Here is a 139,981-nt window from a genome sequence, read left to right as displayed (position 1 = left end):
GTGCCATGTCCCCTTCACTAATGGCTCTAGCCATGCTCACAGCTCCATTGGGGCCTCTGCTCTTCCTTCTACCCACTAGAGTACAATTCCTTATCTGGACATATGGGTGCACAGTAAATACACAGTAAACAAATGGAGGAATGAATGAATATTTCACTAGATCCTAAGCTCCCCAAGGGCAAGGATTATTTTCCATGGTATTATTAGACTCTAATGCAATCCCTGGCATGCAGTAGGGGAGTTGGTACATGTTTGTTGAATAAAGAAGGAATAACTGAATCAGAACCATAAATAATACACAAAATAATGTTTGTTGAATATAGGAATGATCGAATAAATGGGGCTCATAAATAAAACAAAATTGAGATTTGAGGCAAATGAAATAATTTTTAGTTTTGGGTTTTTTTTTTACAGAGACAGAGAATCAGAGAGAGGGATAGACGACAGGAACGGAGAGAGATGAGAAGCATCAATCATCAGGGTTTTGTTTTGTTTTGTTTTTTAATCATCAATTTTTTGTTGCAACACCTAGTTGTTCATTGATTGCTTTCTCATATGTGCCTTGACCATGGGCCTTCAGCAGACCAAGTAACCCCTTGCTCAAGCCAGTGACCTTGGTCCAAGCTGGTGAGCTTTGCTCAAACCAGATGAGCCCATGCTCAAGCTGGCAACCTCAGGGTCTCAAACCTGGGTCCTCCGCATTTCAGTCTGATGCTCTGTCCACTGCGCCACCACCTGGTCAGGCTAATTTTTAGGGGTTTTTTTTTGTTTGTTTTTCTGAAGTTAGAAACGGGGAGGCAGTCAGACAGACTCCCGCATGCGCCCGACCGGGATCCACCCAGCATACCCACCAGGGGGGAAGCTCTGCCCATCTGGGGCGTTGCTCTGCTGCGACCAGAACCATTCTAGCGCCTGTGGCAGAGGCCACGGAGCCATCCTCAGCACTTGGGCCAACTTTGCTCCAATGGAGCCTTGGCTGCGGGAGGGGAAGAGAGAGACAGAGAGGAAGGAGAGGGGGAGGGGTGGAGAAGCAGATGGGCGCTTCTCCTGTGTGCCCTGGCTGGGAATCGAACCTGGGACTCCTGCACGCCAGGCCGATGCTCTACCACTGAGCCAACAGGCCAGGGCTAATTTTTAGTTTTATTGGAACATACATATGTCTTATCCAGAAGCATCGGTCCTTTTCCAGTTCAGTTTTGACAGAATTGTAGTTACTCTTAGGATTCCCATGTCATTCTTTAAATGATTCCTTTTTTAAACTTCTCTTAATGCATCTAAAGTACTGCCAACCTTCCACTCAAAGCACATTATTCTGTTATCCTAATTACTGTCATAATTAAACACTTTTGCAATTCACAATGTGCCAAGTACTCTATGTTTCCCTCCTGAAACGTTTTCATTAAAATTGGACGGAATAAAGCATTTTGCATAAGGAGTGGCATTTTGTCAAAGATGTAGACCAAGAAAAGTTCATTTACTGGATAGAAGATATAGTGATCCCAAGCATGCAATCACACCTTGCTATTTTTTCTGGGCCATAAGAATTGGAGAGCAGCCCAGAAGAGGGGGTGGAGCCCTGTGGCTCCTCTGCTTGGCATTTACGTCTATGCCAGTTGTGCTAAAGGTTGCTCTTTCAAGCACATACACCACTATCAAATCCCAGCCAGGCTGTCAGGTAATTCTACCCCAAGGACAAACTTTTTAAAATAGCATGTCAACTCCTATTCCTTGCCTCATCAAATCCTTCAGACTGCCCCTGCCTTTCATTTTTCAAGTATATATTAATTCCAGCATCACTCACAAGGACCAGTTGGATGAGGTGAGCAGGAACATAACATGTGACTCTGAAGCCGGTAACCTCTGCTCTGATGGGGCTGTTGTGTTCACAGTTAAGTGATATGGGTGCCTTGAGTTTCTTGCAAATGAGTTTCCTGCAAATGAAATGAGTGGCTCACCAAAGCACAATGTGAACAGAATCCTTTCTCAAAGCTCCTTTGCACTTTTTGGAAAGGAGAGGAGACAGGGCCTCAGGTTTCCTTGAATCATTTATTCCAGAGCCAGCTTTGAAAAGTTTCACCATTGTGGGGAAGCCAGGATAGCATCCTTTGAAAAAAAACAAACCACCTTTCCCTACCCTCTCCCAGGAAAACAATTCTCTTTTGACATTTTGCTGGACTTAAAATGCCCTACGAGTTTTCTGCTTTAACAGAGTTACATTCTTAACACTTCAAGGATTCCTGGGAGGTCAATTGTCACTCTCAGTGTTGAAGAAGTGGTGAAAATACCATCTGTGCTCCCAGGGCACCTCTATGGCATGAAGAAAGAGCTTTGCACTGGAGTTACCCCCAGCTCCTAAAAAAAGAAAGGAAAAAAAAAAAAAAAGGCATGAATTCCCATGAGATTTTCTGCCAGGCTGGTACACTGATCTCTTCTGATTTCTATTTGCTAACCTATTCAAAAGGAGCACTAATTAGTTTATGGCAAGGTTACTCAACCTTGGCACTACTGACATCTTGGGCCAGATTATTCTTTGCTGTGGGGGGTGTCCTGTGCATTGTAAGGGGCTTAGCAGCATACCTGCCTTCTATTCACTATATGCCAGTAGCACATCTCACCTCCTAGTTGGGACAACAGAATATGTCTCAGATATTGCCAAAAGTCCCCTAGGGAACAAAATTACTCCCGTGTAGAACCACTGGGTTATGCCAATGCCATGCAAGTGAACAGATATTTGGCAGAGCATTTGTTATGTCCGAGGCTTTGGCTAAGGACAAAAAAAGAAAAAAAAGCAGTTACTGCCTTCATGGCCATCTATATTAAGTAAATATATAGAGAATATAGCACCATGGGTATAAATAAAGGAGTGTGAGGAGGAGAATGGGACCCACTGGGGCCAGAGAACACAAGGTATTTTATGAAGAGGTGACATTTGTGAGTACTGAATGGACAGACAGAGGTCTAAGGAGGGGGTATAACCATTCCAAGAGGAAGACATGGAAACTCAACGACTGCAGAGTGTTTGGAAGAGAGTAAGCAGTCTAGTGCAGCTCAGCCTTAGGGTATGAGTGAAGAATAATGTGAAATGGGGCTAGAAAAATCATTTAGGAACTATTAGTCCATAAAAAGGAATGAAGTACTGGCCCTGGCCGGTTGGCTCAGTGGTAGAGCGTCGGCCTGGCGTGCAGAAGTCCAGGGTTTGATTCCCGGCCAGAGCACACAAGAGAGATGCCCGTCTGCTTCTCCACCCCTCCACCTCTCCTTCCTCTCTGTCTCTCTCTTCCCCTCCCGCAACCACGGCTCCATTGGAGCAAAGTTTGCCTGGGTGCTGAGGATGGCTCTGTGGCCTCTGCCTCAGGCACTAGAGTGGCTCTGGTCACAACAGAGCGACGCCCAGGATGGGCAGAGCATCGCCCCCTGGTGGGCATGCCGGGTGGATCCCGGTCAGTCGGGCGCTTGCGGGAGTCTGACTACCTCCCCGTTTCTGGCTTCGGAAAAAAATACAAAAAAAAAAAAAAAAAAAAGGAATGAAGTACTGAGACATGTCTGGACTTTGACGAACCTTCAAAACATTATGCTAAATTAAAGAAAATAGCCCCCAAAGACCACATTATTGTATGATGCTATTTATAGGAAATGTCCAGAGTAGGCAAATCCATAGAGACAGAAAGCAGATTAGTAGTTGCCAGGGGCTGGGCAGGGAAGGGGAGTGGGAGGTGACTACTAATGGGTGTGGGGTTTCTTTTTGAAGTAATGAACATGTTCTGGAATTGAATCACGGTGATGGTTGCACAAGCTTATAAATACATTAAAAACATTGAACTGTATGCTTTAAAAGGGTGAATGTTGCCTGACCAGGCGGTGGCACAGTGGATAGAGCATCAGACTGGGATGCAGAGGACTCAGGTTCAAGACCTCGAGGTCGCCAGCTTGAGCGCGGGCTCATCTGGTTTGAGCAAAAAGCCTACCAGCTTGAACCCAAGGCCCCTGGCTCCAGCAGGAGGATACTCGGTCTGCTGAAGGCCTGTGGTCAAGGCATATATGGGAGGGCAGGCAATGAACAACTGAGGTGTTGCAACGCGCAATGAAGAACTAATGATTGATGCTTCTCGTCTCTCTCCGTCCCTGTCTATCCCTCTCTCTGACTCACTCTCTGTCTCTGTAAAAAAATAAATAAATAAATAAAATTTTTAAAAAAAGAGTGAATGTTGTGGTATTTGAATTACATCTCAAAAACAGTTTAGGACCTGTTGCAAAGAGCCCTATATGCTAAATTGAGGATCCTTAATGATGTTGTCACCATGGGTGAGTCACCAAATGCTTTTTAATATGCCAGTAATAATAATAAAATAATAAATAATATTACAAAGTATAACAAAATAATTAAAAATAAAATAATAGTGATGAGAATAGTAATGAAAGTGAAAACAATAGCTACCTTAGATTGAGCACTTACTGTGTGCTTTACCTTATCATCTGCTCTGACCACATAATTAAACAATGACCACCCAACAGACTCATCTATGTTTTTCTTCATAGCACATAGTAGTTATATATTTAGCTTATTGTTTGGCTTCTACCTACTTAAAATGTAAGTTCCATGAGAGCAAAGGGTTTTGTCTGTTTTATTCACTACTTTATCTCAAGTGTCCAGAACAGTGCCTGGTAAATAATAGGTGCAAAATAAATACCTAATAAGGCTCTGGCCAGTTGGCTCAGTGAGTAGAGCATCAGTCCAATGTGTGGACATCTCAGGTTTGTTTCTCTCTCTCTCTTCCTCTCCCAGCCATGGCTCAAATGGTTCAAGCAAGTTGGCCCCAGGCGCTGAGGATGTCTCCACGGCCTCACCTCAGGCTCTGAAATAGCTCAGTGGCCTAGCAACAGAGCAGCAGCCCCAGATGGGCAGAGCATTGCCCTGTTGGGGGCTTGCCTGGTGGACCTTGGTTGGGGCACATGAGGGAGTCTGTCTCTCTGCCTCCCTGCCTCTTATTTAACAAAACAAACAAACAAAAAACCCTAATAAGTGAATGCTTGTTGAACAAGAGAACCTTAGAGATCACATAGAATAAGTATTTTATTTTACAGTTGAAGAAAGGGGGCAAGTAACATGTTCATCTCATAGGAGGTTAGTGGGTAGAGCTGGGCTGAACTGGAGAGGTATCTAGAAACTTTCGGAGAGGTATCTAGAAGCCCTTTTGAAGAAACTAAACTAAAGCTGTTCTTTCCATTGAATTTATTTTGCTTTGCATCAAAATGTTTTTCCTACCTAGAACCCATTTCCCCCATTTTCTGATAATAGTACTTTACTTTTCCTTGCAGGAATGAATAATCCCACATCCCCTTGGTTCATGCAGATTTGGTTGGAACTGGACCAGAGAGGTAGACATATCACCCAGATCTGATCAATCAAAGCATGGTATTCTCATAGTCACAGTGACTGGTCCAGAGAGAAAGCACATGACCCAAGCTGGGCCAATGAAACTCCATTATGGGATTTCGCTGAAAATATTAAGAAGGAGAAATTCTCATTAGGGTCTGTAAACTGGTGGAATGCAAGCTTGGAGCAGCTTATGGCCATCTTTGCCACTACTTGGGAAGAGCCAACCTCAGAATGAAGGCAGTAGAGACAGGAGCAGAGCCTTGAGATGGTGAGAAAGAGAGGCCTGGTGACATCGATCAGGTCCCTGCATCCAGCTTTACCTAAAGAGGCTCAATCCCTGAACTAGTAATTCCCTATTTTGCTTGAGTTGTTTTGAGTTTAGCTTACAATGCAGCGAATCCTGACAAACACATCATGTGATCCAGGTACCATGGCTACAATTATTGAATGAAGAACAAGTCCCCACACCAAAGGCAGCTGTTAGAGGGGAACTTACCCTCTGCTTATTTACACAGAGAAGAGGAAACTTCCCACTCCTCAGTAGAAACACTGCTGAAGGGAGACTTCTATTTCCTTTCATGTTTTCATGAGATGATGAGTAATTTGTCTAATGGGTGGGGGCATAGATGGTAAACCTGTTGCCTGGTCCCTTTCTCTTTTTTCTTTCTTGCTGTGGCCTGACCTTGGGGAGCCTGTCCCTATGGAGGAGGCTCACAGTCACCCAGTCTGTGACTGGGCGGATCAGTGTGATCCAGAGGGGGACTGAGCACGTGATGAAGCCATGCTCAGCCATCAGCCTTCCCAATAAAGCAGGTGCTTTTAAGGCCCAGCTGCCTGATTCACACCTCTACTTCTCAGTGGATTTGGAATTTGGAAAGCCTGAGAAGGGTATAATTAATTCCTACCCCCATAAACCCCCAACCTGTTAATCTGTTCTTTGACAAACTTTGAGAGGCAGGCATGAGGACCAATATTTGGGGGCTAAAATGACATGTAGAGATCGAGTTTCTGGTGCAGTCAGGGTTCTAGGCTTAAAGGTAATTATTGGTCAAGTGGGTTTCTTGACCCGGGCAGTTGGTGACAGCTACAGTTATCCGGCAGGATTTTAACTGGCAGAGGCCTGAGTACAAGGGCCTCTGGGACAGGCCTTGACTTAACCTGTGTGAGCACAGCTTTGACCTCAGCAGGTGGCTGGAACAGGGATTAGGTTATTGGGGAAAAAAACTTTCTGTCCCAGGGAAGGCTTACCTTACAGAGGATAGGGCTTTACCATACAAATGTTTAGGCAGAATGTTTTTTCCTTCTTGTAGTACATCTTTCAGCAAAGCTTTAAGCTGGGCTTTTATACAACAAAGGCAACTAAATCATCTGTATTTGATAGAGCTCTTGCTTGTGAGATTGTAGCCTTCTTACAGTATGAACACAGGGTGTGGGTCAACACCACAAAGTTAGCAGCCCTTAATCTGTTCTTCTGTTGGTTGTTCTGAGCTTCCTTTGGGGCCATGGAGGACCCATGGAGGGGCTGATCTCTACTCCTTTGAGCTTGTCACATGCTGGAAAGGCTCACTTCACTGCTAAGATACCAAGTGGGCTCTGTTTCATTAATTGCATAAGCCTTGATCATGGCTTTGGATTTGGGAAACCCAGATTCTGATTATACTTGTAGAATGGGGGTATATTTTTTAATTTTTATTATTTATTTATTTTATTTTATTTTATTATTATTATTTTTTTTTACTTTTTTTTTTTTTTTTTTCATTTTTCTGAAGCTGGAAACAGGGAGAGACAGTCAGACAGACTCCCGCATGCGCCCGACCGGGATCCACCCGGCACGCCCACCAGGGGCGACGCTCTGCCCACCAGGGGGCGATGCTCTGTCCATCCTGGGCGTCGCCATATTGCGACCAGAGCCACTCTAGCGCCTGGGGCAGAGGCCACAGAGCCATCCCCAGCGCCCGGGCCATCTTTGCTCCAATAGAGCCCTGGCTGCGGGAGGGGAAGAGAGAGACAGAGAGGAAAGCGCGGCGGAGGGGTGGAGAAGCAAATGGGCGCTTCTCCTGTGTGCCCTGGCCGGGAATCGAACCCAGGTCCTCCGCACGCTAGGCCGACGCTCTACCGCTGAGCCAACCGGCCAGGGCCTATTATTTATTTTTTAAATGAGAAGAAAGGAAACTAAGAGACAGATTCTTGCATGCACCCTAACTGGGATCCACCAGGCAACCCCTGTCTAGGGCCAATGCTCTGCCCATCTGGGGCCATGCTCGCAACCCGAGCTATTTTAAGTGCCTGAGGTGGAGGCTCCATGGAGCCATCCTCAGTGCACAGGGCCAATGCACTCGAATCAATTGAGCCACTGGTTGTGGAAGGGGAAGAGAGAAAGAGAAAGAAAGAGAAAGGGAAGGGGAGGAGAAGCAGATGATTGCTTCTCCTGTGTGCCCTGAATAGTAATTGAACCCGGGATTTCCACACACTGGCTCGACACTCTACCACTGAGCCAACTGGTCAGGGCTAGAATGCCAGTATGAAAAGAACAGGGCTCTTATAATATAGGAGATATGTGTTGTTGTTTTTTGTGGACTGAGATAAAGCTAATGAAAACCCACAAGCTACCAAAGCAGTTAAGGAAGTTACTCCAGGAAGACTTGGCATCTGCGAAAGAGGTTTGCTCAGAGAAGAACGAGGTTGTATATATATATATTTTTTTGTATTTTTCTTAAGCTGGAAATGGGGAGAGACAGTCAGACAGACTCCCGCATGTGCCCGACCGGGATCCACCCGGCACGCCCACCAGGGGCTACACTCTGCCCTCCAGGGGGCGATGCTCTGCCCCTCCGGGGCGTCACTCAGTTGCGACCAGAGCCACTCTAGCACCTGGGGCAGAGGCCAAGGAGCCATCCCCAGCGCCCAGGCAAACTTTGCTCCAATGGAGCCTTGGCTGCGGGAGGGGAAGAGAGAGACAGATAGGAAGGAGGGGGGGAGGGGTGGAGAAGCAGATGGGCGCTTCTCCTGTGTGCCCTGGCCGGGAATTGAACCCGGGACCTCTGCATGCCAGGCCGACGCTCTACCACTGAGCCTACCGGCCAGGGCCTGAGGTTGTATTTTAAAACATGCTTCTGTCATGGTGCCAGATCAGAACCAGCAGAAGAGTGAAAGACAAATAGAGGAAGACTGGCTGACTAAACTGGAGGAAGACAGGGATTTTTAAAAGCTCGAACCGTGATCTCAGTAGACAGACCAGACAGATATGAAAGGGAAATGCTCAGACAGGCAGATATTAACAGGGATAAGAGACTCATACATATATGGAAACTTGAGAAGAAACTGAGGTAATATTACCGATTAGTGTGTGTGTAGGGGAGGAATTCTTTTTAAATGAAGTGAAGACATTGGTTATCCCTCCAGAAAAAAATTAAACTGGATCCTTAACTCATACCATATAAAAGAGTTAATTACAGGGGCTAAAAGCAAATTTTAAAAACTTTTAGAAGAAATATAGAATACCGGGATAAGAAACGATAGCTTCAATAATATATAAAATGGCACAAGTTGTTAAGAAAAACTGTTATTCATTTGATTATATTAAAAGTTCCTTAAAATGGATCAAAGACCTATAAATGAGAGCTGAAACTCTTAGGAGAAAACACAGAAAAAAGTTTCATGACATTGCATTTGGCAATGGTTTCTTGGATATGGCTCCACAAGCACAGGTAACAAAGGAAAAAAATAGGTAAATTGGACCACATTAAAATTTAAAACTTCTGTTCATCCAAGAACACAATCAATAGAGTGAAAAGGTAAGCCCTGGAATGGGAGAAAATATATGGAAGTGATATATTTCTATGTTCATTGCAGCGTTATTTAAAACAGCCAAAATTTGGAAGCAGCCCAAATGCCCACTGGTAGAACAGTGGATAAGAAAGCTGTGGTACATTTACACAGGGGACTACTATTCGGCCGTAAAAAAAAATGAACTCTTACCTTTTATAACAGCATAGATAGACCTGGGGAGCATTATGCTAAGTGAAATAAGCCAGGCAGAGAAAGACAGATACCATATGATTTCACTTATATGTGGAGTCTGATGAACAAAATAAACTAACAGAATTGAAACAGACTCATAGATACAGAGAACAGATTGACAGCTGTCAGAGGGAAGAGGGGTTGGGGAGCTGGGTGAAAAGGATGAAGGGATTAAACAAACAAACAGAAAAACAAAAAAATAGACAACAGTATGGTGATGCCAGAGGGAAAGAGGGGTGGGGGGAGGTAGAAGAGGGTAAGAGGGGGGATAAGTGGTGGGGGAAAGAAACTTGACTTTGGGTGGTAAGTGCACAATGCAATGTGCAGATGATATATTATTGAGTTGTATTCTTGAAACCTGTAAGATTTTATTAACCAGTCACCTCAATAAATTCAATAAAAGTGATGTATTTCATAAAGGATTTATATCCAGAATATATTAGAAACTCCTACAATGCAAAAAAAGTAAAATAAAATAAAAGATTAAAAAATGGGCAAAAAGCCTGACCAGATGGTGGCACAGTGGATAGAGCACTGAACTGGGTGGCAGAGGACCCAGGTTCAAAACCCCGAGGTTGCCGACTTGAGCATGGGTTGCTGGCTTGAGCATGGGATCATAGACATGACCCCATGGTCACTGACTTGAGTCCAAAGGTCGCTGACTTGAAGTCCAAGGCCCCTGGCTTGAGCAAGAGGTCACTTGCTCTGCTGTAGCCTCCCAGTCAGGGCACTTATGAGAAAGCAATCAGTGAACAACGAAGGAGCTGCAATGAAGAACTGATGCTTCTCCTCTCTCTCCCTTTCTGTCTGTCTGTCCCTCTCTCTGATTTGTCTCTGTCAAAAGAAGAAGAAGAGCCTGACCTGTGGTGGCGCAGTGGATAAAGCGTCGACCTGGAATGCTGAGGTCGCCGGTTCAAAACCCTGGGCTTGCCTCGTCAAGGCACATATGGGAGTATGGGAATTGATGCTTCCTGCTCCTCCCTTCTCTCTCTCTCCTCTCTCTCTCTCTCTCTCTCTCTCTCTCCTGTCTAAAATGAATAAATAAAGTCTTAAAAAAAATTAAAAAAAAAAAAAAAAGAAGAAGAAGAAGAAGGCAATGATAGTGTGTGCTGGGCCACTGATATTTCTCTGGTTCCTGGTACAGAGGAAGGAGATATTCAGAAAATATTTGTTGAGTAAATGATAGAGCCAATAAAAGAATAAACAGGGTTTTCTTTCTCCTCAAGGCCAGCTCTGTGTGAAGTTTTGGTGATGAAGGCTGCCACCTGGAGAGGAAAAGAAAAACTGCAAGATACAGAACTAAACTCAGGAAAATCAGTCAACTTCAAGGCAGGATGACCCGAGAATCAATTGTTTTCCTTTAGCTTTAGTGAGAATTAATCAACATCATTTTGTCCTTTCTGATGAGGAAACCTTGCACCCCTTTATTTAATGACATTTTAAAGTCTTTGGCATGATTAAATAAGTGCCCAGTGCCATGCCATGCACAAGCAATTTTGTAAAAGGTACCAACCACCATTATCCCTATTTTATAAACGAGAAGTCTAAGCACAGAAAGCGTGAGGTTACACAGCTAGCAAGTGGCAGAACCAGGGATTTGAACCTAAACACCGTGGCTCTGGAATGTGTGTTTTGCTACACCACCTGTCTGCACCTGCTATGGAAAATGTTTCCATGAAATGTAGAGAAACAGGCAGTCATCACTGCTCTCTCCTGAAACACATCCATTAAAACAACAGAAAAGGAGTCATGATGGTTCAAGAACACAGAGAATGGAAGAGAAGATGACTGCTCACCAGAGATGTCAAATCCTTTTGGGAAGACATAGAATGGGTGATTTAGCTGAGTACACAACCCTGGGTCTTGCAGAAGGAGCAAGCAAGCTAGTTGGAGCTGCTACAGCCTGGGGAGACTCAGGAATTGAAGATCCCCGGTACCTGGGGCAGGAGGTGGGGAAATGAAAGCAAATCATTAATTGTACATGTATTCTAGGGACTGCTAACACCAGGTTCCCCTCCAGTGGCCCCTGGCACCAATCCGTGCAGGTCAGGTGTTTATTCTTTGGTGAACTTGGAACAGAGCAGCTCTAGCTTCCGAGAGAGCAGTCAGAGTAAAGGGTGGATATCAGGAGGGATTAGATTACAGAGTGAAGCTAAAAAATTTTCTAACCTGTTTTGTTTTTTTTAATAATCATGTGTTTGGTGATGGTTATTTGTGTTGTTATTCTGAGTGTCAGCCCTGTGCTAAGTGTACATTTTGGGATAAAGCAAAAAATTAAATTATGTTGGAGATGTTGAGAAGCAAGCTTAGTAGGTGTGGGAGAAAAAAAAATACATATGTAAGATCAATATGGTTAAGTAAAACCTCTCTTGTCTTGATTTTAATTAGAAATATTAGATTTTAATTGGAAATGATAGATTTTATCAGAGAGGTTAGGTAACTTCCTCAAGGTCACCCTGCTAATAAGGGATGAAACAGGAATAACCCAGACTGATCTTGCTCCAAAATTTATGTGATGGGTCAGGCCAGGTGGACCTTCTGGAGGAGGCAAAATTTGAAGGGTAAGTGGGAGCAATAAATGGACATCTCTTTTGATCTCTGGAAGATCTGCTTACTATGACCCAGTAATCTTGAGCTGATCTGGAAAGATTTTGTTTCTAAAATGTCAAAACTGAGGGCCAGCCTACAAATTATTGTGACAGGTGATCATCAGAAGTTTACCCAGGCAGCCAACTGGTCTCCCAATGTGCCATCCCTTAAAAATTTTTAAAAAACACTTTGATTTATTTTCACTAATTCCTCAAAGTGAACACTTCTTACAATAACCATAGAATATTACAGTGTTTGTTTGAGTCTAATTTTTCTAGACTTAAAAAATGTTCACAAGGTTTAAAATCTGCTTTCAAGTCTAGTTTAAGCAGATGTTGGGAAAGACTGGCAGAAGAGAAGGAATTTGCCCTATTTTCCAAATGCTTCCCCTAATGGAACATAGGAATGATATGTTAAGAAAAGGAACATATGATTTGTAAATTGGATTTATTATTGTGGTTATTTAACTTAAAATGTATTTTTTTGGGTTTTTTTTTGTATTTTTCTGAAGCTGGAAACGGGGAGAGACAGTCAGACAGACTCCCGCATGCGCCCGACCGGGATCTACCCGGCAGGCCCACCAGGGGTGACGCTCTGCCCACCAGGGGGTGATGCTCTGCCCCTCTGGGGCGTCGCTCTGCCGAGACCAGAGCCACTCTAGCGCCTGGGGCAGAGGCCAAGGAGCCATCCCCAGGGCCCGGGCCATCTTTGCTCCAATGGAGCCTTGGCTGAGGGAGGGGAAGAGAGAGACAGAGAGGAAGGAGGGGGTGGGGGTGGAGAAGCAAATGGGCGCTTCTCCTATGTGCCCTGGCCGGGAATCGAACCCGGGTCCCCCGCACACCAGGCCGACGCTCTACCACTGAGCCAACCGGCCAGGGCCAAAATGTAGTTTTTAATTGCAAAGTAATACCTGCACAATAAATTAACATCACTCTACTTCCTTTCTTTCCCACCAAACTGTTAGCAATCACCAGCTAGCTTCTCATGTCTGGAAGAGAACATTCGAAGAGAGAACTTTTAGGCTGATTCATGTTGGGAGAGGACACAAATATGACTGATAATTTATTACCCCACTATTGTAAGCAGCTGCCCTCTGGAAGAGAGCTGAGCCTGTGACTGGATTCAGATTGGAAGGGCTTTCATTATTTTAAGGAATTCACAAATGATCTCCATTTAAAAATAAAGGTATTAATTTGAGTCTTTGTCCAAACAGACCTAAACTTCATCTTTTCTCATCAATCCATCTCCCCCACCCCCAATAAACTGACAATAGAGTCAGGGATTCTGGGGGTTTGGAATTAGGGTTCATTCCATCCAATTTTTCATGACTATGGCCACAGTAACTCTGAAGTTTTCAGGACATTCCAGTTCTTGTATTGTCTTCATAACTACATGCATTCTTGTCAGACCATGGGTTCCTTTTTGGGTATGGAAAACATGCTTCAACAGTGTGTGGTTGATGCTTTTGACATACACTTACCCAATCTTGTATTTGCTTTTCTTTGCTCTCCACATTCTTTCCAACCAATTTGGGTTTAACAAAAGGTACATGCTTTGAAACCAGCTGTAGCAGAAATGCCTGCACCCATGAGAGGGCAAAATGAAGCAGGTTCCGGCCACAAAGGAGAATTTACTATCAGGCTGCTGGTAGTGGGTGAATGAAAGCGGAACTACCTGCAGGTCCTGAGGACAATGATGAAAACATGTTTACAACACAGAAACAGAACTAGAAGCCTGGGGTTGGGGGAGGGACAGTGCCCCACAGTGGTATAAGGAGGACAGCTCACTTTTACTTTTTGAGGCTCTTGGTCTATAGAAAAATGAATTAATATCTTCATTCAATATTTAACAAATGCTTTTGGCATCCCAAGATTAAAATGCAACGTAAATGTGCCATTACAAGATGAATGAATTTCTGAAGTCATCTAATAAATCCACAATGAGATACCATCCCACACTTACTAGAATAGCTAAAAATGAAAATAAAAACAAAACTGACCATATACCAAGCTTTCATAAGGCATGTGGAGCAACTGGAAATCTCGGTGGGGATGCAAAATGTTCAGTTACTTTGGAAAAAAATTGTAAAATTAAACATACACCCAATATACAACTCAAATCTCACTCCTAGGCATGTACTTAAGAGAAATGAAAATGTATGTATGTTCACACCATCTCTATAAGTGAATGCTGATAGTGGCTTTATTTGTAATTGCCAAAAACTGGGAAAAACTCAAATTCCTTCAAATGGTAAATGAATGAAGAAATTGCGGTACACCCATTATGGAATACTTGTCAGCAGTAACAAAGAGTGACTTGAAATAAACCTTGAATATACAACAAAATGATTTTTAACAAGGGTATTACGACTACACAGTAGGGAAAAGACAGTCTATTCAACAATTGGTTCTGGGAAAACAGATATCCTACATGCAAAAGAACGAAGTTCGACCTTTACCTCACACCATATACAAAAAGTAACTCAAATGCTTTAAAGACCTAAACATTAAGACTTAACACTATTAAATGTATAGAAGAAAACATGGGGAAAAGCTTCAGGATACTGGATTTGGCAATGATATCATAAATATTACACCAAAAGTACGGGCAACAACAAAAAAATAGACAAATGGGACTACATCAAACTTACAAAACTTCTGTATGTCAAAAGAAACAATCAACAGAGTGAAAAGGGAGAAATAATTTCAAATTCTATATCTAATAAGGAGTTATATATAAGGATTATACTGTATATATATATATAATCCAGGATACATAAGGATTAAATTTTGATAAAGTGCCCTTTGGCTCTAACATGTTCATCTTTATGCTTTATGGTTTAGGAAATAATTCTACAACTCAACAACAAAAACTCTATTTAAAAATGTGCAAAGGGCCCTGGCCAGTTGGCTCAGTGGTAGAGCGTTGTCCTGGCGTGTGGAAGTCCCGAGTTCGATTCCCGGCCAGGGCACACAGGAGAAGCGCCCATCTGCTTCTCCACCCCTCCCGCTCTCCTTCCTCTCTGTCTCTCTCTTCCCCTCCCGCAGCCAAGGTTCCATTGGAGCAAAGATGGCCTGGGTGCTGAGGATGGCTCCATGGCCTCTGCCTCAGGCACTAGAGTGGCTCTGGTCACAACAGAGCGATGCCCCTGATGGGCAGAGCATCGCCCCCTGGTGGGCGTGCCGGGTGGAGCCCGGTTGGGCGCATGCGGGAGTCTGTCTGTCTCCCTGTTTCCAGCTTCAGAAAAATACAAAAAAAAAAAAAATGTGCAAAGGTGGCCTGACCTGTGGTGTTGCAGTGGATAAAGTGTTGACCTGGAATGCTGAGGTTGCCAGTTCAAAACCCCACACTAGTCTGGTCAAGGCACATTTGGGAGTTGATGCTTCCTGCTCTTCCCCCACTTCTCTCTCTCTCTCTCTCTCTCTTTCTCTCTCTCTCTCCCTCCCCCCTCCCTCCCTCCTCTCTAAAATGAATAAATAAAATAAAGTTTAAAAAAATAACTCTTTAAAAAGAATGAACATAGGTGCCCTGGCCAGTTGGCTCAGTGGTAGAGCATTGGCCCTGTGTGTGGAAGTCTCGGGTTCAATTTCTGGTCAGGGCACACAGGAGAAGTGCTCATCTGCTTCTCCACCCCTCCCCCTCTCCTTCCTCTCTGTCTCTCTCTTCCCCTCCTGAAACCAAGGCTCCATTGGGGCAATGTTGGCCCGGGCGCTAAGGATGGCTCCATAGCCTTCACCTCAGGCGCTACAATGGCCCTGGTTGCAGCAGAGCAATGCCCCAGACGGACAAAGCATCGCCCCTGGTGGGCATGCTGGTGGATCCCAGTCGGGCGCATACGGGAGTCTGTCTGACTGCCTCCCCACTTCTAACTTTGGGGAAAAAATGTGCAAAGGACTGGAATAGATAATTTACTAAAGAAGATATAGAAATGGCCAATGAGCACAGAAAAAGATGCTCAACATCACTAATCATCAGGAAGATGCAAATCAAAAACACAGTGAGAATCTGTTCACACCCATCAGCATACTACTATCAACAGGACAGAAAATAAATATTGGAGAGGATGTGGAGAAGTTGGAACTCTTGTGTCCTGTTGGTGGGAATGTAAAATGGTACAACTACTATGGATAGTCTTTAAAAATTTAAAAATTGAATTACATATGATCCAGCAATCCCAATTCTGGTAGATAACCAAAAGAATTCAAGGATCTTGAAGAGATATCTGTATACCCATGATTCTTAAAAAGCCAACTAATTTATTCAAACTGCAGTATGGTTCAATAACAGGATAAAAGTTTTAAATTGTCCGGTAAACAAAGAATTTCTATTTTATTCCTGTGTGTAAGTCTACAACCATATTTATTGCTTCATTTTCATAAAAGGTCAAACTTATAAATTTGAGACCTTCCAAGAATGTGAATCTGCTCATATAGCACTTCTGCCCTCATATTTCAGAAAACATTTGAAGTACCTGGTGGTTGACAAGGCAGATAGGGGATGGGAGAAGGAGAGAAGTTGAGGATTATTTTCTTCTGGGTGTTGATTTAGAAATCATTATTGGACTGCTAACTTCAGTCAAAATGGTAGAGTCAATCATTTGTCCTCACACAACCTTGAACTCCCTGCTGCTCTAAGCAATCCCTTTATAAAGCTTGATGGTTCTGCCTCCCTATTTGTAAAATATTTGGCTTAGATGAATCAAGATGGTTGGATACACATAATCATAGGAGAAACTGGATACTTAATTTAAAGGTTAGAAGCCATGACTTTAGCAACAATAATAACCAGCTCACCCCAAACCACAAAAAGACCAACACAGTGGTTAACACTGCCTTGGAAAGGCAGTCTTAGCTATTTCCCTTCCTAGCTCTTTCTGTCATTGGATTTTCAGGCTCATATGCATTAGCTTCTAAGTGCAAAATTCCAAAAAGCTGAATTGTCTTGATTCCTCTTAACATTGGCACAGGCTCTTAAGGAATTGAGAATGCCAATAATTCTGGAGAAACAGATGGGCATTTTTAATTACAAACATTTGTGTACAACCCAAACGCTGCAGTTTTGAACAAAAATATGGAAATTTTACCCCTTCCTGTGTCCTTCCATCCTAGTCAGGGAATCTACCAAGGCCAGAGGAGAAAGAAAGGAGAAAGGATCATCTGGGTTGAAAGACCAAAAAAGCCTGGCAGATACCTGTCACCTGTGAAATGAAGTTTCATTGTTTCCAAAGTTTTCAAAAATGGATCTGAGCCTGACCTGTGGTGGCGCAGTGGATAAAGCGTCAACCCGGAAATGCTGAGGTCCCCGGTTCGAAACCCTGGGCTTGCCTGGTCAAGGCACATATGGGAGTTGATGCTTCCAGCTCCTCCCCTTCTCTCTCTCTGTCCCTCCTCTCTAAAATGAATAAATTAAAAAAAAATGGATCTGAGCTGACACAACCCTCACTTTGATTTGTTTTAAACTGTCATAAAATTACTGTGGGGCCATCTACCAAGTGTTTGAGGTTGGACAAAAGGGATGGCGAGATTATTTCCCAAACCATAAAGCATAATGATGAAAATGTTAGAGCTAAAGGGCATTTTATCAAAATTTAATCCAATGGCCTAAAATTTCAAAACAAAATAGGGTAGAGTGGTTGACTGACATTAAGGAAGGGAAAAGAAAGCACCTGGAAGTAAAGAGAGTTAAGAAAAAAAAAAAAAAGGTGTTGGATTTAGAAGTTGTGAAATGAAAGTTTGGAAAATATAGTTGTTGTTTTTCTTAAGGGCAGCATTACATTAGTTATTAAAAGTGGTCCAGAAATTCAGTCAGATGTTAAAGCAATCCTTTGTAGGGAAAAAAAAAAAAATCTGTATTACGGATTTGATCCAATTATATTTTTATACACTTTGGAATGCCACAGGAAGGTGCCAAAGAGTCACTTTGATTTCACTTTGCTATATAAATTTAATAAACTAGGTGCATATAATGTTTGGGCATTTTTCTGAACTGGTAAATGTGTTTCTTGAATAAATACCTCATGTGTGAGTATTCTGACATTTACTTCTGAATTGTAAGATTAAGTATGAAAGCTATAGCCAATATCCTGGGGCTGGAGAACATAAGCCAGTTGAGAATGGAGGGGCTTCCCTAAATCTCGTGATCTCCATGCCATTTTGTAGAATTACAGCAGAAGAGCTTTGTTTTCCCCTTTTAAGACTTATAAATCATTCCGCTTAATTTTTGTCAATTTTTTTTGTCAAAAATGTTAAGAGTTCAGCCTGACCAGGCGGTGGCGCAGTGGATAGAGCATCGGACTGGGATGCCGAGGACCCAGGTTCGAGACCCTGAGGTGGCCAGCTTGAGCGCAGGCTCAACTGGTTTGAGCAAAGCTCACCCGCTTGGACCCAAGGTCCCTGGCTTGAGCAAGGGGTCACTCGGTCTGCTGAAGGCCCATGGTCAAGGCACATATGAGAAAGCAATCAATGAACAACTAAAGTGTTGCAATGAGCAACCAAAAACTAATAATTGATGCTTCTCATCTCTCCATTTCTGTCTGTCTGTCCCGGTCTATCCCTCTCTCTGATTCTCTCTCTGTCTCTGTTAAAAAAAAAAAAAAAAGTTAAGAGTTCATTTGTTCCCCTATCACAACACGGTGAGTAGAAGTTATCTGACGACTTCCGGCGACACACATCTAAAACAAAAAAGGCAAAGTAAGTGTTGACAGAGTGTGGGCTGCTAGAGAACATTCAAGGATGCTGATGTCATCTCTGTGATTCTTCAAAAGTCCTTATTTAGTAGGATTAGGAGAGCGGTTCCGAAAGTCCTGTCTCCTCACCGGTTGCATCAGGACATTTGTTTAAAATATTGATTCCTGGCCTTTGCCCTAAATTTACTGAGTCAGATCTCCTGAGATGGAACCTGGAAATCCGAATTTTTTAAACCAGAGCCTCAATCGGCTTCGGCCAGATAAATACCCGAGTTCCTGCCCGGTACCTCCGTAGGTCTCACACCACCGCTGAGCTCCGCCCTTAGCGGCCAGCCCCGCCCAGGCCTCGCCCAGGCCCCGCCCCCAGACACCGCAGTCTCTCATGGTCTCGCGGGATACTTCCCCTAATGCCCCGCGCCCGGCCGCCGCGGTTGCCAGGCAACACGCGGTCCGGACCGCTGATCCGTAGGCAATGGGGCTGCTGAGCCTCCCGCCACTCCTGCTGGTGCTCCTGGACTGCTGGGTCTCCGTGAGCGTTCAGACCGGGGCCACCCTTGCAGTGACGACGGAGGGCCTCAACTCCACGGAGCCAGGCCCGACTACTCTTCGATCTGCATTGTCTCCTAGGACCCCCGGTACCCCTAGAGTCCCCGGGCCCTCCTCTGGTCTCAGGCCCACCCCGGTCACGGACGGTGGGTACCACGTGCCAATTCCAGGGGATCCACAGTGAGTCGTCTTGGAAGGGGTAGTCCGGGTTAGGATGTAATAATAATGATGGTTAACATTTATTGAACACTTACTTTGTGCAAGCATTCCTAAGTGTTTCATAGGTGTTCTCTCAACAACGTTAGACGTAGATATCCTTGTCATATAGATGAGAAAATCGAGGCTCAGAGAGTGTAAGTGGGACAGTATCAAATCTTTGAAAGTACTTGCAGTAGTCCTGGACAGTATTAATGCTAAAGGTAATAAGGAATAGAAGTCCTTGCAGCTTTGCAGCCAAAGACCAATTTAATCGAAAGTTTTTAGACAGTTGTGAAAAATTAAATGCATAGGATGCACTGAACTTTTCGCTTATAAAATAGGGACAACAATATCCTGGTGGAATAGCTGGGTTGATTAGAGCATCGTCCAGGACCACGGAGGTTTCCGGTTTGATCCCTGACAAGGGCACATACAGGAACATATAATTGCCATTTCAATATATAAAAACCAAACTCTTTTATATTGAAACTGTTTATCCGATGAATTAGTAGGGAAGTTAAATCAGTGATAAACTGAGACAGACTACAGCAAAATACTCAATGCCCAAAATTGTTTTTGGACTGGGTTGTCCTTTGTCCTTGTAAGTATTCCATCTGTTAATGAACTTTCTCCCCAAAATGAAGCTATTCTTGTTAGGGCATGTGTTTCTAGGGCTGTTTTTCCAATATGGGGGATGAATTTACACTTTATCTTTTTACAACTTTTTTTTTTTTTTTTTTTCAGAGAGAGAGAGAGTCAGAGAGAGGGATAGACAGGGACAGACAGACAGGAACAGAGAGAGATGAGAAGCATCAATCATTAGTTTTTTGTTACGCATTGCGACACCTTAGTTGTTCATTGATTGCTTTCTCATATGTGCCTTGACCGTGGGCCTTCAGCAGACCAAGTAACCCCTTGCTCGAGCCAGCGACCTTGGGTCCAAGCTGGTGAGCTTTTTGCTCAAACCAGATGAGCCCGCGCTCAATGAGCTGGCGAGCTCGGGGTCTCAAACCTGGGTCCTCTGCATCCCAGTCCGATGCTCTATCCACTGCGCCCCCGCCTGGTCAGGCTACACTTTATCTTTTTAAAAAGACCCCTCTTCAGACCTGTGAAAGTAATGATGATGATACTAAATGACGGCTGGCGTTTATTAACTGTTTACTGTGTAGCAGGTACTGTCCATTTCATCTGTGATATGTCTCATTTAATCCTCATAACAACCCTATGATGTGGGTTATCCCTATTTTTCAGATAGGTGAATTAATTGCCTGATTGTAGGTCACATCCCTGGTATGTGTTAGAGCGAGAGGCTGACTCTGAGTGGAGAACTGGACAACCGTTTGCACAATGAGTAAAAGGTGGAAGAAAAAAGTGATAATTTACATCGTGAATCTGAGCTGTTCATTAGTACCCTGCTCTGAGTCAGGCATGCAGATGTTAATAGGGGTGGAAAAGCAGCGGAGTGTTGCTGAGTGCTCCACAGATACTTGTTGGCTGATTAAGTACACTCTGATCCTGGATAGAGACCTTTTTTTTCCTAAGCAGAGTTATTAAACACTATTGCTTTATCTCTGGAAGTTTTATAGACACCTACAGGGCTTTTAACTTTTGGAAAACAGATGAAGATTGTCATTTTATTTTTTGTTTATTTTATTGATCTTAGAGAGAGAGGAAGGGAGAGAGACAGAGAGAGGAACATCAATCTATTCCTGTTTGTGCCCTGACCAGGAATTGAACCTGGCAGCCTGCATGCTTCAGGACGATGCTCTAACCAGGCGTCCCCAAACTACGGCCTGCTGGACGCATTCGGCCCCCTGAGGCCATTTATCCGGACTCCGCTGCACTTCCGGAAGGGGCACCTCTTTCATTGGTGGTCAGTGAGAGGAGCACTGTATGTGGTGGCCCTCCAACGGTCTGAGGGACAGTGAACTAGCCCCCTGTGTAAAAAGTTTGGGGACCCCTGCAACCAGAGAAGCTATCTGACCAGGGCTCAATACCTTTTTTTTTTACAATTAGCATACACAAGTGCACTATCATTTCACTAAGTACATAGAGGAGTCCTTGACTAGGGAGAAGCATATAAGACTAAGAAAAGATTGTGTATTTATTGATAAAATCTTCCCCTTCTCCTTACACACTTTTTTTTGTAATTGTACCTTTGTTGAGCTATATTTTTCCAAAACTCATTTTTATTGTGAAATAATTCATATATGCAAATAAGAATGTGGTATGAGCTCTATGCTAGCATTTACTTGAAAACCTTTCTTTGTTTTATTTTTGCATGAGGTCTTTTTTTGTAAAAAGATACAAAACATAACAGGTAAGAATGAAGTGCTGATCTTATTCTTGCCAACAATAATTACTACCATGAATTCAGTGTTTATCATTCTTAGCCTCTGCTATTTTTTTTTAATTCAGTGAAAGGAGGGGAGGCAGAGATAGACTCCTGCATGGGCCCTGACCAGGGTCCGCCCAGCAAGCCCACTAGGGGGTGATGCTTTGCCCACCTGAAGCCCTTGCTCTGTTGCAACCAGAGCCATTTTTTAGTGCCTGAGGCGGAGGCCATGGAGCCATCCTCAGTGCCTAGAACCAGCTTTGCTCCAATGGAGCCTTGGCTGCAGGAGGGGAAGAGATAGAGAGAAAGGAGAGGAGGAAGGGTAGAGAAGCAGATGGGTGCTTCTCCAGTGTGCCCTGGTTGGCAATTGAACCTGGGACATCCGCACGCTGGGCCAACACTCTACCACTGAGCCAACTGGCTAGGGCCTGCCTCTGCTATTTCTTTAAAAGGGGTTTGCCCCCCTTTTTGACAGAAGGAAATAGGGAGTTGAAAATCCAGATAGTCATCCCTGACCAGTTGGCTTAGCGGTAGAGCGTTAGCCTGGCGTGTCAAAGTCCCAGGTTCAATTCCTGGCCAGGGTACACAGGAGAAACGCCCATCTGCTTCTCCACCCTTCCCCTTCTCCTTTCTCTCAATCTATCTCTTCCTGTCCCACAGACAAGGCTCCATTGGAGCAAAGTTGGCCGGGGCACTGAGGATGGCTCCATAGCCTCCACTTCAGGCACTAGAATAGGTCCGGTTGTAATGAAACAATGCCCCAGATGGGCAGAGCATTGCCCCCTAGTGGGCATGCCAGGTGGATCCTGGGTGGGCTCATGCAGGAGTCTGTCTCTGCCTCCTTGCTTCTTTCTTCAGCAAAATACCAAAAAACAAACAAACAAAAAAAACCCTAAAACAAAAAACAAAACCCCCAGATAGTCATCATTATTAAAAATTAAAAGTTACACCTGACCAGGTGGTGGCGCAGTGGATAGAGCGTGGGACTGGGATGCGTAAGACCCAGGTTCGAGACCCCGAGGTCGCCAGCTTGAGCGAGGGCTCATCTGGTTTGAGCAAAAAGCTCACCAGCTTGAGCCCAAGGTCGCTGGCTCAAGCAAGGGGTTACTCGGACTGCTGAAGGCCCGTGGTCAAGGCATGTATGAGAAAGCAATCAATGAACAGTTAAGGTGTTTCAATGCGTAACGAAAAAAAACTAATGATTGATGCTTCTCATCTCTCTGTTCCTGTCAGTCTGTCCCTGTCTATCCCTCTCTCTGACTCTCTGTCTCTGAAAAACAACAACAACAAAAACCTCAAAACCCTGGGCTTGCCAGGTCAAGCCACATATGACAAGCAATCAGTGAACAACTAAAAGTGAAGCAACTATGAGTTGATACTTCTTGTTACCCCCTCTTCCTGTTCTGTAAAATCAATAAATAAAATCTTTAAAAAAAAATTAAAAGTTACTAAGTGGGGAGATAACTGCACCTCCCCATGCTCTATAACCAAAATACCAAAGATATTTCTAGGACTCCAAGTACCAAGTACCTGAACCAGTTTGATTCTTGGCCAATTGCCTGTAAATATGGGCTCAGCTTCAAAGCTGCAGGTAATATATGAGGAGAGAAACAAGATTGAGAACCCTGATTCCTGGTGGCCTTAACTGGGTCCTTCCTCTGAATCACAATCTCCAGAGGAGAAGCTTGGGGATCTGCAGTATTAAACTGGTGGTACTTATGGTCAGGCAAATGATTTAGCATGCTGGTTCTTTTTTTTAACTAAAAAAAGTTGGGTGGTTTTTTTTTTCATTGATTTGAGAGAGAGAGATAGCATCAACTTTTTCCACTTACTTTCATCAGTTGTGCATACATTGGTTGCTTCTTATATGTGCTCTGACTGGGGATCAAACCTACGACCTCAGTGCACCAGGACGATGCTCTATCCACTGAAACACCTGGCTAGGGCCACACGTGGGTTCTTAAACCTGTCTCAATTGTTAGCATCACTTGGAAAATTTTTGAACAACACAGATGTCTGGGTTTTCTAGTCAGTTTAGCAAATCAGGGTCTTTGTATGTAGAGCACAAACAACTTTCCAAATGAATCAGATAATTAGACATTTTGGGTAAACCCCGGATTGAGGAGTGCTCAAACAGACTAATTTTCTTTTCACACATTTCCTCCTCAGTGCAATAGCAAAAATCAAACGGACATTTGTATGAAATGGATTTTTGGTGAATTACAGTGGCAGGGGGCAGTCACCATCTGCTGATTGTGATGCTCTGTGTTCCACCTCTCTTTTCTGTAGTTGCTGCCTTGTGTGTCTGTGACCTGTCTCCAGCACAGTGTGACGTCAACTGCTGTTGTGATCCCGATTGTAGCTCTGTGGATTTCAGTGTCTTTTCTGATTGTTCAATTCCAGTTGTCATGTAAGTTTGTGACAGATGCAGTTTTGATAAAATTGGGCCAAGATTATAAAATTTTGAAACAGAACATAAAACTGCTCGCCACCCCACCAGGCTGTAAAACCCAAACCTGATTTCCTGAATTTTGCATCCCTCAGAAGCCATGCTGTCCAAACCAATATGTTGTAGAAGAGTATCTATCCCTTACCTGCATCCAGCCAGATGACAGCACTGACAAAAGAGCAGAGGGAGTACTTTTTAAAGGGTGTTATGAAATATTTCTGTTCAGAGACTGAATTAAATTTCAGTTTGATTTGTAAACAGATGATGTGTCACATTTTTGTAACAGTGGTTTAGTTTTATTTATAGCCTAGGGTGAAAGGTACCCTTTAATTTTACAGCTTTTGTTTTGGACATGGAACTTGTAGCAATAAATTAAATAGTCTGCAAAGCTTTGTTATACTTTTCTAATATGCAAATCTGAGAATTCTCACAGTTCATATTGAATAGGAGAATAATGGAAAATGACATTCCCAGACTATTATAAGGTAAAGAAATAATCTCTTCTGAATTAAGCTGTTTCTCATAATTCAGATTTCAAAGCTTTTTGATAAAAACCTCAGCTCTTAAACATGTTAATTTGTTCAGGATGGGGCTGACATATTCAGAGATAGCTAATTTAAATTTAACCTTGTAATTTTTAGCAGTTGATACTTGATAAATTGCTTTTTGGAAGTACGTGTTTTTTCCATGAGAAATTATTTTATTGATCAATGGGAAATTGAATCTACTACTATTATAAAAATTCTTAGGAGGCCCTAACCAGTCAGCTTAGTTGGTGTTGGCCTGGTGTATGGATGTCCTGGGTTCAATTCCCAGTCAAGGCACACGGGAGAAGTGTCCATCTGCTTTTCCATCTCTCCCCTCCTTGCTTCTCTCTCTCTTCTCCTCCTGCAGCCATGACTTGATTGGAGCGAGTTGGCCCCAGGCTCTGAGGATGGTTCCATGGCCTCTGCCTCAGACACTAAGAGAGCTTGGTTGCTGAGCAATGGATCAACACCCCAGATGGGCAGAGCATCACCCCCTAGTGGGCTTGCCGGGTGGGTCCTGGTTGGGGCACATGCGGGAGTCTGTCTCTGCCTCCCCTTCTCTCACTGAATTAAAAAAAAAAATGCTTGGAGAATGGGATGTTGAAGTCAGATTATTTTTGCTGGCTACCTGGTTCAGTCTTTGTTGAAAATCATCCTGCTTTCCTGCCTTCATAATTTCCAGGAGCCTGAGAGTTTTATTTCTGCTCCAATTTGAGAACATTATTTAGAATGTCAGTTCTTTTTTTTTTTTTTTTTCCAGAAAGAGAATCAGTGAGAGAGAGAGACAGGAACATCGAGCTGCTCCTGTATGTGCCCTGACTGGAGAATTAAACTGGCAACCTTTACGCTCTGGGACAACGCTTTAAACAACCGAGCAATCCAGGCAGCGTTTAACTTTATTTTATTTTTTTAAAGACAGAGGAAAGGAGAGAGAGAGGAGGGGGAAGGGAAGCATTCATTTGTTGTTCCACTCAGTTGTGCATTCATTGGCTGCTTCCCTTGTGTGCCCTGACCAGAGATCGAACCCACACCCTTGTCATTTCAGGACAATGCTCTTAATCAACTGAGCTAACCTGCTAAGGCCCAGGAAAAAGTTTTAAATGCCAAACATTGTCACACTGAATAAAATAAAATGGATTCAATTCTACATCACACTTTAATAAATATCCTCCATGTAGCAATTAATGTAGTACATAGTACAAGCATTTGACAGTTTTTAAGATAAAACTTGCTAAGATTGTGTGCACATGCCTTAAAACTTTGTATTATTATTCCTTTAATTTTCAGGGGTGATAGTCAGTTTTGTAGTCAGAAAGCAGCCATCTATTCCTTGGATTTTACAGCAAACCCACCTCAGAGAGTATTTAAAGTCGTTGACCAAGTCAATCCTTCTATTTTCTGCATTCGTATTACAAACTGTAAGTATTTGGTGGTGATAGATTTTGTGAAACTCTGAATTTTTTTTTCTTTTAAAAGAATTTTTATGGAAAAATGTCCCACTTAGTTAGGTTGAAAGTACTCACTCTATGCTTTGATTAGGGTGTATCTTATGAGGCTATTTCACGGACAGTGGCAAGCGACTTTCTAGACTGGTGGGCATGCACGTTTTCTTTAAAAGTAAAGAAACTGCTTGTGTAAGTTGACTTTTAAAATCTCATACTTTATATCAAAGGTGTTTATGATACATAGATATGCATAGGAATCTAGATAATCTAGATTTATTTAGATATATGAGGGTTTTTTGTTTTTTAAATTTCCTCCTGGTTTAATAGTTGCAAATCAGGGTTAGCTTTGGTTTCAATTTCCTTTTTTCTCTTTTATTTTTACTTAGGATATTTGCATGAAAACAGGATCTTTATTTTTATCTGAGCGTTTGGCTCAAATAGGTGTCCAGATCCAAAGCACACGTAAAGTGTAAAATGTCACCGAGATATCAATTCATGGTTGTATCAGTTAAGCTTTATTATCTTTTCAGAGTGTCTTTCTATTTTGGGTTTATTCCCTTATAATTGAAAAACTTAGGCATGTGCCCTGTGATTTGTAACGTGGAGTAATGTACTGGTCAGTCACTGTCAAGTTCTCTGACATGACACCAGCCCAGTGAAACTACCAGCCTGTTTCCTTCTACCTTTCCCATAAACAGCACGTGTTCTCCCAGGCTTCGGAGGTGGCCGTGTGAGAGTAGAAACAGGGTCTTTCCTCCCCACGGCCATCTGGGCAGAGCTTCCCATTTCGGGGTTTATGCAGCAGTCTCCTCAGTCCATGGGCTAGAGAAAGTGGTTGATTACTACTGGCTGTTTATCCGCAGGCATTTAGAAACCATTGCTTCCATACTGTTGGAGAAACAGGCCAAGTCTGAGAATCCTGTTTATTTAATCAGATTCGAGACGTCTTGGGGGAAGTAGATATAGAGTGAGACACTTTATTTTCTTCATGTGTCTTACTGCTGCTAAAACTGTTTTAAGATATCATATATGTTGTATATAATATACATGTATTTTATACTGATTTAACACACTTTGTCTAAAAACAGATAAACCTGCACTGTCCTTTATTAATCCAGAAGTGCCTGATGAAAACAATTTTGATAAATTGATGAAAACATTTGATGGTTTTTCATGGAATGCAGAGTCAGATGCTTCTTTCACAGGTGAATCAGATGCTCCAAGTCCTGCTAACTATGAGGTGAGCCAAGAACCTGAGTCTGTTAACCCTGTTGCAAATATCTTGTCCTTGTAAGTTAGTTTTTCAGTATGTTCCCAGTAAAATCAGCTGCCTGAGACATAGAATTTCTAGTATAGACAAAAAACTTAATGTCTATAAATCAAAGAGCCTGAAAACGAAAATTGAGTAGTTGAATTTTAACATAGGGTTTAAAGTCATTTATTCTGTGGTAGGTGTGCATTTGTCGGCAGAATTCTCTGTTCTTCACCTCAAAAGATGCAGCGAAGTGCTGGCGGCATGCTGCTGGGGACCCAGAGTGGACAGGCCTCTTTGCAAAGCTGTGCTAGTTTTGGAGACTTGGGAAAGATGTGTGCTATTTTATGTCCATTCCTTAGTAAACCTTTAGATGTGATCATCATCAACTTTGATTAAACTTCACAATTTTCAGAACCATCTTTTTGAAGAATGATAAGAATGATAATGCTAGTCTGAAAGTTATAAGTATAGTGGTGCATAAGTAGAAATGGAAGGACACCCCATCTCCATTAAAACACACACTACAAATCACTGTTAACTGATTGGTGTATATACTGATTTTAAGTGCATTTATTAAAATATGCATATAGTATTATACTGAAGAGGGATTTATGGTTATCCACATTGTTCTATACATTCCTTGCCTATTTGGTGATACATCTTATGCATTTTCCCATGTCAGTGTGAAAGTTACCATTTCTTGAGCATTTTCCATATGTCAGACACCATGCAGACCTTTCCAGGCATTACCTCACAACCCAGGCAGGGACACACCATCGTCCTCATTTAACTGATAAAAAAAAGTTAATATACCTGCACTAGCTCTGACAATAACTTTTCAGAACTAGTACTGGACCTATATTTATATATTTACTTTTTTTTTTTAATAATTTTTTTAAAATTTTTATTTATTTATTTATTTTTTATAGAGACAGAGAGTGAGTCAGAGAGGGATAGACAGGGACAGACAGACAGGAACGGAGAGAGATGAGAAGCATCAATCATTAGTTTTTCATTGAGCGTTGCAACACCTTAGTTGTTCATTGATTGCTTTCTCATATGTGCCTTGACTGTGGGCCTTCAGCAGACCAAGTAACCCCTGCTGGAGCCAGCGACCTTAGGTTCAAGCTGGTGGGCTTTTGCTCAAACCAGATGAGCCCACGCTCAAGCTGGTGACCTCGGGGTCTCGAACCTGGGTCCTCTGCATCCCAGTCTGACACTCTATCCACTGTGCCACCGCCTGGTCAGGCTATATTTACTTTTTTAGAGATTTTATTAAGTTTTTTAGAGAGAGTAGAGAGAGAGAAAGATGGGGAGGAGCAACTTGTAGTTGCTTCCTGTATGTATGTGCCTTGACCGGGCAAGCCCAGGGTTTCAAACCCGGGACCTCACTGTTCCTGTTTCACGCTTTATCCATTGCGCCACCACTGGTCAGGCATGGACTTACATTTAACTGATACAAAATTTTCCTTCTGTCTATATATCATTTATTATTGAGGTATTCTATTATCAGACATTTATTTCCAGTTTTCACTATTATCAATAATCCATGATGAACATTTTTATAGATTCAATAAATTCACATATCTTTGTCTGCTTAAATCCTTAGGGTATGTTCCCATAAATGGTTAACTTGGTCGAAAGGAGTGGAAATTTAAGCTATTGATACCAGATTGCCCTGCAGTAGTTTACAGCCCCAGCTGCAGTGGAGAGAGAGATTGTTTCCACATAGCCTTGCAGACACCAAGGCATTTGGATACTTTTTTTTTTATTTGACAGAGACAGAGAGTCAGAGAGAGGGACACAGGAACAGACAGACAGGAAAGGAGAGAGATGGGAAGCATCAATTCTTCATTGTGGCACCTTAGTTGTTCATTGATTGCTTTGTCATATGTGCCCTGACTGGGGGGGAGGGGTACAGCAGAGCGAGTGACTCCTTGCTAAAGCCAGCGATCTTGGGCCCAAGCTGGTGAGCCTTGCTCAAACCAGACGAGCCCACACTCAAGCTGGCGACCTCTGGGTTTTGAACCTGGCTTCTCCGCATCCCAGTCTGATGCTCTATCCACTGCACCACCGCCTGGTCAGGCGGCATTTGGATACTTTTAAATTCAAGAAAATTAGCTGTATGTCCAATAGCTGTATATCTTGTTTTGGATGTTGGGGGCAAAGTTTATTGAGTTTAGTTTGGGGAAGGAAGGCATATATCAATATTATGATTTTAATGTAGCTTATATCTGTTATTTAAATAAGTATTGCTAGTGAAAAATAATTACTTCTCTCACCCCTGTCCTGGGCCACCAAGTTTCTGTCTGCAGAGGCAGACACCTATGTCAGCTTCTTACATACACTTTCCAGAGGAATTCTCTAATAAAAAGGCCTGCAAATGCAGCAACATGGATACACAGAAACACAGATTCTTCAGAGAGAAGGACAGGGCAGCTAAATGTGCGCTCTGTGCAGACGAGGACTGTGTCTGGTGTTTTTGCTCATCACCGTGTTCCCGATGCTTGAAATGCTGCCTGGCACATAGTAGGTATCCAATAAATGGTGATGGAGCACCTTAGTAACATCATGGCAGCTGCTGCTGGTTCTCTTTGCAGTATGGGGTTCATCTGCAGACTTCGGATTCCTTCCTGAGATTTCCTTCTCCCCTCACATCATCACTGTGCACCGATAATAATCCTGCAGGTAAGGCAGTGAGTGGGCACTCTTCTTTCTCCTTAAAACAGATTTTGCTCAGTTTAAATTTTCAGTGGTCATGACTAAACAGGCTTCATAACTAGAAACAGAGAGTCCCCGAGTTGAAAGAAACCTCAAAGGTTGTGTATTTCGGTGCCGGAACCTTTGCTCACACATGCAGTCACCACTTGAGTACTTGTCGCAAGGGGGAACTCCCTGAACCAGTCCACTCAGTCGTTTGACACTTTCAGTTGTAGGAAAGTTCTTTCTCTGCCGGACCTAAAGTATGCCAATAGCTGACAGTTATTAAGCACTTACTGTGTGCTGGTTATGATGTTAAGCGCCTCTAAGGTAGGGTTCTTGTCATTATTTAGATGAAGAAACTGAGCACCATTCAGTTTCCTGTTCAGGCTCACTTAGGTGCTGGCAGAGCAGGGATGTGACCCGTACAGTGCTGTGGGTGCCGCCCACACAGCTGCCCCTGCAAGCCCTGCCGCTCTCTGAGGAGCATGGCAGAACCATGGGGTCGTCTTGGCAGTGGGAGGCTGCAGGCCTGGCTCTCCGTCCTCAGGCAGCCTCACTGGGAAGAAGCCAGCTAAGCGATGGATGATAGCTTGTGGCTTAATGAAGTATCATTTGATGCATGAAAGAAAATGTATCCTGTTGAAAAGATTCTTAACCTTGTTCATAACAGGACCAATGTAAACTAAAAAACTGAACTGAGGTACCATTTCTGTCTAAAGCAGTAGTAGTCAACCTAGTCCCTACCACCCACTAGTGGGTGTTCCAGCTTTCATCATGGGTGGTAGTGGAGCAACCAAAGTAGAAATAAAAAGATAGATTTAACTATAGTAAGTTGTTTTATAAGGATTTATTCTGCCAAACTTAGCGAAAATTCGACATAAAGTACTTGGTAAATAATTATTATTATATGCTTTAACTTGCTATAACTCTGCTTTATAAATTTTATGAAGTAAAGTTACTTCCCTACTTTATAAATCACCATTACTGTGGAACCGGTGGGCGGTTAGATAATTTTACTACTAACAGAGATACAAAAGTGGGTGGTAGGTATAAAAAGGTTGACTAACCCTGGTCTAAAGGTTTGGCAAAGCTTAAGAAATGTGGGACTTTAGAGAAGCAGGTACCCATCTACATAGCTGGTGGGACTATAAATTGGTGCAGCTTCTGTGAAGAGCAGGTTAGCAATGTGTGTGAAAATTGCAAATGAATGTGCCCTTTGACCCAGCTGTTCTACTTCTAGGAGCAGGTTCTACAGAAACGCTAGGCCACATACCAAATAATAGATGGTAGCATTGTTTATGACAGCACAGTCAGAGACAACTTAAATGTCTGATAATGGGAAACTGGTTGAATGAATGATGGCCTATCTATAATATCAATAGAATGTTAATTATTCCTACATAGAGGGGAGGAAGCTCTTCCTGTACTGAGATAGACTGAACTCCAAGATATATTGTTCAGTGAAAAAAACAAAGGACAGAATATATATCATGCATTTATTTCCAAAAGGGGAAAGAAATACTAAATATATTTTTATTTATACACACACACACACACACACACACACACACACTTTTATTTGCATAGAATATTTCCAGAAAGCTACATGAGAAACTGCATGCTGCTTGTCTCTGGGGGACTAGGGAACAGGCGTGAGGGAGACTTCTGAATTCTGAATCATGTGAATGTATTACCTATTTGAAGAATAATTTTTAAACCCTATTTTAAACATGTTGCATATCTGTGCCATAATTTATTTTATGGTTTTACTTAGAGTATGGTTTTTTAGTTACCATTAGAGAGTTGAAAATATTTTTCTTTTTAATTTTTTTCTCCTTGGAAATGTTACGATTTTCAGCATTTTTGGTGAACCAAGCTGTTAAGTGCACCAGAAGGATAAATTTGGAACAATGTGAAAAAATTGAAGCCCTGAGCATGGCTTATTACAGCAGCCCTAAAATTATGAGGGTAAGAATTATTTTGAAATAAAGCTGATTCATTAGGTTTGTTTTCTGTTCTATGTACCCTTTTAAAATATGACAAGTATAGAATAATTTCAGTATGTGATTGACATGCAAATTAAAACTTTCCTCTAGTTCTTTGGTATACTGATATCAAACATACTGAAAAAAAATCACTTGAAATAATTTTAATTTTTATACAGTTAGCTCATATTTTGCTTTCATTCATGTTTTCTTTTTGCTATCATTCATTTTGATAGTAACCAATAATGTTGGTCTCCTGCATAAAAAAGAAAACCTTAATAGCCAAAAACTTTAGAAATTATAAAAGCATCTTAAAGTCTGTGACAGAAATAATAACATTAGCACCAAAAAGCTATCTCCCTGAGAAGCAGACCAGAAAAGAATAGAAAATTCACTTTGTGGTTGGCAGATGCAATAAGCAACCTGGAAAGGACCAGATGTAGGATCGCTGGGGCAGGGAAGCAGTTGCTGGGAGGCCTGACCGAGCACATGAGAGAGGCCACTGGCCCGTGCAGTGGATGACCTGAGAGTTGCAAGGGGGAAATGTTTTTTAATTATTAAAAACCATATGAGGCCCTGGCCGGTTGGCTCAGCGGTAGAGCTTCGGCCTGGCGTGCGGGGGACCCGGGTTCGATTCCCGGCCAGGGCACATAGGAGAAGCGCCCATTTGCTTCTCCACCCCCCCTTCCTCTCTGTCTCTCTCTTCCCCTCCTGCAGCCAAGGCTCCATTGGAGCAAAGATGGCCCGGGCGCTGGGGATGGCTCCTTGGCCTCTGCCCCAGGCGCTAAAGTGGCTCTGGTCTTGGCAGGACGACGCCCCGGAGGGGCAGAGCATCGCCCCCTGGTGGGCAGAGCATCACCACTGGTGGGCGTGCCGGGTAGATCCCGGTCGGGCGCATGCGGGAGTCTGTCTGACTGTCTCCCCGTTTCCAGCTTCAGAAAACAAAACAAAACAAAACAAAAAAAAACCATATGATCACTGTGAAAGCCCGGATCTCCTGATTTTCTGTTTGGGGGAGCAGGGCAAGGGTGGTCCATGGCACCTGTATTTATCTGGGCTCCAGTTTTCAGAATCAGGTTTAACCTTTTCCTCTCCCCTCCTTTGCCCTCTCTTCTCATAAGTCAGTCATCTAAACCTGTGAAATCTCCCAGTGAGTCTGACTTCTCAGTTTTCTGAAAGTATTCCCTCAAGTCATGCGAGCGCAGGTCTCTGTCACCAGAGGCTTACCAGAGCGAGTCCACTCGTCTCTCTCCCCAGAGTTCCCATTGGCTTAAAAGGGCGGTGTCTTGAGATTAGAGAAGGGAGATTGAGACCTTCAGAAAGAGCTCTCGCTGTGTTGAGAAGGCAGGGGCTTGGGCTAGAGGCAGGAAGACCATTAGGTCTCCCCTCCCCTTTTTTTTAAAAAAATAAAAAACTTCTTCTTTAATCAAGACTTTCACCATGAAACAGATTTCTTGGATAAAATGGAAAGTTTCCAGTACATTGAAATGTAACATGTGTAAGTGATGCTATCCTTCTGGTGAGCATGGTGCAGTGAGTAACCCGGAGGAGAGGTGCCTCGTCTTCTCCCAGGGCTGTGTCACTGGTGACCATACGGGAAACGCGGAATAATTACATGGAAGCCCAGAGGCTGCCTAAGACCAGCGCTGTTGTCTGTCGAGCTGTCTATTAAGCTCCATTCTGAAGGGAAAATTTAAAGATGCCTCTTTTCTATGACATAGATACAAAACGGTACAAATGGCACAGGTCTTGTTTAAGGATGTTCTGTTTTCCTCTGTGAAGTCTTTAATAAGATAAATAAGCCTTTTGATTCACAGTCTGAACAAAGCAATAAAAATGCTTCTTTTTGTTGTACTTTAACAAAATTTGTTGTTTCTTTCTGTCTAGGTACCTAATTCAGAAATGAAGGTAAGAGAATTTTTCAGTGGAAAGTAGTTGATAATACGCTGTCTTATTTCTGAAGACATTTGTCAAAAAGCAAGCAGAAATGAAATAGAGAAACTTCTTAATAGATGACCCTTTTGTAATCACAAATTGGTGTGATAGGCTTCTGTGCTTTCCGGGCATCCCTTGATATCTTCTTGGTTTCTTGTCAGGAGAAATGGCTAGCTAGCTCCCAGGATACTGTCTGTCCAGTGTGGAAGATAGAGACATTTTCCCTAGTGAATGTGCATGTTTGTGTAGAAGGTGACATTCTCAGTGTAGCCTCAGGGATTGCTCTGCAGGTAGGTTCTGTCCCGAGCCTGACTGCCCCCAGCCCAGGGGCTCTCTCAGGCTCTGGAGAGGAGACTGGCATCTGTTAGTGGATGTGTCAGAGAGGAGTTGCGGATCTGCCTCTTATTCTTGGGTCTGAGCCCTGTGCCTCCCTGTGAATACAGTCAATGGTCTTGTCATAGTCTCCCAAAGGCTGTGGAATTGGTCTGCCTTGTTCAAAGCTTAGATTTTTTATTACTTTCTTGTATAACATGTAACTAACTCAGTACCCCGAGGTGTCAAGTGGATGGTAAGGCTTGATGCACACGAGGGGCTCTGCACAGTGTCTGGCACACAGAAAGCACTCAGGATAGCAGTAGCTGCTGTAATTGATTGTGTCTCTGGGCACAAATCTGTTTGAGGTTGATATTTGAACTTCACATTACTGTATGTGGGCCTGGATTTCCGCATCTGTGAAGGTGTTTTCTTCTTTTTTTGAGATTATGTTTTTCCTTCTCTACAGTTTTTAAAAAAATTGATTTGGGCCCTGGCCGGTTGTCTCAGCGGTAGAGACATGGCATGCAGGAGTCCCGGGTTCGATTCCCGGTCAGGGCACACAGGAGAAGCGCCCATCTGCTTCTCCACCCCTCCCCCTCTCCTTCCTCTCTGTCTCTCTCTTCCCCTCCCACAGCCAAGGCTCCATTGGAGCAAAGATGGCCCGGGCACTGAGGATGGCTCTGTGGCCTCTGCCTCAGGTGCTAGAATGGCTCTGGATGCAACAGAGCGACGCCCCAGAGGGGCAGAGCATCGCCCCCTGGTGGGCATGATGCCGGGTGCATGCAGGAGTCTGTCTGACTGCCTCCCCGTTTCCAGCTTCGGAGAAATGAAAGAAAAAAAAATTGATTTGAAAAAGAAACAAAACAAAAAAATGCATCAGTTTGTTGTTCTACCCATTTATGCACCTATTAGTTGTTTCTTGTATGTGCCCAGACCAGGGATCCAACCAACTGAGCTACCTGGCCAGGGCTGAAGGTGTTTTCAAACTTGTTTTAGTTATAGGGCTTCTTCCAATGAAACTCAAGCAGAACTCTCCCTTGTGTGTAACATGGATTGAATCCAAAGCCCCTGGTTAGAGTAAGGGTGGTGGCCAGAAGCTCTCCACCTGCCCGGCCTTCCCATCTCTCCCATTTGGTCCCTCTGAGAGACCCTACTGTTTCCAGGAACCCAGTTTGAAAATCACTGTACTAGCTCTCAAATATCTTGAAATCACTAAAACAGTGCTTTGATTCTACCCTTCAAAGCTTGAACTGTCTATTGGGGTAGTGACCCTGTTTATGATAAGATCCTTAGTCCTAGGGTGGCATCTAGTATGTGTTGGACACTCAGTGGGTTACATGTTAAGTGAAGGAATGACTTGAGGGTTGGCTCAGTTAGGAAAGCCTTTTTATGAGAATTAACAGGATGTTACTGAAAGGCTCGTAGTGTGTGCCAAGCACTGTTCCAAGTGCCACACATGTCTGAAGTCCTTTGGTCATCTCAGCAATTCTGTGAGGTAGGCCCTGTTATTGTACCCCTCTGCCATGTGAGTCACAGGAATTACTTGCCCAGGGCTGTGCAGCAGGGAAGTGGCAGAGGTGGGACAGGTATCGCGGTGTCTGGTCCCAGAGCCTGTGACACTGGACTGGCCTGCGTGCCAGGCCTTGACTTAAAGGCTTCATGCACATTCTCTCTGCATCCTGTGGGGAAGTCAGGAAGTGGTAGGCTGGGACTTCCGACTCAGATCTGTGTGACATTAAAGTTTGTGCTCTGAAAGACAAGCATATCAACTGATAACAGAGATATCTTTGAGTTTGTATTTTTAAAGCCTCTTTCAATGGCTGGAATATAAAAATTGGATGCAGCCTGACCTGTGGTGGCACAGTGGATAAAGCATCGACCTGGAAATGCTGAGGTCGCCGGTTCGAAACCCCGGGCTTGCTTGGTCAAGGCACATATGGGAGTTGATGCTTCCAGCTCCTCCCCCTTTCTCTCTCTCCCTCTCTCTCTCCTCTCTAAAAATTAATAAAATTAAAAAAAAAAAAAACCTTTAAAAAAAATTTAAAAAAAAAATGGATGCAGTCTCCCCACTAAGTGAAGCTCCTTATGATTTCCTGGAGTCATTGCCAGTATCTGTTGAACCATCAGTGAAAGGTTAAATTATAGCCCTGTAATTTTATTGTTAAGCATGCCTTTAATTCTTTAGTTTGAGATGGGCTGTGATGGAACGGGACCAGCGGAAAACCAGAACGGCCCTGCTGTTTTCATTCCAGTGGCTGTCCCAGTGGATGTTGGTAGAGTAGTGCAGCTCCTGCCCTTTCTATCCGTCTTTCTGAAGCGTGTTTGCACTGGACCCTTCGGTCTCTGCCAGCCAACCCGCACACCACAGGAATGGCCCCATCAGTGCCTGGTATGGAAGTGTGTGCACATTCTTGGAAACCAGGATCATGGTTGAATCTGGGACCATTATGTTCAGATAGAGGAATCCGGGACTATCTTTTGATGACTTAAACTTTTTTTTTTTTGGGACAGAGACAGAGAGACAAAGAGAGGGACAGATAGAGACAGATAGACAGGAAGGGAGAGGGATGAGAAGCATCAAGTCTTCATGGCAGCACCTTAGTTGTTCATTGATTGCTTTCTCATATGTGCCTTGACCAGGGGGCTACAGCAGAGCAAGTGACCCCTTGCTCAAGCCAGCAACCTGGGGCTTCAAGCCAGTGACTTTTGGGCTCAAGCCAGCAACCATGGGGTCATGTCTGTGATCCTATGCTCAAGCCAGCGACCCCACGCCCAAGCCGGATGAGCCTGCCCTCAAGCTGGCAACCTTGGGGTTTCAAAATTGAGTCCTCTGCATCTCATTCTGATGCTCTATCCACTGCACTACCACATGGTCAGGCTTGATGACTTAAACTTAAGAACCAATTAACTTGTAGTGTGGGACTCCCCTTGTAATTCTTGAACCCACTATTGTGGCTTATCATGCAGAGGGCATTGTAGTGATTGGTGATGCTCTTTTGTCACTGTGTCATGCGACAGCTCTTTTTGCTTCCAAACATGTCATGTTCTTATATGAGAGGTTTGACTTAAAAGGACAGTTGCAGGTCTTCTTAGGCACAGGAGCAAATACAGGAGAACTACTTGTTTATCTATAAGATGAAGGCTTAAATATTTAATAACTTTGAATTATAAACAGCATGGCCCATAATTGAGGGCAAAGTTCAAAGCAATATAATCAACCGGATACAAGTTAGATCCCTTCCTATAGAATGGTTTCTAAGAGCTGACATTTAGAGCAGATGTCAGATTTGTCTCAGAGGCCGAGTACCTATAGGTTCAGTACATTTAAAGAAGTGTTTGCTGCTTTGTAACCTTGCTGGCAATGGCCATAAATGAAAAATGTCATTTAATAGCATTGGGCCACAGGGCTTCCGCATCGAGGTGAAAAGACTTGTCTCTCACCCATGATCCCACCACTGTGTGTGGGTGTGGGTAGAAGTTGTGCATGCATTGGGTTGAGTGTATATTCAGGGAGTTTGTGGAGGCCTGGGGTGGGCCCTGGGACTCTGGAGAATATGTATGTGTGTACAGAGAGGGTGCTTTCATTGGTAGGGGCTGTGTTTGGAGGTAAGAGTATATACATGCATTTGATGGTGTGATGAGAGTTTTGTGTGTGTGTTTGAGACATAATTCTCCTATCGTACAATTTACTGTGTTTTAGTATTTTCACAAGTTAGTGGCACCATCACCATTATCACCAGAACATTATGATCACCCCAAAAAGAAACCCTGTGCTCATTAGTAGTCACTCTTTGTTCTTCCCCTCCCTCCATCCCCCTAGCAACCACTAATCTACTTTCTGTCTCTGTAGATTTCATATGGAATCATATAATACGTAGCCTTTTGTGTCTGGCTTCTACCACTTAGTATCTTGTTTTCAAGGTTTGTGTATGTTGTAGCATGTGTCAGTACTTTATTCCTTTTTATGGATGAGTAATATTCTTTTGTATGAATGTACCACATTCATGTATCCATTCATCAGTTAATGTACATTTGGGTTCTTTTCAGTTTATGGCTTTTATAAATGCTGCTATGAACATTTGTATACAAGTGTTTATAGGTGAACATATGTTTTCAGAGGTAATCACATTTAAAGTTTTGGCTATATCCTTCTCAGGTATTTTCTCTGTGAATGTATATATGTATTTACATATAAATATCTGGGGTTTTACGAATGTGGAGAGCTGTAGAGTAAGCCTGTTGTTCTGTAGCATGCTTTTTTCTACTTGGTGCTGTATCAGTGGAGGTTTGCTTCAAGTGTTTAGTTATTTTAACCTGTTCAGCTCCATTGTGATGGAGTAACCCAGGACTTGTTTACTTTGCAGGTCCCTATCACTGTTCAGTCCATTGTCATTCAGTCTCTAAATAAAACGCTTACCCGACTGGAATACGCTGGTGTATTGAAGCCAGCTCTCGTCAAGGTGGGGGCTGTTCAAATCTGCACTAACATTGTTCTCGAGGTAGGTGCCCAGTTTGGCTTTGAAAGCTCTGTCTGTTTGTGGCAGACTCAAACTATATGGTCCTGGGCCAACTGGATTTCCTCCGAAAGGGGTTCTGGTCCACACCGTGGTGTTGCTTTTCTGCACTTGGCCTCCTACTTGCCTTTATACTGTCCCATCAGAGGACACCTATCTCTGAAATCATTGTGTGCGCTTTTTCTCCATAAATCTAGTGACTTACAAGAATACATCAAAATGTGTTGTTGTTGCCATTTGTTTTAATGTGTTTCCTCTGCAGAAAATGAGCTGCCCAGACCAGCTCATTTGAAACTTACGTAGTTGGGTACAGAGAGGCTCAGATGACCCTGTTTGTCAGCTGGGCTGATGCTGAAATGACATCTCCCTAACTTGATAGGATAGGAGAGAAAAGCTTCAGCACATGGAGAAATGGGAAAGCATTTGCCTCAGATAGATATATTGAGTCACTAGTACAGCTACAGAAATGTCATGGGAACAGGTGTATTTGGAGTGTCACTTTGTTTTTAGGTGAAGTACAGGCTCACATACACAGCTGCAGGTGAAGTAACAAGAGCGGCCGTCTCTCTCCTCCTGGGGGTAGTTAGCAGTGCGCTGCTTCCTCTCCAGCAAAAGTTTGAAATTCATTTTACTGAGGTAAGTTGGATCAATTCTACACAAGTATTTAACTGCTAAGTAAAAAGAAATCCTAACTTGTTAGTGAAGAAAAATAATCTCAGTTTAGAAGTATTAGCATCTTGAACCCTTATACTGAACAAAGGCTCATGCAGAGCACGAGCTGGTGATGGGTCAGGCTGAGGCCTGCGCCCTTTCCCTTCGGAGCCTGCGACTCCTTGAGTGGGAGCTTGTTCTTTACAGTGTGATGTGCTCCTACACTCAGCAGATGTATTTATAGTCCCGAGTAGGGGAGAAAATCTTTTATTGGCTGGTAATCCCAGATTTTATTTTGAGAAGCATTTCACCCTACCCCCACCCCCATCACTTCCTTATTAAAATGAGAATTACTCGGGGGCATTTCTGCATTGTCTTTCAGCAAAATACAAAGCCAGTTCCTCTCAGTGGAAACCCTGGTTATGTTGTGGGGCTCCCAGTAGCTGCCGGATTTCAGCCTTACAAAGGATATCCTTTTTCGTTCTGGGGAGAAGGTTGATTTCTCTGTCTACTTGCGTGCGCTGCACTTCTCTTTATTGCTGAGGGTCCTGTGGGCTTGAGAGGCTCGCCCTGGCCAGAGCTTCCTCTGGGCGGCCCTGGTGGGGGTTGGGTCTGGCTGCATAGCAAGTGCATGAACAGCATGACCCAGGAAAATATCAGTGTTCTGTAATGAAGAAAATTTTGTTATTATTTTCTTAGCAAGAGGGAGAGAGACAGAGATAGGAAGGGAAAGATGAGAAGCATCAACTCGTAGTTACAGCACCTTAGTTATTCATTGATTGCTTCTCATATGTGCCTTTACTGGGGGGCTCCAGCTGAGCCAGTGACCCGTGCTCAAGACAGTGATTTTGGGCTTCAAGAAAGCAATCTTTGGGCTCAAGCCAGCAACCATGGGGTCATGTCTGTGATCCCATGCACAAGCTAGTGAGCCCTCACTCAAGCCAGATGAGCCCACACTCAAGCTGGTGACCTCGGGGTTTTGAACCTGGGCCCTCCGTGTCCCAGGTCGACACTATCCACTGTACCACCACCGGTCAGGCTATAATGAAAATTTTAACATAGAAAAGCTGGCATTTAGATGTATTTAATTTCACAGAGATGCAAACAAATTTAATGACTTTGAAAACTTGGAATTAATTTTGCAGAGCCAGTTTCTGAAGATTTTTTTCTCTGAGGATCTTTTAATTAAAAAAAAGTTACAAATATTTTTACCCTCTCTTGGGAAATAGTTGTCAAATTCCCCAAGGCTCAGAGAAGAAATATTTGGGTCTTACTCATGTGGCATGTCACACATGTGATACTGTTTCCTGAGAGTCAGACCACTGTTGAACTGGGCGGTTATCCCTTAACTTTCTCTGAAAGTCTGGGATTATTCAGACCATGAATAGATATGGACAATTTACTATACTTCGTAGCACAGCTGAGGAAGACTGCTTAGCAACAGAGGGGATCCGGACCCCAGTATTATTTGGATACAATATGCGAACTGGCTGTAAACTCAGGTAACGGAAGTAGCTTGTTTCTATTGGAACTTGTTTGTGTTGATCAGAAAATAAAATATTCCTGCCCTCGCATGTTAATCACATATCTGCAGCAGCTGGTGCATAGCTGGGAAAGGCACAATGTACCTTATGATTATTAAGAGGTAGAAGTAGTGACAATACCTTATGATAGGTTTTTTTTCCTAATTTTAATTCTCAAAACCATAAATCGTGTGTCATGGTTTAAAGGAAAACTATAACAACCATTTTTAAAATCAAATAAAGCAGAGTAAGAATCTCGAGGCTTTTATGGTGTTTTGGGGGGTGTATTTTATTTTCAAGGTCACATAATACTTGAGTTCACAGCAAAATGCTTTTCCTGAAAGTGCTTCCTGTATTTCTGAATTTTAGTATGCTGTACACAACATAGCCAACCCAGTGAGAACAAGCCTGAATGTGATGTGTTTTTATCTTTCTATTATCAAACACGTATAGAATGGAAACTGTTAGATAGCTCTGCATGGCTTGTTATAAAAACAGCAGTTCTTACCCTCACCTGCCCCACGCCAGGGGCAATAATATTTAACTCTTATAGCTGATTTTTTGGAAATTTACCTCCAAATCTTTTTTTTTTTTTTTTTTGTATTTTTCTGAAGCTGGAAATGGGGAGAGACAGCCAGACAGACTCCCGCATGCGCCCGACTGGGATCCACCCGGCACGCCCACCAGGGGCGAGGCTCTGCCCACCAGGGGGCGATGCTCTGCCCCTCCAGGGGCGTTGCTGCGACCAGAGCCACTCCAGCGCCTGGGGCAGAGGCCAAGGAGCCATCCCCAGCGCCCCGGGCCATCTTCGCTCCAATGGAGCCTTGGCTGCAGGAGGGGAAGAGAGAGACAGAGAGGAAGGAGAGGGGGAGGGGTGGAGAAGCAGATGGGCGCTTCTCCTGTGTGCCCTGGCCGGGAATCGAACCCGGGACTTCTGCACGCCAGGCTGATGCTCCACCACTAAGCCAACCAGCCAGGGCCACCAAATCTTTAAATAACTTGCATATAATGCTATTTCTCGATATTTTAGTTTTATAGATTATTTCCTGAGTTCCCACTGTGCAAGACGAGACTTTGGCCCTTTTCCCTCTCATCCCCACTCCCAAAGTCCACTCACTTCCCACCCCTACACCGCCCCAGGGCACTGTAAAGCCAGCAGCCACAGCCAGGGCCACCATCACAGCCGCCACCTGGCCCATGCAGGTCCGCATTGGATTCGGACAGTCGGTAAAGAAACCATGGAGCCAAAAACTGGTGGGCCATAGCCTTTAATCCTACCTTGCACCCGGCGGGCAAGTAAAAATACACACTGGGCTCCAAAACCCAGTCACACTCAGTGCTCACAAAGCCACTGACTTATCCGAGTTTCCTAGAATCAAAGGTTTCTAGCTCACCAGACTTATTCTCCTCAGTTCCCCATCTCCTTCCTTATCCCAGATACAAACTCTACACAAACTGGCATCTCACTCAGCACTCTGCCATCTTGGCTGCTTCTCCTGGCCTCCTCCACGTGGCCTCCTTTAGCTGCTGGCTCTACTCTCTCCACTCTCTCATGCTAACCTCAGGAACCAAGAGCCAAACTCCCGCTCTGTTCCCATTTTATAGTGTAGAAATCCAAACCCTTAATCCAATATACATAATAGGGAAGTCTCTTAATACAAAGTCACTTCTCTGAGGCATGATAGGATTGTACCACCTTACACCAAAAAGGGTAGGAAAGGCTTAATCCCAAAACCAAGCCTCAGGCTACAAGGATTCTGCCTGCCTTTAGCCCACCCCAACACACATTAATATCACCTGGGCAACGGCCTCTTTAACAAAGTGAGCATAATACATTTTATCTGCCCAACAGGCACTTACATCATTATTTTGGTTAGACAATACTCACCCTTTATATTATTAGTTCTGATCACTTTAGACCAGCATTTCTCAAAGAGGGTTCCATGGAATACATTTCCACAAAGCTGTCAGTAGGGGTAGGTCTATGGTCCAGTATGTTTGGGAAATACCAATTAAAATTAAAAACATGATTCCTTCCTGTTGGACTTCTCAGAGCCTTTAACATGCCAGCATGCTCCAGGAGGGACATGGGTATGCAGTATTTCCCAAACTTTTGGCCATGGAACCTTTCCTTCTTGTACAGAACTTCTCAATGGAACACCATTTGGGAAAACATTGTTTTGGATTCATCTCCCTGGCCGATGAAGGTGTCTCAAAGCTAGAGACACTTTGGCTTCTTCCAACAATTCCTCTTTTGGGGAGTGAGAAAATAAACTGCAGGAGCACGTGTTTTGTTGAGGACTGTAAAAACCACCAGGGTGAACAGCAGCCTCATTCCATTGACCTCTCTTTCCTTCTCCAAAGACTGACGGGGGCTTTCCCATGTCCACTTGTCGCAGAGAAGGTGAAGAGACTGCTGACAGGCCATGGCTTCCCAGATTACGTGGCCCCGTTTGGCAATTCCCAGGCCCAGGATGTGCTGGACTGGGTGCCCATCCGCTTCATCACCCAGGAGTCCCATGGGAAGGTAAATGGGGACAAGCTGAAGGCCACATGCTGGCCGCCTCTCCTTCCACTGCCCCTCCTCCCCCGTGGCGGGCAGATGGCTCTGGGCGGGAGCCTGAACCATGCCATCAGATGGGCCTGGATCTTGAGTACTAATTTTGCCCCTTGTTAACACTGTTGCTTTGGGCCATTGATTGGATGGGTCTGAGCCTGTTTCCTCATCTGTACAGTGAGAATGTTAGTTATAGTACCAATCTCAAGGGGTTGTTCAATTAATGAGGTAATCTCCGTGGTGCTTAGTGGTCACTCCATGAGTGGGAACTGCCACTGGTCACCATCCTGACTGTTCCTACTCTCACTGTTGGTGTTACGTGAGGCCTCTAGGCATGGAGATACGAGACGAGTGTGAGGACTTCTCAAAAAGATTGAGACCTCCTCTCATCCCAGAGCTCTCCCAGCCATTATTCCCTGGTCTATGGGAAGTGGCCCACATGCGAGACCTTTCAGTTCCAAAGTTCCCAAGAGTTTCATGGCAGTTGACATCCTACAAATAGCTTCCTGATCACGTGTGATTCTTCTGCCTGCCTTTCCCTTTTGTCTCAGCAGTCAGTGTGGGCTGGCCCCATCACTGGAGGCGTGCTCCCCATCTTATCCTTTAATTGCCCAGCTTCTTCTTGTTGCAGTTTCTTCAGGCCTTTCATTATCTGCTTAGCGTATTTATAGCCCGGGGATAGTGGGGGGTGAATGCTGGCTCACTGGCTCTGATCCTGCCCTCGCCTCCAGAGACTGCTGATCTCTCAATCCCTTTAGTCGTTAGGCTTTGCTTGGCTCGGCTCAGCCACCTCAGTAAACCAGGCAAACTGCTTCTGGCTTCTTGGAGATGGGTGAAGACACCCAGTTATTACTCTACCCTCGGAAGGAAAACATTGGTTGGGAGGAGAGACAGCAGTGGGGACATTGGCATTGCCAGGGTCGGTGCTGGTCCAGGGAGCTCAGAAGGCCTGAGGTGGGTTTCGTGCCAGTCTTCCAGGAAACCCAGGTAGAAGCAGACAGTCGGAGAGCATCTGCTAAGCTCAGTTGTACCAGCAGCATGTTGCATCTTCTCCTATTAACAGGATATTCAAGGATCGTTCAGCCTGCAAATCGCTGAAAGGGCAGTTCCTGTGAAGGGATTCCACCAGGGCCTTTTCGGCAGCACCAAATTTAGCAGGTGTGCTAGCTTTTCATGCCTGAAGAGATGTGTTTTTTAAAACTTGTTATTGTGGAAGATTTTCAAATACACAAAAGTAGATAATTAATACAATGGAATTCCTTCTACCCATAATGCAGCTTCAACAGTTATCACATTGGCCAACTAAAGCGATCTAAAGGCAGGAGAAAGATTGGGAAGGCCGCCTCACCCTTTTTTTTTTCCCTTGGGGACGTAACAGAGACCCTGGGGTGGAGACCTCGGGACCGGCTCCTACACCGTCCACTCTGAACTGGGCAGCTGGACTGGCACCCGTGCTCTCAGTTCCCATGGAGAGTGGGCAGCACCTTTGACCACTTACAGACTCTGCCTGTGCACCCAGTGTAACACCTTCACTGCCAACTGATGAAATCAGATGAATGAAAAGAAGGCATTTAAATTTCCTCTAAGTATATTTTATCATGATATGCAATCAGGTTTCATTTCTATTAATAATAGCATCCTCTCTTTCTCCTCCCCACCCAATGCCAGTTTCTCTCCTAAAATATCTCTGAGGTAGGTGTGGACAGGTGGGGGAACTTGGAGCAGGGAAGATCCTACAGATGGGTATTGGGCTTATATCTCTCAGGTATTGCTGGCCTCTTTAGAAATAGCAGAAATAGGAGAGAATGGGAAAATTGTACTTTAGGTGTTAAAATATTTTTGGGGCATTGAGTACTTCAAAATAATGTGCTTTCTGTAAGAAGTTATCTGAACTTTGAGAGTCTATTCATTCTCCTGTTCAGAACATTTTGTAACGTGAAACATTTTATAATTAAAACTCTGAACTGCAGATTAAGTTTAACTTGAGATTGTGTAATACTTGACCTGATTAACGGCACTTTGTTTTGCAGGAGTCTTGCCAGCTCCCCGTGGCTTTGGTCATAGAAGTGAAGTGGACCAAATACGGATCCTTACTGAACCCACAGGCTAAAATAGTCAATGTAACCACAAGTCTAATTTCATCCTCCTTTCCTGAGGTAGGCTGAACTTCAGCTTTGAGGTATAGGCTAAGACATAGTCCAGACAAAACTCAAGTGTGAGAGTAAAATTTATTATTTTGTGAAAAAGATTATAATTAAAATTGAAACAATCTGGAGCCATACAACAGTGTAGCAGTCATTATCTTTCACTTAGAGGAAGAGCCTCCATCGACAATGGTTTTATTCACAGTAGCATCCTCATTCAGATTTGATCTTTAAGATGCTTGTGAAAATGGAGTTGTGATTGACATTGATGTGCTAGTAAGGACAACCTGGGTAAAAATTATCTCTCTCGTCCAAGCTAATGGCTGGTTAGCCCTTCATGTACCTATCAGATTCATGAACTCACTGACAGACAGAGATCCGTGAGGAAGAGAATGATAGCTGTCCCGTCTTTGTTATCCTGGCAGCAACCACACTGGATGACAGGGCTTGCACCATTCTTGCTTTTTCTTACAGACCAACTCAGGAAATGAAAGGACGGTTCTTATTTCCACTATGGTTACTTTTGTGGATGTGTCTGCACCTGCAGAGGCAGGCTTCAGAGCTCAACCAATCATCAATGCCAGGCTGCCCTTTAATTTCTTCTTCCCGTTTGTCTGACGTAAGTTGTTAACTAAGGAAACGAGGCCACACATCTGGAATCAAGGGAGTGTAGGGCCCCTCAGAAGTATCCCCTTTTATTATACTTCTAACACTCGAGGTTGCCCCCAAACAAGCACACCACCCCTCTCCACTCCTTCCCCTCCTTTTGGAAATTTTATTCTACTTGATTGGTCTTTAGAATGGGGCACCCTCTGAACTTGGTCATTTCCTAAACTGTCAACACAGGTCGTATGTGGAAAGCAAACCGCCTTTGTGAAGACGGTAAAGAGAACAGACTTTCAAGTAGCACAGGCCTTGTGGGTTTATCCACTTGACTCATCCCCTGCCTTAATGTGAACTACTGGTAAACTATTCATTGTCTTTAGTTCAGGTTTTCTTTCCTTTTCAGGTCTCACTGAAATGAGTACAAAAAATAGCGAAATATTGTGTAAAGTCACGCAAATAGACTACAAGGCCTCAGGAGGGGCTCTTCCCCCAAATGCCATGTTAATTATAGCGGAGTCTTGGGTCCAACCGATATTTTTGTACCAGGAACTGTCACTAGCTAGCTCTCCAGCTGGTGGGCTGGTATGGGGTGCCACAGAGCAATGCCAAGCAGTTGAAGCTGGGAAGAATACAGTAGGAGGTCCCTGAGGAAGGAGGGAGTTTCTTTTACACATGAATTGTACAGTAACTGAGAAGAAGGCAGAACTCGGCAGAGCCAGCTAGAAGCCGGACGGTGCAGAGGAGGGCTGGGTACCTGAGAACAAGCCCTAGGGGAGCTGCCCTCAGACAAGCTGTTAGAACAGCCTGGAAACATAACAGGCTTTCCTACAGTGGGCTGGGAGCTAAGGCAGCTTCCTTTGTATTTCTTTTATCTTTCATAGTGCTCATGTGAAAGGACGCCTCAGTATCCATGCAAACTGTAAGAACTGTACACTTGATGAGATTAACTTTTATATACAGCTAGTAATTGTCCGGCTTTGTTGTACATTTTCAAGCAAGAGTAAAGTGTTCAACATGAGAAAACAGCTTATGGTACATTTCTGATATATACAGTGCAGGCGGGAATAGGATCGGATGCTCTCCATCACAGCAGGGAAGAGAGAGAGAGAGCCGTCCGAAAGACTCTGTCCCTCCAGAATCTGAGCTGGGTGGGAGGGATGCAAAGGCATCAAACTGCACCTGTCCTGCAAACGCCCAGGCCCAGGCCAGGCGGCCGTCCCTCTTGTTCAGAGGCCCCACCCACAGGGCAGGGCTTTCCAGTTGAGTGGAGCAGGTACACCTCTAGTTCGCCTCCTCAAGGAGTCCGTGCTGTCTCAGTAGCTTGTTAAGCCTTTCGATTTCTTGTTCCTGTTATTACAAAGCAGACAAATAACTGAATTTACCTTCTGAACCTCACCAGGCACGTGAGCATCATTCAGTGAGCCCCAAGTACAGGGACACACCACTGAAGGCAACGACTACAATCAGATGGGGTCCAATGGATGACAGCAGCGACAAGAGGAGGCCCTCGCATAGCTCTGGGAAAGAGGTGATGCCTAAGCCAGCTTGGAGAGGACAAGGAAGACTCAGCCAAGGGGAGAGGTGCTCCAGGCTAGGGACGCCACGTGCACAGAGGCCTGGTGGTGAGAGGCGCCACTGTGCTGAAGGTGGACAACTGCAAACGGATGGCGTTTTCTCAGAAGTGTTTCCTTACCTTCTCAGAGCAGCTGAATTCAAGATGTTGGATCTTGGTGGCCAATTGTATATTCATCTGTTTTAACCTTAACAGTTGCCGTTCTGAGCGTGTCTTAACTGAAATAATTATTCCTGAAAAATAATTGAGGATCTCAAATGAGACTGGTTTCTAATTTAACCACTTGGAAAAAAAAAAAAAAAATCTATCTTCCTTATAAATGTACACAGTTAGGAAGAGTGGTGACAGAAAAGTAAAACAATCATCACTTAAAGGGTTTGAGTTTTCAGTTCTGAACTCAGTACCTAGTTGTGAAATATTTCTCTTCTGTTCCCATGGGCTGAAAAATCCTTACAAATCATCACAGAGCAGGTGAGCATTAAGCCCCTCCCCACAGAGCTTGCTCACGACAGCGCTGCCTCGCAGTTCTGGGCACAGAAGCCACAAACGTGCAAAGCTAGACATGCTCAAGCTTGGGGCTGGGATGGTCACTTTCTCCGCTTTCGGCTTCCCACAGCTATGGCCAGTTTAGCTGTCAGCAAGAACCTAAGTCTTAGCTGACTGAGAGATCATCAGTCTCAACTGATGGCTCTGAAATGCCCACACCATGGTGGGGACACTGCCTCAAAAGACTGTGTCGCAACTGGGGATGCTCCACCACCTTCCAAGTAAGAGTGACCGTGCCTGGACCCGTTACCCACACAGGTAGTGCCCATGAGGCCCGGGAGCAGTGGTTCCTGGTTTCTACGTTTTGGTTGTCTCACAGTCTGCTATAACCTGGTGTTGCTTTTTCAGACCTTTCATATTACATCACTAAAGTAGGTCGCAATGTATTAACAGCCATTAGCCAGTCCTATGCCCTGCTACCTTTTAGACAAAGTAGGTGAACAAATCTCAGACTTTTGGTTTCATCTGCAAAAACAAATCTCACTATGGATAGTAATGGATAGTAACTATGGTCATGACTCCTTTATAATCGGTAAAGACTTATCTATCTTAATTGTGCATAAACTCTGTACAGAGTATTTTTCTGTCTGGTTAATGAAATAATTAGCATAAGCATCTTCAATTGTATCTGAAAAGCTTCCTTTATTTCCTTTGACAGGACCCAAATGAATGTTCTTAAAGGGCTTTATTTTTATTTATTTATTTATTTTCTTAGAGGAGATACACAGAGAGAAAGAGACAGAGAGAGGAAAGAGATAGAAAGAACAGAGGGAGGAGCAGGAAGCATCAACTCCCATATGTGCCTTGACCAGGCAAGCCTGGGGTTTTGAACCGGCGACCTCAACGTGCCAGGTCGACGCTTTTACCCACTGTGCCACCACAGGTCAGGCTAAAGGGCTTTATTTTAATCACTGGATCTGAACCGGGCTCTAGAGCCCACAGTGCCCACAGGCAGAGCCATTCACACAGCCCCGCCTCCCAGCAGACATGGCCCTTCCCCCACCCGGTCTCGCTGCAGGGAGCCGGCTGTGGGGCTCTGGAGGCTGTGATAGGACTCACTGCCACCAAGGGAAGGAGCTTCATGTCAGGGGCCAGCCTGTCTCAAAGGGGCTCGAATGTTGCTCATTCTTCTGACAGTGACCCACAGCCTGTCATTTTGGGCCCTAGTCTAGTGATTCCCAAACCTTGCTGGGCACCCAAATCGCCTGGCAGTGCTTCAGAGATAGACACCCTGCTGGGACTCCATCCCAGACATCTGCATCGGACTCTCCATTGAAAAAACAACAAAACATTCATTGAAGGTGCTTCTGACACAGCAGGTCCATGGACAGGCATTTGAGCAACTCAGACCACACTGGTAACTGAACAGTTAACCAACTGGTGATCACTGTGTCACACAAAACCACAGCAGATGCAGCTTCTCTGATGCAGCGGCTCTCTGTACAAACCGGTGTGCAAGGCAGAGGCTCTTTACGGGAAATAAGCAGGATTTCCCCAAGTGTGTACTCTAGAACCAGAGTACTGCATGTGAATGTGTCATTTCCCAGAAAGTATCAAAATTGGTCAGTTTGAGAAGTACTCCAGTTCTAAGAGCCTTCATCGTCCTGACAGGTATTATGATTTTCTCAAAGGGGGCGGACTCTAGTGTACATAACTTTCCAGCTTGAACCCCTTTTTGATGGTACCCTGTTGGTCAAATAGGTTTGTAAATATGATATATATGTTTGCTTGCTTATAGTTTGCATTGGATGTGGGGGACAAGCTGTAAACAGGCAGGGTTGTTATAGCCTAAGGCTTAGTTTTAAGACTAAGCTTTTCCCCACACCCTTGACTGTTGCATGATAGGGGGTGGTGTACTCTCATGAGGAATCCCATTATGCCTCAGATAAGTGATTTTGTATCAGACTTCCTTGTTTGTATATTGGATTAAAGGTTTTGATTTCTACACTATAAAATGGGGCAGAGGAGCCCATGCTAGGGGAGAACAGACAGCAGAGAAAGGCCACGTGGAGGAGAGGAGAAGCAGCCAAGATGGCGGAGTGCTGAAGGAGAAGCCAGTTTGTGCAGAGAGAAGGAGATGGGGAACAGAGGTGAACAAGGCTCTTCACCTCTGGATGTTTTTAATTATTTATTAAGCATCTGTTCTGGGCTTACCCTAGCAAGAACAATTCACAGTACTAGAAAAATAAAAAGGTGTCAAAATGTTTTTATTCCTTTTTTTTTTTTTTTTTTTTTTTTTGCTGCCATCTAGGAATTAGGAGTTTGGTTTGAGAGATGCTGGGGAGCACTGAATAAGAAAACGACTAGTAGTGGATGAAGGGTTAGGGAATGATCTGCACAGTTTGATTCTAGGAAACTCGGGATAAGTCAGTGGCTTTGGGAGCCTTGAATGGAAAGGGAAGTGTTTTCCCACTGTGTATTTCTTGCCCGCCGGGTGCAAGCTGGGATTAAAGCTAATGGCCCACCAGTTCTTGGCTCTGTTGTTTCATTACTGTCTGTCCGAATCAAATGCGAGCCTGCACAGGCCAGGCGGCTGTGATGGTGGCTGTGCCTACTGGCTTTACATACCCCTCCCAAGGTGGGATAGGGTTTGATAAAACTCTCGAGCGATCAGTCTAACCTTTTCTACAAATATCCAACAATCATGGAAATAGGGCCTAGAAGGGAAAGGTAGTTCCTCCCAGAGCACATGTCTTGGTGTCAATTCATAGCCACAGAGGTGGCAGTGGGACGCCAAATCAAACCACTTCACTTTAGACAGCAGGGAAGAGGCAGAAACCAAAATGGAAACGAGACCTGCCACCTTCTCCGGCCCACTCTCGGGCTCTGCCCTCTCCCAGACCCCACCCACTCCTTTATCCACTTGGTAACCCAGGTGCACAAGAGACATACCGTTAATGATCCGGGCCACCCTCCACAGCCGGAGCAGAATCAGCAGCCCAAGAGCCTCAAACTCATGCTCCCGGAACACGAGGACGATGTCAAGGACAAATGAAACCACAACAACAACGGAGTCCAGGATTTCAAACTTGTGGTGGAAGAACTCCAAGCGGAAAACAAATATTTTTAAGAAAACCTCTATCATAAACAAGGTCAAGATGGCAATGCTCATGTAGTGGAACACCTGGAGGGGACAAGGAAGAATAGTGAGAACAGATCCAGACTAGGTCAGAGCACACAGACCAGCTGGCCTCGAGTGCACCTGCCAGCACCAGGCCCCATTCCCAGAATGGTAATACAGTGGGAACACCACACTCCGGGCTCTGCTCTGCTCTTTGAAGGACAACTGGGCGATGGGAGAATTGAAGACATCCACCATGCCTATAACCACACAGGAACCTGATTTTCTTTAATCTGGACTTTTATTTTGATTATTTTTTTTCCCTTTGACTCAAACTGACCTCACTCATGCCTGATTCACGCATCTCCCTCTCCTCCCTTGCTTAATCATTAAGCCTTTGGGACAATTAGGTTCTGGTCAGCATCTAGTAGTCTTAGGAACAAGGTCCTGGTTCTGTTGACTACAGAGATAGAGTTTCCAATCAAACTAAAGATGGCATCTTGGCCTCAGTTATGTTTTAGCTCTGGTCCCAGGAAAACGGAACAATCCCACCAAACAAACCCTTGCAAAATTAGAACGACTCCATGGCTGACGTCAGGACCATATACAATGATCAACCACCCCCTTACCAAATCAGTGAAATGAGAAAGCTCCCTGCCTGTAGTAATGCTTATCTAGAATTTCAAAAGCAAGATATTTCCTCTGCTCCTGGACTAAAACTAGCACCCAAACTACTCTCTCATGAGGCCTCAAGGTGGGTGCTCTCTGTCCCACTGACCCCCTGCAGTGCAGATAACAGAAGTGAGCCATATTGAAGGGCTGCTGACACGCTACCCTGGCGGCATAGTCATTCTTGTCAGGCTGGATGATCTTCAGGTCCAGAATGAGCTCAGCCAGCACCAGAAGGGCGTCTAGAACGACCAGGCAAATGATGATGACCTGCAGACCGAGGGAAGGAGCAAGAAACCATGAGAGAAATGGATAACTGACTTCCACCTTTAAAGGGCTGATTTGGAAACATCTGGATAAAACCACTAGGGAAAAATGCCAAAGATGGGAGGCTGCTGGTCATAGCCCAGGCACCCTGCAGGGAGCCTGCTGGGGGCCAGCTCCTCTCCACAGAAGCAACAGAAGCCTCTCCTCCTCCTGGATGCCTTCCCAGCCTGTTTGCCTCCCAGCAGGGCCCATCCTAGAGAATCTCTGTGCAGCTCATTCCCTAACCCTTCATCCACTACTAGTCGTTTTCTTATTCAGTGCTCCCCAGCATCTCTCAAACCAAACTCCTAATTCCTAGATGGCAAAAAAAAAAAAAAAAAGGAATAAAAACATTTTGACACCTTTTTATTTTTCTAGTACTGTGAATTGTTCTTGCTAGGGTAAGCCCAGAACAGATGCTTAATAAATAATTTAAAACATCCAGCCTCAGAGATCTGAGCTGTGGAAGGAACCTCCAGAGACTGCCTACTTCAGACAGTCGGGTTACAGTGATGTCCGCCATGCACATAATAAAAACGGTCCAGACGTGTGAAATACCTGGCCCAACTCTGGTGGGGAAGTGAGAAGAGCTGTGGGCATGACCATGTGATGACCTGCTGGCAGAGGAGGGTGGTGGGCACCAGGGAGAAGTCAGTGGGGAGCTCAGGGACGGTCGTGGTCATGGTGATGGAGCTGGTGACAACTCTGAGAAGGGGACTAATGGTGGGGTGGAGGTGATGGTATTCAGGGAGACTATGGGGGAGGGATGACATGGTGCTGATTGAAATGGCAGCAATGAGAGGAACCCCAGAGGGCACTATATGACTTTCTTTCTTTGGAAATTGTGGACCATCACTTGCTTCCCCCGGGACCTTGCCTCTTACACTCGTCTCAGGTATAGATTTTGGCCTCGAAAGTTAGTCTTGGATTATCTTGATAGTGTCTGCCATTTCAGGATGAAATTCAACAAGTTCAGGCCCACATAAGAATGGACGATAGCCTGACCAGGCGGTGGCGCAGTGGATAGAGCGTCGGACTGGGATGTGGAAGGACCCAGGTTTGAGACCCCGAGCTCGCCAGCTTGAGAGCCGGCTCATCTGGTTTGAGCAAAATGCTCACCAGCTTGGACCCAAGGTCACACTGGCTTGAGCAAGGGGTTACTTGGTCGGCTGAAGGCCCAATAGTCAAGGCACATATGAGAAAGCAATCAATGAACAGCTAAGATGTTGCAATGAAAAACTGATAATTGATGCTTCTCATCTCTCTCCGTTCCTGTCTGTCTGTCCCTATCTATCCCTCTCTCTGACTCTCTCTTTGTCCCTGAAAAAAAAAAAAAGAAAGAAAGAATGGACTATAAACCTTTCAACCATTTTAACCTGTAGCTAATGATTTCAGTCATTACATTATTTTATTTTATTTTTTGTGACAGAGAGAGGGACAGACAGACAGGAAGGGAGAGAGATGAGAAGCATCAATTCTTCGTTGTGGCACCTTAGTTGTTCATTGATTGTTTTTCTCATATGCACCTTGATGGGGGGGGGGGGCACTACAGCAGACTGAGTGACCCCTTGCTCAAGCCAGTGACCTTGGGCTCAAGCTGGTGAGCTTTGTTCAAACCAGGTGAGCCTGTGCTCAAGCTGACAACCTCGTGGTCTCAAACCGGGTCCTCCGCATCCCAGTCCGATGTTCTATCCATGGCGCCACCGCCTGGTCAGGCTCCTTACATTATTTGATGACATGGTCTGTCGTGAAATTGCATGACATGAAGATATCACACGTATCTAAATTTAGGCGCTTAATATTAAGATTTGAGCTTTTGCTGGGTTTTCCCCCTTATCTTTCTTTCTTCATCCTTGGTCTTATTTTAGAGCTAAAGGGATCTGATTTTAAAACCAAGGCACAGAAATATAAATAACAGACATTTGAATATTCAGCCATAAAAAGCAATGAAGTACTGATATAGGCTACAATGTGGATGAACCTGGAAAATATTATGCTACAATGAAAGGAGCTGAACACAAAAGACAATATGTATTGTATAATTCTGTTTATATGCAATGTCTATCTAGAACAGGTAAATCTATAGACACAGAAAGTAGATTGGCCTGACCAGGCGGTGGCGCAGTGGATAAAGCGTCAGACTGGGATGCAGAGGACCCAGGTTCGAGACCCCGAGGTTGCCAGCTTGAGCGAGGGCTCATCTGGTTTGAGCAAAAGCCCACCAGCTTGAACCCAAGGTCGCTGGCTCCAGCAAGGGGCTACTCGGTCTGCTGAAGGCCTGCGGTCAAGGCACATATGAGAAAGCAATCAATGAACAACTAAGGTGTTGCAACACGCAATGAAAAAAACTAATGATTGATGCTTCTCATCTCTCTCTGTTCCTGTCTGTCTGTCCCTGTCTATCCCTCTCTCTGACTCACTCTCTGTATCTGTAAAAAAATAAAATAAAATAAAATAAATAAATAAAAAAAGTAGACTGGTGGCTGTCAGTGGCTGGGAGGTGATTGTTTAATAGGTACTAAATCTCCTTTTGGGGTAATGAAAACATTCTGGAATGAGATAATGGTGATGGTTATACCATATTGTGACTATACTAAATAAAAGCCACTGGATTGTTCACTTTGAAATGATTAATTTTATGGTATATAAATCTCAGCTCTGAGAAGACAGCTAGACCCAAAATTATAATGCCTGAGTCCCCACCCTGGTCTCTGTGAACTAATCCCCAAGACCCTGAACTTGCCAGTTCACAAGGCAGTACTGTTTCTAAGGGGAGTCACACACAAAGAAAAATTCTAAGAATTCAGGGAGGCTGGTTAATTCCAAATCCTCAGGTGGCATAGATGGCCGCACCTGCAGCAGAAAGCCGCGGTACACAGCGCAGGCTATGGGGTGGCCGGTCCCGGGCCGGCTCCCACCTACCACAGCAGCCTGGACGTTGGGCATAGCTCTCAATGCCACTGAGCCTCGACACTAACTCTCAGCTTCAGTGTCCTCCTGGGAGAAATAGGATTGGTCACATTTTCCACACCAGAGAGAGAAAGGGGAGCATTACATGAGATTATGAAAGGTGTTTAGTGCAGGGCCCTGCCACAGTGAGTAGGTGATAAAAGGGGAGCTTCTTAACCTTCATGACTGGTCTACTGGCTCAGCTTGCCTGTCCATCCATGATTTCCATGGAGGCCTGATACACCCTATATTTTCTCCCTCGGTTGTGCCTTCCCATATGAGAAGTGACAATGGTTAACTAGACATCATGTCACCTTGGCCAGCTCAAACCACGTAGAACAAGTGGAGATTGCATGTAAGGGATTCTAGAATCTTCCTGTATGCTTATTCTGCAGGCAGAGATCAGACCCCTGAGTCTGAACCTGTATTCCTGACTTTGAGGTAGTCTCCCTTTTTCTACTCTAATCCCCTCTCCAAATCTAGTCATGTCACCCACTCCTACCCACACTTAGAGCCTTCCATGGCTGCCCACTGCCCAGGGATGAGGACCTTCCAGTGCCTCCTCTCTTGCCAAGTAGTCCCTCTTCTCAGCATACACATGCCACAGGGACCCTTCTCAAGTCCTGAAACGCTGCAGACCCTTTCTTACCTCAGAAAGGTAGGAACATGGCCTGGAAGCCCCTCCTCTTTCCTTCCACAGCGCTCGCTCCAGCCCAAACTTCAGGTGTTAGGTGGACCATCGCCTCCTCTGCCACATACCCTCCTCTGCCTCCCAATTCTAGATCACTTCCCCCCACCCCCAGGATCTCTCAGAAGCCCCTTCTGTTTCCCTGTGGATGCCTTCTCCCCACTTGTAACCAGCACTGTCTGGGTGATTTCTGGAATGGCTGCCTCTGCTGAGCATGGACCCTCTGGGACAGAGGGCAGGGACTGAGGGCAGGAACACGTCCACCATGCTCGCCTCAGCCGCCCCAGCACACAGGTGCCAAGAAATGACTGTTGAGTGAATGAGTAAATATCTCTACTTATTTTATGACAGTCAGTCTTTTTCCCCAGTACAAGTATCTCTGGGGGGGGTTCCCATCCCAGGGGGCCAGCCCAAGCCATATGGCCTGGTGGGCCCAGGCAGGAGAGGGGCTCCCTTGCAGCTTGGCCCAGGGCTCCCCTTGCAGCTGGAAGGAAGCTGGCTCCTTCCTTCTGCTCCCGAAATTGAGGGTTTGGGATTTCAACCCCAACAACTTAATTCCACGTTTCCTTTTCTGTCCCAGCCGCAGAGTAAAGCACTGTGCTGGGTTGCTGGGTCTGCATTTTTTTGCTAAGCCACATGAAAATGAAAAAAGACCAAAATAAAATGATCCCTATTTCACCCTGGAACAAAAAGTCAGTGATGGGAGAGGCAAAGGCTGCTTCTCTCTGCTTCCAGAATGGTCACTGGCTGTTGGTAAGAACTGGATGATCACAGTCCGGGATCCCCAAAATGGCTCCACATTTGGCAGCTGGACTGACAAGGGCCTGCATGCTTCCTCCATGTCTTTAGGTTTCCTGCATTCTCTGGGGGCTCAGACATGGTTCTGGACACCTGCTGGCCCACCTGAGGGCTGGGGATGGGCTTCAGAGGCCTGGCCAGACTCAACCTGCATTTGTTCTTCAAAATCAGAAGATGTCAGGACAGATCCTGAACTCTGCAGACAGTTCCATCCCCTTGGCTGTTTGAAGCCCACGTCTCCCTCTGTGTCCTCCCCATAACCACACCTGGAGGTCGGCGGTGTGTTAAGCCCGGCAGAAATTTTTGGTACCACTCCACACAAGAAGAGATGGAGGTGCCCATGAGTCAGTGAGGCTTGGGACCCCCGTGGCCTTGTTAACTCACCCAACGTTTGCTGAATAAATGCAGGAATTTTTTTCTGCCTCTACTATTTATCCTTTCATTTCCTTTGTGAGTATGTGTGTGTGTGGTAAAATTTGGTTGATATAAAATCTGCCATTCGAACCATTTTAAAGTTGACATAAAGTTCAGTAGCATTAAGTAATATTCCCAAGGTTGTATAACCATCACCATGACGTAAGTTCCAGAACATTTTCATCACCCCAAATGGGGGCCCTGTATCCACTTAGCAGTCACTGCCCATTCTTCCGTCCCTCCTACCTGTGACAACCACCAATCTGCTTTCTGTGTCTATGCACTTGCCTATTCTGGACATTGCACATAAGTGAAATCATACAATATACTGTCTTTTGTGTCTGGCTTCTCTCACTCGACACCATGTTCTCAGTTTCATTCACATTATAAGGATGTCAGTGTCTTGTTCCTTTTTATGGCTGAGTATGGATAGAACACATTTTGTTTATTCATCAGATGATGGAACTTTGGATTATGATTTAATTGGTCCTTGACGACCTGGGACCTACCTCCTGTACCCAGTGTTGTACGGGTACCTGGCACACAGTTGGTGCCCAGGAAACATCTGCACAATGAATGAGGCAGTGGCAGAGATGGGCCCCCACCCTGGCCTAGTGACTCTCAGTTATAGCTCTGCCCCACCCCACACATCTCGGGCCTCTTCCACCTACCTGAAAGCGGTGGGAACTGAAGAGCTTCCTTAGCTTGGGCCTGCAGTCTCGCTGGGGCCTGTGCGTGGAGGCAGGGGCTGCAGCTGGGTCAGCAGCCCTGCCTTCCTCGCTTGAGGCTGGTGGCGGCGGCTGCTCCTCCTCCTCCTCCCCCTCCTCCTCTTCATTCTCCCACTTCTTGTAGTTGATGTTCCAGGCATGGTAGTCGTCCCCAACAACGGTGAAGTGCCTCAGGAACTTGCTCATCCTCTCGGCGGGAGCCACCTTGGCCCTGCGGGTGACTGTCTGAAAGGGGGGGACAGAGAGTGAGTGCTCAGGCAGAGAAGCCCTCAGAGCCTGTCCAGACCACTCAGACCCCTCGTCTCTCGGGTAGGGAGCAACGCCCTGGCCAGGCTGGGCCACAGGGGTGAAGACAGTCCCTGCGCTCAGAGCACCATGCAAGCACAGAGACCGGGAGGTCACGGTGGTTTCTTGTGCTTTTATTTTTAGAACTCAGGTTCTCAGTGCCGGTGAGGCAACAGGAAATACCAGATCCCATCAGGCCTATCACTGTGGTCTGGTTGGCAGTAACCAACGGAATTGGTACTACAGCCCAGAAAAAAAACGGCCTCTGGTTCAAAGACATCACAACCTGAAAAACCAGAGGTGAGAGTTGGAGGGAAGAGGGGAAGGTCAAAAGTAAAAGTATGTAGAGTTTCACAGAAAAGTGAAGGTCCCCCCACTCCTAGCCTCGTGCCACAGATCAATCTTTGAAAGGTGAACAGCAAATGGATTTTTCCTAGGCTCAGCCTGTTTTAAATACATTATGGACAGTTGTTTAAAGACAGATGACTTCAAAGCAAAAAGCAAATAATCCTCTCCTCTTTGCCCAGATAATATATATTTTTATAAAGTACAATAATGAAAACTTTCAGAAAGGGGCACAAGAATTGGCAATAGGGCCTGACGTGTGATGGCACAGTGGGCAAAGCATGGACCTGGAATGCTGAGGTTGCTGGTGCTGATTGATGGCATTTCATTTATCTACTTCCTCAGGTCGACAACCTGGGCATCATTCTTGATCCTCCTTTCTCTCATTCTCAACATTTGCCGAACAGTAAATTTTATAGGCTCTGCCTTTAAACCACATCCCCAGGAAGACCACTACTCCCATCTCCAGGGCTCTCCCCAGTGCAGGCCAACATTTCTGGAGGTCTTGTGCCTGGATTGCTGCAGCAGCAGCCCCGCCTCCTCCCAGCATCCACTCTCCATACAGCAACCAGAAAGAACTTTCTAAAACATAAATGCGGTCATGTCATGTCCTTCCTGGAAAGCCTCCTGTGGTTTTTCAGTGCACTCAGCCCCTCTTCCTGGAATTCTCTCCCCCTAGACACCTGCATGGCTCACACTTTCCTTCCAGTCAGGCTTTCGCTCAGGTATCACCTCTCCTGAGAGCTGGTCTGGTCTTCCCCCATGTTGTTCTGCATCCCCCTCATCCTGCTTCATTTTTCTTGATTGCCTTTATTGCTGGCTGACATTATATATGTCCATGCCTATCTGTTTATTACCTGCCTCTCCAACTCAACTCTAAGCTTCGGGGCAAAGAATAGGACTTTCTCCATTTGTTCCATTTGCTGCAACTGTATATACCCAGTTCTTTGAACTTAATAGAGGCTGAAAACCATTCAGATACTTGAGTGGCTAAATGAATAGAGCAAATCTTTAAAAATCTTAAAAAAACAGTTGAATCTTAAAAAATATGTTGAGTGTAAAAGGAAGATATGGAAGAATATGAACAATACTACTCATAAAATTTTAAAAATCCATGCAAAATATTACTCTTCACTGTTTTTGAAATGTATAAAAATGTAAGTGTAAACATATAAAACAACGGGATTTCTGCTTGTGACCATGACAAGCTAACTGGTATAAACAACTGTACCAGCTAGAGTAACTGCCATAAACAACTATAAAACTGAATAAAACATATGAAAGTTACTGTGACCCCAAAGAGTAAAGAAACAAATGAGATGAGCCCTACAGTCATGCTGTCTTTCCGCCTGGAGGTACTTTCTGGACTGTGGAGGCAGATTCTAGTTCCGGCTACTGAACCTCCCTCTTTTAGGAATCTGTAGAGCAAGGCACCAGAGAAAAGAAAGCTGTGTAGAGAGTCATAAACTTCACATGTACAGAGCAAGACTCCATGAGGGAGGGCAAAATATAACTTTCAGGGGGAAAAAAGGTTTCTTGGGAAACTGTAAGCTAAACAACTAGCATAGATTATACAGGGCTGGGTTGAATGATCTGCGAGTTCCAAACAGCCAGAGTGAGGGATCTCACTGAGCAGTCTTGAGCTTCCAGAAAAGCCATGCCTTATAAGTAGACCTAATTTAGCCCTATGCTCAGGGCTACTTTAGACCCATTCCATTAAAAAGAAGCCCTTGAAAAGACAAACTGATCCCCAAGTAAAGTAACTGCCCTTTGGAATAAGACTCAATACTCTTAGGGAAGACAGTAAAATATTCTCAACAACATAACATTGATAATGTCCAGCATATAATAAAAAATTACTAGACAGATTAAAAAAGCAGAAAATGTGACCATAACCAATTAAAAAAAAGTTTATTGGCTCAAAATGGACAGAGATAATGGAACTGGCCAACAAAGATTTGAAAATAGCTATTATAGTTGCCATCCACAATTCTGGTGCCTGACTCTCTTCTCCCCGCCCCCACTATCATCTCTTCCTCTGCCACCATCCTAGACCAGCCTTCATCCTCTCACCCAGAAGGCAGCAACAGCCTTCTCATCGACCTCTCTTCTTCAACCCAGTTCTTCCAGCACATTCTCCACCCAGCAGCCCTAGTGGATTTTATAAACCCTCACCTCTGACCATAGCACCTGGTTATTATCATTGGCCCCTGCTTTTTGCTCTTTGAATAAATAGCCAAGACCTTTGCAATGATGTCCGTGGTCCTGTGAGGTTTGGCCTCATCTCCTTCCCCACAACCTGACCTGCTCACCACACCTCAGCCACACTGGCTGCCCTCTGTCCCCCCAATGTGCCACACTCTCCCCCTTTGAGCCTTATGTGGGCTCTTCCCTCACCTGGAATGCTCATCTCCCCACTCTGAGCTCAGCTCACTCTTACTCATGCTTGAAGGCAGTTGAAATATCCCTTCCACAGAGAGGTCCCCCCTGACCCCTAAAATTTAAATCAGACCCCTTCTTAATTTTTTTTTTTTTTTTTTCATTTTTCTGAAGCTGGAAACAGGGAGAGACAATCAGACAGACTCCCGCATGCGCCCGACCGGGATCCACCCGGCACGCCCACCAGGGGCGACGCTCTGCCCACCAGGGGGCGATGCTCTGCCCATCCTGGGCGTCGCCATGTTGCGACCAGAGCCACTCTAGCGCCTGAGGCAGAGGCCACAGAGCCATCCCCAGCGCCCGGGCCATCTTTGCTCCAATGGAGCCTTGGCTGCGGGAGGGGAAGAGAGAGACAGAGAGGAAAGCGCGGCGGAGGGGTGGAGAAGCAAATGGGCGCTTCTCCTGTGTGCCCTGGCTGGGAATCGAACCCGGGTCCTCCGCACGCTAGGCTGACGCTCTACCGCTGAGCCAACCGGCCAGGGCCAGACCCCTTCTTAATTTCATAACCTCTCTTTATATTCTTGACTTTTATTTTGAGAGCCCTTATCACAGTTTCTAACTAGAAATTTTTTGTGTGCGGCTGTTTATTATTTCGCCACAGTAGCATTTAAGCTCCATGAAGGCAGAGCCTGTGTCCCCAGAGTCTCACGTGACACCTGACTTAGAGTGGAAGCCCACCCAGTGCCTGTTGGCTGAGAGCACTGGTACCCTGTCTCCCACGCTGGGCTGTGGCTTGTTTTAGGCTGGACCTTCCATCCCCTGGTTCCCCAGACCTGCGGCTATCCTGACCTTGCAGGTAGCGACTGGCCATGATTTCCCCACCCCAACACCTCACCTGGCAGAGGGAAAACTTCCGTGCTAGTTTTCAGCATGGTGGGAGCCTCTGGTGCTTTGCAAAAACCACATTTATATTTTACAGGAGAGGAAATTTTTCTTTCTGAAACCTTATGACCAGTAAAGAAGCAACTTTTAGTAATCTGGAATAAAAATATTTATAGCACCCAGCAGAGCAGAAAACAACTCTGGTTTTAAGTAAAAAATTGGTCATTTCAGAAGCAGAAAAGTTCCAGAAAAGGACAAAAATATAGTTCATCACAAAAACGTTATGGACCCCTGAAATTCACCGCCCACCCTGGACTTTATGCTCTACTATTCCTACACCTCCACCCCCCTAGAAAGGAAGGAAGGACTGACTCAGGTGGACAGAAGGACTGACTCAGCTAATAAGGCAGAACACCAATCTCAGTGCCGGGCCTGGAGCAGCCCTCCATCGTGATGGCTATTATTATTATTATTATTATTATTATTATTATCATTATTATTTTTCAACCTTAAAAACTCCTCCAACTTCTACACTATCCATGGATACTTCACTTCTCTGCTTATTGGCCTGCTGCTGGCCTCTATAAGTCCCCAACTTTTCAGTCTCAAGAACTGATGGATTTCCTTTAGAGCTTAAGCCACAATGAGTTGCTTCTGTCATTTGCAACCCCAAGAATCTAGACCAGTAAAACCCCTGGCACTGGAAACCCCCTCATCCTGCCCCTGCATTAACCCTTGCTGTCCCACTACATCCTCACCCTACTTTCTCCAGGGTCACCTTCATATCAAAGCTCACAACTGTGGTTCCCACCTGCCTGACTATCCTGCATCCTGTCACACTGTTGGCTTGGTTCTTTTTGACAATCTCGATTCTTGCTTTTTCTCTTATCTCTGGCCGTCCTTCTCAGTGTCCTGTGCCATGTCCCTGCCCCCATGCCATCTTCAGTCCTTGAGACCCTGACCCTGTCCTGCTGCAGGGTGACTCTCCCCCCTTTGGTGGTTCTCAATGCAGCTCATGTTCAAAATCTCAGGCAAATATCTGGTATCCTGCCTGGTCATTAATTTGCTGTGACCCAGACTGAGCTAATTTATCTTTTCCTCCACATCCACTCCATCCTCCATGTTTCCCTAGGGCAGTGGTTCTCAAAGTGTGCACCCTAGAAGATTTCCAGGTGCGCCCTATCGTATTCCAGAGAAATATGTGCCTGTTGGGAACCAAAAAACCAACAGGGTTTTTGGAGTTTAGATTTTGGGGGGACAGAGGTGTGCGGAATTGGCTGTAAACTGACAGTCTGCCCAACCCCCACCTCACTTGCCTGATTAGGTTGCAAAAGGCTGTTAAGCTGTGGTGCTGGATCGTTTACACTACCCCCCCATGTTCCCTGGAAAGACTGGAGGCAATTTTCTTCTATCCTTTGTTTGGTGTCAAGTTAAGATGATATGTATGGTGGGAGTTTTCTGCACTCAACACAATTAAGAGTAAAAAGAGAGGAATTCTTCAATGTATTGATGAGGAAATGAGAGTTTGCCTTTCAAATATACGCCCAAACATTGAAGAAATCGCTAGGACACATCAGGCTCATGTTTCTCATAAACACAAGAATGAAAAAACTTAACACATTCATGCCAAGACCTGCCAAATTTACTAAATCTTACTAAGAATGTATCTATATATAAAAAGATAACTTTTTGTCGTTTTTTTACTTTTTAACCCCTCTTTTTTATGAATTCTAAAAAGCATAACTCAAAAAATGTAACATAAAAATGTTTTTTAATGTCAGAATAAATTTAATTGTGTTGTATTTATTTTGTTTAATTACATAAAAGCACACTTGGACTTTATATTTTTTCTTTAATATTTGATTTAATTATTATAACATATTTCTCAGAAATTTGTATATAGTGCACTACAATTATTTGTAGGATTTTAAATGTGCCTCAACTTCAAAAAGTTTGAGAACCACTGCCTAGAGGGCATAGATCACATCCACCCTGCTGCCCGAGCCCGGACCCAACGGTCATCCCTGGCTCCTCTCTCTCCCTCAAGCACATCGATGTAACCTCTTTAACTGTGCGCACCCTCCACCATGTCTTCTCCATCTAACCCTCTCTGACTGACAGGACACTCCCACCAGCCTCCCCACACAGCCTCCCAGCCTGCATCCTTTCTCCACACAGCAGTGGTCAGGATCGCCTTTCCCCACTGCCTGCCTGTCTGCGTCCCTGCTCTCACCCCCACACCACCACCACGCTGCCTTCAGCACCCCATCCCCAGGCCTAGTTCTCTTTCAGGCCCTAGAGACATCTAGCTTTTACCTCTCCTGGGAGGTCGTCTTTAACTGCTGCCCGCTGGCTGAGGGTCCTTCCTCTGTTTCCCCATCACACCACTGACTGATGAGCACTATGCCTGGTGGTACTGCCTGTCCCCTGCACTGGCCCACCAACCCATGTTGGGGGTATAGGGTGGACTCTTCCTCCCTTAGTCACAGGGAGGGCCTCAGTAAATATCTAATAGATGAAACAGAAATCCCACAGGAGCTAGCCCTCAAAGATGACCGAGTCACCTACACCTCTCTTGCAAGTGACAGGTAATTTCACCAGAAAAACTACTAACTGTGAGAAAGGGAAGAAAGGAGAAAAACAGACCTAGAAGTGATGGAGAGAACATGTTCTCGTGAATGTCTATTTTTTATAGGCCCTGACGCTGCCACCTGTGGGAGGGGGAAGTCCCCATTTCACGGTCATCCAACAATCACAGAAAATGGCACTTTTTAAGAAATTCAGCCAGTTCCCAATTCCCAAGGCCCAATGTTGTTCCCAGTTCTCATTTTCCCGGTCCCTCCTTGAGATGACTTTTGGGGATCTGATATGCTTATTATTACAAACCACCACCCCAAAACACCAACAAATCACAATGGCAGCGAGCTCTTATTACTAATCGTGGATATTATTTGTTATAGGAGCACAATACTAACTTCCTTAAAGGTGCTGTTTCATTTAAATTCCTAACAACCCTCTGAAGTTTGAGGCCATAATTTTGGGTCTTGGTAAGGGAGGTGACCTGTTCAAAGTCACACATTTGGACTTTGGTGAGGGTGGAGGAGGAAGGGAAGATGACGACTTTTACCCATATATATCCAACATATCCATAACTGGAACTTCCGAAGAAGAAAACAGAAACAATGGAACAAAGAGTTCAAAATATAGCAAGAAAACTTTCCTGAAATAAAAGATGTTTTTTAAAAAATTAGTTTTTGTAGGTCAAAACTGGTAGAAATGGACAATTTCATGTGACTCAACCTAATACAGAGTAGTTGGTTGTTTTAATTTCTCACACTGAGAACTTGTTCATATAGAATTTTTAAAAAGAAACAAACAAAAAACAACCCTAAGTGGCAAAGCCGGCATGTGAACTCAAGTTCAAGGCTTTGTTCTCTCCAAGATGCTCTGCCAACAAGGGGAGAACATGGCAGAACGGCTGGATTTCTAAAGCAGAAAGAATGATGATGTTGTAAGAGATGGAATCAAGGTTATGAGATGCAATCTTAGTAGACAGGAAAACTGAGGCTCTGTAACACGGCAACTGCCACCAGTCTGAACCTGGGGTGATCTTGGGGGCCCCTGACACACTCACTCCCTTATTTAAAACTCTTCTTGGGCTTTTCCCACTGCTCTTAAAAATAAAGACTCAAGGGCCTTCCCAAGGCCTGCGCCTATTCTGCATGCTGCCTATCTGAGCTCACCTTTCACCACCCTCTCTGCTGGGGCCACAAGTCTCTCTGCTCAGTCAGCCCTCTGTACTCAACAAGTTTTTTCAACCACAGGACCTTTGCAATTTTCCTCTGCCTCGAAGTCCCACCCCTCTCCCACTTGTCATCGATCTTCTTTTCCGCCTTCAGGAGGTCTCTCTTAAGCATCCCAGCTCCAGGAAGCTGACCAGGTACCTCCCCTCCGTTCACTCACGCCAGGCCCCTCTCTCCTCCTGTGGATTCGGGTCCACCTGTGTGTGTGACTGTTGGAGTCTGTCGCCCCCATCAGGACAGAGACCAGGTGGGTTTCTGCTCACGCAGTATCCTCTGTGGCTGGCTTAAAGCAGGTTTCCAATACCCATCCCTGGAGGGTGTACTGTATCCCCAGGAGGAAGACTCCCAGCAGCAAGGGCACCGACCCCACAACCAGATCCCCCACCCCAGCCTCTGGGGGATCTGTGTACTGAGGAATGCCTATTTTTAAAATCAGAGAAGTCTTTAAATAAGCGTGACAGCTTTTCCTTCCCTAGGGTGGGGAGGAAGTTTGAGGTTTGCAGAAGCAACCACTGGTGATGGCTGACCAGCTTTGACAGACAGAGTTGCTGCTTATGGGCTGAGGCACTAGACTGGCAGCCCAGGTGCCCCCCAGGGCCCAGCACTGAAACATTTCTCTCTTTTTAATACTGGATCAGGGTCCCTCCTGTCTTGATAAGAGTCTGTCAACCCAGCAAAATAATCATAAGGCCGGGTGGAGATGATATGGAAAATAATATCTATCGTAGTGGAAACCATAGTGATTATAATAACTAAAGCACCTGCCATTTCTGTGTTCTGTACAAATCCCCTTATAACGCATTGCAAAATCTCCATGAAGTGGGGGCCTGAATCTCCTTTTACAGGTGAGGAAACTGGAAACAGAGAGGCCAAGCGATGTGCCCCAGGTCAGACAGCCAGTGGGAGAAAGAGCTGGGATTCTGTCCCAGACTGCCTGGGCCAGAGCTCTGTTGTTTACAAGAGCATAGAAAGAAAATAAAAGCATAGAAAGAAAAAATAAACAAAAGTAGTTATCCAGATAGAAATAAGACCTATCCCAAATGTGAATGAGTTATCTGGGTGGCTCCATCCCCCAAATCTTAGGGATGCTTGGGCCAGGGAAAGCACAGGCTGTTCAGAGTTCAGGGCACCCATTTTTCTTGTTTCACAATCTAGCCAGTGGCTCTCAGTCCTGGCTGCACATTGGAACCACACAGAAGCTTTAAAGAACCCTGATACCTGCATTGTGATCCAGTAGTTCTGGGTGTGGCCTGGGTGTTGGGATCTCCCCTGTGCAGCCCAGGTTGAGAACCAGCAACGCAAATGAACCAACCCAGAGCCACAAATGAACCAACCCAGAGCCGCCAGAGGCCTTGTGAGAAACGAGTCAAAGGTCTCTAAGGCTTTCTAAGCACCGCTGGTCCCCAGGATCCCCGGAGGTGGCTGTTGACAGGCAATCATCGGAGATGAGGAATAGGTCAGCTGATGGCCTGCAAACCCCACTCAGCCTCATGATTGAGGCCACAGCCCCGGAGTTTAAGTGTTTGCTACAGTTGGGCATTCTGCCCGGTGCTTTCCATGCAATCTCGTTTCATCCTCGCCACAACTTGAGCAGGGAGTTATTGCTCCCATCTTACAGAAGAGGAAAACTGAGGCCCAGAGAAGTGGGAAGGGGCAGAAAGGGACTCTGAGGAGGGCAGATGTCCCCAGCCCTCTCAGCGGAGCTCACTACAGCAAACCAAGTCTGAATCATGGCTAAATACCCCACCAGTTTGTCCTGTAACACAGTTGTTTTCCTCTTAAAAACTAGGAGAGCTGGAAAATTATGAAAAGTAATCCTATTAAAAGTTTTCTAAAAACACAATGAACTCCATAAAAGTACTGAAAGGAACTTATTCTTTGAATCAGTTAAGAGGCTTAGTTGCTACCAGTGGCCCTGGCCCAATCTTCCCCCACTCCCCACAGTACCACTGGGCCAGCCCCTCAGATGGCCTCTGTGTGATGACTGACAGGCTTCCCACCCCCAGGAGGTCCTCCAGGTGTGTCCTGGGTTCTGCATTCCAACCCTCTGCTTCCCCCGCTGTGTTTGTGACCTCACACCCTCCCCAACCCCATGATATGGCCTAGAAGCTCCCTAGCTTCATTCAGACCCCAACTCACCAGGACCCCCACCCCCTACCTAGCTTTACCTGCAGTCATTCACTTCAAGGAGTGGACCTTCACCCTAAATCAATTTCTTTCAGTATTAATACCGTGAAAATACGAGCAAAAGGAAATACATTCATAGTAATCCCAACACACCAAGCTCATCATTATCTACCCATCCTCTCTACCTATCGCTGTCCCTAATCTATGTCTTTTACAGTTGTAATCAACAACTGCAGGCAACTTTGCATCCCGTTTTTCTCTCTAGCTGTATGCATCAGACTTCCTGACACTTTAATAGCCGAGAAACATACCAAGGAGTCACTGTGCTCACGACTGTGGTTACGTTTTCTGTTTGTTCCTCATTTTTAGCACCTTTATCACCAATTCTAAGACCAACATTTTCTCACATTTTACCATTTCTGAAATCTGAATGCAGATTTACAACTGACTAGTCTCAGCGCTGCGTCACATTATATCACAGTAAATGACAATACTGTTTTTTCTTCTTCATAGCACATAAAATAATGGTGTGTCTACAATCAAGGGTGTCTTATGTACTAAGAAATATGGTGCCATAAACTGCACTTTTTTCTTTTTATGAGTTATTTCCTTTCCCATGAGTGAGATGACCGGGTTTGATCATCAATATTTTTATGATTCCTGGTACACACCATCGTTTTCCAGAACAGCCAGGTGGACTGACCCCATCCTTCTGTAGATGTAGGAATGAGACGATTTTACCACAGCATAACCAGCATCGAGCATTTCTGCTTGCTTGTGTTTTTTGGTTTGCCTAATTTAATGGGGAACTACAAATAAAGGCAAGTAAGTGTGAGCTGTTTCCACTTGCCTTTTTCTGATTAATAACAATAACTGGAACTCACGGGCCTTTTCCCTCTATCCTGTTAGAAACGCCAAACAGTGATCTTCTCAATGCTGGGTGGTCCCAGGATCAACTTACCTTTTCATCCCAGGTAGCCATTTTCCTGTTGTCTTAGAGCTGGAAAATAAGAAAATATCTGTTCAGATCTGTCTTTCCTGTTATCACTTGCTGTAGTACGTACTTTATAACACTTTCTTACCTTTTTTTTTTTTTTGCCAGAGAAACAGAGAGAGGGACAGATAGGGACAAGAACAGAGAGAAATGAGAAGCATCAATTCTTTGTTGTGACACCTTAGTTGTTCATTGATTGCTTTTTCATATGTGCCTTGACTGGGGGTCTATAGCAAACCGAGTGATCTCTTGCTCAAGCCAGCAACCTTGGACTCAAGCCAGTGACCTTGGGCTTCAAGCCAGTGACCACGGGGTCACAGATATGATCCCATGCTCAAGCCAGCGAACCCACGCTCAAGCTGGTGACCTCAGGTTTCGAACTTGGGTCCTCTGCGTCCCAGGCCAATGCTCTATTCACTATGCCACTGCCTGGTAAGACTTATAATTTATTTGAAAACCTTGATTAAGTGTCTGAAAATAGTAAATAATAAAGCTCAAAGTATAAGGTCTACTGGAAAGTTCTGTTCGTTTCTATCACAAGTTTCGACATGTAAGCACATGTTTATTTGGCGCATGTGTGCCTCTCTATTTTTATCACTTAATGTATACATACTGACATAGCAAATTAACTAAAACAAAGTTGATTCACGTTAGTCTTATGTGTGAAGCTATAGTGTACCCATGGCTACTGATAAAGTTCATTTACGCCACTGTAATTTTTACAAATTTCAACAAGGAAGAAATGCTACAGAAGCATGTCTGTCGCATCCACCATATTCCCCGGACTTAGCACCCTCCAACTATCACTTGTTTTTGTCCTTACAAAATTTTTTTAAGGGCAAAAAATTCAAAAATGAAGAAGATATCAAACAAGCACTAGTTCAATTTTTCGCATCAAAAGATAAAACATTTTTCAAAAATGGGATATACAAATTGCCCTCACGCTGGCAAGAAATCATTAATAATAATAGCAATTATATTATTTAATAAAGTTTATTGACGGTAAGAAAAATTTGTATTTTGTTTTATTCCAAAAACGGACAGAACTTTCCAATAGATCTTATATGTATAGAATGACATACGTCTTGGATATGTATCCAAAAGAATTGAAACAGGCACTCAGTCAAATACATGCACACAAATTCATAGCCAAAAGGTAGAAACAGCCTGATCAGGCAGTGGCACAGTGGATAGAATATCAGTTTGGGTCATTGAGGATCTAGGTTCGAACCCCAAGGTCACCGGCTTGAGCGTGGACTCATCCAGCTTGAGTGTGGGATCATGACATGACCTCATGGTCACTGGCTTGAGCCCAAAGGTTGCTGGCTTGAGCAAGGGGTCATTGGCTGGTCATTGGCTCAGCTGGCCATTGGCTTGACCCCTGGTCAAAGCACATACAAGAAAGCAATCAATGAACAACTAAGGTGCCGCAACTATGAGTTGATGCTTCTCATCTGTCTCCCTTCCTATCTGTCTGTCCCTGTCTGTCTCTCTCTCTATAAAAAATAGCCTGACCAGGCGGTAGCGCAGTGGATAGAGCGTCGGACTGGGATGTGGAAGGACCAAAGTTCGAGACCCCGGGGTTGCCAGCTTGAGTGCGGGCTCATCTGGCTTGAGCAAAAAGCTCACTAGCATGGACCCAAGGTCACTGGCTCGAGCAGGGGGTCACTCAGTCTGCTGAAGGCCCGTGGTCATGGCACATATGAGAAAGCAATCAATGAACAACTATGGTGTCGCAACGAAAAACTGATGATTGATACTTCTCATCTATCTCCGTTCCTGTCTGTCTGTCCCTATCTATCCCTCTATCTCTCTCTCTGTCCCTGTAAAAAAAATAAAAATAAAAAATAAAAAATGGTAGAAACAACCTAACTTCCATTAACATATAAATGGATAAATAAAAGATGTTATAGTCATATAATGGAATGTCCATCCAGCCATAAAAAGAAACAAAATACTTTTGTAACATATATGTATATAAATATCAAACCATTGCTAGATACGTGAACCTAATATAATCTTCTATGTCGATTAGACCTCAATAAAAAATTAGTTAAAAAGAGAGACAAAGTACTGACAACAACAAACCTCTAACACATTATGCTAAGTGAAAGGAACCAGATACAAAACATCACAGGACATGATTCCATTGATATGCAACATCCAGAATATGCAAATCTGTAGAGACAGAAAGCAGATTGGTGGTTGCCAGGCACAAGAGGGGGAGAGGATTGGGGAGTGAGAACTTATTGGGGATGGTGTTTCCTTGTGGGTGATGAAAATGTTCTGGAATTAGAAGTGATGATTACACAATACTGTCAATGCACTAAATGCCACTGAATTGTTTACTTTATAATGGTTAATTTTATGTCATGTGAATGTCATTCCAATGAAAAGAAAACCCGGATTTACAGATTACAGTGCTGAGATTGCTCTGGAAAGCAGCAAAGAATCTAAGTGTCCACCAACAGGGGTCTGATTAAGTCAGTTATGGCACATCTGAGAAGTGAGAGATGCTAGTGCTGTTAAACCTTCATATGTGGATGAGGAACGATGTGAATAATATAGCAAACCCCCACATTATAGACTAGTGTGTAGAGCAGGGGTCCCCAAACTTTTTATACAGGGGGCCAGTTCACTGTCCCTCAGACCGTTGAAGGGCTGGACTATAAAAAAAAAACTATGACCAAATCCCTATGAACACTGCACATACCTTATTTTAAAGTAAAAAAACAATACAGGAACAAATACAATATTTAAAATAAAGAACAAGTAAATTTAAATCAACAAACTGACCAGTATTTCAATGGGAACTATGCTCCTCTCACTGACCACCAATGAAAGAGGTGCCCCTTCCAGAAGTGCCGCGGGGGCCAGATAAATGGCCTCAGGGGGCCGCATGCGGCCTGCGGGCCCGTAGTTTGGGGACCCCTGGTGTAGAGTATGATCCCACCTATGTGAAAAAGTTACACAGGCATTTTAAAAAAGTTATTGATTGATTTCAGAGAAACAGAGAGGAGAAAGGAAGGAAAGGAGAGAAGGAGAGAGGGAGAGAGGGAAAGGAGAGAAGAAGAAAGGGAGAGAGAGAGGGAGGGAGAGAGGAAGAGAAGTATTTATTTGTTGTTACTCTTAGTTGTGTACTCATTTTATTGGTTGCTTCCCATATGCGCCCTGACCGGGGATAGAACTTGCAACCTTGGTGCTTTGAGACAATGCTCTAACCCAGTGGTCGGCAAACTCATTAGTCAACAGAGCCAAATATCAACAGTACAACGATTGAAATTTCTTTTGAGAGCCAAATTTTTTTAACTTAAACTATATAGGTAGGTATATTCCTTATCGAGGTAGCGCAAGCACGTGGTATTTTGTGGAAAAGCCACACTCAAGGGGTCAAAGAGCTGCATGTGGCTCATGAGCTGCAGTTTGCTGACCAGGACTCTAACCAACTGAGCTAACTGGTCAGGGCCTACATATGCTTTTTAAAAAAGTTTGCAAGGATATAGCTAAACTCTTCACAGTGGTTATAGCAGAGAAAAAGGGGGTGATTTGGGGGTTGGGTAGGTATTTTCCTTCTCTCAACTTTTGGACAGTTTGAACTTTTACAATGACTATGTGTTACTTCTTAAAAATTATTTTTAACATAGTGACATATGCATGTAGTAAAAATTTAAATACTACAAAAAGATATATTATGACAAGTAAGTTTCCTTTCTACCCAGTCTTCCCAGAATCATCCACTCTTACCAGTTTCCTCTGTAGCCATTGCAAGCACACACATATTTATTCTTTTTCTCTTTCTTTCTTCCTTAAACAAATGTGAGCCCAACACTCTGTTCTGAACCTTGCTTACTTCCCTGAGGGTATGGTAGGTTGAATGATGGCCCCCTGTATGTGCACACATCCTAATCCTATTCTCTGGAACCTGTGAATATGTCACATTATGTGGCAAAACGGACTTTGCAGATATGATTAAACAAAGGATCCTGAGACGCCCCTGTCCACCTCCGCCAGGTGGAACCATCAGCACAAGTGGGCCCAGTGTAATTGGAAGAGTCTTTATAAGTAGAGCAGGAGAATCAGATGCTACAGAAGCTGAGGTCAGAGTCAGGGAGATTTGAAGGTTTTATGCTGTTGGCTTTGAAGATGGAAGGAAGGGGTCACAATCCAAGGCACACAGGCAGCCTCTAGAAGCTGGTAAAGGCAAGGGCACAGATTTCCCCTGAGAGTCACCAGAAGAAACACAGCCCTGCCAGCACCTTGACTTTGGCCCCCTGAGACTGCTTTTAGTCACCTGATCCCCAGTACTCTAAGATAATAAATGTATGTTGTTTTAATCCATCAAATTGTGGTCCTTTGTTACATCAGCCCCAGGAGACTGGTATGGTATCTCAGAGATCTATCCATGTCAGTGTGTTTGAGGTCAAGTGCATGGCTTGGAATGAAGGCCCAGGATTTCCCTGGAGGAAGGTGTGTAGCTCCACCAGTGATCAGCATGTAGGTTGTTTCCCAATCTTTTGTTGCCCCCATGTTCCAATGAATAATCCTGCATACCGTGTGCAACTTTTATAATTAAAAAAATTTTTTTGAAAAAAATTTCACAAAGACTTAAAAAAAAAAAGAGTTCTTTCTCTCCCCACAGTACCATGCTAAAGGGACTCTCAAAGAGATTCTTGCTGCTTGACTGGCAGAGCAGTTTCTGCAACAGAGTTTGGCTCCGTGTGTTCCTGTTCCAGCCCCTGGGGGACCCTCACCCTGCTCTCACGAGACGGGCTCAAGCGGAACCATCAGCACAAGTGAAGGGAAGAATTAAGGTGCCCTGTAGAGCTCCTTCCTTCACAAGGCAGGATATAGAACTAGCACAAACGTTGAAAAAGACCCAGCTTCAATAATTCAAACAACAGAAAGTTTAAACCTACCATGACCTCCCCATTAAAATAGACAAAACAAATAAAAATGAGAACACCCAATGCTTGTAGGACTGTAGAAAAGCTTGCACACATCGCTGAGGATAATTTTTCTAAACAGCCATCTGGTGATGAGAGGCATGTGCCTTCAGAATGATCATATCCTTGACTTGAACAGTTTAGGAACTGTATAAATCCCTTGGTAGAAAAAAAAAAAGTGCAGTTTGGACAAAAACGTTTAAAGTGAAGTTTGTGTTATGGCTAGAACCTGGAAACAGTGCACAGGCCCCTCTTCAGGAAAAAGCTCAGGAAGGCAGTTAGGAGGAATGGCAACCCTGCGGTCTGTGCAGAAATGTAGAAAGAACGCTGTTAAGCAATAAATAGAACTCTGAGGGTTGCATACACTGCTTACAGTTGTACAAAATTATCAGGTCACATACTGTGTGCCAGGCACAGTACTGGATTCTGAGGAATCCCAACTGAAGAGCGAAGAAATAGCTCAGGGCCCGGCAGGCTGATCTTTTAGCCGGGGAGCAAGTGAGGAACCAAGGGAACACATAAGCACATCGTCCAGGGCTAAGCATGGAAAAGAAAAACAGTAATGCAACAGAGAGCAGATGAGGATGGTTCCCACAGTGGGTGGTCAGGGTAGACTTCTGAGTCTTTTAATGGTGGTCCCTGAACTGCAAGGAGGTAAGTCACAAGGAGATGGCAGGGAAGAACATTTGCAGAAGGAGGAGTAGTACATGCAAAGGCCCTGAGAGAGCAGAGAACTCAGCAGCTCCAAGAAGAGAAGTGTGGTTACTATGGATAGCAGAGTGAGAGGACAGTAGCAGGAAAGGAGAGTCAAGACTCAAGCAGGCCCAATCAATGCTGAGGGTCTGGGAGGCTGAGATGGGAATGGCCAAATACAGAAGATGCCAAAGGGCAGAACTTGCTGTGGACCTAGATATCAGGACCAGCAGAAGAGCAGCCTTGGGAGCAAGAATACCCTGGCTTCCTCCTTCTTGCTAAACTAGTGGCAGGGGAGGGCTTGAGGAATGCAGAACGGTTCTGGAATTGTGCAAGCTGCAGCCCAAAGGTTTTCAACCCCCTGCTCCTACTAGACTTTTCTCCAAAGGATCAGAGCAGGGAGAAGTTGTCACCCCCAGCCTTGGTCTTACTCAAGAAGCTTCAGATGCTGGTGGGGTTGTCCGGAAACACTGGAGATCTCGGATAGCTCTGACCCGCCTTAGGTTAAAGACGTCCAGGACAGAGGAGTGCTCTCAGTGGAGCGGGGGTGGAGGGGTTACAGCTTGGTCCAGGTGCTAAGCTGAGCCTTCACAACAAGTATCTCATTTAATCTTCGCAGCAATCCTGTGAGGTAGGTACCATGCCAAACCCCATGGGACAGAGAAGGAAACCGAGGCAAAGACAGGTGAAGTCCCATGGCTAAGCCCACAAGAGCCACCTGTACCCAGAGAAGGTGCTGAGTGAATGCCTGGGAGTTCTCCAAGGGGGTTGTACTGCTCCCCCCAACTCCTGGCATTTAACCTGGTGCCAACCCATCATCAGGTTTCTGGAACCCCTCGCCTAGGTGAAGGATCTGCTGCCCACAGGTGTTCTTCCTGCAGGGACAGGCAAGCCGGCTGGCTCTGTTCAGCCTCCTTCTAGGAGCTGAAACGTTCTCAGAACCGTTCTGCATCGGCTTTACCGCCCCCCCCCCCCCCCACAGACACACTGCTCCCTTCAGTCGGGGGGAGGGGCAGGGCAGGGATGAGGAATAAATGGACTCAGGGGTTCACACCAACCTGGGTGTAAGTTCTGCCTCTGCCTCCTTTGTGACTCAAGGGCAGGGGTCTGGCCTCATTAAGTCTTGTTTTCTTCACCTGCAAAAGGGAAACAAGGATGGTACCTCCTCACCTGTCGCGGCTGCCAGGCGTGTGATGAAGTGAAGGCACTTGGCCCAAACTCCAGACAAAAGGTAGTTATTTCTTCCGGTCAATACTCCCACTTTTCGAGGGGAAATTACTGAGGACAAGAGGGGCTTCTATCCCAGGTTCGGTGAGTGTCGTCTCCCGTCCTCCCCCTCCAGTGGACTCCAGTACGCCTGGGGCAAGGCAGGGGTTCCCGGGGCAGATCGCTGCCCGCCAGCGATGGGAAACGCTAGAACCGAGGGCACCGAGAGGCGGGCTGGGACCCCGCGGGGTCGCAGCTGGATGCCAGCAGGACGGCAGGGGTCCTGCTCTCCTCGGAAGGCTCGGGCTGGAGCGCAGAGACTAGGGGTTGCGCGACAAGAAGGGGCGCGTCCCGGCCCGGGAGCACTTACCCTGAGGTCGGCTCGCCCGCGGCCACGGCTGCAACTGCGAGCGCGGCTCCCGCCCCGCGCTCCGCCCGCCCCTCCCGGCCCCGCCCCTCCTGGCCCGCCCGCCAACTTCAGTCCCATCTCGGGCTCCGGATCGGGCAGTGTCTCGGTACCCTTGTCCTTGTTCTTGCGTGTCTGTCAGTCTCCCTCCTGATCTCTAGCTTCCTCTACTCGCCCCCTACTCGTCCCGCAGACCCGTAGATGGACAAAGGTCCCACTCGTGGAGCCAATCGCGAATCACGAGAATCCTGGCCCCCAAGAGCCTGAGAGGAGGGGTGGGAGGAGGGAACCACTTCCTTCCTCTCACGGAATGGAGGGGTGGGTCCACTCCCTTCCCCTCCACACACTCTTGGGAAACCGGGCCTGGCCTCTGGCCGCCTACCCACCCACCCATTCCAGATTACTTATGGGTGGCCCTGAGTAGCCTTGCTTGTCCCCTGCACAGTATCTGCTGTGTGAAGGGTTGGAGCAGGGGTCCCCAAACAACGGCCCGCGGGCCACATGCGGCCCCCTTAGGCCATTTATCCGCCCCCGCCGCACTTCTGGAAGGGTACCTCTTTCATTGGTGGTCAGTGAGAGGAGCATAGTTCCCATTGAAATATTGGTCAGTTTGTTGATTTAAATTTACTTGTTCTTTATTTTAAATATTGTATTTGTTCCCATTTTGCTTTTTTACTTTAAAATAAGATATGTGCAGTGTGCATAGAAATTTGTTCATAGTTTTTTTTATAGTCCGGCCCTCCAACGGTCTGAGGGACAGTGAACTGGCCCCCTGTGTAAAAAGTTTGGGGACCCCTGGGTTGGAGGGTGGGCAGAATGTCCTAACGGGTGGCCAGCCTTGGAGCTGTCAGAATAACCCCAGGAGGGCAGCTGAGGCTGGGGGGGGGGGGGGGAAGGAGGTGCCCTGCTCCAGGGCTGGGATTGGACCAGCGGGGAGCCCTCCTGCCTGCAGCCCTGGCTCAGGCCAACTCCTACTCACTCTCAAGGCCCAGCTGTAGTGTCCCTCCCCTGTGGGCCCTCCTCTGCCCAGGCTTCCCCAGTACTCCGTTCATACCTTAGTTCACTGCTCATATTGGAATCAGTTGTTCCATTAGCCTCGGTCTTCCTACATAGGCCACGTGTCCCAAACTTCCCAGGTACACAATGCTGTCTCCCACACACCTCCCTGCTTCTAGTTTAGCTGGGGGTGAGAGGAGTCTCAACTACCTGGAGTTGAATTAAGTTCCCACCCCTGCCATGTTACCACAAACCTAATGGCTTACAACAAAGCGCCTCTCAAGGTCATTAGTCCAAATAGATCTTGCAGGGCTAAAATTAGGGTGCTGGCAGGGCTGTGTGCCTTCTAGAGGCTCTGCGAGGGAATTGGTTCCTTGTCTTTTCCGGCTTCTAGAGGTTGCCTGCCTTCCTCTGCTCCTGGCTGCATCACTCTGGATCAAACTCACATCTTCTCTAGAACTGACCTTTCTCTTTCTTTTGTAAGAACCCTTGTGATTACCTGGGACCTACCTGAATGATCCAGGGTAATCTCACCAAAAGGTCCTTTTTTTTTTTTTTTTTTTTTACAGAGACAGAGAGTGAGTCAGAGAGAGGGATAGACAGGGACAGACGGACAGGAACGGAGAGAGATGAGAAGCATCAATCATTAGTTTTTCATTGTGCGTTGCAACACCTTAGTTGTTCATTGATTGCTTTCTCATACGTGCCTTGACCACGGGCCTTCAGCAGACCGAGTAACCCCTTGCTGGAGCCAGCGACCTTGGGTTCAAGCTGGTGGGCTTTTGCTCAAACCAGATGAGCCTGCGCTCAAGCTGGCGACCTCGGACTCTCGAACCTGGGTCTTCCGTATCCCAGTCCGACGCTCTATCCACTGCGCCACCGCCTGGTCAGGCACCAAAAGGTCCTTGACCTAAACACATCTGTTAAGTTCCTTTTGTCAGGTGAGGTAGCGTATTCATAGGTTCTGGGGATTAGGATATGGATATCTTTGGGGGTCTCGCTATTCTGCCTACCACAGGGCTATTGTTTCCATTAGCTTCTTCTGAGGCTGCTCTTCCTGATCCTGTCTGCCACCTCCTGTTGGGTAGCAGGCTTTCTTAAAACATCGTGGTCTGACCTGACTTCTCAGTCACAAGTAGTGATTACAACAACAGTCCCATTCCAGTCCCTAAGGCATGGTCTGGTCCATTGTAAACTTCAACCTCATGTTTTATTAACAATGCGTCTCCTTCCCCAGGACATCTAGAGAGGAGAGGACATGTGGACTGCTCTTCTCAGTCCTTCTCTGTGCACTCCCTTATGATTGGAGAAGGATGAAGGGGAAGGGTACAGGTACCAGATAGCCCCTCACGTGACTGCCCACCTGGATGCTGCACTTTTGTTTCTGTTGGCTTGAACAACTGGTCCTGCCTGTAGTTACAGGCTTAGCACAGACAGGTGGTGGCCTCAACGGGCCCTACTGAGGCAAGGCTCATCCTGCCCCAGGCTTGATTCTCTGGCTGACCCCTGCTGGAGGCATCACTCATTTTTTCTTCCCATGTGCTGCCTCTTTGCCCCACATTGCAGTGGTCCTGGGAGAACCTGCAGCTGTTGACCTTACCTAGGCCCTGGAGACTGGGGCCACCAACAGGAATCCATACATTTTTGGGAATCAGGATCCTAAGGGATCGGGTCAGCAGGTTAGTAAAGTCCTTAATATTATTGTCTTCACTGAAATCTGTCTTCTTCTTAGTTTTCTCAGTGGACAGAAAAAGATCTCAGTTTTTTGTGTTTTTTTTTGTATCTTTCTGAAGCTGGAAAGGGGGAGGCAGTCAGATAGACTCCCACATGCGCCTGACCGGGATCCACCCGGCACGCCCACCAGGGGGCGATGCTCTGCCCATCCGGGGCATTGCTCTGTTGTGACCAGAGCCATTCTAGCGCCTGAGGCAGAGGCCACAGAGCCATCCCTAGCGCCCAGGCCAACTTTGCTCCAATGGAGCCTTGGTTGCGGGAGGGGAAGAGAGAGAGAAAGAGAAAGGAGAGGGGGAGGGGTGGAGAAGCAGATGGGCGCTTCTCCTGTGTGCCCTGGCCGGGAATCAAACCCGGGACTTCCACACACCAGGCCGACGCTCTACCACTGAGCCAACCGGCCAGGGCCAAGATCTCAGTTTTGTTACATCTTTATCCCCAGCACAGTGTGGCAAATAATAGGTGCTTTACATTCCATGATGTAATTATGCAATTGCATAAATTAATAAATGAGCATTCGGTGTAATACGGGTGCCCACCATCACAGCTTCTATTTAACATTCAACTGAACAGCCCAGCCGATGCAATAAGAGGTACAAAGATTGAAGAGAAAAATTGCCACTCGTAATCAATGTGATTGTCTACCCAGAAAATTCAAGAGACTCAACACACTAGTATTGGGTACCTACCTACTGCGTTATAGCACCTTCCTAGACACTTAGTATCAGATGAAGGAGCAACCGTGGGTCTGTCAGTGAGTTCCCATTTTAGTTGGGGAGGTGAGGCCAACAATCCTTAGGGCAGAGTCATTTGCAAAAGAAAAACCAACCCTGGCCAGTTAGCTCAGTCAGTTAGAGCATCGTACTGAAACAACAAGGTTGTGGGTTCGATCCCTAGTCAGTGCGCACACGGAAAACAACCAATGAATTTTTCCCTTCTCTCTTCCTCTCTCTGTCTCTCTAATGTCAATCAATCAATCAATTAAAAAAAATTTAAGCTCTGGCTGGATAGCTTGGTTGGTTGGAGCATCATCCCAAAATGCAGAGGTTGACAGTTAGATCCCTGGTCAGGGCTCATAGAGGAACAGCTCAATGTTTCTGTCTCTTTGTCTTTATTTCTAAAAAAGAAAAAAGAAAAAAATCCAAGAGGCTCATAAATTTGGATGGGAAAAAAATTATTTTTATTTTCATTACCCTCTGACTGAAATTTATCATTTCCTTCCGTTATGAATGTAGGCAACAGCTGTATTAGCAGTACCCATGACTTTGTCATCAATCAAAATCATGAATGCTATCAAGTCACAATTATAGCATTTGTAAATATCTCAAAATATAACACTCACCACTACTTGAACAATCACAACAGCTATTAAACAAGGTCTTAGTTCTTACAGTGTAATATGTTAACAAAGAATGTCATATGTTACTTTATCACAATTTAAAAATAATTCAATAACTTCATTTCAAGATAACTGGTGTCTTTTGTAAGAGGACCTATGCTATAAGAAAGATTAGGAAGGCCTGATCTTTAGAGGAAGGGTTTGTTCTCTGGTTTGGGCAATGCCAACAGTTCTCCCACACAGGGAGTCCCACATGCCCCCATCCTTCCCATTTCTCACCCTAGAGTAAGTAAGCTCTGCTTGCTTAAGTACGTGTCAGTCACTGACCCAGGAACTTCCTGAATGTCGCACCTTTGGATGTCACGGAGCATTCTGAGGAAGATCTAAGCACGGCCCTTGCGTTTGGGCCCACTTGTGCCCCAGAACCGCTGGCACTGGGCCAGGGATGTGGCCCATTCTGGTTTTGCTCAGTGGGAAGACAAAGGGCTGCCTCTGCAAGTTTTGGTTCCTCCAAGGCAGTGTTTTCAGCGGCTGCAGTTGACCACTTCCCTTCTGAGGGTGAAACCCAGGTCCTGGCTCTAGGAGAATGTGCGAATGAGGAGAGAGAAGTAGAAGGGGGTTCAGCTAGGGCCAGGCAGGGGACTCTGGATTTCCCAAGGTTACATCTGCAGTCTGGGTCTGGAGGATCCTTGCCCAAAGGTTATGAGTCATCTATAGTAGTGACAGCCACATGAGGCTATCTGCACATGGCCTGACTACCTACGTATCATAATTTCGCTACATTAAGAGGTCATGGCTAACTCTGACTCCCTCGGTTCAAACTTCCACTCCATAGTTCAGAATCATGTGGCAGAGTAGAATGAACATAGAAATTAGCATCAAAAAGACTTTGGGGCCTGACCTGTGGTGGCGCAGTGGATAAAGTGTCAACCTGGAACACTGAGGTTGCCGGTTCAAAACCCTGGGCTTACCTGGTCAAGGCACATATGGGAGTTGATGCTTCCTGCTCCTCCCCCCCTTCTCTTTCTCTCTCTCTCTCTCTCTCCTCTCTATAATGATTAAATAAAATCTTAAAAAAAAAAGTAACTAAGTTACTAAATAAAAAAATAAATAAAAAAAGACTTTGGGGCCCTGGCCCGTTGGCTCAGTGGTAGAGCATTGGCTGGGCGTGTGGAAGTCCTGGGTTCGATTCCCAGTCAGGGCACACAGGAGAAGCGCCCATCTGTTTCTCCACCCCTCCCCCTCTCCTTTCTCTCTATCTCTCTTTTCCCCTCTTGCAGCCAAGGCTCCATGGGAGCAAAGTTGGCCTGGGCACTGAGGATGGCTCCATTATCCTGTGCCTCAGGCGCTTGAATGGCTCTGATTGCAATGGAGCAACGCCCCAGAGCGGCCAAGCATTGCTTCCTGGTGGGCTTGCTGGGTGGATCTCGGTCGGTTGCATGCCAGAGTCTGTCTGTCTGCTGCTGTCCCCCCCCCCTCCACTTCTCACTTTGAAAAAATACAAAAAAAAAAAAAGACTTTGGATTGATACTTCTCATCCCTTCCTGTCTGTCCTTATTTGTCCCTCTTTCTGTCTCTGTCACATACACAAAAAAATTTGTGGTAAAATACATATAACTTTACCATTTTAGCCATCAGAAAATATACAGCAGGTGGCACCAAGTTCTGTGCTAAGCATCTTGTCCCCATTTCACAGAGAAGACTGAGACTGAAAGTTCGTACAAGGCCACACAGCTGGTAAGAGGCAGAGTCAGAACATGGATGGTTCTCTAGATACAGGATTCTCAATGGACTCCTCCCTTCCCTGTGCAGGAGCAGTGGGTACTAATGTGTGTGGGTCACATTCTCCAGTTCTCAGGACTCTTTCCTGCCTGTTGAAGTGGGTGAGACCTAACATTGGAAAGAGGAGGGTGGAGGACATTGGAAGTGTCTTCTGGCTCTCAAGTTAGCGAGCAGGACCTCACACTGAAAGAGTTAGTGGCATTGCCTTCTTCCACCTGTTGCTTTCCTTTGGAAACTCTTCTCGACAAGACAACATGGGTCAGCCCTCCTGGCCAGCTGGAGAGGGCTCCACCATATGGGCTCCACTTTGGCCCTGAAGCCGATCAGGACTGACTCCCCAGCTGTTCTCCACCCAGGTGATTAGCTGAAACCCGTCTTGGTGATTCCAGCCCTCCCTGCCATTGCATTTGCCTCCAAGGCTTCTCCAGAACCCTGGAAACCTTCTGCTTCGGTTTACAGCTCTCTGGGCTGTTGGGGAAGGGGATGGATCTGGATCTACTCCATGTGGGCAAAAAAGTAGAGGCAACAGAGGAGGACAATGTCCCACTGCATCCCCAAAGCCAAAAAAAGGAAATTGAGCATATCAACAATATTGAGCAACCCGATAAATGTTCAAAGAAACCATTCACAGAAGAATACATATAGTATAATTTTCTCTATATAAAGTTAAAAAATTGGCAAAATTTAACAATATGTTGTTTAGGGATACATACACAATAAAAAAAAAGCAATGAAATGATTAACTTTAAATTCAAGACAGTGGTCAACTCTGAAGGGAGTATGTAATTGGGGAGGTACACACAGAGGGGCTCCTAAAATATTGTAATATTCTTTTTTTTTAACCCAGGTAGAGGGTACATGGATGTTTTATATATATTTTTTGTATTAAGATACTTCACCAAAAACAAAACAAACCAAAAACCTCACTAAAAATATATAGTATATAAAAATATGTTAACACATAGGATGGTAACCTATTTTGACACATTTAACTAAATTACACACACAATCAAGAAACAAAAAAGTGGCTCTAGAAACCCCTCAATAAAAAACCCTGCTCTCCTACCTAAAGGGTGTTTTGTTCAGATCTGCAAAATGCTTTCCTGATCTACTGTGTCCCATAATGCAATGCCAAGAAAGGAGAGTCTGCAGAAAATCACTCAGAAAGTGATTACTTGATTGACTTTCTACCCAGAGAGACTTAGATTGAATTTCTTAGCTAGTTAGATCTTAGACAAGGCATCGTAAAGTTTGATAAAGTTATGATAATAGGAGATTGTACTGACACCTTAGTTGGTCTGCAGACACAGGTCTGAAAATAGCAGCAGCTGGTATTTCTCTTAGAGCAGCCCCCTTGGGGGCTGAAGCGGGTGGGAGAGAAGCAGCCCTCAGGTTCTGCTTCTAATACTTGTTCTCTTTTAATCATTTTACACAGGATGCCTTTCCTATGGTTTTGTTTGAAGGGTTCTGTCAAAAAAAGTTTAAACAGGCCTGACCTGTGCTGGCACAGTGGATAAAGCGTCGACCTGGAAATGCTGAGGTCGCCGGTTCGAAACCCTGGGCTTGCCTGGTCAAGGCACATATGGGAGTTGATGCTTCCTGCTCCTCCCCCTTCTCTCTCTCTGTCTCTCTCTTCTCTCCCTCTCTCTCTCCTTTCTAAAAATGAATAAATAAATAAAAAATATTATTAAAAAAAAAAAAGTTTAAACAGCCTGACCAGGCGGTGGCGCAGTGGATAGAGCGTCGGACTGGGACACGGAGGACCCAGGTTTGAAACCCCGAGGTCGCCAGCTTGAGCGCAAGCTCATCTGGTTTGAGCAAGGTTCACCAGTTGAACCCAAGGTCGCTGGCTTGAGCAAGGGGTCACTTGGTCTGCTGTAGCCACCCCCCCCCACCCCCCGGTCAAGGCACATATGAGAAAGCAATCAATGAACAACTAAGGTGCCGCAACGAGGAACTGATGCTCCTCATCTCTCTCCCTTCCTGCCTGTCTGTCCCTATTGGTCCCTCTCTCTGACTATCTCTGTCCAAAAAAGAAAAAAAAAAGGAAGGTAAAAGAAGTTTAAACAGTATTATTTTTGATGCAACCTATCTTTGTGGAGTTGGAAGGAGAAGGCAGATCACCTTTATCAACTCTGTCAATTATATAAATGCAAAAGCAGAGGTTGAAGTTTTGAATGAAATGGTCTTGACTTGAACAAGATTATGGATTTTAAAGATAATCTTACAAAAATACACCATTCATGATGACTGAAACATGCACCCAATAAGCAGTTTGCACTCAAATTGCTGGGGTTTCCTCTTACTGGGTGTAATAATACTCAATGGCTCAAAAACAGTCACACATGGGGGCAGCCCTGAAACCAATCTAAGCCAAGCTGGTGAGCAAACTCCAGTGCACCCTGCTCCACACTGGTCTGTGCCTTTTATCATTGACACTGGACAGGCTCCCAACCGGGGGCAGGCGGAGCACTATTTGAGGGTGCAATCTGTCAGTCAACTCCAGCCATCCCTTAATCAGAAGGGTTAGCACTAATATGAAAAGATACTGGTGCTTGTAGGTGGGTTAAAGCAGTGGTCCCCAACCCCTGGGCCGCACACCAGTACCCGTCCGTGGGCCATTTGGTACCGGTCTGCAGAGAAAGAATAAATAACTTACATTATTTCTGTTTTATTTATATTTAAGTCTGAATGATGTTTTATTTTTAAAAAATGACCAGAATGACCCTGGCCGGTTGGCTCAGTGGTAGAGCATCAGCCTGGCGTGCAGGAGTCCCGGGTTCGATTCCCGGCCAGGGCACACAGGAGAAGCACCCATCTGCTTCTCCACCCCTCCCCCTCTCCTTCCTCTCTGTCTCTTTCTTCCCCTCCCGCAGCCAAGGCTCCATTGGAACAAAAAGTTGGCCCGGGCGCTGAGGATGGCTCCATGGCCTCTGCCTCAGGCGCTAGAATGGCTCTGGTTGCAGCAGAGCATTGCCCCCTGGTGGGCATGCCAGGTGGATCCCGGTCGGGCGCATGCAGGAGTCTGTCTGACTGCCTCCTCGTTTCCAACTTTGGAAAAAAAAAAGTGACCAGATTCCCTCTGTTATATCCATCTAAGACTCACTCTTGACGCTTGTCTCGTAAGTTCGACAATTATATTTAAAAATACCAGTTTTTACGCAGGTCGTATAATTTTATTTTGTGCATTTATCCATCCCATCCTAAAGGCCGGTCTGTGAAAATATTTTCTGACATTAAACCGGTCCGTGACCCAAAAGAGGTTGGGGACCACTGGGTTAAAGGCTTAGCACTAATATGAGAAGATACTGGTGCTTATAGGTGGGTTAACAAATTTGAAAGATGTGCTTTTATTTTTGTAAAAGGTATAGAATTTGACTCCTCTAAAGGCTTGTAGAGCTGGTGAATGAGCAAATCTCCAGCAGATGGTAAATGAACTTCTGCCAGCCTCAGCAAGAACATCCCTTATCCCACTTACTCTCCGGCCACACCTCCCCAACTTGCCAGGGTTGTGCTGGAAAGGTCAAGCAGCCAGTCTGTCCCAAGTACATAATGACTGCTTACTGTTCTGTTCGCCAGCCCTGAACAACTGGTGTGTGGGCTGGCCCTCTCTGGGAGACATGGTAATTTAGTACTGTGCTAATTGAGTGGCTGGGGAAAAAAAAAAAAAGTAGAATAGGCATTTTTAAATGGCTCTTCAAAATTTTTCCTACAGTTGTACCACATATACATATTGGCTGAAAAAGTATTAGAATTTGGTATTTGGTTTCAGAATAAGACTGTTAAGAGAATTGGTTAAGACACAAGAATGAATTTGAAATCTACCCCCAAAAGTCTATGCCAGGGGTCCCCAAACTTTTTACACAGGGGGCCAGTTCACTGTCCCTCAGACTGTTGGAGCCAGACTATAAAAAAAAACTATGAACAAATCCCTTTGCACACTGCACATATCTTATTTTAAAGTAAAAAAAAAACCGGAATACAATATTTAAAATAAAGAACAAGTAAATTTAAATCAACAAACTGGCCAGTATTTCAATGGGAACTATGGGCCTGCTTTTGGCTAATGAGCTGGTCAATGTCCGGTTCAGTGTTTGTCACTGCTAGCCGTAACAAGTGATATGACGCGCTTCCAGAGCCATGAGGTGTGCGTCCCGCGTCACCAGAAGTAGTACTGTACGTGAGCGACGCTGAGCTTTGCGGTGGTCTCACTGACCACCAATGAAAGAGGTGCCCCTTCTGGAATGCGGCGGGGGCCGGATAAATGGCCTCAGGGGGCCGCATGTGGCCCGCAGGCCGTAGTTTGGGGACCCCTGGTCTATGCCTTCCTTACCATTTAATTATTACAATTGTTTAAATTTTCCGCCTGACCAGGCAGTGGCACAGTGGATAGAATGTCGAACTGGGACACAAAAGACGCAGGTTCGAAACCCCGAGGTTGCTGCCTTGAGAGCAGGCTCACCCGGCTTGAGCGCAGGGTCACTGGCTTGAGTGTGGGATCACAGACATGATCCCATGGTTGCTGGCTTGAGCCCAAGATCACTGGCTTGAGCAAGGGGTCACTCGCTCTGCTGTAGCCCCTGGTCAAGGCACATATGAGAAATCAATCAATGAACAACTAAGGTGTCACAATGAAAAACTAATGATTGATGCTTCTCATCTCTGGTGAGCTTTTTGCTCAAACCAGATGAGCCCACACTCAAGCTGGTGACCTCGGGGTCTTGAACCTGGGTCCTCCACGTCCCAGTCTGACACTCTATCCACTGTGCACCGCCTGGTCAGGCCCTCTCTCTTTCTGTCACAAAAAGAAACCAATTGTTTAAATTTTCCAACAGTTGACATTGGGCAAGAACAATACTTTCTTAGCATCTCCTGTGGTATCTGCACATTTGTAATACTTGAGGCTGGTGGGAGACAAGTTGTCTTTCGGCTCACTCTACCACCAAATTGAATGTTGTGTACTAATTGTAAGATGACTATGTCCTTCTCAATTCTCAGACTTAAAAAGATCTGGTTAGTGATTTCATTTTACCCAATCCCTTCATCTTAAGCTTGTGTACTGTATCAAGATGCTGTCTGAATATTTTTGGAAGTGCTTAAAAATACTGCTGCCACACTAGTTTATAATATCCTGTATGCCATATATATATATGGTGAGAGGAGGGGAAATAGTGAGGTAGACTCCTGCATGCACCCCAACCAGGATTTACCCAGCAACCCCATCTGGGGCCAATGCTGAAGTATAGAGCTATTTTTAGCACCTGAGGCTAATGTGCTAGGCCTAATCGAGCCACCCTCAAACCAATCAAGCCACAAGCTGCGTGAAGGGAAGAGGGTGGGTAGAAGCAGATGACCGCTTCTCCTGTGTGCCCTGACTGAGACATCCATACACCGGGCAGATACTCTAACCCGATGGGCCAGGGTTAAAAATTTTTACAAACTTTTGTTAGCACAGTTTATAAAGTTCTTCCTGAACTTATCTAGATAACAATCTATTTTGCTATATAATTACTGCTTTCTTAGTTTTAACTATTTGCTTATGTTTTCATAATAAACTGAAGAGCTTTATTTAATCCTATACTTACACTTTGAATAATTGACTAAATAACAAGATTCTCACAACAAAAATGCCTACCTGTAGAATTTATTCAGATATTTGCAATAAATCCAAAGGCCATGCCTGTCTCAGCTCCCAAAGCTGATCCTGTGGATAAGTAATCTCTGTGCTCACTTAATCAATCATGCTAATAATACAGGGATGCCAGGAATTTTCAGTATTCATTTTGTCTTGGGCTGAAGTTGAAGCCACTGATAATACACCTTCACTTTCACTTTTTTTTTTTTTTTTTTACAGAGGCAGAGATAGGGACAGACAGACAGGAACGGAGAGAGATGAGAAGCATCAATCATTAGTTTCTCGTTGCGTGTTGCGACTTCCTAGTTGTTCATTGATTGCTTTCTCACATGTGCCTTGACCGTGGGCCTTCAGCAGACTGAGTAACCCCTTGCTGGAGCCAGCGAGCTTGGGTCCAAGCCAGTGAGCTCCTTGCTCAAACCAGATGAGCCCGCGCTCAAGCTGGAGACCTTGGGTTCTCAAACCTGGATCCTTCCGCATCTCAGTCCAATGCTCCATCCACTGCGCCACCGCCTGGTCAGGCCATTTTCACTCTTTACCTGAAGCTACATACATAATCCAGCAAGGATGAATGAAAACTGACTTTTGCCAGTGCCTGGACTGTTTTCCTGATAAAACTTTAAGTTCCTTTGTGTTGCCATTTATGTAAACCTTAGAAATGTCTTTGGTATCTTAAGAGCTGTTTACTGAATGTGTACGCCAAATTTAGTAATCTTTGGTGGGTTTAATCTTCATAATCCCCTCAGAGTAGCCTAGCATTGTTTCATAGGTGAGGAAAAGCCTGGGGCAGAGGGTATATTCATCTGGTCTAGGCAGCCAAGTACATCTGATTTGCAGAACTGAACAGTGAGGTCATACACGCAGTTTCAAGTTAGCTGGTCTGCCAGGATGAATGAGCTTTGGGTCTCTTTTCTAAAAGGTGGGAAGTGGGCATACAGAACTCAAAACGCTTTTTACTTTATTGCAGCTTTTACTGTCTCCTACATACCCAAACATGCACAAAACATCCCTTCCTTAGCCTCATGCAGATCCCTATCTCTATCCCCTCAAACTGCTACATTCATACCCTTCCTGGATAGCGTGATATCTTAAGTTTGCCAGCTGATCTTGTATCTTCACTTCCCAGCAAACTGAGTTTCCTTCCAACCTCCCATATACTTACACAATAGAAAACTTAGGCGAGGCCCTGGCCGGTTGGCTCAGCTGTAGAGCATCGGCCTGGCGTGCGGGGGACCCGGGTTCGATTCTCGGCCAGGGCACATAGGAGAAGCGCCCATTTGCTTCTCCACCCCCCCACCCCCCCACCCCCCCACCCCCGTCCTTCCTCTCTGTCTCTCTCTTCCCCTCCCGCAGCCAAGGCTCCATTGGAGCAAAGATGGCCCGGGCGCTGGGGATGGCTCCTTGGCCTCTGCCCCAGGCGCTAGAGTGGCTCTGGTCGCGGCAGAGCATCGCCCCCTGGTGGGCAGAGTGTTGCCCCTGGTGGGCGAGCCGGGTGGATCCCAGTCGGGCGCATGCGGGAGTCTGTCTGTCTCTCCCCGTTTCCAGCTTCAGAAAAATACAAAAAAAAAAAAACTTAGGCGATTTCCCTTCCATCGGTCTAAATCTTGTGCCTTCTTCGTGGCTCAGCACTCATTGGTCCCTGGTCCCCATATCTCACAACACACTTACATACATTACTTGTGGTCTCTAGACTTAAATCATGATGCTTTAAGAACAAGGATGCTAAGTAACATCTGTGCTGTTGACTGTAGCTTGAAGTGGGTAGGCCTAGTCTAGTAGGTACCAATCAATGTTTGCAATGGATGGGTTTAAACTATACTATACAGGCTACTTAGCTAATTTAAGGATGGCCATCATCTGTCTTAATGGATTTTTTTAAAATTTATTTTTATTCAGCCTGACCAGATGGTGGCGCAGTGGATAGAGCATCAGACTGGGATGCAGAGGACCCAGGTTCGAGACCCCAAGGTTGCCAGCTTGAGCACGGGCTCATCTGGTTTGAGCAAAAAGCCCATCAGCTTGAACCCAAGGTCACTGGCTCCAGCAAGGGGTTACTCGGTCTGCTGAAGGCCCGCGGTCAAGGCACGTATGAGAAAGCAATCAATGAACAACTAAGGTGTTGCAACACGCAATGAAAAACTAATGATTGATGCTTCTCATCTCTCTCCGTTCCTGTCTGTCCCTGTCTATCCCTCTCTGACTCTCTGTCTCTGTAATAAAAAAAAAATTATTTTTATTCAGTGCAAGGAAGAGGCAGACTCCTGCATGTGTCCTGACCTGGATCCACCTGGCAAGCCCATTAGGGGGCGATGCTCTGCATATCTGGGGCATTGCTCTGTTGCTCAGCAGATGAGCTCTTCTTGGCGCCTAGAGGCAGAGGCCATGGAGCCATCCTCAGCACCTAGGGCCAACTTGTTCCAATAGAGCCATGGCTGCAGGAGGAAAATAAAAATAGAAGAGAATGAGAAAGGGAGAGGGGGGTAGAAGCAGATGGGCACTTCTCCTGTGTGCCCTGACTGAGAATTGAACCCGGGACATCCACACACTGGGCCGATGCTCTTACCACTGAGCAAATCAGCCAGGGCCTCTGAATGGTTTTGTAGTGATGCTGTCATCTTGAAAGCTGGAATACTTTATAATCATTTAAAAGAAAACTAGAATTTAAAATATGACACTAATAATTGCAACTTCATGTTTCCTTCTTGTTTTTTCTTTGTATCTGTTGAAAATTATCTGTAGGTGTTTTGTATGCACTCAGTGCTAAGAAAGGCCTAGCTATCCATGGCTCAGTATCAGAACAGGGCTACAAACAAAACGTAGGGGGCCACATAACAATCAGCCAATTAAGATATTTAAACACAAGAAACTGGGAGTCATGGTAAGGCAGGAAGTAGTAAATATTTACTGAATAATATTCTGAATCAAGCATTCTTCTGAGCATGTATCATCATTTCATTTGATGCAGTGAGAGGCAGGTACTGTCCCTGTTTTATAGTTATGAACACTGTGGCTCACATTTTAAGCCACTTACTCAAATCGCACAGCCATGATTTGGACCGAGTGTAACCACTGGCTTATACAAGGCAGAGGAGACCTCAACTATACACGGCAGTAAATGACAAATGAGAAAGGTTAGTGTAGACTGGGATTTACAAGGCATGGCCTCAAGTTCTGTTGTCACATACTGGTTTCAAATTTAGATTTTTTCCTAAAATCTTGTGTCCTAAAAACCAGACTGATTTTTTTCTCTACTTAACCTGTGCCATGCCTGATTTTTTTTTTGAAGGAATTTTAAGCTAGATACACTCCATACTCTATAACCCAAGCAGAATGACCCAATTTTACAAATTTTATAGGTTTTTAAATCTTGGAAGTGACACAATTGATAATGTCTAGGACAGATTAAAGATGTATGAAGAATCCATTATTGCTTTTCTTCTTCCTATAGTCAAAGATCCAGGAGAATCATAATAAAATACTGCAACTGTGGATTTGCCACAGAATGCAGAGCAGGAAGGCACTAGGGTCCTGAGCGCCAGAGCTTGTTAGTGCAGACAGGAGGCCAAGCCAACACTCCTGTGCTCTCCCTCCCTGCATATGCCTGTCAGTTCAAACAGCTCCTCACTAGCAGGTCCTTTTCAAACTCCCGAAGGAAAACCAGTTTTTGATAAAAGTGCTTTTTAAATGATGCATGCTTTACCCAGTTTTGATGTTCTTTGTGATATTAATATGCATTCGACACATTTGTAACAAATATAATAGGACACAACACTTCCATATGAATTAGGGAAGGGAGAAGAGAGCAAAGAACTGAGCTTGAAAACAGGAGGCTGAGTCAGAATAACAAAGCAGTTCCTGAATTATCACCAAAGCTCAACTGAACCCAGATAGAAAGAAAACTAGGAACACAGACGCTGTCACAGCTCACTAAGTCCCACTCTTCCCCGAAAGAATGGCAGGGTAGTTTAACCTCATCACTCCACCGCAGAAAGTTAGCTATCCAAAATAAAACTCAAAGAATATGAGCATCCACATTACAATCCATCTTGGAAAAATAGACTATTTGAAGGAAGACAAATTCAAATTGAAACTGTGGTTTCAAGAGCAATTTATTCATTAAAATCTATTCACTATGCCACCAACAGTCCTCCTGTGTGCACTGTGCTGATAAATAGACACTGAGAGAATTTAACAAGTTCATCATTTAATAAGTCTGAATTCACTTTCATCACATGGTATTGTACATGGTCATCTGTTGAAACAGATTTTTTAACATCTCAGTTTAAAAAAGTCATAGATAATGTAAGTTCTGTATAAATTGGTGGATAGTAAGTTAGTTCCTTGGTTTCGACTTACAAGCCTCAACTTCACCGCAGAATAAAGAGTGTAGGCCAAAGAACGCATAATCGGTCACTCGTATAGAACAGTATTGTTTCTATAATTTGGAGCTTTCTGAACGGGCGGGTTCAGGCCTGATGCAACTGTAAAAAGATTACTTAATGAATAGACTATATGGAAATTGTACAAAATGTTATTAACTTTAATTATTAACAGCTTAAACTGCACTATGTTACCAATTGCTATTCAAACTCAAAAACCTGGTTTTGAATCCTCAAGAGGGTACACACCATACCACCTGGTGCTTGGGGGTTTGTTAATACATATTTCAACAAAAACTTTGGTTTTAGGAAAGAGTCATAAACATTTAAAATAATGGCTTTAATCATCATTTTAAGTATACGGTAGAGGAAAGTGTGCTTTAATATACATTATGCCAGTGATGCTGGCAAGGTCGAAAGTTGTTCCTAATGTTGATAGCTATAAAAACCAGTTTGTACATGACAAGACAATGAGAGAAATAAGCAATCCCTTTGAAACAAAGTCTTAAAATTAAAAAAAATTTTTTCACAGTGGTTTGTATCAACAGTATGCATTTTATTACAATAACATGTACAGATCGAGCACCCTAGGGCTCTCATCATGGCCTAGAGAAAACGAGCATTTACATTATTTATTGGTTGTACTGAATTAAAAAAAAAAAGGTCAATTGTACACTTACCCCTTAGACAGGATAAACTGCCCTGGGTGTAAAGATTTAACACCATCATTAAAATTGTTTGAAAAAAAAAAAAAAAGAGAGAATGAAAAAACAAAACATTTTTTCTTGAGAGGGAAGTCTTTCATTTGCTGTTATAACCAGCAAATGCTATTCATTAACTGAAAAATGGAAGGAAGGGCCCCACAAACACACTATGTGAGCAAGCTGACCAATACACAGTACAGTTTTAAAAATGAAGGTTATATACGATATGTTACAAGTCCCAACTAGGCAGTGTCAAAATGACATCTATTTCTTTGCTTGCTTTGTAATCATACCCCTTGGAGGTGTTACAGGTCTCGTGGCATTTGGCTTCTTTTTCTCTGCAGGCTTTAAAATCTGAAAAGATTAAAAAGACAGGGCATTTTAGGAAACAGACTCAACCCCAAATCATCTTCTTTTTTTTTTTTCATTTTTCTGAAGCTGGAAACAGGGAGAGACAGTCAGACAGACTCCTGCATGCGCCCGACCGGGATCCACCCGGCACGCCCACCATGGGGCGACGCTCTGCCCACCAGGGGGCGATGCTCTGCCCATCCTGGGCGTCACCATGTTGCGACCAGAGCCACTCTAGCGCCTGGGGCAGAGGCCAAGGAGCCATCCCCAGCGCCCGGGCCATCTTTGCTCCAATGGAGCCTTGGCTGCGGGAGGGGAAGAGAGAGACAGAGAGGAAGGTGCGGCAGAGGGGTGGAGAAGCAAATGGGTGCTTCTCCTATGTGCCCTGGCCAGGAATCGAACCCAGGTCCTCCACACGCTAGGCCGACGCTCTACCGCTGAGCCAACTGGCCAGGGCCCCAAATCTTAAGATTCCTTAAATCTCATTCACATTTTTTTATTCAGAAAGGTTTTGACTTTAAAACTGCCCCAACAGCATGTTAACATGAACCAAGCTGACAAGTAAATATTTTGGTAATACATGCGATGATGAATAGATAAAAGATAATCTGGACAAATTATTTGCTTTGGGAAGAAAAAAATGACAATTTCCTAAAGTCACACCTTTATAGTAATGTAAGGCTAACCCTTCTGACATAAGGAGAGGAAGTGCTATAGAATGGTGTTTCTCCAACCCCTACGGCATCCTCTCAAGTCTTCGTAAGTTCTCCCTAATAACTGGTGTAAAAAAAAAAATGTTGGCCCTGGCCAGTTGGCTCAGTGGTAGAGCGCCGGCCTGGCGGGCAGGAGTCCTGGGTTCTATTTCCGGCCAGGGCACATAGGAGAAGCGCCCATCTGCTTCTCTACCCCTCCCCCTCTCCTTCCTCTCTGTCTCTCTCTTCCCCTCCCGCAGCCAAGGCTCCATTGGAGCAGAGTTGGCCCGGGCACTGAGGATGGCTCTATGGCCTCTGCCTGAGGCGCTAGAATGGCTCTGGTTGCAACAAAGCATCGCCCCCTGGTGGGCATGCCGGGTGGATCCCTGTCGGGTGCATGTGGGAGTCTGACTGCCTCCCCGTTTCCAACTTCAGAAAAATACACACACATACACACACACAAATGTTTTAATCCATTTAACTGATGACTGCCAAATGACTTCACTGGCTCTATCATGTTTATGATCAGGCTAGCTTGAAGTCGTTCAAGTTTGACTGAGTGAATAAGAAAAAGACTGAGAAACAGACTTCACTTCACGTAAATGATGCTTTTGTGCTAAGTGAAGACCGAATGATATCACAGTGAATCAAGAGAAGCTTAGCAGATACTACACTAGAGAAAGTGGTGGGAGAACTGAGTCATCACAGCACATCTGGCACATGGCAGTTAGGACATCTGCACATGCAACAGATGATTTAATTTGAGCTGAACATTACATTGACACTGCATTTTAGACTTGTAACAAAGGAGCCATAAGCAGGAAGAGCTAAGATATTCTCTTTTTAACCTATTTAAATAATGCAAAAAGTTAAATTTGAAACTTGGGGAAAATTCCATGATAATTTTTTCCTTTGAAACGGGTCTACTCACTACTGAACTAGAATAAACAATGGTTAAGGGGAAATAAAAATTTAGTCTATTTAACATAAATAAACAGCAGGCAGAAAGCAGCAATTATTTTTTTCCTCACTAATATCCAGATAATAAAAAGAAACAAAGTTGAAAACATCCTCTACCTGAAAAGAGCACATTAGTGTTTCATCCACACTCATCATGGCACCTGCATTGTCAAATTCTCCACAATAATTGGGTGCAGAAAACAGAGTAACCAATTGCCTCTTTGCAAAAAATTCATATCCATCTTCAACCACCTTGAAGAGAAAATGTTTTTAGTATAAGTGCCAATTTTAGGCGAGTAAAACTACTCTTCAGTTTCCCATGGAGCCTGATACCCTGACAGGTCAACTTCCAGAGCCATTTTGTATGAACAAGTAATACCTACCCACCAAAACCAACAAGGAGAATCTGTGCTCACACACATGCTCTTAAGTGTACATGCAAAATTCAAAATCAATACCTGATGAGCTCTACATATAAGATCCAGATCATGCTTATGAAGAAATTTTGCAACCACTTCTGCACCAAATGTGAAGGACACTCCTCTGTCGTTTTCACCCCAGCCTAAGACATCTTTATCGGGGTCAGACCACAAAAGATCACAAAGAAGACCTTGATCTGGTACATCAGTTGGTCGCATAATTCGCCGAATCTGCTCCATAGATTGAAGATCTGGTGATAAACCTATTAAATGAGAATTAGAAGAAAACAACTTTAAAACAGTTCCATTTGTCTACAGAGAGACTCAATGACTAACACAAAGGCTTAAATAAATCGTGGGTATTTTTTCTTGCCCTGGCTGGTTAGCTCAGCTGGTTGGAGTGCTGTACTGACATACCAAGGTTACAGGTTCAATCCCTAGCCAGGGCACATACAAGAGTCAACCAATGGCCCCTGGCCGGTTGGCTCAGTGGTAGAGCGTCGGCCTGACGTGCAGAAGTCCCGGGTTCGATTCCCGGCCAGGGCACACAGGAGAAGCGCCCATCTGCTTCTCCACCCCTCCCCCTCTCCTTCCTCTCTGTCTCTCTCTTCCCCTCCCGCAGCCGAGGCTCCATTGGAGCCAAGATGGCCCGGGCGCTGGGGATGGCTCCTCGGCCTCTGCCCCAGGCACTAGAATGGCTCTGGTCGCAACAGAGCGACACCCCGGAGGGGTGCATGCGGGAGTCTGTCTGACTGTCTCTCCCCGTTTCCGGCTTCAGAAAAAAAAAAAAGAGTCAACCAATGAAGGCATAAATGAGTGGAGCAAAAACATGGATATTTCTCCCCCGCCCCCATTCCTCTCTCTGTAAAATAAAAATCTTGTGGGTATGTTTTCTTAGTAAGCACTGGAATTTGTTAGATGCACTAATCTGTGGGCACAGTATAGTTAAACAGTATATGGATACAGTTACTTCAACATATACAGTCCTATGAAATTAAAATTCAGTGATTTAAAACTATTTCTTCACTCCTCCAAGAGCCTCCCCACTTATGACAATAATGAACACTGTAGATTCTAGATTGTATTACTGACCATTTGTAACGACTGAGCATAGACGCCACAGATGCTCAGGGGTGATGTAGCTTTCCAGGAAAACAGTGCTATTCAAGGACCATCAAATTGATCAGACCCACTCAGATGCAGTGGACTCTCATCTGGGTTTAAAGATACATGTCCTTGACTGATGCCAAGGCTAAGGTCCCATGTGCAAACCCTGCGGTTGCTGGCTTGAGCACCAGGTCAATGGCTCAGCAGGAGCTCCCCCACCCCAGCCTGGTCAAGGCATGTATGAGAAGCAATCAATGAACAACCAAAGTGCCACAACTACAAGTTGATGCTTTTCATCACTCCCTTCCTTCCTGTCTGTCTCTCTCCCAAAACAAAACAAACAAAAAAACAACATACACACACAAATTAGTTAATTTTCTGGCCACAGATGAAAAGAAATTCTCTTTGCAATCACTGTTTTAGTTACATTACACAAAGTATATCTACCTAGCAACATTATACAAAGCATAACCACTGAGCAAAACAAAATAACTTTTTTTTTCTGAAATGAGAAGCAGGTGAGAAGCAGACAGACTCCCGCATGTGCCTGGCCAGGATCCACCCGGCATGCCCACCAGGGAGTACTGATCAGCCCATCTAGGGTGCTGCTCCACTGCAACAGGAGCCATTCTAGCACTTGAGGCGGAGGCCATGGAACCATCCTCAGCACCCGGGCCAACCTTGCTCCAATGGAGCCTTGGCTGTGGGAGGGGAAGAGAGAGACAGAGAGAAAGGAAAGGGGAAGGATGGAGAAGCAGGTAGGCACTTCTGTGTGCCCTAGCCGGGAACCAAACCTGGGACTTCCAAATGCTGGGTCGATGCTCTACCGCTGAGTTAACTGGCCAGGGCACAAAGCAAAATAACTTTTAAAATCCAGATCAGAAAAAATTCTGAAAGGAGAGGACCAAAGCCAGACCAAGGGAAAGTCTATTTACATTTTCAGTATTCTCGAAGATCTATAGTACAATATATTAATTGCTGTGTGTTTTATACTCAAAAGTACTTTCTGCTGTTTTCAAATCAAATTGTTACAGAGCCTAGAAATGCCTGTAACCAATCAACTGCTTACTTCACACCTCTATCCAAATGACCCTGGCCTGACCTGTGGTGGCTCAGTGGATAAAGTGTCGACCTGGAACACTGAGGTCGCCTGTTTGAAAGCTCAGGCTTGCCCAGTCAAGGCACATATGGGAGTTGATGCTTCTTGCTCCTCCCCCCTTCTCTCTCTTTCTCCTTACTAAAATAAATTTAAAAAAATATATCAAGGTACCCAAATGACCCTGGATGTACCAATGTGGACCCTTGATCAGTTAAGAGTTAACTGACAGAAGTCATCCCAATAACTCATAAATGTCAAAGTATATATAACCTTTAGAATTTGATCAAAAACCCTACACTGCCTGATCAGGTGGTGGCGCAGTGGATAGAGCGTCGGACTGGGATGTGGAAGGACCCAGGTTCGAGACCCCGAGGTCGCTAGCTTGAGCGCGGGCTCATCTGGCTTGAGCAAAGAGCTCACCAGCTTAGACCCAAGGTCGCTGGCTCCAGCAGGGGGTTACTCGGTCTGCTGAAGGCCCACGGTCAAGGCACATGTGAGAAAGCAATCAATGAACAACTAAGAAGTCGCAACGCGCAACGAGAAACTGATGATTGATGCTTCTCATCTCTCTCCGTTCCTGTCTGTCTGTCCCTGTCTATCTCTGCCTCTGTAAAAAAAAAACAAAAAAAAAACCTACACTGCCCTGGCTGGTTGGCTCAGTGGTAGAGCGTCGGCCTGGCATGCAGGAGTCCCGGGTTCGATTCCTGGCCAGGGCACACAGGAGAAGCGCCCACCTGCTTCTCCACCCCTCCCCCTCTCCTTCCTGTCTCTCTCCTCCCCTCCTGCAGCTGAGGCTCCATTGGAGCAAAGTTTGCCCAGGCACTGAAGATGGCTCTGTGGCCTCTGCCTCAGGCGCTAGAATGGCTCTGGTTGCAACAGAGCAACGCCCCAGATGGGCAGAGCATCGCCCCCTGGTGGGTATGCCGGGTGGATCCTGGTCAGGCACATGCGGGAGTCTGACTGCCTCCCCATTTCCAACTTCAGAAAAATACAAAACAAACAAACAAAAAAACCCCCTACACTTGTTTTGAGAACTACCAGCCCACATACCTCCATGACAGCAAAATATTTTCTCATCCACGATGGCTGCTATCGGTAAACAGTTAAAGCAGTCTGTGAAAGTTTTCCACAGTTTAATGTTGTATCTTCTTTTACCTGTGAAAATTTTAGAATGGTTAAAAAGAGATTGGTGATCTATAGATTCATTCTCTCAGCATATTTTCCCCCAAAGCAAAGTTCTGATTAACTTTTAAATAAACAAAAACTAAGCTTTAATTAAAAATCCCCTAAAAGGGGTTAGAAATAGATATACAGGGGTGGGCAAAAAAGAGTTTACAGTTGTAAGTACATAAGTTTATTTAGTTCTTGTATTATTTATTAATTATTGTATTATTTTCCATACAAACTATAAACCTACTTTTGCCCACTCCTGTATTTAATACTTGGAGATGTCTGATCTACAAAAGCAACAATTTACATTTTTACACAAAACATTTTAAAAGTCCACAGAAGTTTGAAATCAGAATTCCAGATATAATAATCAAGGATTACCATTAAACCTCAATAATTATTTGGTAGCACAAATTATTGGGAATCTGGTCTGTTTTGTCCAATTTCAACCTACAGGTAGCTTCTACTTCTAAAGGCAATTATGCACAACTTACTCATGTGCCATTACCATCCTCCTTCCGAGGAAGCCTCTGAGAGTTAACATCCCTCTAGTTCACACTACCCTCAACAACCTAGGGTACCAGGTAAGTCCCGGCCTCTAAATACTCTAGTAGGAGGTGCGGCTGTAGGGAGGTGTCACAGACTGCTTACTACAGACAGGTATGACAAGCTATCAATGAACAACTAAAGTGAAGCAACTATGAGTTGATGCTTCTCACTCCCCCCACCTCTTCTCTCTATATAATCAATAAGCAAAATCTTAAAAAGAAAAAAAGGAATCTTGTTTCTGTTTTCAACTCAACCTGTACCTTCAACTGAACAATCCCAAATGTGTCATAAAATAAACAATTTTTTAAAACAATTTTTCTTTCTTCTGTAAGCACATTTTAGAATAGTAACTGCTACTTTTCCTGGGTACAGATGTGACAGAGGGAAAAAGCTATGACATTACAAATTTCAAAAAGCATATTGCTCACAAAAATTAGGGGATATTTCAAAGAGAATGAAGCAATTTAAAAAAAGCATTTGATTTTTTTTATTAAACAAGAACATCAAAAAAGCAAATAACAAGTCAAAGAGAGTTGTTTGATTATGTAAATGAGATGCAAAACCAACTTATTTCATCGGTGAAAATGCACTATACTAAAAGCTGAAAGTACTGGAGTATCTGCACATTCTCTGATCACGTAATTTTTGTGAGCAGTGTAATTATTTGTACATTGCAAGATTCCAATTACATGAAATGTCTAGAAAAGGTAAATCTACAGAGACAAAAAGTATATTAGTGCTTGCCTTATGGTGATGGTTGCACAATTATAAATGATACACAAATAAATTTTACGAAATGAAATTATATCTCAATAAAGCTGTTATAAACTAAACTATTTGGACAGGTTCTCAGAATTGTACTAAGAACTGTTATCTGTGACTAGCTACAATCACCTTAAAGAAATCATGACCTCCTAATCTAATCACTGCAGCACCAGAATTGAGGGCAGCAGCGTTATTTTTCTATCCCCTAAAATAAAAACCCAAGATAAAAACAAGTTAATGAAAGAGAAAATAAGAGATTATAACATGGCATCTATACCCTCACAAATCCTAACAGAACTATGTCAATTTATGACCAAGTAACCCTTTAGATACAGAAAGTACTTACATTCATCATAAAATCCGTAAATTCTATTGATACTGGCACATTCATGATTTCCTCTGAGAAGGAAGAAGTTCTCAGGGTATTTGATTTTGTACGCCAGTAAGAGGCAGATAGTTTCCAGCGACTGCTTCCCCCTGTCCACATAATCCCCAAGAAACAGGTAGTTGCTTTCTGGCGGGAAACCACCGTACTCAAAAAGTCGAAGCAAATCATAGTATTGCCCATGGATATCACCTAGAAGAAAGGATTTTGTTACACAGTGTTTTCACACTCGTAGTTAATTAACAAAGCTTTGGAAATACGGTCTTTAAACATTCACTGCACAGTGGTAGTGCCCTCTAATAATGAAGAGTTAAATTGGACAGCTAACACTAATTTCCAATCTTCTATCTTATTAGTTCAATTGAGCTTAATAAAAATTTTAAGCGTTATGTGTATGTCCAGAATCTTACCAAAAACTCAACTAATTAAGAATTTACTTTGTGGAAAGGATTATTAATGCCTAGGCACGCCTTCCTGTCAAGGAACAAGGTTTTCCTTTCAGGTTGACGATCAGTATCAGATTTCTGACAGCTCAGTCTCCAGGTACTGTGTCAGCAGAACGGCGGCACTTCTATGTAGTAAGCCCCAGTCCCGGTGAATAAAGAGACACCCATCCACCGATGTATTCAGCCTTCAATTCCCCTTCACAGATAATGGCCAAGAGCATTTACTTTAAAAATGTGCATACTGGCCCTGGCCAGTTGGCTCAGTGGTAGAGCGTCAGCCTGGTGTGCAGGAGTCCCGGGTTCGATTCCCGGCCAGGGCACATAGGAGAAGTGCCCATTTGCTTCTCCACCCCTCCGCCGCGCTTTCCTCTCTGTCTCTCTCTTCCTCTCCCGCAGCCAAGGCTCCATAGGAGCAGAGTTGGCCCGGGCACTGGGGATGGCTCTATGGCCTGTCTCAGGCGCTAGAATGGCTCTGGTTGCAACAGAGCAATGCCCCAGATAGGTAGAGCATTGACCCCTGGTGGGCATGCCGGGTGGATCCCGGTTGGGCGCATGTGGGAGTCTGTCTGACTGCCTCCCCGTTTCCAATTTCAGAAAAATACACACAGACACACACACAAACACACACACACAAAATGTGCATACAGGCTTTATCAGTATAGTCAAATATGCTAGAAGAATAAAGCATTACTCAGATCAAGTTTAGCTTTACTATAGATTACCTGCTATCATGTAGAAAGAGAAAATATAAAACAGCACCAAAGAAGGTCTATTTTTAGGTATAACCAGTTCCACTTTAAGCTTAAATGTAATTCCTATATATGCATATATGGAGTTCAGACCTTTTCTTAGCTCTTCATTCTGTTTCATTTCTTTCCTTCTGCAATGTTTATACTCCTTCCACAAAGTAATTTTTAGAAAATTTGAAGCACATCTAAGCAAACTAAGCCCATTAGAAGTATTGATTCTAAAGCTACAATTACTTAACAATTAATTCCAGGTTATTCATAAGTAGTGAACACTAATCCAAGGTCACCTATATATCCTCAATATATATATTTGTCAATCAATCCCAATCATGTAACCAAAATAAGCGGTAGTGTGCCAAAACTTACCACATATTTTGAGTGGTGCTTCAAGTTCTAGTAGGATAGGCTGACTGAGAAAGATCTCTCGGGATTTTAAGCACAGTCCTCTGATTTCATTCTCCTGTAGCTGGACATTCTTACCAGGCTTGGACCCTCTCACTGTCGGGGAGAAAAAACCCAATTAGTCAGTCATAATACAATTTAATGTAAAAATTAAAAATACTGGAACAGATATAAATTTAATACAAAGAAGAGGGAAAAACACAGTTTATTAGATTTTGGCTGGCTTTATTTTCAGGACATTTACAGAGAATATGGTTTTAACGCCTAATCTTAACTCTTACACAGGGTATCAGAGAGTATTTAGCTGCCATCTTCTATACCAAGTTAAGATGTGTTCAGGACACTGTGTATGAGAACTGTTAGGAAGGTCCTTCCCCCTTTTACTGCTTGCTGAAATCAGGCTCCCTGCAGCTCGAGACCCAAGTTCTGCTTCCAAGCCACACAATCAGCCTAGTTTACCTACAGCCTGCCCAACATGCCAGGTTTCCCCTCCTGTCTTGTCTTCTTTTCTCCAGCCTCATACATAAATTAGTACTGGTACAGCAGGAGATTTTAGAGATTGTCACATTACTGAGCTAGTTCTAAAAATTTCTTGTTTTAAAATCTGAGACTGGCCCTGGCCGGAAAGCTTGGTTGGTTGGAGCATCGCCCCAAAAGCGCAGAGGTTGCCAGTTCAATTCCCAGGTTAGGGCACATACAGGAACAGATCCGTGTTCCTCTTTCCCTCTCCCTCTCTCCCTTCCTCTCTTGGTAAAGTCAGTAAAAAAACTTTAAAAAAAAAAAAAAAAAAAAGTGAGGCCCTGGCCGGTTGGCTCAGCGGTAGAGCGTCGGCCTAGCATGCGGAGGACCCGGGTTCGATTCCCGGCCAGGGCACACAGGAGAAGCGCCCATTTGCTTCTCCACCCCTCCGCCGCGCTTTCCTCTCTGTCTCTCTCTTCCCCTCCCGCAGCCAAGGCTCCATTGGAGCAAAGATGGCCCGGGCGCTGGGGATGGCTCTGTGGCCTCTGCCTCAGGCGCTAGAGTGGCTCTGGTCGCAACATGGCGACGCCCAGGATGGGCAGATTATCGCCCCCTGGTGGGCAGAGCGTAGCCCCTGGTGGGCGTGCCGGGTGGATCCCGGTCGGGCGCATGCGGGAGTCTGTCTGACTGTCTCTCCCTGTTTCCAGCTTCAGAAAAATGAAAAAAAAAAAGTGAGACGGGAACTGCTCATATCCTCTCCTCCAAATCAGTGTTTTTCAAAGGACTACAGGCATCTCAAGGGTCCCAGATTTATCTATGAAAAAATTTAAGTGTTTCACTTCAATAAAACACACTGTAGGCCCTTATATGTATATAGCAGTGCAATTTCTGGGCCTGCAATTTAAAATACAATCATACCTCTAGAGAGCAAAGGATGTCAAACTGTGCTGTAAGAAAGGTTTCCCAGTAATTGGAATAGATAAAATGTGAGAAAAGGGAGAAAGAAGTCATGGCACAGCACCGGATGTCCTAAACTCAGAAGTACCCACCCACTTCAGAGCACCCTGAGTTCTACTCACTATCAAAATGAAGCACAAGATTCCCTCTAGCCTTATAATAGTTCACTTTATCAGCTGGTAGGTAGCAGTAGGAAATTAAATTTTGATGTAATTCCAATTGTAATAGATTAGACAGATTAAACAGCACTGAATCGCTCAATTTACCTTAACTTTCCAGTTAAGAATGGGCCTGCTTGCTCACAGGATCTAGTTAAATATGGGGATTGATCACCATCCTCAATTTGTAACCAAATTCTTAATGCTTGGCCTGACCTGCGGTGGCGCAGTGAATAAATCGATGACCTGGAATGCTAAGGTCGCTGGTTCAAAACCCTGGGCTTGCCCGGTGAAGGCACATAACCAGAAGCAACTACAAATCAATGCTTCCTACTCTCCCCCCTCCCTCTTTCTGCTTTCTCTCCTCTTTCTAAAAATCAATTAAATTAAAAACAAAAGACAAACAAGTCCTAATGCTTGTACAAAATATTTATGAAAGCAGGTATTCTCTGAATTAGAACTGATGTGAAAACACAGGACCAGACTAAATATAGAACATAAGCCCCCATCTTTCTACCATCAAACCCAATAAAAAGTGACTTAGTTTCAGCAAAACCACAAAATCCATTAGATTAAATCAATGTTGCTAACTTAAATTGTATTGGTTTTGGAGGCTTTGTTTATATTCAGATTATAAAATCATTTGGCCTAACAGCCAAGTAAGAGCAATAGGTTTAACTAGTTTGTATCTAGTTTTGTTCTGTAACTACATAAGTGACATTACAGAGTAATAAAAATTATAAGCAAAATATCCCTGATGTTTGATAAAGAGGCCCTGGCCAGTGGCTCGGTGGATAGTGTCAGCCTGGCATATAGACATCCTGGGTTCAATTCCTGTCAGGGCACACAAGAGAAGCAACCATCTGATTCTCCCCCTCCCTCTGCCCCTTCCCCTCCCATAGCCAGTGACTCTGGTTGGTTCAAACGAGGCCCTGGGTGCTGAGGATAGCTCTATCAGTGCTCATCAGCCTCAGGCACTAGAAATAGCTCAGTACTCAAGCATCAGCCCCAGATGGGGTTGCCGGGTAGATCCTGGTGGGGGCACATGCAGGAGTAGCCTCACTATCTCCTCTCCTCTCACTTAAAAAAAAAGTTACATATATAAAAAAAAGGGGAGGACTACGTCCAAGTTTGAGAAACACTATCCACAGGCAAAGCCATCCTTCAGCCTGAATAGTGACTGGAACCCTGAATTTTTTCTGAAGAAATAAGTTTTGAGCAAAAATGAAACTGTACAGAGATTTTTTTTTAAGTAAAAGATAATGAACAAGAAAAGGACAACAGGGAAGGATCGAACAACTTGAAACACACAAAGAAAATGTTAAGAGGGAGTGATGGATTGGGAGTCAGAAGCCCCAAGTTTCTGTATTGGTTCTATAGCCTTGGGCAAATCACTACTTTAAACCTCAAAATATGTAACTAAACTAAATGACTGGCAAGTCTCTCATCAAAATATTGCAATTAATAGGAAAGTACAGTCATGATAATCACTGAGGGATGCACAGATAACAAAACAGCTACTAAAGCAACAAAAAATGGGTTTTCCACAATAATTTTTTCCCCTCTAAACACTCCCTCATTCACTGGTGAGAAAATCAGTAATTTTAAAACGAGTCAACCAGAACCTTGTGCAGACTGCCCAGCAGAAAATTTTATTTTTGGCGTGAACGGAACTCCTAGAAGCTTCTGGTTTCAACCTGAATTGTCTTCAGCACAGTCCCACATTTGAGAATAAAGTCTTTCAAGAGAATATGTAAAAACTGACGTACATCTGTTAGAACGCAGACTATACTTTTTATATGAATGGTATCCTAGCAAATCAATGCCATCACATGAAATCAGGGTTGCAATAAGAATTTTATTGGGCCTGACCAGGCGGTAGAACAGTGGATAGAGTGTTGGACTGGGATGCGGAAACCCAGGTTCAAGACCCTGAGGTCTCCAGTTTGAGCGCGGGCTCATCTGGTTTGAGCAAAGCTCACCAGCTTGGACCCAAGGTCGCTGGCTTGAGCAAGGGCTTACTTGATCGGCTGAAGGCCCACCCAAGGTCAAGGTACATATGAGAAAGCAATCAATGAACAACTAAGGTGTCACAATGAAAAACTGATGATTGATGCTTCTCATCTTTCTCTGCTCCTGTCTCTCTGTATAAAAAAAAAAAAAAAAAATTTTATTGGTTTTGGAGGCTTCTCCCTATCACCTTTAGATGTAGTTTTTTTTTTTTTTACAGAGACAGAGAGTGAGTCAGAGAGAGGGATAGACAGGGACAGACAGACAGGAACGGAGAGAGATGAGAAGCATCAATCATTAGTTTTTCATTGCGTGTTGCAACACCTTAGTAGTTCATTGATTGCTTTCTCATATGTGCCTTGACCGCGGGCCTTCAGCAGACCAAGTAGCCCCTTGCTGGAGCCAGTGACGTTGGGTTCAAGCTGGTGGCTTTTGCTCAAACCAGATGAGCCTGTGCTCAAGCCGGCGACCTCGGGGTCTCGAACCTGGGTCCTCTGCATCCCAGTCCGACGCTCTCTCCACTGCGCCACCGACTGGTCAGGATAGATGTAATTTTTAATAGTTTTGGTTCTCTTATTCTATTTATCTTGAGTGGACATGCACAGAGATTAGTAAAAGAAATACTATTAACAATTAAAAATTATTTAAAAAATTGTTTTCCTTTAAGTGAAAAGCGGAAAGGCAGAGAGCCAGACTCTCACATACTCCCCAACTGGGATCCACGTGGAAAGCCCACTAGGGGGTGATGCTCTGCCTGTCTGGGGTCCTTGCTCTGGTGCTCAGCAACTGAGCTTTTAGCACCTGAGGCAAGCTATGGAGCCATCCTAAGCATCTGGGGCCAACTTGCTCCAATCGAGCCATGGCTGTGGGAGGGGAAGGAAAAGAGAAAGAGAGAGAGAAGGGGGAGGAGAAGGAAGAGAGAGAGAGAAGGGGGCGAGCAGGAAGCATCACCTCATAGTAGTTGATTGTTGTATGTGCCTTGACCTGGAAAGCCCAGGGTTTTGAACCAGCAACCTCAGTGTTTCAGACTGGTGCTTTATCTACTGTGAGTGTTTCAGGCTGATGTTTTATCTACTGTGCCAACACAGGTCAGGCTTAAAAATTATTCTTAATGTGGAGTTCCCCCAGAACAAATCAGTATATTTTATATTTGAAGAACACTGCTCATTAAAAACAACATAGCCCCAAAGCTTTTTAAATTCCCTACAATTAGCTCAAGGAATAAAATTATAAAAATAGAAATTCTGCTAAACTATCTTCTACCAACTGGCAAATGTCTGTTCATCCTTCAAGACTGCTTAACTATCACTTCACCTGAAAAGTCTCTCCTATCCATCTCTTCTCTTCACAAGCCTGCTTTGTGCTTCTGTTTTTTTGTTTGTTTGTATTTTTCTGAAGCTGGAAACGGGGAGAGACAGTCAGACAGACTCCCGCATGCGCCCGGATCCACCCGGCACGCCCACCAGGGGACGATGCTCTGCCCCTCAGGGGCCGCTCTGTTGCGACCAGAGCCACTCCAGCGCCTGGGGCAGAGGCCAAGGAGCCATCCCCAGCGCCCGGGCCATCTTTGCTCCAATGAAGCCTCACTGCGGGAGGGGAAGAGAGAGACAGAGAGGAAGGAGAGGGGGAGGGGTGGAGAAGCAGATGGGTGCTTCTCCTGTGTGCCCTGGCCTGGAATCGAACCTGGGACTTCTGCACGCCAGGCCGACGCTCTACCACTGAGCCAACCGGCCAGGGCCTGCTTTGTGCTTCTGAAATGCTCTCAATAGCCAGTTGTACCCTGCATACAGCACAGGTAAATCGCAGGTTTATTTTTACCTATTCATCTAGACCCCCTGGTAGAGTGCAAACCCTAAGAACACACCACTTGCTCTTCAGGGTACATGCTCATGGCCAGTATACTGAGCATTTGCTGCATTAATGAAGTCTGGATAAATCTGAAAGCACTGTTGATTTGTAGCATTAGAATTAGTACAAATGAGCATTCCAGACTACACACTTTTTTCCTATCAGGCTTTTTTGGAGTATTTTCCTAGCTGTGAAAATACAAGATTACTCTTAAATTTCAAGTTGAAGATAATGTGTCTAACAGAAAATCAAGATCTCAAAATGGGTTTTGGCACTCCAGGCGAACACTATAGATATTTCTTAAAAAACGACCAAATCAACCAATGTCCATCAAATAGAAGTACTTATTAGTTGTAGTTAACATTTGCCGAGCATTCCCCACATGTTGGGTACTGTGCTAAGGGGCTTTACACCTCCATTTAACCCTCAACAATCCTTTGAGGTTAGGCACCATCTCTTCTCCATGTGACAGACTGGAAGAGATTCATGAGTTGGTCCACGATCACAGAGCCTGTAGGAGGACACCAGGCTCAGACGGACTCTAGGGCTAGTGATACCATCCTCCAAAGTAAGAATTTATTCTTCATTAAACTTCCAAACCAAAGGAGTTTTCATAGAACTAAAACTCCAATATATAGTCATTGCTCCCTAAGGAAATAATAGATATGGGATATAAAAATGTAATGTATCCTTATAAATGGAAGGCATTAAATAAGAACTAGATCATGTAATCTGTTAAGACTATCAACACTTATTTACCATGCTCCAAATGCTCAGCAAAACAGTTGCTGGGCACCTGACCCTGGCAACAGGCAAGATAAGAGCCTTGTCCTTTTTCTTAAGAAGCTTCCATTCTAGTGGAGGACACAGAAAGTAAGATGAACTAAGTGGAGATTGTTGTGAGTGTTATAACTAGAAGAATTACCCCTCCACAAAAACGATAAAAGTTCACCTTAAGGACATCTTAACACCATTAAAAATGGTATTAAAGACAAAGGCTTGAATATGTCTATTTTATTGCTGTCAGCTAGAAAGAAAAATACAAACAGTACAGCTCTATTTAATAAACATCAGTCAACACTAATTTTGAGACTTAAAGACCACACTGTGCTGTGTATGATGCAAGAAACCTACACAAATAGAAGCTTAGGTGGGAAATTCAAGATTTGTCACCTCAGGATAGCTTCCTAAGTAGCAGTTCAAATGCCATATATATCAAGTTATTTCAATGGAATTGTCAACGGAATCCAAAATATTCCAACGAATAAAAATTCCATTCTCAAGATGTAATGTTCCTCATAAATCAAGGTGCTAGGAATTGCATGGAAATAAAACCAGTAAGCAGTGTGAACATGAATATTTTAATGTTATTCATCTTGGACCTTTCAGATATGACTACTACTAAGTAAAAGCTTTTCTTTATCTGGCTAGAAATGCTGATTCAGAAAAATGTATTATGGCTGTTATCAACAAAGGTTGTTCTGCACAAACATATCTATTTATCTGGCAAATCACCGAGTAATGATAAACTTCCTCAAAATTTTATTGAAAACTTGATAAAAACCTTGAAATAATAAAAGAATGTTATTGGTGGTAATCTGCAATGACAGCTTTCTCCCACAAGCAACACTAACTTTTTTGGCAGCCCAGCAACAAGCAAAGCAGAGCGGAAAAACGATGGAAGGAAAGTTAAGATGACACTGGGATTATTTATGAGGCTGAAAAAGTGTTCTTTTGCTCCTCAATTGTTTGGAAAGGTCATTATTAAAGGAACAAAACACACACATGGCACCAACTGAGAGATGCTGAATGTGGCAAAAGTAGATTTACAGTTGTTCCTGTAGAAAATACAACAGTGAGTAACTTTCACACACAACTGTAATCCTACGTTTGCCCCACCCTGTAATGAAGTTTAAAACCCAAGATTGGCACAACTAGTATACAGATAAACCAAGAGATTTTGCTGTTTTAAGATAATGCTATTAAAGTAGGTAGCAACCTTAAGAATATGTCACACAGCCTGGTCTGTGGTGGCGCAGTGGATACAGCACCAGGTCTGGAACGCTGAGGTCGCCAGTTCGAAACCCTGGGCTTACCAGATCAAGGGCACACATAACAAGCAGCCAATGAACAGCTAGCATGAAGCAACTACTTCTCATTCCCACCTCTGTAGAATCAATAGTTAAAAAAAAAAAAAAGAATTTGCCACACACATTCATTTCAGTGACAGGATAACCTTGCAATATTTGACAAAGGTGTCATTAGGAAAGATTACTTTTGTTTTTCTTGGGCAGCATTTTAAGAACATTTTTTGCCGTTAGGTTTGTCCTTTATTATCTTCAGGGGCAGGGATGTTGTCTTTTTAGCACCAGAATGTAAACATCTTTCCTATTACACCAAAAAGTTATACACATAGGTTACATAATCATAGAGTTTCACAGTGTCTGTCTTCAGATGAACTCTTTCTTACACATCAGAAAATTAAATTAGTAAGCACTTTCCAAGAGCCAGGCCAGAGGTCATATTTAAATCACTAAAGCATGCCAGGCACTTGCACAGAGCCTGGCACAGTACTGCAGTTCGACAACAGGCATCCTCAGAGCAAACACACTTCCTGCAGACCATGATGTGAAAATAAGGTACAACTGCCAGCTATGCTGGAGAAAAGCCCGGTCCTGAGTAAGGCCCCGTGCAAAATAACCAAGTCTCACTTCTCTCCAACACAGTAGGAATAGCAGACCAAATCAGCCAGCTTACTTTCTCTTAATTCCCCAAATTTTGCTGTGCACTTATTAAAGTAACTTAACATTAGTTATACGAAGGCATAGCAACCTTCAAGTTTTATTATCAGCAAGGCAGCTTGGATAAAAGCTTCCAAGATGCATTGCACAAGTGATACTTTGCTTCAAGAGAAACCAACAGCACAGAAATGTAAAGCCGATGTGACTAAATATCCAAACCAGTATGTTTTTCTTAAACAAGACTTCACTTTTGAGTTGTTTTTAGTACCATCACCGAGCTACTTCCCAACTAGCTTGGACAGCCCTCCATCTTAAAAGACAATTCTGAACACAAAACTAACACTGCCTTCATTTTCAGATATACTTAAATCTGAATACAAACATTTTCTAACTTGGACATATATTCTCGATGCATCATCGGTTTCTTTCCCGAGGGGAAAAAATTAAATTGTGCAGCTAGCCCATTCCTGAGGCATTAAAATGCACTACTTTATATTAATTTCTGGGCAACCCAGTACTTACAGTTAACTAGACTTAACTATCCTTGAAATTGTTTCTAATCCAAAAATTTTTAAATTTCCTGTTTCTTTGGTGATATAAAACCCAGCTTAATCTAGCTATATGTCCTTAAAGATGTGCAGAATTTAAAATTTTTAAATGAAAATAGGAAGTTCCTTATGGCAAACTGTTTTAATACATTTCTTACCCACTGCTGCCTCATAGAAATCTAAAAACTGTATTAACTTGTATTTAAAGTATTATTTATTTCTTACAATAAATGCCAGGTATTAAATGAATGGCAATATTTCACCTACAAATGGCAGCAACATTTCAAGAACATGTCAGAAACTCATTCAGTGGGTTTTCCCTTTTCTTGTAAGGAAGTATAAAAGGAAAAAAAAAACAACTCCACACAGATAATTTTCAGGAGTTTCATTTCATTGACTTAATTTAAAAGATCTGCAAACCCAGAACTGTCCACCTGCTCTCCACGTCATCTCAGCATTTATGGCCTAACAATATTTAGGACAATATAAAAGCAAAAAAAGTTAAAAGTCAAGTCAAATCTACCCAGTGCCCAAATCAAGAAAGGGATTCGTTCTTCCAAAGTTTCTAGTCCGACGTGAGAATTAGTAGACCGGCTCTGGAATCCGATGGGGCGTAAGGGACAGTTCACTTCTGCGTCCCTCTTTAAAATCCCAACTTCTGGCATCTCCCCCATCAATTATCAATCAATTCCCAGACAGCTCACGAGTCTTGGGTCAGCCGACATGAAAGATTTTAACCTTCCCTTAACCACTGGACCTTTCTTTCTTTCATACACAGGATTAGTTGAATGAGGTCTAGCTCCTGACTGCCTCTTAACTGTGTGACCTTGGTAAAGTGACTTCACCTCTCTGTGCCTTAGTTTGCTCTGGAAAAACAGGAGAAAATAAGAGCACCTACCTCGCAAGTTTGTTGGGAGCATTAAATCTTTGTAAAGGGCTCAAAAAATGTTCCTAAGGCACACAGTAAGCGCCTTAGGAGCGCCGGCTATCATGACTGTAATTTATTCGATAAACGCAAAGCGTTCAACACGGAGCCTAGCACATTGGAAAATCGTTTAACAGTCATCGTCGCTGGTCTCAAGTTCACAAGCACGTTCAGAAAAGAGCGCAGAGATAACTTAAAGAGTATTTGGGAAAGCAGGAGGTGGGTTCCAGAGATGCTCGAACGTTGGTCACTAAGTAACAAGCAATGGGCCCCCGATCCCAGCCCCACAAAAAGATAATAAAAATTAGCAAGATGGAAAGAAGCTCTAAACTCAGTGGAACCCACAACCCATCAAATCACTTTCCGAGAGGACGAGTTACCAGAAAGTAGGAAACACGCCTGCAAGGTTGGACTGGGGCCCCCAAACCTCTCCTCCAAAGACTGGTCCGGTGTGTGGGGAGTAAGAGGGTACCGACCGGAAACGCAGGGGTGGGGAGCAGAGTTTTCTAATTTCAAGGCCAGGAGTAAGGCTGCACGCTCGTGCAATGAATGAGCGGAGCCAGGAGGCTCTGCGGGCTGGGCCGAGCGCGGGACCCCCGACAGCCTCCCTCCGCAGCAGCCCCCGGCCCGAGGGCCAACTCGCAGGCTCACTCCCCTCGGCCGTTGCAAGCCCAACCGCCTCCCAACTCTATCCCCTTCCGGCTTCCCCCGGAGCCGCCCGCTTTCCTTCAGCCCACCCGCCGCCCCGTTCACCTTCGAGCAGCCGTTGGATGATGCTGTCGATGTTGAGTTTATCTATATCCGCCATCGCCTTCCCACCGCCAACCCTCCCGCAGCGGCGCCGCCGGCGGCTAGCGCCGGGGACTCACGCCTCCTTTCCCACCCCACGAGCACAGAAGCAGCGGTGGCAGCGGCAATGGCAGCAGCCCCGGCGGGTCCCCCCGACCGCCCCGCTCCCTGCTTCCTCCTTCTCTGCCCACTGGAACCACGAGAACAAAATGGCCGCCGACTCCTTAGCCAGCCTCGGGCGATGCACGGATGCGCGCGGGGGAGTGCAGCGGCTTGGCCGGGACTTCTTTATAAGCCTTAGGGTGCGCTGGGGGAGGCGGGGTCTGGACAAAAAGGGGCGGGGACAGAGCGCGGAAGGGGGAGGAGACAATTGAGAGTATCTGCCACAGCGAGGGATCCTTCCGCCAAATGAGCAGAGCAAATAGGCCCCCTGCCGGGAACCGGAGTTGCAAAGTTGCACGCGCGGGAGTTGGGGAGAAGATGAGCCGTGCATAGGAGAATTGCAGTCTACGCGGGAGGCTGTTCATTTTAGGCCAGATGTTTGTAGACCTGCTGCTATGTGGATGGCCAGCGAGAGATTTCTGGGTCCTGGAATTTACCCATTCAGATAAACCTGGGATAGAGGTGAAGAAGTGTGGGAAAAACAGCTGTGTTAGGCTTGCTCCCTGGTTTACTGGCTGCAAGCAGTGCCTGAGCACTTGGCAGAAAGCCACGTGTGTCTATGAAAAGCTAAGGGTGATTCCCCTTAGGGGCAGTCTCCCAGATCACTCTCCTGACACTGGGAGATGCAGTGCTCCTGATCCCTTGCCCTCCCCTGCGATAAGCAAGTTTTCCTTTATTTATTGGCTCTATTTGGGAGCCTCCAATAAAGGGGTATGTTCCGCTGCTTTCCGACCCTCCCAGTTCCTCTGCGGGAATCCAATGTGGACCTGCCTTGCCTCCGCCACCGGCATTTACACCATCCATCTCTCTCCAGTAGGCCCCCCAAATTTGCCACCTCCGGGGTGCTGCACATTGCCTTTAACTGGCTTTGGAAGTGCAACCCACACAGCAAACAAACACATCTGCTCTTTTGGATCTTGACCTTTTCATTTCTGTTTTTTTCCTTCAGCGCTTTACAGTCTGCAAAACCCTTTCCCTCCCCTGAGAAATTCATTTTTTCAAGGCACTCAGGGTGCGCAAATTCTCATCCCCAAACGCCATCGATGTGATTGCGCCACCTGAACATGCATCCTCAGAAGCGGGGTCCTCTTCTGGGGGCCCAAGCAGCTGCACGGGTTCCTTGCACCTCTTGGTGGGCGTTGGGGGTCACTGAGGCTCAGGGCTCCCCCTGCTTGGCTCAGTTGCTCACTCTATCTTCTCCAGGCATCAACTCACTCTCCAGAGGCTCAGAGCTGTGGTTCTTCTGTTCACCAGAAGAGACACAAGTGTTGTTTGTCAGCCCAGGGAACAGAGCCCAGTTGGTGACATTCAGAGCCAATGCCCGCCTGACCAGGTGGTGGCGCAGTGGATAGAGCGTCAGACTGGAGCGCGGAGGACCCAGGTTCCAGACCCCGAGGTCGCCAGTTAAGGAACCGCAGGGAAGAACCGATGTTTCTCATCTCTCTCCCTTCCTGTCTGTCTGTCCCTATCTGCCCCTCTCTCTGACTCTCTCTGTCTCTGCCACACAGCCAATGCCCAGCACTGTTGTGAATAGCTGATCTCGAGGTCAGAGTGGCTACCCCTGGAGGAGTCCAGACTTTGGCCTACTCCAGGGCAGACTCCTCCAGGGCAGGACAAATCATGTCAATGGCAGTTAGAGCAGGAATATAAAAGACAGTGATTCATTCAGCAGACAAATATTTATGGAGCACCTACTCTGTGCCAGGCATTGTTCTGGGGAGAGAAGCAGGGGTGAACAAGGCAGACAAAGCACTTCTCTCATGGAGAGTCATTTAGTAGGCCAGACAGACAATAAACAAAGATGCAAATAAAAATATCAGTGTCTGATAAGTGCAATGGAGAAAAAAACAAATGCTGCACTTATTTTATTATTATGATCTCACTGAATTCCCAAACCAATCCTAGGAATTACGTACTTATTCCTATGACACCCATTTTACAGATGAAGAAAGTGGGACCTAGAGAGGGTAGGTTGTTTGCTGAAGGTCACACAGGTAGTAAGTTACAGAGCCAGGGCTGGAACTCAGGACAGCCAGAAACCAAAGCCCTTTATAATCAAACCCTTCACTATGACTCCTGGCACCTAGCACCACCCTGGCACAACCCTGGCATGCACTAGGCACATAACAAATGTGGAACCCAATGGAATGATCTAAACATGTCTCTACCCACCCAGTAAGAGTGCCATAAGTTTACATATACAAAATAGCAAGTGTGTTAATATCTGCTGACAACATCAGGGCTGGAGGAGAGCTTCAGACTAGACCGGAGGGGAGGGTCGCTGTTCATATGCCAATTTCTGTTGGGCTACTCCCCTCCAAAGTCCAGTTTTGCTGGCACATGTCTAAGAGAAGTAGTTGGCACTGAGCCTGAGTGCCATGAGCTTATAGAGTTGGCCTGAACAGCTCCCAGGACACAGCCAATAACTCTGCGAGGAAAGAGTTGATCCTCTAGTGGCCTTTTCCTGCCATTATCAACATGAGTGACCTCTCCAAGGACCAGCAGACAAGCATCTGCCAGAAAGGCCGCTGTATAATAGATGGAGCATCCCTTACCCTCTCTAGTTTGCCTATTTGTAAAATTAGGAGAGTGGATTAAAATGTACTTTCCAACTGTCTTCCTTGGATCCAAAGAGGTATTTAGGGGCTTGCTGAAGAAGTGGGGAGCTGATGGGATGCTGGTCCCTAACCCCTGACATTAACCAAAGCAGAACCATGGCACAGAGTAAGCACTCAATCAAAACGAACTATCATCACTATTATTTGTTTTAGACATTGAGCTTCCATATAAGATTTTAAGAAGAAACTCTAGCTAAAATATTTGAAAACCAATAATATTTCTAAGGATACTGTAAGCTTTTTTCCCAGTGCCTAAAGCGACCAGGCTAATAACTTGAAAGATGTAAGCCAGGTAGAGCACATGCCCCACCTGAGGAGTGGCCACTTCCCAGCTCTGGTCCCCTGAGACCATGTGGGAAACTAGGCCTCAGTGTAGTGTGATCCTCTGAGTTTTTAAGGAGAACTTGGGCATATGGATTTTTATGTGAAATGTTCCAATTTTTAAAAGTTGGTCATGAACTCAAATTCTACTAAAAACACTGTGTGAGGCTGACAAAAGCATATCTGCGGGTTATATTTGGCCCTAGCCCAACAATTTGGAACTCTGTTCTAGAAGGTTGGGGGTGAACTCTTTGCTCTTCCCCTCAATTTAATGAGTATTAGAATTATCATTAAATGATTCAAAGAAATGTTGTGGATGAGGTTTGTCAGCAAATCTGGACCTGCCTGGATATTCTGGAGGTTTTGTACAAAGTAGGGAACCATAGCAAAAAAAAAAAAATACAGGTAAAAGCTGTTTGACAGAGTCCCCAGCTTTCTTTCAGGGTCCTCCGATACTACCAGCAGACATTGGTTTTGGGTTTTGGCAAATGTTTATTGAGGCTTTATTCTATGTGAGAAGCTGGTTTGAGAAAATCAGAGTGAGCAAATCAGCATAGTGTCAGTTTTCATGGAACTCCAAGTCTAGTGGAGGAGACAGATAGGAAGAGAGAACCAGTCAAAGAAGATAATTCCAGAGAGTCACGAGTTTTGGGACTGCAATAGAAGGGTTTGTGGGACCACATAGGAGAAGGACTCTGAGAATTTGACATTTGAATCAAGATAGGAAGAATGAGAAAGAAAAGTCATGGGAAAAACTACATCAAGGAAGAGTAGTCTGAACAAGGAAACAGCATGTGCAAATGCCCCGAGGTAGGAACAATCTTGCAGCATTGAGGAATGGAAAAAGACTAGAGTGGCTAGAGTATAGTGGTGGGGGGGGGAGTGTTAGGAGAGGAAATTGAAGTGAGCAAAGGACAGATCACTCAGGGTCACAGGAGGCATTCAGATTTTATTCTAGGCCAAATGGGAAACCACTAGAGGGTTTCAGGTAGAAGAGTAGCATAATCTGATTTATTTTTAAGTAAGATTTTTATTTTGAAATAATTTTAGATTTACTGAGATGTTGCAAAGATAGTACAAAGAATTTCTGTATTTCTTTTACTCAGTTTCCCCTTAATGTTACATCTTACATAACCATACTATTGCTCTTAATTTTTCAAAAGACCTAATCATAAAGAAATGTTAGATCATACAATATATAACATCATTACCCAGAGCACCTCTTCTCTAAAATGAGATCGAATTTCATTTTTAAAAGATCCCTTTGAACTATAGGTGGACAGGAGTGGAAACTGAGATCAGGGAGGTAGCTGATGAAGAACATAGCATTCATGCTCTAAGCCTCAGTTTCCTCATCAGCAAAATGTGGACAATATCAGCCATCTCTAAAGGTTGTTGTGAGAATGTTACTTTATAAAGCTCTTGGGGAGATAATAGTAATAATGAGGTCAACAATGATAATGATGATGACGATGATGGCTAGCATTTATTGAGTGCTTCCTGTGTGCCGGTCTCTGTGCTTATGACCTTTCATGTATGATCAGAGAGAGCAGATTCTTTGCATATTCCCAGAAGCCTTCTTTGTGGAGTGGGGTTTAGATGGGTCTTTCCGAATCTCTTGAACCAAACTTGGCCCTCGTGGAATCCATGTTGACATTGGGTGTGTTTCAGAAGCCTCCAAATATCCTTCCATCTGGATTTACCCAATAGAGAAATTAGGATGATTACTCCCTTGCTAAATGTTCCTTAGCTTCACAAAATGACTCACTTCGCAGTAGGGAGAGCAGCAAGCTGTCCCGGTGTCTGGAGGGTGGGTTGCACTGTAATTTGGAAAATGACAGATGACAAAGGGCGGCTCACTTTAGAGCAGGGTCTCTCAATCTGGGCACTAGGCCAGATGATTTCTGTTGTGGAGGCTGTGTGCTGTGCATTGTAGGGTGTTTAGCGGCATCCCTGACCTCCAGCCACTATATGCCAGATGCAAGCCCCCTCTTCCCACCCATAACATGAACAAAATGTCTCCACCATCAAATGTCCCCTGGAAGGTCAGAATCACCCTCCCCACCCCTGGCTGAGAACCACTCCTTTAGAGCATTTGGGGCCTGTGGCAAAGTAGCTTTGAAATTGTTTTGTTTTTCTGTCACTCTTAACCCTACGTGTTAAGTGCTTTGCCAGAGTAGCTTTGACTACAAATACTAATAGCTGTCATTTATCCACAATTCCCTGTGTGCCAGGCGTTGACCTAACTCTTGCTTTAGATGATAAATCTTTTAACTTTATTCCCACTTAATACATAGGGCAAGTTGTTATGCTCATTTTATATATAGATGGAGAAACCAAGGTTCAGAGAGGCTGAGTTACTTACCCAAAGACACACAGTTAAGAAATAACGAAGCCTGGATTGGAACCCAGATTTGTCTGACTCCATAGGCCACGCTCTCAAACACTCTACCTCGCCGAACCTGTGAAGGCAGGGGTGTTAGAAAATCAAGCGGAGAAAAAGATTTAGAATGGAGTAGAGTGCCGTTCTAGTTATCAAGCAGGGGAAGCAGCATAGGGAGAACTTGTTTGGGACTCACAGCTGAGAAAAGCCAAGTTGTAGTCCGGAGCCCACGAGTGACTCAGTGTGTGGCTTCAGGCAGGTCACTAGCTTGACGCAGTAGGTGATGTACGCTCCATAAGCCTCACCTTCCCACATATGGACCAGATGGTATGGGTGATTCCCAGCAAAACACAGTGCTGGGAGCTTTGCATATGTGCTCTTGCTGATTTTCATCCTCCAAAATTCAAGGAGGCACAGGCCCTCCCTTCTTTTTAAAATAGAGATGATATTCACGTAACACAAAACTATCTTGAAGTACATAATTCAGTACCTTCACAGTGTTGTGCAAACATCACCTCTGTCTAGTTCCAAAACATTTCATCGCCCCCAAAAGAAACTCCACACCCATTAGCAGTCATTCTTCCTTCCTCTCAACTCCTGGCCAACACAGAAGAAATGAAACTTTATAATACTTGAGACTCTTTTGAACCCTTCTCCATTCTACTCACCGCCCCCTCCAGAAGTAGCTAGCCTAAGATTGTTGTGTAGGTGATTATGCTTTTACCAGTTTACAACAATGTATAAACCAACTAACAATCAACAAGGAAGAAAACAATCCCCTTAATCCCCAGGGGCCAAACAAATGCACTTTTATACATTTAAAAGACAGTTTCCACCTGACCAGGCGGTGGCGCAGTGGATGTGGAAGACCCAGGTTTGAGACCCCAAGGTTGCCGGCTTGAGTGCGGGCTCATCTGGTTTGAGTAATAAAAAAAATCTCACCAGTTTGGACCTAGGGTCGCTGGCTCGAGCAAGGGGTTATTGGTCTGCTGAAGGCCCGCGGTCAAGGCACATATGAGAGGGCAATCAATGAACAACTAAGGTGTTTCAACAAAGACCTGATGATTGATGCTTCTCATCTCTCTCTGGTCCTGTCTGTCCCTATCTATCCCTCTCTCTGACTCTCTCTCTGTCTCTGTGAAGAAAAAAAAAAAAAGAGTCTTGGATTCGAGAGTAGGGCTTTCTAATTTTATTTGTATTAAAATGTCCTTCCTAAAATGAAATGATGTTGATAGTGATAGCTATTTTAAAAGAATGTTTTGTTGGCCTGACCTGTGGTGACACAGTGGATAAAGCGTTGACCTGGAAATGCTGAGGTCGCCGGTTCGAAACACTGAGTTTACCTGGTCAAGGCACCTATGGGAGTTGATGTTTCATGCTCCTCCCCACCTCTTTCTTTCTCTCTCTCTCTAAAAATGAATAAAAAAATAAAAAATAAAAAAGAATGTTTTGTTTGGTAAAAAAAAAAATCCAATAATGGGAGGATGGAAAAATAACTTGTGGCATGTTTGTGCAGTGATGGAAATGAGAAAGCAAGCTACATATATCAATATAGATACTTCTGGAAGCTAATGTCAAGTGAACAAAAGCCAGCTAGGGAAGAATTAGGACTGTATGATATTATTTACATAAAAATTTAAAATGACAAAACAGTGTCATATCTGGATAAGAAGATGTGGCACATATACACTATGGAATACCACTCAGCCATAAGAAATGATGACATCGGATCATTTACAGCAAAATGGTAGGATCTTGATAACATTATACGAAGTAAAATAAGCAAATCAGAAAAAAACAGGAACTGCATTATTCCATACGTAGGTGGGACATAAAAGTGAGACTAAGAGACATTAATAAGAGTGCGGTGGTTATGAGGGGAGGGGGGGAGAGGGAGAGGGAAAGGGGGAGGGGGAGGGGCACAAAGAAAACTAGATAGAAGGTGACAGAGGACAATCTGACTTTGGGTGATGGGTATGCAACATAATTGAACGACAAGATAACCTGAATATGTTATCTTTGAATATATGTATCCTGATTTATTGATGTCACCCCATTAAAAAAAAAACCACACACACACACACACAGTGTCATATATTTAGTGTAGTCTTTATCAAACTTCTTAGAGGACCACAGTGTGCTGTAAGAAAGATGTTTTATGTTCCAATGCAGTACACAGACATACAGATGTAAACCGTGAAGAAAAGTTTCACAAAACAAAACTTAGTCTGACCAAGTGGTGACGCAGAATAGAGCGTCAGACTGGGAGGCAGAGGACCCAGGTTCGAAACCCTGAGATCACTGGCTTGAGCGTGGGCTCATCGGCTTGAGTGTGGGGTTGCTGGCTTGAGCATGGGATCATAGACATGAACCCATGGTTGCTGGCTTGAACCCAAAGGTCTCTGGCTTGAAGCCCAAGGTCGCTGGCTTGAGCAAGGGGTCACTTGCTCTGCTGTAGCCCCCCCCCCCCCCATTCAGGCAGATCAATGAGAAAGCAATCAATGAACAACTAAGGAGCTGGAACGAAGAATTGATGTTTCTCATCTCTCTCCCTTTCTGTCTGTCTGTTTCTACCTGTTACTCTCTCTGTCTCTTTATCTGTCTCTGTTACAAAAAAAAGGCAAAGCTTAAACCTTACTACATGTGATACACTCTGATTATTTTTATCCTGTCTTTTCTTCATTTTTAAAATGCTGGTTGTGACCCTTTAAATTGATTTTACAAAGTACTAAGGGGCTGCAACCAGCAGTATGAAAAATACTGCTTTAGGAATATATACCAGGTTATAGAAGTATGACAACTGTGAGAAAGAAACATCATATTCCAAAAAAGTGTTTCCATGTAGTAAAAATCTAAAGACATATTTATGAAACATCATATTTAGGAGGGAAGGAAAAAGGAAGAGATTAGTGAGGGACACACAGAGGGTGCAATTTTCTTTGTAATGTTTTCTAACTTGGAAGGTGGTTCTGTAAGAGTCTGTTATATTACTGTTGTTAAATTCAACTTTATTGACATACAACTCATATGCAATAAAATGTGCACATTTTAAGTGTCTAGTTCAATGAATTTTAACCAATGAATACATCCATGTAACTGCTGCCCCAGTGAGATATAGAACATTTTCATCAACTAGCTTCTAAGAGCAAACAAAGCTAGCAACTTAGAGAGACCCTGGAGGTCACCTACACAGTCACCTAAACATTTTTGTGTGCAGGTGTATACGTTCTTGCATATTCATGCCAAGTTCCCCCGTGCCTTTCTGTAGTCAATCTCTCTCCACCCCCAAATCCAAGTCCAGGCAACGACGGATTTGCTTTCTACCACAGCAGATTAAATTCATTTTCTAGAGTTTTAGATAAATGAGATCACAGAGAGTGGGATCTTTTTGTGCCTGGGTTCTTTCACGCACCATAATGTTCTCAGACTCGCACATATGTGTGTCAGTAGTCCGTTCCCATTTAGTTTTAGTAGTATCCCTTCATTAGTATGGATAGATAAGAATGTGTTTATCCACTCACCTGTTGGGAGGCATTTGGATTATCCATTTTGGGGACTATCATTTTTTATACCTGAGATGGTTTATTAAAAAAATAAATACCCAGCTGGACCTGTGGTGGAGCAGTGGATAAAGCATCGACCTGGAACCCTGAGGTCGCCAGTGCGAAGTCCCAGGGTTGCCAGGTCAAGGCACCCCCTTCCTGCTCTTCCCCCCCCTTTCTCTCTCTCTCTCCTCTCTCTAAAGTAAAGAAATAGCCTGACCAGGCGGTGGCGCAGTAGATAGAGCGTTGGACTGGGATGCAGAAGGACCCAGGTTCGAGACCCCGAGGTCACCAGCTTGAGCGTGGGCTCATCTGGCTTGAGCAAAAAAGAAAAAAAGAGCTCACCAGCTTGGACTGGACCCAAGGTTGCTGGCTTGAGCAAGGGGTTACTCAGTCTGCTGAAGGCCCGCGGTCAAGGCACATATGAGAAAGCAATCAATGAACAACAAAGGTCTCCAAATGAAAAACTGATGATTGATGCTTCTCATCTCTCTCCGTTCCTATCTGTCTGTCCCTATCTATCACCCTCTCTGACTCTCTCTCTGTCTCTGTAAAAAAAAAAAAAAAAAGAATCTTAAGTAAAAATTAAAGAAATAAAATCTTTTTTAAAAAACCCAAAAACTAAATATCCAATCTGAGATTTTTTTATTTTATTTTATTTTTTTTACAGAGACAGAGAGAGAGTCAGAGAGAGGGATAGATAGGGACAGACAGACAGGAATGGAGAGAGATGAGAGCATCCATCATCAGTTTTTCATTGCGACACCTTAGTGGGTCTTGAACCTGGGTCCTCCGCATCCTAGTCCGACACTCTGTTCACTGTCAGGCTGAGATATTTAAAAAAAATAAAAAGTGAAACACTTAAAACAAATAAAAATATAATAAATATACTATGTGACATCACCTTGTGACTCCCCCCACATAATTCTAGTAATTTTTCTGGTGTTGATGCTTCCTTACCAGCACACTGGAAAACCGCTGAACGCTGCCCACAGCAGAACACTGAGCAGAAAAATGAGTGGTCTCCATAGACCATCTTGGTTTCTGCAGTGACCTGGCCTTTTCTCCTGGGAAATATTGATGGCAGTAAGGGGCTGCTGGCTCAGCTTAGAAAGCCTGTGGATCCTGGATTTGTGTGGCCTAAAATGCCGAGCCCTTTGGCTCCTTTGCTGAGAATCTGCACCACACTGATGTTTTCTGTAAGAAGTGCTTTCCATCAGTGTGGTAAAGCAGCTTAGTATTTAATAATGATTTTAAATGTTGGGAATCTGAGGCCCAGGGAGGTTAAGTGACTGGCCCAAGATCACACAGTAAGTGGTCGATCATGTAACTTTAACCATCATGTGCCTGACTTTTTTTTTTTTTACCTCTTTTTTTTTTTTAAGATTTTATTTATTCATTTTAGAGAAGAGGGGAAAGAGAGGAGGGGGAGGAGCAGGAAGCATCAACTCCCATATGTGCCTTGACTGGGCAAGCCCAGGGTTTTGAACCAGCGACTTCATTGTTCCAGGTCGACGCTTTATCCACTGCGCCACCACAAGTCAGGCGTGCCTGACTTTTCTTAACTATTGGTTGGCCTTGTTTCTTTGATTCTAGAAAAATAACGTCATGACATGTGCACTATAAATTCACTGCAATGTCGTTAGAGCTCACCTCAGGGGAGGCTCAATTTGCCCAAGTCTGTTCTAAGCATTTTCTGTGAATCAGCCTGTGTGATGTGATTGTCACAAAGGTCCTAGGAAGTAAGTACTATAATTATCTCAGTTTACAGAAGTGGAAGCTGAGTCACTGGGAAGTTAGTTAGTAGTCCTCTAGTGGCTGGGCTAGAATTCAAACTCAGGCAGCCTGGCTGCAGAGGCCACAGCAGATGTTGTCAGTGTCTCCCCCATATCCTTCCTTTTTAAAAAAAAAATTTTTTTTTTCTTTTCCAAGTGAGAGGAGGGGAGTTAGATAGACTCCCACATGTGCCCGGACTGGGATCCACTCAGTAAAGCCTGTCTGGGCCAGTGCTTTGCCCATCTGGGGCCATGCTTGCAACCAAGCTATTATTAGTGTCTGAGGCAGAGGCTCCAAGGAACCATCCTCAGCGCCCGAGCTGATGCGCTCAAACCAATAGAGCCATGGCCACGGGATGAAAAAATATATATATAGAGAGAGAGGGAAAGAGAGAGAGGGAAGGGAGAGGGAAAGGGGTGGAGAAGCAGATGGTCACTTCTCTTGTGTGTCCTGACTGGGAATCGAACCCAGGATGCTCTACCACTGAGCCAACCATCCAGAGCCCCCATATTCTTTCTGTGAAAGCCGTTCTGATGGTTCAGACCTCCTATCCTGCACATGCACGGCCCTGAAAATGAGCACCTCCTTAAATTTTGCAACCAAAATACCTCACTTACCTCCCTTTAGTCTTGAACCTGCTAACTTGGACCAGCTGGACTTGGCTCTGTCCACCAGAACTTGTTGGACAAGTCAGAAGTGACAGGGGTTAATATCCCCCCGGGAACAATCCTTAATCAATGACTGATGCGAATTGGAAGATAAATGCCCCAGCTACTTTGCCCCTCCGACAGGACAACTCTGAGGCATGTTCTACATGGTCCCCAGGGCTCTCCAGCAGAATTGGGCTCCAGCTGGCCACAGCAGTATTTTGCTTCCTTCCCTTCCCTGTCTCCTTCCCCACTCCCTTCTTGATATTTCCTGGAATCACCTCTCAAATAAATAATAGGCAATAGAATCTTTGGCCTGACCAGGCAGTGGCGCAGTGGATAGAGCGTCGGACTGGGATGCAGAGGACTCAGGTTCGAGGCCCAGAGGTCGCCAGCTTGAGCGCGAGCTCATCTGGTTTGAGCAAAAGCTCACCAGCTTGGACCCGAGGTCACTGGCTTGAGCAAAGTGTTACTCGCTCTGCTGTAGCCCCAGGTCAAGGCACATATGAGAAAGCAATCAATGAACAACTAAGGTCTTGCAACGAAAAACTGATGATTGATGCTTCTCTTCTCTCTCCGTTCCTGTCTGTCCCTGTTTATCCCTCTCTCTGACTCTCTCTCTGTCCCTGTTAAAAAAAAAAAAGTATAATCTTTGTCTGAGTCTCTTTGAGGGGAACTCAAGAGCCTAGAGTCCTAAACTCTACAGAGATTGCCAATACCTAGCAACCTTGCTTCTAAGCACACAAAAAGCTAGCAACTTAGAAAGATCCTGGAAGTCACCTAAACATCTTTGTGTGCAGGTGTCTATGTTCTTGTATATTCATGCATGTGTGTGTGCATGGCTGTGAAGTCATGTGTGTATGGACTTAGATGGGCCACCCCCACACCATAAAAACTTGTCTGACAGTTCAAGGTCAACTGGTCCAACCAAGAGCAGGCAGACTTTGAAGAGTAGACCTATTTTTCTTTCCAAACAGCCTAACAGGAAAAGCATCTCTTGATAAGATCAGCATAAACAAATTTGCCATTTGTTGTGCATTTTTAGAGTGGAATCTATGTCAAGCTGTGGGGTTTCTGTTTTTGTGGTTTGTTTGTTTTTCCGTGGAGGAGGGTTTTTTCAGAGGCCCAAGACTAAGAGGAGGAGTGGGGGGAAAGACACTGACAGAGCTTAAATTGGAGGCTCTTGTCAACCAAAACGGTGATTTGTGTACAGGGTCTCACGAGGGAACACATGGGTAACAGACACGTGTGTGCCCCCACACAGACACTCTGTCTGAGATGTCTTGGCGGCTGATGTTCCGGGGAAAACTAGGAAGTTGTTCAATTCTCCAGCTGTTTTGTCTAAATATATTATACATCTGGTGGCCTGGAAACTGCTGGGTGACTTTTCACTTTATATTCGCTGTCATGCTGTCTGGACTCAGCCTCAGGACTCTAGAAGAGGAAAAGGCAGCGGAAAATAGAGAAATGGTGTGTGTGGGGGGGTGGATTAGAGGGCAAAGGGGAAGGGTGGGGAGAGACTGAAAGGCAAAAGCAAAGGGGTGCCTGACCTGTGGTGGCGCAGTGGATAAAGTGTCAACCTGGAAACACTGAGGTTGCCGGTTCAAAACCCTGGGCTTGCCTGGTCAAGGCACATATGGGAGTTGATGCTTTCTGCTCCTCCCCCCTTCTCTCTCTCTCTCTCTCTCCCCTCTCTATAATGAATAAATAAAATCTTAAAAAAAAAAAAAGCAAAGGGGGTTGGGAGTGAAGGGAGAGAGAGAGGGAGAGAGGGAAAGAAGATCCAAGCAGGGAGATGGAGAGAGATAGAAACACACACACACACACACACACACACACACACACACAATTCAGAGATACAGAGACACAAACACATAAAGAGAAAGACAGATGAGACAAACTTACATAAAGTCAGACACAGAGTTAAGACAAAGACTGAGAGCAAGAGACCCATACACAGAAGGGGAATCAAACACACACACACACACACAAACACATACCACAAACACACAAATATGCCAAATACTCCAAGAGATAGATTCACATAAAGAGGTGGGCTGCTGTTCTACCAAGGAGGAGAGGGACAATACATATGGAGCAGAAAATATAAAGAGGCAGGATGAGTGAAACAGAAAGAACCAGCCAAAGAAATAGAGATCCACACAGAGTAAGAAAACAAACGCTTCAAAACAAAAAGAGCCATCAGGAGTTTCTGTTCTGCCAAAAAACCCTGGGATGACTGTGTTCTGTTAGCCTGCCATGCAAAGCATGAATCTCTTCAGAGGAAAGAGTGGGCTTTTACAAAATGGTTTTGGTATTAGCATGCTCCCCAAATGGGGAGTATTTTATTCATTTTTCTCTTTTCCCCTTATAACATTAGAATGTCTGAGGGACACCAAAGACAGCATTCAAGTGTTTATCTACTTTCCACAAACATGTAGCATCAGTGGTTTCTACTTAACAGATGAAAAAAATTTACAGACAAGAATGAGGCCTCTTGATGAATGCTTTTGGGAGCAGACTGCCATGTAGAAAATGTTAGAACAGGGAAAGGAAATCCCTTTGCACCTCTCATGATAATGGGTGATTGATTAGTAGTCGCTTCACAGAGCTCTGTGTGAGGCCATATCCCAGGGACAAGGAATGTTGGATCCATTACTGATGTCTGCTATGGCCAAGGAGTAGGCAGTCATCATGGTGGCAGTTTCCCATTCCTATCCCAGAATCTAGAACCTGTCTGAAACATTAGCATAATCTGGAAGAGGAGTGCAAATGGAGGCCCACATTCTGTATGTCTGAAATATAAAAGGTAAAGATCAAGTTGCACCCATGGCCTGGCCCTGGCAACCTACAGGCTGAAGGAGCAGAGCTCTTCCCTGGCCAGCCTTGCCACCAGCAATCCCAAGTAGGAGCTGGATATTCAGGCCAGGGCAGGGAGATTCCCAGATGGTGACTGGACCTGTGGAAACCTAGGATGGGGACTCACCCAGGCGAACTAACTCAGGATTTTCAGTCAGTGCTAAGCCCCTCCAAAATTATACTTCCTGAGAAGAGGAAAAGGCATAGTAGATTCTAGGGCACATGGCCTAAGACACTGATTGTGGGTGATTTGAGGAGGCCAGCTTTATTTTGATTTTCTAATTAAATTTTTGTTTTAATTTATTGAATTTAGAGAGAGAGGAAGGAAGAGAGAAAAACATCAATTTGTTGTTCCTCATATTTATGCATTCATTGGTTGATTCTTGTATGTGTCCTCACCAAAGATCAAACCTATAACCTTGGTGTATTGGGATGATGCTCTCACCAACTGAGCCAGGGCTTGAGGAGGCCAGCATTAAATTAAAGCAGCCACTTTACCCTCAGTGCACAACTCAATGTCTGGCACATAGTACATGCTAAGTAAATATTTGTTGGGAAAAAAATGAATGAATTCTTTAACTAACCTTCTTTGTACATGAGTTCATTGAATCAGTATCAGGTCCTACAACTCAGTGATCCCTCCCAAAGGGGAGGAGCTAGAGAGTGCTGGGAGTGTTGGGGTTGTTTCTGTTTTATAAAGGTGGTCAGAAAAGGACTCACTGGCAAAGTGACATCTGAACCAAGACAAAAGGAAGTAAGGAAGTGAGACATGAGGATATCTGTGGAACAATGTTCCAGGCAGTAGGAACAGCCAGTGCAAAGGCCCTGAGACAGAACTATGCCTGGCATGTTTGAAGAACAGCAAGGAGGCTGGTGTGGCTGGAATGAAATGAGTGAGAGTGAGAGCAGTGAGTATTGTGGTCAGAGGTGCCTGAGGCTAACTCTCATGGGGCCTCATGGCCATCTTAATGGCTTTGATGCTGAGTGAGTTGAGGGCCATCGGAGGGTTCAGAGCTCAGAAGTGACTTACATTTTAAGAAGACCCCTTTGGCTACTGAGCTGAGAATAGATCAGGTAGAAGTAGGGCACCAGTTAGGAGGCCACAGCCTTGCAGGTGAAGGTGCTGGTGGCTGGACTAGTAGCATAAAGATGGGGAGAAGTGGTTAGATCCTGGACCTGTGTTGGAGGCAAGAGATAACAGAATTTACTAATGAATTGGGCAAAGGCTTTGAGAGCCAAGGATGATCCAAAGTTTTGGCCTGAGCAACTGGAAGGTGGAACTGCCTGCCACCATCCCCTGAGTTCAGGAAAGATAGTAGGAGAGGCTGGTTTAGGGCAACAGATCAGGAGTTCAATGTCAAGCATGGCTTCTGGGGCCAGATCAGGGGATCCAATCACAGGCAGTACCGCCATCAGGTTGCCCTTTCCTTTCTGCTCCTGCTGGGGCCTTTTGACTTCTTCTACATTTTGATCCTCCCTCTTCTCTGCCAATAGGTTTTCTCTGATTTTTTTTTTTGCAATTATGTCTCAGCATGAAAACATCCAGCCATTCCCCGATTCCACCAGCTCCTCCTTCTGTCTCTTAAGCTTTAGAGAATCTCAAATTGTGTGCCAAGGCAGCCAGGGGCTCTGCAGCAAACTCGCAGGGGCACCATGGAGTAGCTCACATGTTCAAGGCACATACAGTGATCACTGACGTCTCTCAGGTGCCTCGTGAACGGCTAGTTCAAGGTAATTTCAGCATTAGATTGCCCCATGTTCCTTTCCGCGGTATCGTATCTTTACAAGCTGGGTTTTCCGTGATTGCTGTAATAAAAAAACAATCACTTGAAAGCAATTACTTGAAAATCACCGTGGCACAGGAGATAAGGTGTTGTCTGATCCGCTTCCAAAGTTTGAGAGCTTGGGCAGTCCCAACAGGCACCCACATCCCATTAGATAGCAACTGTGTTATTTAAGAAAGAATTAAAAATGTTTTTCTTTCAATATACCGTTTCAAAGTGTGCTAAGTTGTTAGGCCATGAAGATTTAACTCATATAAACCGAACAACTTAATACACGGAATTGTTAAGTATTTCCTTCCGCCTAAGGAGTCTGTGAAAAAATAAAAAACAAACGAGTCAGGAGGTTTACCACCAACTGAAGAAGTATGAGAACCTCTGAGGGAGCGACATAGAGCAAGACGCTGATTGGTTCCTGGCCAGCCAATGGGTTGCTTAGCTTTGGACTAGGTGACTATGGTTAGCCCAATCAGGGGCCCAGCTGGTCTAGAGAGCGGCTAGAGAAGGGACTGTGGACCAGAAGATGTGTGCGTCAAATGTTTTTGTGTTTTTGTTTTTGTTTTTGTTTTTATTTTTTCATTAAATATGTCTCTTTCCCTCAACTATTAACCCTCATGTCAACTAGAATGTTAACTGCACAAATCTCACTCTAAGTCTTTACCTGAGCCCTTATTGGTGAGGGAATGCTGGGATTCTAGAACTTGGCCACCACTGAGATCTTTTCTGTCCATTTTGGGGTTGGTCCCTGGCCTCTGACTGGCCCGGCAAATTTTGCGGGCGTTCCGTTTCTTGGGACTCCCTGGATTATGGCTTTCACACGGGCATGCGGCGCCAACCCCAAAGCAGCAGAAGTTACCAGAAACTTGCTTGCTCAGAATTCCCAGCAGCCCAGTTGACCAACTGGACGCACCCACTGAGGATGTGCAACCTTGCAGTAGTGAGGCAGCAGGGTCGAGGAGCAATGGGCTGGGGTGGTGTGGGAGTGGCCCCCCGGCTGGGGTCCAGGCGCAGTAGCCGCACTGGGGGGCAGCGGGGGCCTCTGGGCTGGGCTGGCGGGTGGGCTGTACCAGCGCCCGGCGGGCTCAGCGAGGCGAGCTGGTCGGCTGCAGCCGAATCGGGTCCGGTCCGGGCGGGCGTCTGGAGGAGGCGCCCTGTGTGTGCCTGCTTTTTCTGACTGTTTTCCAACCGCATTCTCCAGCCTTCTTGGCAATGGTGTGAACTCACCGCTCTCCCTGTCATAAATTCCTGTTCTGCTGAATTTAGCCAGAATCTGCATTTGTGCCTGGAGTTGCTACAAAATACTGAATAGATTCTGGAGCTCACCTTACTCATTTATGGGTTGGAAAAAAATATTCTGAAATATATTAATACATAAAAATGTATTTGTCCGGTTTTAAAGGCACTAATAAATACCCATGTTTACACCAACCAGGCTTTGAAATAGAAACTTATGCCTCAGAAGTAGAGTTAGCTTGTGTTCGGGTTTGTCTGGATAGTTTTGGTTTGTAGTTGTTTTCTTCCTGTAATTATTACTTGCATCGTCTTTTTCACCTCCCAGTATGTGCCCATGAGGCAATAAAATGTATGGATACCTTACCCAGAAGCCCCCTGTCTGCACCTTCCCCCCACTGTAGACCCTCCTTTCCCCCAAAGTAACCACTATCTGGAAGTTTGCTTTAATCACCTCCCTCCCTTTAGTTTAAATACCAAAACGATGCATTGTTTAGTTTTACCTGTTTTTGAATGTTATATAAATGGATTTATACTGTTCCTATTTTTTGTGACTCACATTTTCCACTGAATTTTAGGTATGTAAGATGTATGCTTGTTGTTGCAAGTAACTATAATTTGTTCTTTTTCCCTGCTGTATAATATTCTGCTCTATGGACATACCACAGTTTATGCATTCTCCTGTGGATAAACATGTGAAGTGACTTATTTCTAGGTTTTGTCATTAGAAACAGTAATGTGAGGGATGTTCTTTTTTCTCGCTTTTTATTGAATTTATTGGAGTGACACTAGTTAACAAAATTATACAGGTTTTAGGTGCACAATTGTACAACACATAATCTGTATACTGTATTGTGTGTTCACCCCAAGTCAAGTCTCTGTCCATCATGAGAGGAATGTTCTCATATATGTCTCCTGCTGGACATGGGCAAGCGTTTTTTCAGGGCTAATCCAAGGAAAATTGCTGGCTGTAAGGCCAGAAGCCAAGGCCACTATCACAGCAGCCTGGCCCATGCAGGTTCGCATTGGATTCAGACAGTCGGTAAAGAAACAACGGAGCCAAAAGCTGATGGGCCATAGTCTTTAATTCTAGCTTGCACTCGGCGGGCAAGCAAAAACACATGCTGGGCTCCAAAACCCACTCACATTCAGTGCTCACAAAGCTACTGACTTATCCGAGTTTCCTAGAATCAAAGGTTTCTAGCTCACCAGACTTATTCTCCTCAGTTCCCCATCTCCTTCCTTATCCCAGATACAAACTCTGCATAAACTGGCATCTCACTCAGCACTCCGCCATCTTGGCTGCTTCCCCTGGCCACATGGCCTCTTTCTGCTCTCCTCTTTGCTCTCTCCTCTAATGATAATCATCCCAGGAACCAAGAGCAAGCTCCCGTTCTGCCCCTATTTTATAGTGTAGAAATCCAAACCTTTAATCCAATATACAAAACAGGGAAGTCTCTAAAACAAAGTCACTTCTCTGAGGCATGATTGGATTGTACCACCCTACATCAAAAAGGGTAGGAAAGGCTTAATCCCAAAACCAAGCCCCAGGCTACAACTATCCTGCCTGCCCACAGAGACACACATTAATATCACCTGGGCAACGGCCTCCACGTAGGCAGCGGCGCCATCTTTAACAAAGTGAGCATAATACATTTTATCTACCCAACACTGGCTTATTGTAATGCATGTAACCAATTTTGTAATTTGGTTTTGCCAAACTGTTTTCCAGAAAGTAGGTACCAATTGCATTAGTTTCTTGCTGCTAATTAGGTAATTTGCTGCTTCAACAAATTACCACAAACTTGGTGGCTTAAAAAACCAGAAATTGGCCCTGGCTGGTTGGCTCAGTGGTAGAGCATTGGCCCAGTGTGTGGATGTCCTGGATTCAATTTTCAGTCAGGGCACACAGGAGAAGTGCCCATCTGCTTCTCTGCCTCACCCCCTCTTGCTTCTCTCTCTCTCTCTCTCTCTCTTTTCCCCTCCTCAGCCATGGCTCAATTGGAGCGAGTTGGTCCTGGGCACTGAGGATGGCTCCATGGCCTGTGCCTCAGGTGCTAAGAAGAGCTCAGTTGCTGAGCAACCCAGCAACGCCCCAGATGGGTAGAGCGTCACCCTCTAGTGAGCTTGCCAGGTGGATCCCAGTCTTGGCACATGCCGGAGTCTGTCTCTGCCTCCCCTCCTCTCATTGAATAAAAAAACCAAAAACCAGAAATTTATTCCTTCTCTTTTCTGGAAGCCAGAAGCCTGAAATCAGCATCATCAGGATGAATTCAAGGTATGAGGGAAGCTGTACTACCTCTGGAGGCTGTGGAGAGGAGCCTTCCTTGCCTCTTCCAATTAGCTTCTGGTGGCTCCAGATGTTCTGTGGCTTGTGGCTGCATCACTCGGATCCCTACTTTAAGGAGCTCAGGGTGAGATGGACAAGTGCGTCAAGTGCTGTGATCTAATCAATGCTGAGGTGTTTCTAGAACATTTGACCTTGCCTGGGAAGGTCAAGGGAGGAGATCTGGAGGAGGTGACACTTGAGTTGAGGTTTAAAGGACTAGAAAAGTTAGGTATATGGGAGGAGTCAAGGAAATGGGAGAGGGTGTTTCCAGAAGAAAAAGGAACAAAGGTGAAGGCCTGGAGGTAAGAAACAGCATGACACCCGTGAAGAACACAAGCAGTTTGATGTGGTTGGAATGAAGGGTGTAGGCGGTTGAGGAAGTGGAAGGCTTTGTGTGCTAAGACTAAGTCTGAAAATGTGAATTAAAAAAATATATATGTATTTCAAAAAGATTCATACTTGTGTACTTGTTGTAAAATATCCAGATATACATTGAAAATGAAAACTTCCCATGATCCCAACTGTCCCAGGAGATGATATCTGGTAATATTTGGGGATGTATATATATTTTTCCTTTTAAGATATTGAAATACAACTATATAGGTAAGTGTCTAATTTTTAAGTACAGATTGATGAATTTTTACCCATGTTTACACCCGTTTAATTACTATTAAGATCAAGATATGGAATCAGCAAGTTTGTGTTCTTTCTAGAATTTTTTCTATTTATAGCTCAATAATAATATACATATACATATATACATAGATATACAATATGCAGTATAATTTTATGTATATGTAATTCATTTTTCAAAAATAGGATCATTCTTGACTTAATATTCTGTGATATTCTTGTTTTACTGAACATATTTTTTTTAATCTCAGTACATAAAGATCAAGAGATAAAATGCAATCTGGTTCATTTATGCATTTATTCATTTACTCACTCAACAAATACTTTTCCTTGAGCTTATACAATATGCTCAGCTGTGTGTCACTGAAGAGATTTAGAGAGGAGTGACATTAAGACAACTTACAGAACCAGCTTTACTTTTGTAGATAAATCATTCTGGAAGAAGTATGCTGTCCTTCACTCCCTTTGGTGGAAGAAGAAGGATAAAGCAGTTCCCCAAAGTGGGTGGCCCCTGCATTTTCCTTTTCAGATTTTATGTGTTTGTTTTTGAATAGGTATTATTTTCAAAGGATTTAACATTCAAAACGGACCAAGGGCATTTTTTTTTTTTTACAGCGACAGAAAGAGAGTCAGAGAGGGATAGAAAGGGACAGACAGATAGGAACTGAGAGAGATGAGAAGCATCAATCATTAGTTTTTTGTTGCGACACCTTAGTTGTTCATTGATTGCTTTCTCGTATGTGCCTTGACCGCGGGCCTTCAGCAGACCAAGTAACCCCTTGCTCGAGCCAGCGACCTTGGGTCCAAGCTAGTGAGCTTTTGCTCAAACCAGATGAGCCCGCGCTCAAGCTGGCGACCTCGGGGTCTCAAACCTGGGTCCTCCGCACCCCGGTCCGACGCTCTAGCCACTGCACCACTGCCTGGTCAGGCCCAAGGGCATTTTAATAAAACGTTTTCCTTCCATCCCATCCCTCAACCACTTATTTCCACTCCAGAGGACAACTGCTGTCACTAACTTCTTACACATCCTTCCAGAGATAGTGGTAGTATACATGAGGAAACATATGTACATGTTATTTTTATTTAATCCTTTTAAAATTCATCTTTTCTTATTCAATAGCATTATTATTTTTTTTTAGTATGCACATGCAAGAGAGAGAAAGAGAGAGACAGACAGGAAAGGAGAGAGATGAGAAGCATCAACTCTTAGCTGCATCTCTTTAGTTATTCATTGATTGCTTCTCATATGTGCCTTGACTGGGGGGCTCAAGCCAAGCCAGTGACCCCTTGCTCAAGCTAGCGACTTTGGGCTCAAGCCAGTGACCATGAGATCATGTCTATGATCTCACACTCAAGCCAGAGACCCCGTGCTCAAGCTGGTGAGCCTGCGTTCAAACCTGTGACCTTGGGGTTTTGAACCTGTGACCTCAGTGTCCCAGGTCAACACTCTACCCACTGTGCCACCACTGGTCAGGCCTTAGCAGCATCTTGTAGAGACCACTCATCAGTGCATGAAAAGCATCCTCATTCTTTTTTAGTGGCTGCAGTTTTGAATGGAATGCAGTTTTCTATCTTGTTTTTAAACTTTGGTCAGAAGCCTGGTATCTTTTATTCCCTGTCGACTTCTCTCTTCACCTGGCTGGTAGACATCAAGGTGGGCTAGATGGTAGGTCGAGCTCCAAGATCTGGAAATGTTCCTTGGCCTGACTGCCAGTCTTGGAGGCTGGAGCTGAGAGTCCCCCAGGAGACATCCTGTGGCCCCAGGCTATTTCCACTATATCTGTGTATTCAGGAAGCTGCCCTGGCTTGTTTGTGGTTCTTTACTTCTTGTTCCTGTGGCCAAGTAGGTCACCAGTTGGCCTGAGGGGCCTCTTGCTCACATCTGTTCTTGATCTCTCTCCCACGTGGGCATCCAGCTGTTCCACTGCTGTCTCAGAGGCCCCAGGCCTCTGCCCAGAGTTTCTCACAGACAGGGTCACCTTTGCTTATGGGATGAAAGTACTCATTTCATGAGTACCTACTATGTGCCAGGCTGTCTGGTAGCCTTTTACAAGTTAATTATAACAGTTACATCAAATAGGTATTGTTTCCTTTTTATGAATGAGGAAACAGGCTCGGATAGGGGAAATCAGAGCTTGGTGATGGTGAATCCTGAGTTTGAACCCACTTACATCAGACATCTTGCTTTCCCTTGTACCCCTGGGCTCTTTGAGTCATTAAGCAGTAGCACTCAATAAATGTGTGCTGACTGGCTGAATGAGTGAACCAGAGCAGTTTCTCTGTGTCAGACACTGTTCTAGGGGCTAGGAATCAAGCAGCGAACCAGACAGCCTACCTGGAGCTGAAATTCTAATGGGGAAGACAATCTAAACAAATAAGCAAACACACAAAAGTAAGATAGTTAGGCAGTAATAGGAACTGTGGAGGAAATATAATAAGATGAGGTAGTAGGCAGTGACTGGAGAGAGAGTGGGGGTGGGCCAACTTTAGGTAAGGTATAGGGATAGGGTTTGTAAGGAAGTAACATTGGACTGAGATCTGAATGGCATAAAGGAGTCAGCAACATACATGCAGTAGGTGATAGAGAAGAGAGAATTCCAGGCAGAGGAAACACCACATGCAAAGGCCCTGAGGCTGGATCAAGTTTGGTAGATTTAGGAAACATAATTTCACTGTGACTAGAGCAGAGCAGAAAGGAGAGTGGTTGGAGTTAAGAGTTCAGATGTAGGCAGGGACCAAATCATGCAGGGGCTTGTCAACTGTATAAAGAAGGGGTCAGGAACCTTTTTGGCTGAGAGAGCCATGAACGCCACATATTTTAAAATGAAATTCCGTGAGAGCCATTGTAAAGCCAGTAGCCAGGGCCGCCAACACAGCAGCCTGGCCCATGCAGGTTCGCATTGGATTTGGACAGTCAGTAAAGAAACAACGGAGCCAAGAACTGGTGGGCCATTACCTTTAATCCTAGTTTGCACCCGGCGGGCAAGCAAAAACACATGCTGGGCTCCTAAACCCACTCACATTCAGTGCTCACAAAGCTACTGACTTATCCGAGTTTCCTAGAATCAAAGGTTTCTAGCTCACCAGACTTATTCACCTCTGTTCCCTATCTCCTTCCTTCTCCCTGCATAAACTGCACAAACTGGCTTCTCACTCAACACTCCGCCATCTTGGCTGCTTCTCCTGGCCTCCTCCACGTGGCCTTTCTCTGCTCTCTGCTCTGCCCTACTCCTCTAATGATAATCTCAGGAACCAAGAGCAAGCTCCTGTTCTGCCCCCATTTTATAGTGTAGCAATCCAAACCTTTAATCCAATATACAAAATAGGGAAGTCTCTAATACAAAGTCACTTCTCAGAGACATGATGGGATTGTACCACCCCACATCAAAAAGGGTGGGAAAGGCTTAATCCCAAAACCAAGCCCCAGGCTACAACGATCCTGCCTGCCCACAGCCTGCCCCCAACACACAATATCACCTGGGCGACGGCCTCCACGTGGGCAGTGCCATCTTTAACAAAGTGAGCATAATATATTTTATCTGCCCAACAGCCATACAACGACCCGTGTACGTTAGGCATTATCCAATAAAAATCTGGTGTTGTCCTGGAGGACAGCTGTGATTGGCTCCAGCCACCTGCAACCATGAACATGAGCAGTAGGAAATTAATGGATTGTAATACATGAGAATGTTTTATATTTTTAACATTATTTTTTTTTTATTAAAGATTTGTCTGCGAGTCAGATGCAGCCATCAAAAGAGCTACATCTAGCTTGCGAGCCATAGGTTCCCAATCCCTGGTATAAAGACTTGAAGGATTTAAGTGGGGGAACGATACTTTCTCAGGTGTCTGTGTGGAGAATACACTGTACGGTGGCAAGAAAGGAATCAGGGAGCATACATAGACAGCTGTAGTTACCTGGCCTGGGATGACAGTGTCCTGGATTAAAAGTGGGAGCCATGAGACAAAGAAAACAGATTGGGGATTCATTTTGAAAAGAGAGAGCAGAATCCCTGTCCAGTTAGCTCAGTCAGTGTTGGGCAGATAAAATGTATTATGCTCACTTTGTTAAAGATGACGCCACCCACGTGGAGGCCGTCACCCAGGTGATATTAATGTGTGTTGGGGGCAGGCGGTGGGCAAGCAGAATCCTTGTAGCCTGGGCTTGGTTTTGGGATTAAGCCTTTCCCACCCGTTTTGATGTGGGGTGGTACAATCCAATCATGCCTCAGAGAAGTGACTTTGTATTAGAGACTTCCCTATTCTGTATATTGGATTAAAGGTTTTGAATCTACACTATAAAATGGGGGCAGAACAGGAGTTTGCTCTCTTGGTTCCTGGGATGATTAGAGGAGAGAGCAGAGCAGAGAGCAGAAGGAGGCCACGTGGAGTAGGCCAGGGGAAGCAGCCAAGATGGCAGAGTGCTGAGTGAGATGCCAGTTTGTGTAGAGTTTGTATCTGGGATAAGGAAGGAGATGGGGAACTGAGGAGAATAAGTCTGGTGAGCTAGAAACCTTTGATTCTAGGAAACTCGGATAAGTCAGTGGCTTTGTGAGCACTGAATGTGAGTGGGTTTTGGAGCCAAGTGTGTATTTTTACTTGCCCGCCGGGTGCAAGCTAGGATTAAAGACTATGGCCCACCAGTTTGTGGCTCCATTGTTTCTTTACCGACTGTCCGAATCCAATGCGAACCTGCATGGGCCGGGCGGCTTTGATAGTGGCAGCCGTGGCTCCTGGCTTTACAGTCAGTTAAGAGCGTTGTCCTAAAACAACAAAGTTGTGGGTTTGATCCCCAGTCAAGGCACACACAGGAAGCAACCAAAAAATGCATGATTGAGTGGAATAATAAATGCTTCCCTTCCCCCTCCCCTCTCTCTCCCTTCCTTTCTCTGTCTCTCTAAAATCAGTAAAAATTAAGCCCTGGCTGGATAGCTCGTGGTGGAGTATTGTCCTAGAGTACAGAGGTTACTGGTTTGATTCCCTAGTCAGGGCACATATAGGAGGAGCAGCTCGATGTTCTTGTCTCTCTCTTTCTCTGCCTCTTTCAAAGAAAAAGAATAAAAGGGGGAAAAAAAGAGCCAAAAGATTTGCTGATGAATTACAGTTGGGTGATGGGAGATAGAGAAGAATCCAGGATAACTCCTGGATTTCTGACTGAAGCAACTGGGTGGATGGTGATGGAACCAGTTGTTGGAAGAAGATAAGATGGAGGAGGAGTAGGTTTTGGTGAAGGAAGATGAAATGGAGTTCCATTTTGGACAGAGGAAGTTGCTGTGCTCATTAGGCATCCCAGCGGACATATCAGCAGCTGGATAATGAGGCTGGGACTTAGAGGGGAAGACAGGCAGGGGACTGGTGAGTCATCATATGGTTGGTATTTAAAGCCACAAGACTGGATGAGATTGTGCGGGGAGCAAGTGAAGACAGATCTGTCCTCAACAGATAGGAGGGTGATGAGGATGCAGGTCACCTAAGGTGGAGGACTAGCTTTCAGAATGGTGACCAGGACATTCAGCCGCTCAGTCTCAAACCAAGAGTGGCCGTGAGGGGGCCTGGCTGTGGCCACTGCAGTGTCCTGGAAGCTGGACCGTAGACACTGTACACAGGACTTTTGACTTGCTGCCCCAGTGCCTTTATTCTGAAGGTCCTCAGACAGGATTACCTGGATTTGCTGTTGACTTAACTCCTTCCTCCAAGAACTTTAAAAGCTTGGCTGAAGTCCTCAGGGAGGTTCCATTCTCCCCTTAGGGCCTTTGCTAGATGCAGGCCAGGACACTGGGATAGCAAGTACCTCAGTCAAGGTCACAAGGCCTCTCAGGCAGAGTTGCCTCAGAACCAAGGAGGCAAACCCCTCATCCACCCACATCCACAGTGGTTTGATTTCTCATGAGGCGTTTGTTTTGCCAAGTGGGATATAAAACAGAAAAGAACTTCCAGAATAATAAAGATATTTAGCAGGGGAGGATTGGGAGAGGCATGCTGAATTATAGAGCCTGAGGTGAGAGAAGTTTAATATAGAAATTTGAGAACATTTGGCTTATAATATGTGATATAGTACCATCTTTGGTCTCCATTGGGAAACTTCAGCAAAATCCGCTGTCCTTCAAAGCTTTGGAGGTTAGAATGTGGTTTGGGGCGGGACAATGCGCTGACACTGGTCCCTGGAAGGCTGTGGGGTCTGAACCACATGTAGGATATGTTGGGAGTAGTTTTAGGGAGGCTATGGAATATCACAAAATAGTTTCTGCTCCAGACTGGGGCTCCTGGAGGTCAGGGAACACATGTGACTCAGTTTCGTGTTCCCCGTAACCAGCTTGTCCACAGCTCTTACATTGTGACCTCAAAATTACATTTGTGTCCAAATGCAGTGAAGGTTCACGAGTGGTGCTGCAGCCAGTATCACAGCTGGACATGCTGCCAGGGCAGGAATAATCCGAGAGTTGGAAGCACTTGGACTTGGATAAAAGCAAAAACAAATGAATTAACTGACAGCATAAATGCATCAGGAACTCTCAGCTTCTCTTTGGGTTCTCATTTGTGGTTCTGGAGGTACTCTAACTGTATTGCACTGAAGGAAACAAGAGGCCTTTCTAAGTGCAGGATCTTGTGCCACTTGCATGGGTCACATGCCATCAGTCAGAGGGCTTCCTGGAGGTGGTGGCTCTTGGTCCCCCTCTCCCTCTTGTAATCAGCAGTATTGGGTGTGGCCAAAAGAAGGGGGAAAACAAGAACAATGAGGACCATCTATTTATAGCACTTTCTTTTAAAAACAAATTCATTTAAATAAAAATGTGAATAATTTCAAGAAAAAAAAACAAAAATAAAAGCATATGTGATATGCAGATGTGGAAAAAAATGGGATGAGTCATTGGCATAACTGGAGGTTGGTAAATTGCTGTCTGGGTGTGTGTGTTTACAAGTATGTAATTGTGAGTGTGTGCACATGAATTTATGAATCTTTGATTGTATCAGTGAAAATGCATGTGAGTCTGAGTGTGGAAGGGTGATGCATTTGTAGAAGTGTATCTGAGCGTGTGTGCACTATTGTGTGCATGTGTGTTGGAGGGTCTGTGAGGATGTGTGCATGCAAACCTATCTTCTAAACATCTGCGAGGAGGATGTAAGATGTGAACTTGCTTACACTGAATGCATTTTCTTTTTTTAACTGAATTTATTGGAGTGACATTAGTTAATAAAGTTATATAGATTTCAGGTATACGATTCTATAATACATCATCTGTGTGTTGTCTGGTGTATTCACCACCCCAAGTCAAGTCTCCTTCCAACACTGAATGTATTTTCAATGTGACTGTATCTGTCAGCTATCGCCACAGTAACACTAACAACAAACAGGAAAATGGCAAAAGATGGCTAATGCAATGGATATGTGGTTTCCTTTTGGGTGATGGAAATGTTCTAAAATTGGTTGTAGTGATGATTACACAACTGTG

General features: G+C 44.6%; 3 protein-coding genes across 8 annotated transcripts; 1 reads left to right on the top strand and 2 right to left on the bottom strand.

Moving 5' to 3' along the window:
- The first annotated feature begins 19,098 nt into the window (after positions 1 to 19,098).
- On the top strand, positions 19,099 to 48,176 carry TCTN1 (tectonic family member 1). 3 transcript variants are annotated; one of them, XM_066370947.1, is made up of 15 exons: positions 19,099 to 19,363; positions 24,040 to 24,160; positions 26,014 to 26,144; positions 27,260 to 27,411; positions 30,027 to 30,114; positions 31,988 to 32,097; positions 34,002 to 34,022; positions 38,729 to 38,863; positions 39,389 to 39,514; positions 39,912 to 39,997; positions 40,891 to 41,031; positions 43,417 to 43,579; positions 45,640 to 45,765; positions 46,228 to 46,372; positions 47,759 to 48,176. In XM_066370947.1, the coding sequence occupies exons 1-14, from the start codon at positions 19,144 to 19,146 to the stop codon at positions 46,369 to 46,371; spliced, it is 1,764 nt and encodes a 587-aa protein (XP_066227044.1). In that variant the 5' UTR covers positions 19,099 to 19,143; the 3' UTR covers position 46,372; positions 47,759 to 48,176. The 3 variants fall into 3 exon arrangements, with proteins under 3 accessions (XP_066227044.1, XP_066227046.1, XP_066227045.1); XM_066370948.1 differs by lacking the exon at positions 47,759 to 48,176 and adding an exon at positions 25,487 to 25,609 and having other exon boundaries at positions 19,347 to 19,363; positions 46,228 to 46,371; XM_066370949.1 differs by lacking the exons at positions 24,040 to 24,160; positions 47,759 to 48,176 and having other exon boundaries at positions 19,246 to 19,363; positions 46,228 to 46,371.
- HVCN1 (hydrogen voltage gated channel 1) lies at positions 47,570 to 76,391 on the bottom strand. 4 transcript variants are annotated; one of them, XM_066370952.1, is made up of 8 exons: positions 76,373 to 76,391; positions 75,601 to 75,678; positions 68,874 to 68,912; positions 58,035 to 58,316; positions 52,374 to 52,478; positions 51,371 to 51,602; positions 48,053 to 48,165; positions 47,570 to 47,706 (listed from the first exon to the last, which is right to left on the bottom strand). In XM_066370952.1, exons 3-8 carry the CDS (start codon positions 68,892 to 68,894, stop codon positions 47,641 to 47,643), a joined length of 819 nt encoding a protein of 272 aa, XP_066227049.1. In that variant the 5' UTR covers positions 68,895 to 68,912; positions 75,601 to 75,678; positions 76,373 to 76,391; the 3' UTR covers positions 47,570 to 47,640. The 4 variants fall into 4 exon arrangements, with proteins under 4 accessions (XP_066227049.1, XP_066227048.1, XP_066227047.1 ...); XM_066370951.1 differs by lacking the exon at positions 76,373 to 76,391 and adding an exon at positions 76,268 to 76,349; XM_066370950.1 differs by lacking the exon at positions 76,373 to 76,391 and adding an exon at positions 76,119 to 76,165.
- A 15,433-nt stretch (positions 76,392 to 91,824) lies between these two features.
- Positions 91,825 to 112,499, bottom strand: PPP1CC (protein phosphatase 1 catalytic subunit gamma). The gene is made up of 8 exons (XM_066370936.1): positions 112,214 to 112,499; positions 101,779 to 101,910; positions 100,179 to 100,409; positions 98,399 to 98,503; positions 95,182 to 95,405; positions 94,841 to 94,975; positions 93,014 to 93,074; positions 91,825 to 92,118 (listed from the first exon to the last, which is right to left on the bottom strand). The coding sequence occupies exons 1-8, from the start codon at positions 112,266 to 112,268 to the stop codon at positions 92,048 to 92,050; spliced, it is 1,014 nt and encodes a 337-aa protein (XP_066227033.1). The 5' UTR covers positions 112,269 to 112,499; the 3' UTR covers positions 91,825 to 92,047.
- Positions 112,500 to 139,981: the final 27,482 nt, after the last annotated feature.

This window comes from Saccopteryx leptura, chromosome 2 (assembly GCF_036850995.1).
Source record: "Saccopteryx leptura isolate mSacLep1 chromosome 2, mSacLep1_pri_phased_curated, whole genome shotgun sequence".
NCBI classification, from domain to species: Eukaryota; Metazoa; Chordata; class Mammalia; order Chiroptera; family Emballonuridae; genus Saccopteryx; species Saccopteryx leptura.
The sequence above is the reverse complement of the archived record's forward strand: the minus strand, read 5'-3'. Positions and strand labels throughout refer to the sequence as shown.

Excerpts from the sequence above, each read along its gene's own strand:
- TCTN1 (XM_066370947.1), top strand. The coding sequence starts at position 19,144 with ATGGGGCTGCTGAGCCTCCCGCCACTCCTGCTGGTGCTCCTGGACTGC. Across the intron at positions 39,515-39,911 it reads TTGAAATTCATTTTACTGAG|CAAAATACAAAGCCAGTTCC; the intron begins GTAAGTTGGATC and ends ATTGTCTTTCAG. Across the intron at positions 45,766-46,227 it reads TTTCATCCTCCTTTCCTGAG|ACCAACTCAGGAAATGAAAG; the intron begins GTAGGCTGAACT and ends TTTTTCTTACAG.
- HVCN1 (XM_066370952.1), bottom strand. The coding sequence starts at position 68,894 with ATGGCTACCTGGGATGAAAAG. Across the intron at positions 58,317-68,873 it reads TGGCTACCTGGGATGAAAAG|ACAGTCACCCGCAGGGCCAA; the intron begins GTAAGTTGATCC and ends CCCCCCTTTCAG. Across the intron at positions 47,707-48,052 it reads AATTCAGCTGCTCTGAGAAG|GAACAAGAAATCGAAAGGCT; the intron begins GTAAGGAAACAC and ends TTGTAATAACAG.
- PPP1CC (XM_066370936.1), bottom strand. The coding sequence starts at position 112,268 with ATGGCGGATATAGATAAACTCAACATCGACAGCATCATCCAACGGCTG. Across the intron at positions 94,976-95,181 it reads TTATATGTAGAGCTCATCAG|GTGGTTGAAGATGGATATGA; the intron begins GTATTGATTTTG and ends TTTCTCTTCAAG. Across the intron at positions 93,075-94,840 it reads CACTAATGTGCTCTTTTCAG|ATTTTAAAGCCTGCAGAGAA; the intron begins GTAGAGGATGTT and ends TAATCTTTTCAG.